This window comes from Pseudophryne corroboree, chromosome 3 (genome assembly GCF_028390025.1).
Source record: "Pseudophryne corroboree isolate aPseCor3 chromosome 3, aPseCor3.hap2, whole genome shotgun sequence".
Taxonomy (NCBI): Eukaryota; Metazoa; Chordata; class Amphibia; order Anura; family Myobatrachidae; genus Pseudophryne; species Pseudophryne corroboree.
The window spans coordinates 89,584,478-89,728,656 of record NC_086446.1 but is presented as its reverse complement, the minus strand read 5'-3'; the positions used below and the strand labels follow the sequence as shown (position 1 = coordinate 89,728,656).

General features: G+C 48.0%; 1 protein-coding gene across 5 annotated transcripts; it reads right to left on the bottom strand.

The window, feature by feature from the left end:
* Positions 1–67,093: 67,093 nt before the first annotated feature.
* LOC135057050 (zinc finger protein 883-like) lies at positions 67,094–141,589 on the bottom strand. 5 transcript variants are annotated; one of them, XM_063962926.1, is made up of 8 exons: positions 141,511–141,589; positions 141,157–141,227; positions 140,337–140,489; positions 88,639–88,830; positions 88,436–88,559; positions 88,236–88,333; positions 87,977–88,088; positions 67,094–68,917 (listed from the first exon to the last, which is right to left on the bottom strand). In XM_063962926.1, the coding sequence occupies exons 3-8, from the start codon at positions 140,439–140,441 to the stop codon at positions 67,515–67,517; spliced, it is 2,034 nt and encodes a 677-aa protein (XP_063818996.1). In that variant the 5' UTR covers positions 140,442–140,489; positions 141,157–141,227; positions 141,511–141,589; the 3' UTR covers positions 67,094–67,514. The 5 variants fall into 5 exon arrangements, with proteins under 5 accessions (XP_063818996.1, XP_063818995.1, XP_063818999.1 ...); XM_063962925.1 differs by lacking the exon at positions 141,511–141,589 and having other exon boundaries at positions 141,157–141,465; XM_063962929.1 differs by lacking the exon at positions 141,511–141,589 and having other exon boundaries at positions 67,094–68,914; positions 141,157–141,463.
* Positions 141,590–144,179: the final 2,590 nt, after the last annotated feature.

Below are 144,179 nucleotides of genomic sequence, written 5' to 3'. Positions count from 1 at the left end.
CGAGGCGCTTCAGTACAGAAGGTTTCATGTGAGGCCCTTCCAGCTGGATCTGTTGGACAAATGGTCCAGATCACATCTTAACATGCACCGTCTGTCACCAAAAGCCAGGATCTCCCTCCTGTGGTGGCTACAGACTTGAATTCTGATAACCACATACGCAAGCCTCAGAGGTTGGGGCGCAGTCACCTAAGGGGTGTAGTTTCATCAAAGATGGTCACTTCAGCAGGCCTCATCTCTTCTTCAGAATCAGGCTATTCAGGTCCAGTCGGACAATGTGACGGCAGTGACGTACATAAACTGTCAGGGCAGAATGAAAAGCAGAGCCGCAATGTCAGAGGTGTCAAGAATTCTCTGGGCGTATAAACACTCCGTGGCGTTGTCAGCGTTCTTCATTCTGGGAGTAGACAACTGGGAAGCAGACTTCCTCAGCAGACACGACCTGCACCCGGGGAAGTGGGGCCTCCACCCGGAGGTGTTCCGGTGGTTGACACATCTGTGGGGATTCCTGACAAGGTCATCCCGACTATGATCCAAGCCAGGAAGGGAGTAACGTCTAAACATTACCACCGTATTTGGAAGAAATATGTCTCTTGGTGTGAGAGCAGACAATATTCTGCTGTGGAATTTCATCTGGGACGTTTCCTGCTTTATCTGTAGTCGGGAGTGGATGTATGCTTATGTCTAGGCTCCATAAAAGTCCAGATTTCGGCCTTGTCTATTTTCTTTCAGAAACAATTGGCTTCTCTCCCTGAGGTCCAGACGTTCTTGAAAGGTGTTCTGCACATCCAACCTCCCTTTGTGCCTGCCACGGCACCTTGGGATCTTAATTTGGTGCTGCAGTTTCTCCAATTGGACTGGTTTGAACCGTTACAGGAGGTAGACGTAAAGTACCTTATATGGAAGACCGTCACACTGTTGGCCTCGGCTTGAGCAAGTGTGTTGGAGCTAGGGGCGTTGTCTCACAAGAGCCCCTACTTAATTTTCCATGGGGACAGAGCTGAACTCAGAACTCGTCAGCAATTTCTTCCTAAGTTGGTGTCTGCGTTTCACATCAACCAACCTATTGTGGTTCCGGTTGTAACGGACACCTCTGCTACTTCAAAGTCTTTGGATGTTGTGGGGGTTTTGAATATGTATGTAAAGAGAACAGCTCATCACAGGAAATCTGAATCGCTGTTCGTTCTTTATGATCCCAATAAATTGGGTGTCCTGCTTCAAAGCAGTCAATTCCACGCTAGATCAGGCTCACTATCCAGCATGCTTATTCCAGGCTTGCCAGTTCCAAAATCTGTACGGGCCAACTCTACTAGGACGGTGGGTTCTTCTTGGGCGGATGCCTGGGGTGTCTCGGCTTTACAGCTCTGCCGAGCAGCTACTTGGTCAGGTTCAAACACGTTTGCTAACTTTTACAAGTTCGATACTTTGACCAAACTGAAGGTCCTCAGAGGCCAATCAGTTGTGCAGGAAGCTCAGCACTCTCCCACCCGTTCTGGGAGCTATGGTACATCCCCATGGTACTAATATGGACCTCAGCATCCTCTAGGATGTAAGAGAAAATAGGATTTTAATTACCTACCGGTAAATCCTTTTCTCGTAGTCCTAGAGGATACTTGGCGCCCGCCCTGTGATTCGTTCTTCCTGCACTGTTACTTGGTTAAGTATGGTTATTTGGTTCAGCTGTTGCTGTTCCTGTTTTTAAGTTTGGTTCATACTTGCCTACTCTCCCGGAATGGCCGGGAGGCTCCCGAAAATCGGGTGAGCTCCCGGCCCCACGGAAGAGCAGACAAGTCTCACGGTTTTCAGTTCCCTCCTGCCCGGTCACACACTTTGAGAGTAAAGTGGGCGGTCCGGACAGTAGATGACGCGATTCTTGTTGAATCGCGTCATCATAGTCACACCCCGTGCTGTAAAATGCTGGTTATAGCGGCATTACAGAGCAGGGGGCGTGGTTTAAACAATGTAATGCTGTAACCCCGCCCTCGTTCTGCCTCTGCCCCTCCTACGCCATGCCCCATTCCGCCTCCTCCCCGCCCCCTCCTCTCGTCATTGCCCAGCCCAGCCCCTCCACTGAGCCGTCCTGGCAGCTCTCTCCCGGAGAGAGCTGCCAGAAAGTAGGTAAGTATGGTTTGGTGAGCACAGCTTTTTCTCTTGTTTTATATGTGCTGGTTCGGAATCTCACCACTGTCCTTCTTATATCCTTCTCTCAAAGTATGTCCGTTTCCTCGGGCACAGTTACCTGTCTGAAAATAACAAACAGAAAATAAATGCAGAAAGCTCTTCAGGAGCTCCCCTAAGCGTGACCGGCTCCTCCGGGCACATTTTCTAAACTGAGTCTGGTAGGAGGGGCATAGATGGAGGAGCCAGCGCACACTATCAAATTCTTAAAGTGCCCGAGGCTCCTAGTGGACCCGTCTATGCCCCATAGTACTAAATTGATTCCCAGTATCCTCTACGGACTACGAGAAAAGGATTTACCAGTAGGTAATTAAAATCCTATTTAATAGGTTTCTGTCCTTATGTTCTGAACACATTCTATAACCTGCCCAGAAGAGTCTCCGATACAAAGGAGGTGACCTCTGCACTAGTTGTTAGGACATCAGCATAAACCCTAAACAGATTATGACTTACTTTTGATAGGCTGAAGTGATCGCAAGCGCTGATTAGGTTCAGAGCTACTCTGAAACTGCATAAACTATTTTTGCAGAGCTCGGCTGCACATGCGTTCGTACTTCTGCTAAGCTAAAATACACTCCCCAGTGGGTGGCGGCATAGCGTTTGCGCGCCTGCTAAAACTAGCGAGCGATCAACTCGGAATGACCCACATAGTCCCCTACTTGGACGATCTCCTAATAAAGGCTGTGTCCAGGGAGAGTCTGATGGACAGCATGGATCTGACGACTCGACTACTGACGGATCATGGGTGGAGCCTAAATTTTCAGAAGTCTCACCTGGAACCGTGTTTCTCCCGAGGGACAAAGCCTTGACTATACAGGATATGGGGGGTCATTCCGAGTTGATCGTAGCTGTGCTAAATTTAGCACAGCTACGATCAGGCACTCAGACATGCGGGGGGACGCCCAGCACAGGGCTAGTCCGCCCCGCATGTCCGTGCCGGCCCCTCCCTGCAGAACTGCAAAAGCATCGCACAGCGGCGGTGCTTTTGAATCTCAGGAGTTACTCCCAGCCAGCGCAGCTCCTGCGGCTGACAGGGAGAACCTCTTCGCTGCTCCGGGTCGCAGCCGCTGCGTGTGACGTCATGCAGCCGCCACTGCCCGTCCCCCCAACGGTCCGGCCACGCCTGCGTTGGCCAGACCGCGCCCCCTAAACGTCGGCTTAACGCCGCCGTCCACCCCCCTCCCGCCCAGTGACCGCCTCTGCCTCAGAGGGGATCGCTAGGCAACTATGGCTGGCATGCGCTGGCGCACTGCGGTGCCACCACATGCGCAGTTGTGACCCGATCGCTGCACTGCGATAAACTGCAGCGAGCGATCGGATCGGAATGACCTTCAAGGTTCACTCAGTGCTTGCAAGGTATCTATACATCTTTGCATCCGATTACTGGGCAAGATGGTGTCTGCTTAGGATGCAATCCAATATGGCAGATTTCATGCTCGACCATTTCAGCTGGATCTGCTGGACAAATGGTCAGGGTATCACCTTCACATGCATCAGGAAGTGACGTTGTCCCCGCAACTCCGGATTTCTCTTAAGTCCTAGAGGATGCTGGGGTCCACATTAGTACCATGGGGTATAGACTGGTCCACCAGGAGCCATTGGCACTTTAAGAGTTTGAGAGTGTGGGTTGGTTCCTCCCTCTATGCCCCTCCTACCAAACTCAGTGTAGAAAATGTTCTCGGAGGAGCCGGTCACAGCTAGGGGAGCTCTACAGAGCTTCTTTAGTAAAGTATTTTTTTAGAGTTTATTATTTTACAGGGAGGCTGCTGGCAACAGCCTCCCTGCTTCGTGGGACTAAGGGGTGGAGTAGTGTCCGCCCTGCGGGGTCTGAGCCACTATCTCCGCTGACAGGACACTGAGCTCCTGAGGGGATAGATTGTTCCCTGCCACAGGGGATCGCTCACCCCAGCAGCATGCCGCCACCCCCTTATAGAGCTGAAGATCACTGGCGAGTGAGTCACCGATCACCCTAGCAAGCGGGGGGCCGGTGTGAAGATGGCGGCAACAGGGTAGGAGCGCAGTACTAACTGCGCTCCGGAGGCTCAGCGGTATTTAGTGCGGCTCTGTGAGGGACGCCCTGAGCCAGCGCCTGAACCCTACACTTGTCAGCAAGCCTGTCGGGGTCTGTGGATCTCAGCCAGCATTTCACCTCAGGCCAGTATAATCCTTGTGAAGAGCGGGAAGACAGCACCATTTTGGGGTAGAGCTTCTCCTCAGAGCGGACACAGCAGCATTTCAGTGCCATTTTCCTGCCTGCACAGCGCTGTACAGGAAGAGCAAGTCCTTCCACAACAACTCCAGCTATCTCTCACGGTACCAGGGAGTTGTAGAAAGGGGGGGAGGCTGCATTAAGACTCTGTAACCTATTAAGGTGCACAGCATACTTGTCCACTGTCCCGGAAAGGCCGGGAGGCTCCCGAAATTAGGGTGGCACTCCCGGCCCCCCGGGGAAGGGGGCAAGTCTTCCGCATCCCGCTTGCCCCCCTGCCGCACCACGCTCTCCTCCCGTTGCTCCCCACGCCCCCCACCACTTTTAGCCAGTTAAACAGAAAAAAGGGGCGGGGCGATGATGCAATTGCGCTAATTCGCGTCATCGTAGCCCCGCCCCCTGCCCTGCAATACCGATATTGTGGCCATTACAGAGCAGGGGCGTGGCTATGATGATGCAAACTCGTCACCACGCCCCCGTACCGCCTCCTCCACGCCCCCTCTTGTGTGAGCTGGCTGCTCCCTCCCGGATGGAGCAGCCACATAGTAGGTAAGTATGGTGCACAGTCATCACTAGTAGGGGTCTCCCTTTACATTAAAAGCATTGTGGGTGGGTTGGCTCCAATTTCTGTGTCTCTCTTGCCATTCTTGGGGGTTAAACTCTGTATGTCCTCCCCTGTGTGTGTGTGGAGTGTCTGTGGTGTCCATTAAGCAATGTCCAGGCACACTGTGTCATATGCTGCAGAGGATATGTCCTCTCAGGATGATCCCATTCCATGTAATCAGGATTGCACTGGTTTAGCACAGATACCAGCAAGGGAGCCTGAGTGGTTATCCTCTATCAGATCTATGATTGCTCAGATTTCAAACAGGGTTGCACAAAATTAATCTGCAACTCAGGCTTTACAGAGCTCTATGGCAGTCTGGCCCAGTTCTGGTACCTCAGTGCTCCCCGCTGTATGTTCTCTTGCGCAGATCATGCAGGATGATACGGATACTGATTCTGACACTGCAGTGGTGACGGGGATATGTTGCAGGGGGCAGCATCTCTTGCTAAAGGGGTGCAGTTGATGATAGAGGTTATTAGAGATGTGTTGAATATTGCTGATACAACACCTGAGCAGGTTGAGGAGGCTTACTTGAATGAAAATAAGAAAGCCTCGCTAACCTTCCCTGCGTCAAAGGAATTAAATGCTCTTTTTTTAAAAGGCTTGTGAAAACCCGGATAAAAAATTCCAGATACCTAAAAGGGTTCTGGTGGCACTTCCTTTCCCGGGAGAGGATAGGAAAATATAGGAAAACCCACCTATTGTTGACGCATCAGTATCCAGACTCTCATAAAAGGTGGTTTTACCTGTTCCAGGATCTACCGCCTTGAAAGAGCCGGCTGATCGTAAAATTGATAATTGCTCAAATCCATGTACACGGCTTCTGGGGCAATACTACGTCCCACTATTACCAGTGCTTGGATTGCCAAAGCTATAGTAAAGTGGTCAGGCACGTTACTTGAAGACTTGGATACTATGGAGAAATGTGATGTTGAATTGTTTTTACATAACATTCAGGACTCGGCAGGATTTCTGGTAGAATCCATGAAAGATCTGGGTTCCATGGCTGCGGGAATTTCTTCCATGTCTGTATCAGCTCGTCAAGGACTGTGGTTGTGCCAGTGGTCTGCCGACGTGGAATCCAGGGGAAGTGTGGAGACCCTACCCTACACAGATCAGGCTCTCTTTTGGGAAGCGTTAGATGCGTTGATCTCCACTGCTACGGCTGGTAAGTCACCCTTTCTTCCCTCAGCTACACCTGCTCCGAAGAAACCCTTTTCTTTAGCTACATCACAGCCCTTTTGGTCTACCAAGCCCAGAAAGGCCATGCCGTCCAACACCTTATTTCGGGAAGGTCAGCCCAAGTCCAAGAAACCTGCGGCTGTAGGTTCCCAGGAACAGAAACCTGCTTCAGGTAGACCAAAGTCCTCCACATGACGGTGGACTGCATGCCCACGGAGGTGGGGCTGGAGGGAGCGAGACTCAGGCATTTCAGTCACATCTGGGTGTCATACGGCCTGGACCCCTGGGTGCAAGATATTGTATCTTGGGTACAGGTTGGAATTTCAAAATCTCCCAACTCACCGATTTTTCAAATCAGGCTTGCCAGCTCTGCTGGCAGACAGGACTGTCCTGCAAGAAGCCATCCAGAAGTTGGTGGAGGCACAGGTCATTGTGCCTGTACCACCTCATATGCAAAACAAAGGTTACTATTTGAACCTTTTCGTGGTACCGAAACCGGATGGTTCGGTCAGGCCCATTCTGAACTTAAAATCACTAAACCCCATACTGAGGAAGTTCAAGTTCAAAATGGAGTCTCTAAGGGCAGTGATATCAGGTCTGGAGGGGGAATTCCTGGTATTCCTGGAAATCAAGGATGCATACCTCCAAATTTCGATTTGGCTGCCGCATCAAGCTTATCTTTGATTTGCACTGTTGGACTGTCATTTTCAGTTCCAGGCCCTGCCATTCGACCTCTCCACAGCACCGAGGGTATTCACCAAGGTGATGGCAGAAATGATGATTCTCCTCCGCAGACATGGTGAACATAATTCCATATCTGGACAATCTGCTGATAAAAGCATCGTCCAAAGAGAAGCTGTTGCGGTCCATAGCTCTCACGACCCAGCTTCTCAGGGAACATGGTTGGATCCTGAATCTTTCAAAATCCCATTTGGAACCAACCAGGAGGTTTTCCTTTCCAGGAATGATCCTCGACACGGAAGTGCAGAGGGTGTTTCTACCAGAGGAAAAATCGTTGGTGATACAAACAATGGTCCGGGATCCTGAAGCCAACCTGGGTGTCAGTTCATCAGTGCATTCACCTTCTGGGAAAGATGGTTGCCTCTTACGAGGCCCTGCAGTACCGGAGGTTTCACGTTCGGTCCTTCCAACTGGATCTCCTGGACAAGTGGTCGGGATCCCATCTACACATGCACCAGAGAATACGTCTGTCACCAAAGGCCAGGATTTCACTCCTCTGGTGGCTGCAAATGACTCACCTTCTGGGGGGCCACAGGTTCGAGATTCAGGACTGGATCCTTCTAACCACGGATGCAAGTCTCCAGGCCTAAGGCGCAGTCACTCAAGGGGAGACCTTCCAAGGAAGGTGGTCAAGTCTGGAAGCTGACCTGCCGATAAATATTCTAGAACTAAAAGTCATCAACGGTCTTCTTCAAGCGGGCCATCTTCTGAGAAATCGAGCCGTTCAGGTGCAGTCGAACAATGTGACAACAATGGCTTACATAAACCGACAGGGCGGAATGAAGAGCAGAGCTGTAATGTCAGAGGTGACAAGAATCATCCACTGGGAAGAAAAACACGCGTTGGTGCTGTCAGCAATCTTCATTCTGGGAGTAGACAACTGGGAAGCGGACTTCCTCAGCAGACACTATCTCCATCCAGGGGAGTGGGGTCTCCATCCGGAGGTGTTCAAGGAGGTAACAGATCTCTGGGGTGTACGCCAGATCGACATGATGGCCTCTCGTCTCAACAAGAAGCTTTGGTGGTATTGTTCCATGTAGAGGGACCCGTAAGCAGTGGGTGTTCCAGTTGGTGTACGTTTTTTCTCCACTTCCACTCATCCCCAGAGTTCTAAAGCTCATAAGGAGAACAAGGGTTCAAGCGATCCTCATTGCCCCAGACTGGCTGAGAAGGGCTTGGTACGCGGAGCTTCTGGATCTACTGCAAGGAAAGCCGAGGCCTCTTCCTCTTCGGGAGGACCTGCTGCAGCAGGTGCCTTTCGCCTATCAAGACTTACCGCGGCTACAGCATGGAGGTTGAGCGCCTGATACTAGCTCGAAATGGCATTCCGAACAAGGTTATTCCTACCCTGATACAGGCTAGGAAAGGAGTAATGTCTAAACATTATAATTGAATTTGGAAAAAATATGTATCTTGGTTTGAGTCCAAGAAATTTCCTGCGGTGGAGTTTCAACTGGGACGGTTTCTCCTCTTCCTACATGCCTGTGTGGATATTGGCCTGAGGTTGGCATCTGTGAAGGTCCAGATTTCGGCCATATCCATTTTCTTCCAGAAACAATTGTCTGCCCTCCCTGAAGTTCAGACCTTTTTGAAGGGAGTTCTGCACATCCAACCTTCCTTTGTGCTGCCTACGGTGCCTTGGGACCTTAGCATGGTGTTGCAGTTCCTCCAATTGGACTGGTTCGAGCCTCTATAGGAGGTTGATGTCAAATTTCTTACATGGAAGGCTGTCACGTTGTTGGCCTTAGCTTCTGCTAGACGTGTGTCGGAGGTGGGGGCTTTGTCCTGTAAAAGCCCATACTTGATTTTCCATGAAGATAGAGCTGAGCTCCGGACACGTCAGCAGTTTATTCCGAAGGTTGTGTCGGCATTTCATATTAACTAGCCTATTGTGGTGCCAGTGGCTACTGACTCCTCAATTTCATAAAAGTCCTTGGATGTTGTAAGGGCTCTAAAAATCTATGTGAAGAGGACTGCTCGTCACAGAAAATCAGACTTGCTGTTTGTCCTGTATGATCCCAAGAAAATTGGGTGTCCTGCTTCTAACCAGACGACCTCTCGCTGGATCAGGTTCACTATCCAGCATGCGTATTCTACGGCAGGATTGCTGTGTCCTATGTCTGTCAAGGCCCACTCTACTCGTTCGGTCGGTCTTCCTGGGCAGCTGCCCGGGGTGTCTCAGCTTTACAACTTTGCCGAGCTGCAACTTGGTCTGGGTCGAACATGTTTGCAAAGTTCTACAAGTTCGATACTTTGACCTCTGATGATCTGAAGTTCAGTCAATCAGTTCTGCAAGAGCCTCTGCGCTCTCCCTCCCATTCTGGGAGCTTTGGTACATCCCCATGGTACTAATGTGGACCCCAGCATCCTCTAGAACGTAAGAGAAAATAGGATTTTGGTTACCTACCGGTAAATCCTTTTCTCGTAGTCCGTAGAGGATGCTGGGCGCCCACCCAGCGCTTCGTTTTCCTGCAACCGTTATCTGGTTCAGTATAACTTTGTTTATGTACTGCATTGTTACTTGGTAAGTAATGTGTCAGCGGTAGCTGAGTTTTCAAGCTAAGTTAGCTTGATGTGCCTTGTTGTGCACATTGACGCACCTGATTTGAGGATCTTTATACTCACTAAACCTCCTCTTTCTTGTATGGAAGGGTGTGCATGTGTGTTCTTCTCGATTAGGGCTCTACATGATGCTCCTGCCTAAATGCTTTGGAATACAACTGATTTGCCTGAGCCAGTGGGCGAGGATATATGAACGGGCCCTTTGCATCCTGGGAGGACTGAAAAAGCTTGTGATCATTTGGTGCCAATCCGCTGTCGCTCCATCATATATCACAGTTTTCCTAGAGAACCTGTGGACTTAGGAGTAAGTTCTTACCATAACGTGTATGTTTGTGTGTGTGTGTGTATATATATATATATATATATTATTATTATTTTTACCATTCATCATTCTGATCCTGTGGAAATCCGTCAGCAACATGACACTTCAAGTTCTGTGTGTGGGTTGGCGGGCCGCGTACGGGAGGACAGGACAGCGCAGGACGGGCGGACGTGAGGGAGCTGACGTCATACCGCGGCCAGGAACACAGCACAGGGCGGCCAGGAGCATATCGCAGGGCGGGCAGGAGGGAACGCGATGTGATGTCAGCACATCACATCGCGAGCCGGCAGGTGCTGGATGGGGCTGTGTCTCGGCAGCGCGACCGTCCATTACCCCCAGGAATTTAATTTTTACCCCATTTGGGGTAAGTTACCCCTGTTCCTTGACTACTGCACTAGGACATAAGAGAAAATAGGAATTTAATACCTACCGGTAATTCCTTTTCTCCTAGTCCGTAGTGGTTAATGGGCGCCTGCCTCAGTGTTTCCTTCCTGCTTACCTGTGTAAGTTTTTGGTTGTGCTATCCTAGTTGGGTTGGTGTTGCTATCCTCTGTTCTGGTTAGCGCCCTCCTTTCGTTTATGGTTGTGTGTTGGCTTATTGCCTCACTGCTGTTGTTTTGTTCTTCTCTCAGATTATGTCCGTCTCCTCGGGCACAGTTTCCTTGACTGAGTCTGATAGGAGGGGCATAGAGGGGAGGAGCCAGCACACACTAAAAGTTTTTAAAAGTGCCAGGCTCCAGTGGACCCAATCTATACCCCATGGTACTAAAGTAAAGACCCCAGTATCCACTACGGACTAGGAGAAAAGGAATTACCGGTAGGTATTAAATTCCTATTATTATTATTATTATTATTATTATTATTATTATGCTTTCAGACTGCCACAATAGCAATGCTTTATTTTGCTCTAGAGTAGGTCACCTTTTTCTGCTTTAGTATAGGAATAAAGATTTCAGTCCTTTAAAAAAAAAAATAAGAATTTACTCACCGGTAATTCTATTTCTCGTAGTCCGTAGTCGATGCTGGGAACTCCGTAAGGACCATGGGGAATAGACGGGCTCCGCAGGAGACTGGGCACTCTAAAGAAAAGATTAGGTACTATCTGGTGTGCACTGGCTCCTCCCTCTATGCCCCTCCTCCAGACCTCAGTTAGGGAAACTGTGCCCGGAAGAGCTGACATTACAAGGAAAGGATTTTTGGAATCCAGGGTAAGACTCATACCAGCCACACCAATCACACCGTACAACTTGTGATAACCTTACCCAGTTAACAGTATGAACAACAACGGAGCCTCCCTCAACGGATAACTCATAACAATAACCCTTATTAAGCAATAACTTTATACACGTATTGCAGAAAGTCCGCACTTGGGACGGGCGCCCAGCATCCACTATGGACTACGAGAAATAGAATTACCGGTGAGTAAATTCTTATTTTCTCTGACGTCCTAGTGGATGCTGGGAACTCCGCAAGGACCATGGGGATTATACCAAAGCTCCCAACCGGGCGGGAGAGTGCGGATGACTCTGCAGCACCGAATGCGCAAACACAAGGTCCTCCTCAGCCAGGGTATCAAACTTGTAGAACTTTGCAAAATTGTTTGAACCCGACCAAGTAGCCGCTCGGCAAAGCTGTAAAGCCGAGACCCCTCGGGCAGCCGCCCAAGAAGAGCCCACTTTCCTTGTGGAATGGGCTTTTACTGATTTTGGATGCGGCAATCCAGCCGCAGAATGCGCAAGCTGAATTGTGCTACAAATCCAGCGAGCAATAGTCTGCTTAGAAGCAGGAGCACCCAGCTTGTTGGATGCATACAGGATAAACAGTGAGTCAGTTTTCCTGTCTCCAGCCGTCCTGGAAACATACATTTTCTTTTTTTTTAAACACATTTTATTAGAAGGATCACAAAATTGTTACATTAATAACAGAACATCCAAGCATACTAGGTATTCGAAGGACAAATGTAACTACAGTGCTTTGTAACATCAACTGAGTGGATCCCTTTTTTTTTTTTTTTTTTAGTGAAAGTTAAGGGAATTGAGGAGAGTAACTCTCAGCAACGGAGTGGCCATCCGTCAAAGAGAGCTAACGGAGGAAATGAGAGGAAATAAATACTCAGAGAGAGAGTAGAAGGAATCGGAGGGATAGAGGGGTTGGAACAAATCCAATCAAAGAGGAGAATAGGGGAGTAGAAAAGGGGGGGGGGGGGTGGCCTACAAAGATAAAAGATAGATAGAGCTGCGATGCATGGTGTCAAGTTACAAATGGGGAAGGGGCCTGTTGTAAGATTAGCCATGGGGACCAAATTTTATCAAATTGTTTTGAGGTGTTACGGATAACAGCTGTCATATATTCCATTTTGAGTACATACCAAATTCGGGAGATTATCACCGGTATTGGGGAGGGAGTCGGGCTCCTCCAATCCGTGGCTATTTGGCATGTCATTGCCGAAGCTACATGCCGAAATAGCTTGTTTTGTTGTCTGGTGGAGAGGGACATGGGGAGCAGAAAGTATTGGGGGTCGGGAGGAATGGGAGTGTCAAATAAGCGCGAGAGCAAGGTGATGAGCTCACCCCAAATCTTAAAAAATTTTGTGCAGGTCCACCATATGTGCAAGAACGAGCCAACGTCCGTGCAGCCTCTCCAGCATCTATCCAGAGTGTCGAGAAACATAGTGTGTAGACGGGAGGGGACATAATACCAGCGATAGAGTAATTTGTAGATGTTTTCTTTAATTTTTACACATATGGAACTGGAGGCTGCTTTATCCCAGATATCCACCCAATCTTCGTTGTCTATAGCGAGACCCAACTCCTTTTCCCATGCTAGCTCGTGGGGGCCCCGGGACGACGTGGGGTGGTCGCTAAATAAAACATAAATATCTGAGATGAGGCCTCTAGTATTAGTGCGTTTCCAGCTAATATATTCAAAGGGGGACAATTGTCTGTGTAGAAGGGTAGTGGTGATGGTGGAATGAAAATGTCTGATTTGCAGATAACGAAAAAAGTCTGAAGGGATTACTGATCCTTCTCAAATATCTGCAAATTGTGGGAAGGTAGCATTGGAGGTGATGTCATTAACATATAGCATACCGCTCGAGCGCCATGATGTATACGAGGCTCTACACGTACCCGGGGGGAAGGCTGGGTTGTGGAATTAACGGGGACGGGTACGGGGCCAAAGCGAACCGTCTGTTTGTCAGGTCCCATGTCGCTAATGAGCGACTTACCACTGGATGTGAGAGGACCGTACGGGAAAGCTGGTTCCGGCGGAGCCACAGTAGGTAGGATAGTGTAGCTAGACCCGTCTCCTCAGTCTCAATCCCCACCCAAACCTTCCGCTTCCCACCCTCGTTGCACCATTGTGCACATTGAGAGAGTTGCGCAGCGTAAAAGTATTTCCTAAAGTCCGGGATACCCAGCCCCCCACCTCTGGAGGGGCGCTGAAGCAATTTAAGTCTAACGCGGGGGCGCTTACGATTCCAGATATAAAAGGAGGATTGGCTCTGCAGGGTCTTGAAAACATAGGTAGGAACATAAATCGGGAGAGTCTGAAACAAATACAGAAGTCGGGGGAGCACACTCATCTTGACAGAATTTATTCTGCCTATCCATGAGATAAAGTAGCTGGACCATTCCAGCAAGTCATCTTTGACTTTCTGCAATAAGCGGGGGTAATTTGCTTGGAAAAGTTGGTGGTGATGATGGGTCAAGTACACACCGAGGTACTTGATTTTCTTTGTATACCAGTTGCAAGGAAGGATAGCTTGAAGTTCTTGTTTGAGAGCTGCCGGGATATGAACGTTAAGGACCTCTGTTTTGTTCACATTAATTTTATAACCGGAAAATTGTGAATATGAACGGATCTCAGTTAATAGAGAGGGGAGGGACTGGGCTGGATTTGTGAGGGAAATCAGGACATCATCGGCATATAACGCTATCTTGTGTTCGGATAGGCCTGTGGATACTCCATGGATAGTGGTGTTGTTACGAATCTTTGCTGCAAGGGGCTCCATGACTAGTGCGAAAATTAAAGGGGAGAGGGGGCATCCCTGCCTGGTGCCGTTGGCAATCCCAAAACTGGCGGATGAAACACCGTTTACCAAAACCTGAGCCGATAGGGAGCGATAGAGTGCTTTATTCCCCTCTAGAAATTTTCCAGAGAATCCCATTCTGCCAAGGACTGCGAAGGCAAAAGACCACGAAATGCGGTCAAAAGCCTTCTCAGCGTCAAGAGCCAAAACGAGGGCGGGGGATTTCCGTTTTTGAATAGAGTAAATTAAGTCTATAGCCCTTCTAGTGTTGTCGGACGCTTGGCGTCCCGGAATGAAGCCGACCTGGTCCGGATGGACCAGTTCGGGCATCAGAGGAGCCAGGCGTTTGCCCAATATTTTCGCATATATCTTCAGATCGACATTCAATAGTGAGATTGGTCTATAATTTGAGCAACTGGTCGGGTCTTTATCAGGTTTTGGGATTACCACTATGTCAGCCCGGGTCGTCTCTGGTAGAAAGGATGCCCCCTCGAGAATATCGTTGAATAAAGAGGATAGGTGCGGGACTAGCTCTTTCGCAAACATTTTATAATACTGGGCTGTGAAACCGTCCGGCCCTGGAGCGGCCGACGAACGCATGGAGCGTATAGCAGCTATTGTCTCCTCCTCCAAGATCCGACTATTAAGGGTGTCTAACTGAGTGTCAGATAGGGCTGGAAGGGGGGTGTCAGACAGGTAGGAGCGTACTCCTCCAGCCCCGTCAGGTGGCAGAGGGGGCGGGTCAGACAAGTTATAAAGGGAGCTATAAAACAGGCGGAAATCTTCGGTCATCACTTCAGGGTCATAAGTATAGGTTCCCCTCTGTGGCGAGTACAACTTATCGCTCCCAGCGCTTGTTTACGACGTAGTTTGTTGGCCAGTAGGGAGTCTATTTTATCCATTTTATCATAGAAACGTTGCTGCAGCTTCCGGAGAATTAGTGCTGCACGGTTAGAGAGAAGGGTATTAAGTTGTCCCCGGAGGGAGTCAATCTGAGAGAGGAGGGAAGCGTCGGGGGATGCTTTATGCCTAGTTAATAAGTTGGCTATTACAGATTCGAGTGAGGTGATCTCCTGCGTCGCTTTTTTCCTAATTGCTGACGATTTCGCCAGCAAAGCGCCGCGAATCGTGGCCTTGTGAGCTTCCCACAGGACACTAAGCGAAATATCAGGAGACATATTTTCGGTGAAGTAGTGTGTGATTGCTAGTCAAATTTCCTCCAGTGCAGAAGGGTGTTGCAAAAGCGAATCGTCTAGACGCCATTTATATTTCCTGCGAGGTGAACAGTATATATCTATGAGAAGGTAGACCCCAGCATGGTCCGACCAACTCAGTGGCGTGATACCCGCGTCAAAGATCAGTGGTACCAGGGCCAAGGAGATGTGGATCATATCGATCCTGGAATAGTGTTGGTGTGGGGCCGAGAAATGGGTAAAATCTTTGGTGTGGGGGTGTTGGGATCGCCAGGTGTCGCAGAGGCCGTGGTGTTTCATGGTGGCAGTGAGAGTGCAGGAGGCTCGAGGCAGGGACATCGTGGAAGCGTGAGGTGGAGGGCCGGATCTATCTAACAACGGGTCCATGATGGTATTAAAATCACCACCCATGATAATGCTTCCCTGTGCTTCTCGGGACAGGCGCTTAGAGAGAGAGTCAAAGAACAGGGATTGGTCTTGGTTGGGAGCGTAAGTGGAAACCAAAGTGAGAGCCACAGAACGGAGGGTACCCAGCACCATAAGAAACCGTCCGTCTGGGTCCATCACAGTCCTGGAGTGGATAAACGGAATATTACGGTGAATTAAAATGGCTACACCACGTTTTTTACAGTCTGCGGAGGCAAAGTATGACTGTGTGAACCATTTACCCTTAAGTTGAGTATGGGGACCTGTGAGATGTGTTTCCTGATGGAATGCTATGTCGACTTTCTCACGTCTGCAAGCACTGAGGAACACGGTTCGCTTCCTAGGGGAGTTCAGGCCATTTACATTGACCGAGAAGATTTTAAGAGGCATGGCACTTCACAGGAGTGGGTATGACATATCGCAGAACATGATCCAATAAAGGACTATTTGAGTCAGGGGGAGACCACCCCTCGGGGCAGGGAAAGAGAAGGAGCAGAAAGGTCAAACAGAAGCCACAAGAAAAAGGAGGAGAGGAAGAACGTAGAGAAGAGAAAACCCAAACGGGCAAAAATCCCTGAGGTCGTGGGTCCCATTCGGGGACCGCAGGCAAAGAAAACAGTATAAGTAGCAATGTATACATCAGGAAGGGATTGTAGGGGGGTAATTGAGGTACCATGTGAGAAAGGGTAAACTACCCGGGCCACAAGAGTTGAGAACGGTCGCGGCCACTCTACATTTATAAAAAACAGGATATAATATAGAACAAATAGGACTATGTCCAAGCAATAAAAACACAAGCAAAAAATCAAAAGGGGGGGGGGGGGGGGATACCACGGGGGTACAAATTAGTTTAACTTAACTATAACAGCACTAACAGACAATAGTTACAACATTGGGTTTTGGACGGAGGTCAAGTCCTCCGCAACCATTGCTCATCACGAGGCATAAAGATGCTGCTCCGACATTTAGCGGGCAAACCACTGCGGGAGGTCCCACCAGATCAAGGAGGATCTCCGTCCATAGTGCGCTGGCGGGTCACTCTTGTCCAGTCAGGAAGGGGAGGTTGAGTGTGTGGCGATTTAGACGGTGAGGTCGCCAGGTCGGCTGCAGATGATACTGGGAGAAGGTCCAACTTTGCCAGCAACTCCTGTCCTTGGGCCAAAGTCTTGATAGAGTGAACAGAGTTGTTGACTGAGACGTGAAGTTGAAAGGGGAATCCCCATCTGTATCTAATCTGGTGCTGTCGCAGGATTTGGGTGACCGATTGGAGGTCCCGTCGTTTTTGGATGGTGGAGGGAGCCAGATCCTGAAATATCTGTAACTGCATACCCTTAAACAGGATATCTGGGGAGTCCCGGACAGAAGACAGGATTTTCTCTTTTGAGCGGAAATAGTGGAAATGGACAATGACGTCCCTGGGTGGTTGTGTGGGGGACGGTTTTGCACAGAGTGCTCTATGAGCCCTATCACATAGACACTCTTCGTCTGTGAGATCTGGTACGAGGTGTATGAAGAATTCTCTCAGAAATGACGGCAGCGATGGGCCGAGGACCGATTCTGGAATATTGCGTATTCGTAAGTTATTTCTACGCGAGCGATTTTCCTGGTCCTCCTGTCGCTCTTTGAGGGACTCCATTTCCTCGTGCAACCTAATGAGTTCTCTGTCGAGGCGGTGTTGGCAGCTGCAGAGATCATCAGTCTTCGTTTGCAATGCATCTGTTTGGTTGCCGAGAGCTGTCAGGTCCGATTTAAATTCTGCGATAGCGTTAGAAAGTTCCTGTTTGAATGCGGACTGCACTCCCTCCAGTAGGCTCGACATTACCGCCTGTATCTGGGGATCAATACCTGCTTCTGAGGAACACGGAGAAGGAGGAGAGCCTGCGGTCATGTTGGGGTTCTGCTGGCCCTTAGATTTTGAGCCAAAAAAGTTAGACGGAGCTTGCGTTACTTTCTTGTTTTTGGACATAATGGAATGTATAAAAGAAGGGGATGGGAGTGGGGGAGAAAAAAGAACAAAAAAGGGAAGAAAAAATTATTGAAGAAGGGACACAGTCCGTATATTGTATAGTAGGTGAGCTGCGCAGGCAGGTCGAGCTGCTGACCTACAGCTCCACCCCGGGCTCCTATGGGTATGTTAAAGCAAGCGTTTCAGGCTTTAGTTAGGTCGAGGGGTAGAGGAGGGAGCCGCAGCAGGTTCGTAGAGACTAACCGTGGTCCAAATTGTAATTTATTTCAGGCTTCAGTTAGTGTAGAGCAGGTCGCCAGCAGCAGTGGCCGCCATAGGGGGACAAATATGTCAGCTTCAGGTACACCAACAGCGAAGTTGGAAGGAAGGTGCCAAGGAATATTACATATGAGGTCCAGCTACTTTATTGTGGCACGCGTAGTATTTTATTATAATGTATTAAATCATCTTGAGAGCCATAACTCTTTCAGGTGCTATCGCTGCAGCTGGGGTAAGTCGCAGCCCAATCTCTCATCCTGTGGCCCAGGTACACACGGTAAGTATTAAAGCATTTTTATGGCTATCTCAGCTACGGGCAGTAGTGCGGGCAGGTTTTGCAACCCTGCTGGGGCGAGGAAAGTGTGATGTAATGTAGCTTAGACTTTATTCCGGTCAGTTGCCAGGCTGCAAGATGGAGGCTTTAAATTCCTGTCACAGGCCTTTGTGGAGCAGGAGTGTGAATAGAGAGATCAAATGGCCGCTGTGGCAGCAACTGGTACTCACTGTATTCCAGGGAGGCTGAGTGCAGAAGGTTGTGCAGCCTTCATGTGTCTTGTCCAAGGGTAGGCACCCACAGGGTCCCCAGTGCGGCTGGAGTGCGGAGGGTCACTCAGCAGGGGAACAGTCCGGGAGCCGCGCCAATGCTTTGGCTGTTCCAGGTATGTGTGCGGCGGCGGTGTCAACAGGCGCCTTGTAGTAGTGATAGTGGGGGCCTTGGTGGTGTACAGCCCCTTCAGGGGTTATGACAGCAGCAGGGGCAGAATTTAGCAGGGGGGGGGGGTAAATTAATAATATCAGAAAGGGTCTCACCTCTCCACCAGACCCTAGCAGAGGGGATCGTATACTGGGCGTAGTTCCTCAGCATACAGCTCCGTGCAGAGCAGGCTGAGGTGCTCCCCGGCCTCCGGATCAGCGGGAGCCTCTGCTGGTCACCAGGGCAACAGATAGATTCAGCCGCAGGGAGAGGAGATGTGCCGCCCGCACAGCTCCGACGGGACCCGTCCTCAGCCGTAGCGGTGGCCTCTGAAGGTCGGGTCACGGGCAGCCGCAGCACAGAGCTTCACCCGCAGGCTCCGAGCGAGCGATCACAGCCGGCTGCGGGCAACTGCGGCAGCGTCCGCGCCTCGGATCCCGCCGCCCGACCACAGCAATCACGTCAGGTCCCGGCTCCCAGCGAGTGACTAGGCCGCAACTTGCAGGGACAGCTGTCCGTGTCCCCCGGCTCCGCGACACCAGGTCACCCGATGCAGGGGCAGACAGGCACACCACAGGAGATGTGCAGCGTCAGGGAGATGCCCAAAAGCGTAGGCTGGGTGCACAATTTAGGTGTTGAAGCGGGAGAGCACAGACACCGCACGTCCTCTTCACAGCTTGCCAGGCCACGCCCCGGCTACATAGATTTTCAAAGCCCGGACTACATCAAGTAACTTGGAGTCCTCCGAGTCCCGAGTAGCCGCAGGCACCACAATAGGTTGGTTCAAATGAAACGATGATACCACCTTTGGGAGAAATTGGGGACGAGTCCTCAATTCTGCCCTGTCCATATGGAAGATCAGATATGGGCTTTTACATGACAAAGCCGCCAATTCTGACATGCGCCTAGCTGATGCTAAGGCCAACAGCATGACCACCTTCCACGTGAGATACTTTAGCTCCACGGTCTTAAGTGGCTCAAACCAGTGGGATTTCAGGAAATTCAACACAACGTTAAGATCCCAAGGTGCCACTGGTGGCACAAAAGGGGGCTGAATATGCAGCACTCCCTTAACAAACGTCTGAACCTCAGGCAGTGAAGCCAGTTCTTTTTGAAAGAAAATGGATAGGGCGGAAATCTGAACCTTTATGGACCCCAATTTTAGGCCCATAGTCACCCCTGACTGTAGGAAGTGCAGAAATCGACCCAGCTGGAATTCCTTTGTAGGGGCCTTCCTGGCCTCACACCAAGCAACATATTTTCGCCATACACGGTGATAATGCTTTGCTGTCACATCCTTCCTAGCTCTTATCAGCGTAGGAATCACTTCATCAGGAATACCCTTTTCCGTTAGGATCCGGCGTTCACCTGCCATGCCGTCAAACGCAGCAGCGGTAAGTCTTGGAACAGACAGGGCCCCTGTTGCAACAGGTCCTGTCTGAGAGGCATAGGCCATGGGTCCTCTGTGATCATCTCTTGTAGTTCTGGGTACCAAGTCCTCTTGGCCCATCCGGAACGATGAGTATTGTTCTTACTCCTCTCTTTCTTACTATTCTCAGTACCTTGGATATGAGAGGAAGAGAAGGAAACACGTATACCGACTCATACACCCACGGTGTCACTAGGGCGTCCACAGCTATCGCCTGAGGGTCTCTTGACCTGGCGCAATATCTTTTTAGCTTTTTGTTGAGGCGGGACGCCATCATGTCCACCTGTGACCTTTCCCATCGCTTTGTAATCTGTGTGAAGACTTCTTGATGAAGTCCCCACTCCCCCGGTGGAGGTCGTGTCTGCTGAGGAAGTCTGCTTCCCAGTTGTCCACTCCCGGTTTGAACACTGCTGACAGTGCTTGCACGTGATTCTCTGCCCAACGAAGAATCTTTGTGGCTTCCGCCATTGCCATCCTGCTTCTTGTGCCACCCTGGCGGTTTACATGGGCGACCGCCGTGATGTTGTCTGACTGAATCAGCACTGGTTGGTTTTGAAGCAGGGGCTCTGCTTGACTCAGGGCGTTGTAAATGGCCCCCAGTTCCAGTATATTTATGTGTAGAGAAGACTCCTGACTTGACCACAGCCCTTGGAAGTTTCTTCCCTGAGTGACTGCCCCCCCATCCTCGGAGGCTTGCATCCGTGGTCACCAGAACCCAGTCCTGTATGCCGAACCTGCGGCCCTCAAGAAGGTGAGCACTCTGCAGCCACCACAGAAGAGACAGCCTGGCCCTTGGGGACAGGGTGATCAGCCGATGCATCTGAAGATGCGATCCGGACCACTTGTCCAACAGATCCCACTGAAAGATCCTCGCATGGAACCTGCCGAAGGGAATGGCTTCGTACGAAGCCACCATCTTTCCCAGGACTCTCGTGCAGTGATGCACCGATACCTGTTTTGGTTTCAGGAGGTCCCTGACCAGAGATGCCAATTCCTGGGCCTTCTCCACCGGGAGAAACACCTTCTTCTGTTCTGTGTCCAGAATCATGCCCAGGAAGAGCAGATGCATCGTAGGAATCAGCTGCGACTTTGGAACATTCAGAATCCAGCCGTGCTGTTGCACCACTTCCTGAGAGAGTGCTACGCTGATCAACAACTGCTCTCTGGAGCTCGCCTTTATGAGGAGATCGTCCAAGTACGGGATAACTATAACCCCCTTCTTTCCGAAGGAGTATCATAATTTCGGCCATTACCTTGGTAAAAATTCTCGGTGCCGTGGACAGGCCAAACGGCAACGTCTGGAATTGGTAATGACAGTCCTGTACCACAAACCTGAGGTACTCCTGGTGAGGTGGGTAAATAGGGACATGCAAGTAAGCATCCTTGATGTCCAGCGACACCATAAAATCCCCCTCTTCCAGGCTTGCAATAACCGCTCTGAGCGATTCCATTTTGAACTTGAATTTCTTTATATAAGTGTTCAAGGATTTTAAATTCAGAATGGGTCTCACCGAACCGTCCGGCTTCGGTACCACAAACATTGTGGAATAGTAACCCCTTCCCTATTGAAGGAGGGGGACCCTGATTATCACTTGCTGGAGGTACAGCTTGTGAATTGCCGCCAGTACTACTTCCCTTTCCATGGGGGAAGCTGGCAAGGCAGATTTGAGGTAACGGCTGGGGGGAGTCGCTTCGAATTCCAGCTTGTATCCCTGAGATACAATTTGTACAGCCCAGAGATCCACCTGTGAGCGAACCCACTGGTTGCTGAAGTTTCGGAGACGCGCCCCCACCGCACCCGGCTCCGCCTGTGGAGCCCCAACGTTATGCGGTGGTCTTAGTGGAAGCAGGGGAGGACTTTTGTTCCTGGGAACTGGCTGCGTGGTGCAGCTTCTTTCCGCTACCCCGGCCTCTGGCAAGAAAGGATCGGCCTCTGACCCTCTTGCCTTTTTGAGGACGAAAGGACTGCATTTGATAATACGGTGCTTTCTTAGATTGTGGGGAAACCTGAGGCAAGAAAATCAACTTTCCAGCTGTCGCTGTGAACACGAGGTCCTAGAGACCGTCCCCAAACAATTCCTCACCCTTATAAGGCAAAACCTCCATGTGTTTTTTAGAATCGGCATCTCCTGTCCATTGCCGAGTCCATAATACCCTCCTGGCAGATATGGACATTGCATTAATTCTAGAGCCCAGCAGGCAAATGTCCCTCTGGGCATCCCGCATATATAAGACGACGTCTTTTATATGGCCCAGGGTTAGCAAAACAGTATCCCTGTCGAGGGAATCTATGTCGTCTGACAGAGTATCTGTCCATGCTGCTGCAGCACTACACATCCAGGCTGAAGCAATAGCAGGTCTCAGTAGAGTACCAGAGTGAGTATACACAGACTTCAGGATAGCTTCCTGCTTTCTATCCGCAGGCTCCTTTAGGGCAGCCGTATCCTGAGACGGCGGGGCCACCTTTTTAGATAAGCGTGTCAGCGCCTTGTCGACCCTAGGGGATGTTTCCCCACGTAACCTGTCCGTTGGCGGGAAAGGGTACGCCATCAGTAACCTCTTAGAAATCACTACTTTCTTATCAGGGGAACTCCACGCTTCTTCACACAATTCATTTAATTCATCAGATGGGGGAAAAGTCACTGGCTGCTTTTTCTCCCCAAACATATAAACCCTCTTTGTAGTAACAGGGTTAACCTCAGAAACGTGTAATACATCTCTCATTGCAATAGTCATGTATCGGATGGCCTTGGTAATTTTAGACTGTAAATGTGCCTCATCATCGTCGACACTGGAGTCGGACTCCGTGTCGACATCTGTGTCAACCATCCGAGATAGAGGCTGTTTATGAGCCCCTGGCGGTTTCTGAGTCGCCTGGGCAGGCGCGAGGTGAGACTCCGGCTGTCCCAAGGCTGCAGCGTCATCGAACCTTTTATGTAAGGAGCTTACATTGTCGTTTAAGACCTTCCACATATCCATCCAATCAGATGTCGGCCCCGACGGGGGCGACACCACACTTATCTGCCCTTGCTCCGCCTCCACGTAACCCTCCTCATCAAACATGTCGACACAGCCGTACCGACACACCGCACACACACAGGGAATGCTCAGACTGAGGACAGGACCCCACAAAGTCCTTTGGGGAGACAGAGAGAGAGTATGCCAGCACACACCACAGCGCTATATAACACAGGGATTTTCACTTTTAATAAGTGATTACCCAATAGCTGCCTTATATGTCTTATTTGCACCTAAATTTATGTGCCCCCCCTCTCTGTTTTACCCTTCTTGTACCTGGATACTGCAGGGGAGAGCCTGGGGAGCTGCTTCCAGCGGAGCTGTGAAGAGAAAATGGCGCTGGTGTGCTGAGGAAGAAGGCCCCGCCCCCTCAGTGGCGGGCTTCTGTCCCGCTTTCTGTGTAAAAAAATGGCGTAGTTTTTTACATATATACAGTGCCAGACTGTATATATGTATTTTTATTGCCAAAAGGTACTTCAATTGCTGCCCAGGGCAATACCCCCCCACCCCCCCACCCCAGCGCCCTGCACCCTACAGTGACCGGAGTGTGTAAGTGTGCTGGGAGCAATGGCGCACAGCTGCGGTGCTGTGCGCTACCTTAAATGAAGACAGGAGTCTTCTGCCGCCAATTTAGTCGTCTTCAAGCTTCTGTTCTTCTGGCTCTGCGAGGGGGACGGCGGCGCGGCTCCGGGAACGGACGATCGAGGACAGGTGCCTGTGTTCGAACCCTCTGGAGCTAATGGTGTCCAGTAGCCTAAGAAGCACAAGCTAGCTGCAAGCAGGTAGGTTTGCTTCTCTCCCCTTAGTCCCACGTAGCAGTGAGTCTGTTGCCAGAAGAAGCTCACTGAAAATAAAAAACCTAATAAATACTTTCTTTACTAGTAAGCTCAGGAGAGCCCACTAGGAGCAACCAGCTCTGGCCGGGCACATATTCTAACTGAGGTCTGGAGGAGGGGCATAGAGGGAGGAGCCAGTGCACACCAGATAGTACCTAATATTTTCTTTAGAGTGCCCAGTCTCCTGCGGAGCCCGTCTATTCCCCATGGTCCTTACAGAGTTCCCAGCATCCACTAGGACATCAGTGAAAACAAGAATAGTTTCTGTGATCGGTGATGTAACATCTAGACTTGGCTTATATATAAATTTAATTGACGTGAACATTTTGTTGTTTGTTTTATTATTTATTTCTAAATGTTAATTGTATGATTAAACAGTTTATTTTCAAACAGATTTAATTTGTCTGAACAACCGTTTTGATCAGTTTTCCGGTGTTTGGGAAGAAATGGCTGATTTCCACATTTTCATTCCACCACCCAAGTAGTTGGACGATTGTCTTTAAGTGTATGTCCAGCTTTAGGTGATTGTATATGGAGGAAGATTTCTATTGCCCTATATTTAACATTCATGTACATCTAACGCAAGGGCAATCCAAAACATCACTGCATAAAAGCCATGTGCACATACTGTTGTAGAATAGAAAACTAAAGCGAATGTCTTGGGTCCTGGGCGCCATATAGCATAAGGGTGGCATACAGGCCATACTTGCCTACTTTTGAAAACTAGTTTCAGGGAGATTCCAGGTGGCAACAGAACGGCGCGCCATTGCAGGGGCGTGTCATGCTCAGCTCAAGGGGTGTGTCTAGCTCCACCTCTGGGCATGATTATTGCCACTCAGGGGTGTGTCCTGCTGTGGTAAGTGAAAGCTATAGTACTAAAAGCAGCAATAAAGAAAAAAAAGAATAATAATATAAGTGCACTAATTATATTATGGGCAACTTCACCAGTTCTAAAAAAAACTCCCACCTTAGCAAATTTACCCCAGTGTGTCTATTTGTGCCTCTAAGTGAGTTCAAGAGCTGACTCCACAGGCAGATTGAAACAATGATTATTAATTGTATCTAGTTAAGGATGCTGGTTACACTGTTTCCCACTTTGCTGAAAGAAGTGCAGTTTGAAAAGAGACCAAGAAAGGGCTTTTTCACACTAGCCGGTTTGTCCCGTCACTGCCCTTTCACACACAACGGCTTTGAGCCGTGTATAATGCTGCGCGCATACGCAGCGGCACAAAAAACCCGTTGTGTGTGAAAGAGCCCATTCACACACATACTGCACTGCCTTCAGGGACGGCACAGCCTGGCAGATGGACTTTTCAGTGGATAGTCCTAGCTGCAACGCGGTGGCCAAGCAAGAACCGTGCCATGTGAAAAAAACATACTGTTTGCAGTTCTGCATTATTAAATTCCAGCCACAGCAAAAAGCCGCCGGGCATTCTGTTGGCAGGGACAAACTGGCTAGTGTGAAATAGCCAAAGGGGCGAGTGAGTAGCTACATGTGTCATATGGGAATCAGTAGGAAATGCCGGCGCTTGGTATCCTGGCAGTCAGAAGACCGACGCTGGGATACTGAAGTTTGGAATACCAACAGGGGTAAGTTGGGGCTGTTCTCCCCTCTCCCCTACCCCTCACATGCCGCAGCCTAACCCTAACCTCCCCCAAATGGTGCCTAACTCTAACCTCCCCTCCCCAGCCTGGAGAGGACAGAGGAGGAAGGAGTGAAAGAAGCAGTGCACAGAAGGATCGGATAGGAGGCAGTGTGATGGAACAGGGGTGAAGTGTTTATGGTAAGAGCCAAGAGAAGACAGGAAGGTGCAGAGATTGGAGAAGGGGGAGGTAAAAGAAGAAGCTTTTAAAAAGAAATGGGAAACTTTTCCTATCTGTACCAGGGGGAGCCGTGGGGCCTACAGTGGGGCCTCGGCTACTAGAAAGCTGCTATAGCGGGGGGAAAAAAACCCTATCTACAGCAGCAGCAGCAGTGAGGGATCGGCACTAAAGCGCCTTGATGCTGCTGCCTGTCATATAGCTTGACAGGTATAGCAGCAGTGAATAGCAGCAAAGTGGGGGAGTGTGATACGCTTAGCTGGCAGTCTGGATGCCGGTGGTCAGAAGACCGACCGCAGCATCCTGATGGAGAGGATCCCAACAGGGGCTAGGTAAGTATACTTACTCTCACTCAATACCCCCCTAACCCTTCCTACCCCGCAGCCTAATACTAACCCTCCCCGGGGGTGCCTAAACCTAACCCCTCTCCCCTCCCATGTGTGCCTGCACACTTACATTCGTTTTGCTGGGTGTCAAGATTCTGGCATCTGATTTTGTCCAATATTGGAATTCCCGCGCTGGTCTTCTGCCTGCGTGTCAGGATTTCGGTGCCGGGATTCCGACTGCTGGCATCAAGAAGGCATCCTTAGTGGAGATAGTATCTCTCCAGCAAGGCGCCTTCCTGCATTGCTGCCCTTGCTGAGTGCATTGTGCTGGCCCTGCCTACAGGGTCTGTAAATGAATACTTTGTGCGGTGTGAAACATTTAATATCCTATGCAGGAAATTCAAATTCTGTACTCATTTTTTATGTGCTTTAAGTAAACTAGGAGAATCCCATTAAGTTTTTACTAAAATACTCTTCCTCTGCACCAATAACCTGTAATTCGCTGTAATGAACAGGATATCCTATCCTGTAAATCATATGTTGCAGTTTTAGGGTGAAAGTTTTCTTTGGCGCTGCACCCCCACTAAACCAAAATATTGACAGGGTGCACTAAAGGTGCGCTGCAAAAATATGGGATTGTGGTCACAGAATAGTTTCAATTCACATTATACCGCACAGCAGCATCTGTTACTCACATTACTCTCAGACAGTATGAGCTGAAATTCACATTACGCCACACAGTATGAGCCAAATTCCCATTACCCCAAACAGTATGCCCCCAGCAGTGCCAGATAGAAATTCCCCCAGAGGTGCCAGTCCCACGTAATACTCCCAGCAGTGTCAGATACAGATTATCCCCCATTAGTGCTCACCGCTGCCATTGGTGGTTTGCTGCTGCTTGTACTATATGAGCGGAGGAAAGCGCAATGCAGCACGCATCTCTACTAAATCCAGCTCACTAAAGCCCTCCTGCGGCGGCGAGTGTTTGAAACTTGGCGCCGGCCGCCAGCCTATAAAAGCTAGCGGCCTGGTCGCGATTCAAGTGCCGCTGTTGCCAGTCTGTGATCTCTGATTGGCTGGTGGCAGACACTAAATTTTGAAAGGCCGGGTGCAGAGGGGGAGAGAATCAATCGGCATGCGAGGTGGGGGCCTGACATTAGGGGGTGCCTGTGCACACTAGGAACCCCTGTGCTGCTGGATCCGTTCTCCTGCTGGATTTGCACCGTCTCTTCCTGACAGCAAGGTGGGATTGGGGCAAGGCCAGTTCTCCTGATAGCGGGTGGTGGCTGCTGCGTGCACTGCACTATACTGAGTCAGCCGGCGGGTGACGCGTGGGGAGCGGTGCCACCTATGACAGGTGGCCCCGCACACTAATAACCCCAGAATCTGCCAAACCTGTGTTTAATCCCTGTGCTCCTTGCATTTGCTGCTGATGGGCATCAATTTATCTACCTCAGCAATAACTCCCTAATTCAGATTTAATTTAAATATCCAGAGTGCATGGAGCCGGCCGGCTGCACATTGCTACACTTGCGCCCGCAGAGCTGCACAGGGAGTTTACAGGGGCTCCCCACTGCCTGATCGCCAAACACTCATACTAACTGAGATGGATCCACAGCAGCCGCACCATCTCTTCCGACGAGGTCCACGCCGATGACATCAGTGACGTTTGGCACGCAGACCTCCTGCTTCGGACTGCCAAGTGGGGTGGGGGTGGGCCTCTGCTCTCGATAGCGTCTGGTGGCCGTGGCGCAAAGGAGTGATGACATTGAGTTGGTGACGTGCTGGTGGGGGGGCATCATATAACAGGCGGCCCCGAAACCTAGGCCATCCAGCCCTGCCTAACAAATAATGTAACTTTAATGAAAAAATACATGACCCATACACTGGCAAGATGCTCTCTAAACTTATCATATTGGTGCCTGAGTTTGAAAATACTGAGTACAGTGCGCTCTTACCTGCAGGAGCTCTGTGCTGGATCCTCATAGCTGGCGGTGGAGGGAAGGAAATCGCGGGTAGAGATGGCTACTGACTCACTGTCTCAACACAGTGACTCGAATCATCAGGAAGTATGAATGATTCGAGGCACTCACTGTTTAATGAGTCGAGACAGCTGCAGCAGTAGCCTCTCTCAGAGGGAGGAAACTCAGTGTGTCCTTCAGTCAGTGTGTTCGGCTGTGTGTCTTTAGCTGTGATTGGCCAGAGACTATACCAGGTGACACCCAGTGGGAGGGGGGAGGGAGCAGTCACGACTCACCAGTCAGTGAGTTAGTCATGGGCAAAGTGATTCACTGAACTGAGTTGAGACACATGACTCAGTTCAGTGAAGTGTCTCGAGTCAGTGTCTCGGCACATGAGTCATGACTCATTTGTAGTTAATGTATTGCAGAGACTGCACATGAATCAGTGAGTTGCCAGTGCTGGACTCATGGAGGGAGTTATTCAGCTGCAGTGATTGTGCAGTGTATCTGGGGGAGGCAGCTGTTTATGCACTGATTATTAATAATATAATAACATAGATTCAGTGTTATGTTGATATATTATTAATAACCACTTATTGCACACTAGTTACAGAATATGCACATTACTTCTGGCTGAGGAGAGAAAGCTTAACAGCCATGAAACACATCATTCAGTCTGTAACTAAACCAAATAAAAACATTTTTTTTTTACTTTGCTAATTAGATAATTTTAGGTGGGCTTGGATTTATTATATTATCCACTATCTAGCCTCCAGGGAGTTTGCCACCCACAATCACATTGAGCAGGAACAGTGAGTTGAGAACACTGAGCTGAGAGCCCTGTACCACAGGGGCTCCACCTCCTGCAGGCTTATGCTGCATGAATCAGATCCATCCGCTGAGTCACTGAGTCTACACAGTGTACAACTGTCTCAACTCACTGGCAGACTCAGGATGAATCATGATTCATGACATGACTCAGGCACAGCACTCACTGACTGGTGAGTCGTGACTGCTCCCTCCCCCCTCCCACTGGGTGTCACCTGGTATAGCCTCTGGCCAATCACAGCTAAAGACACTCAGCAGAACACACTGACTGAAGGACACACTGAGTTTCCTCCCTCTGGCTGAGAGAGGCTGCTGCAGCTGTCTCGACTCATTAAACAGTGAGTGACTCGAATCATTCATACTTCCTGATGATTCGAGTCACTGTGTTGAGACAGTGAGTCAGTAGCCATCTCTACAGTGAGTGCTGTGCCTGAGTCATGTCATGAATCATGATTCATCCTGAGTCTGCTAGTGAGTTGAGACAGTTGTACACTGTGTAGACTCAGTGACTCAGTGAATGGATCTGATTCATGCAGTATAAGCCTGCAGGAGGTGGAGCCCCTGTGGTACAGTGTTCTCAACTCACTGTTCCTGCTCAATGTGATTGTGGGTGGCAAACTCCCTGGAGGCTAGATAGTGGATAATATAATAAATCCAAGCCCACCTAAAATCATCCAATTAGCAAAGTATGCAAAGTAAAAAAAAATGTTTTTATTTGGTTTAGTTACAGACTGAATGATGTGTTTCATGGCTGTTAAGCTTTCTCTCCTCAGCCAGAAGTAATGTGCATATTCTGTAACTAGTATGCAATAAGTGGGTATTAATATATCAACATAACACTGAATCTATATTAATATATTATTAACAATCAGTGCATAAGCAGCTGCATCCCCCAGATGCACTGCACAATCACTGCAGCTGAATAACTCCCTCCATGAGTCCAGCACTGATCTGCCAGCACTGGCAACTCACTGATTCATGTGCAGTCTCTGCAATACATTCCAATACAAATGAGTCATGACTCATGTGCCGAGACACTGACTGGAGACACTTCACTTCACTGAGTCATGTGTCTCAACTCAGTTCAGTGAATCACTTTGCCCATGACTAATCGCGGGCCGTGAAAGGGGCGGGGCCTGTACAAGGGGCGGGGCCTCGGCTGTAACCAGCTTCCCCCCCCCCCCCCCAAAAAAAAAAAATACAAAATAAATTTCCTGGGGGAAGGAGATCCGGCCAGGGAACTTGGCACTGAAGGACCTCCACACTGCTGTTCTGCAGCAACTGACAGTTTCGGAGCAGGGAGAACACTTCTGCAACATAGCGTCTCCCTGCATTGCTAACCCCGCCCCCCTACGGACCTCACACAGTGCACAACCCGATCAAGTCTCTACCTGAAGCTTGTCCACAGACCCACACTGATAAAGACTGAAGTGAAGAGCTTCTCACAGATAATAGCAGTGACGTCTCCCGTGCAGGACCTGTCCTCCAGCGTTTCTGGGCTTGCGCATGCGCAGTCCAGATTTTCACGGAGGGACCCATAAAAAACCGGGAGACATAGCGACGTTTGCGGGGCAGCGGGAGGCTCAAGTTAAAAACGGGAGCCTCCCGCTGAATGCGGGAGGGTAGGCAAGTCTGATACAGGCACATGAGATGGGCATCACCATTAAGGCTAGACTGGCAAGTAACAAGACGAGAGTTTGGAAGGCTAGATTGCAGTAATCAAGGTGGGAAATGATTAGGGCATGAATGAGTTTGTTTTGGTACCTTGAATAAAGATAGTACTGCAGACCAAAGGAGCTGATGACGTTCCCAAGTGAGGAGGTGTTGTCTGCAGGCAGAGGACATAGCCGCCAGGGCTCACTGTAGGAAGCAGGAAAGGGCGAGAGGTGGAGGTAGAGGCCGAGAAGGAATGGCAGGAGATAGAAAACCAAGGGGCACATTTCAGTAGCGGATCTTGCCACGGGCAAGCAGGACTTTTGCCCGGGGCGCCGCCTTCCGGAGGGCGCTGCACCATGGCAAGATCCGCCACTGCTGTGCCCTCCGCTGCCCGCTGTGTCCCCCGGCTCCTGCGGCTGTGGCCCGTGAAGGGAACTAGACGCGTAGCGTCTAGTTCCCCGTCGCGGAGAGGACCTTTGCTGAGCGGTGCGCGATGATGTCATCACGCGCCGCACAACAAAGGTCCTCTCCGTGAAGGGTACTAGACGCTACGCGTCTAGTTTCCCTTCGTGGAGAGGACCTTTTGCTGTGCGGTGCGCGATTACGTCATCGCGCACCGCTCAGCATTTAAGCGGCGCTTCTACTGTACAGGGGGGCGTAACTGACCACGCCCCCTGTATTAAGCCATGCCCCCATTCCCTTCCCGGGGTGCCGAGGGATCTCGAACCGGCCCTGGCACATTTACTAAAGTGCTGTTCTCTAGAAGTGGAGATGTTGCCCGTAGCAACCGATCAGATTTTCCTTATCATCTAGCACACGGATGGGGAACCTTCGGCCCTCCAGCTGTTGTTGAACTACGCATCCCAGCATGCCCTGCAACAGGTTTAGCATGGCCAAATAGCAAAACTGTAGCAAGGCATGCTGGTATGTGTAGTTCAACGACAGCTGGAGGGCCGGAGGTTCCGCATCCCTGATCTAGAACCTTCTAGAAGATATTTGCTAGAATCTGATAACTTTAGTAAATATACCCCCAAGAGGGAACTGTGTCACGAAGACCAACTTAAGGCTGCTGTGAAGTCATGAAAGATGACACCAGTGGGAATACTCTTGGATTCAGCAAGAAGCTTGTGAGCAACTTTGGTCAGCGTAGTTTCTGTGCAGTGACGGGGACAGAGGGCAAATTGTAGAGAGCCAAGGAAGGAGTCCTCAGAGAAGACGAGCCTCTCACGGGTTTTGTAGTCGAAGGGAAGGAGAGAGATTGGATGGTAGTTTGACAGAGAGGCAGGGTGAGGAAATGGGAGACACAAGGGAATGTTTAAAGGAGAAGAGGAAAATACCACTGGAGAGGGAGAGGTTGAAGAGGTGTGCATGTTGGGGCAGACACTAGGGGAAATAAAGAGGAGGAGGCAAGATGGAGTGATATCAATGGGGAGAAGAAGGGAGGTGGGTGTATATCTATATACGAAAGCAGATGTCAAGTCACTGGCAACCAGGGCATTAGTTGTGAAAGTTGGAATTAACTCCTGCAACAAATAGGGTCCTCCAAGTACAGCAAACAGTGAAAGAAACAGCCCCTGGTAGTGTCCCGTCCTCCTGCAATAAACTGAATTGCCAGATAGTTTGGTGCCTCTGGTGTATAATTGTGGCACTCCCTAAACAGCAGTATGACATGGTAGTGCCTTCCACAGCAGCTGACCTGTAACTGGCAGCATGGTGCAGAACAATCGCAATGGGCGGAATTCAGATAGAAAAAAGTTTAAAGAATAAAAACGTAATTCTCAAACCAATGTTTCAGTGTATTGGAACTCCGATCTTCAGGGTGGAGAAATAACATAGTAACATTGTATCTCAGGTTGAAAAATATAAGATTTTACTTACCAGTAAATCTATTTCTCGTAGTCCGTAGTGGATGCTGGGGACTCCGTAAGGACCATGGGGAATAGACGGGCTCCGCAGGAGACAGGGCACTTTAAGAAAGAATTAGGATACTGGTGTGCACTGGCTCCTCCCTCTATGTCCCTCCTCCAGACCTCAGTTAAGGAAACTGTGCCTGGAAGAGCTGACAGCACAAGGAAAGGATTTTGGAATCCAGGGTAAGACTCATACCAGCCACACCAATCACACCGTATAACTCGTGATAAACTTACCCAGTTAACAGCATGAACAACAACAGAGCATCAGATAACCCTGATGCAACCATAACATAACCCTTATTTAAGCAATAACTATATACAAGTATTGCAGAAGAAGTCCGCACTTGGGACGGGCGCCCAGCATCCACTACGGACTACGAGAAATATAAGTCAAATCTTATTTTCTCTAACATCCTAGTGGATGCTGGGGACTCCGTAAGGACCATGGGGATTATACCAAAGCTCCCAAGTGGGCGGGAGAGTGCGGATGACTCTGCAGCACAGAATGAGCAAACACAAGGTCCTCCTCAGCCACGGTATCAAACTTGTAGAACTTTGCAAAGGTGTTTGAACCCGACCAAGTAGCCGCTCGGCAAAGCTGTAATGCCGAGACCCCTCGGGCAGCTGCCCAAGAAGAGCCCACCTTCCTTGTGGAGTGGGCTTTTACTGATTTTGGAAGCGGCAATCCAGCCGCAGAATGAGCCTGCTGAATCGTGTTACAGATCCAGCGAGCAATAGTTTGCTTTGAAGCAGGAGCACCCAGCTTGTTGGATGCATACAGGATAAACAGCGACTCAGTTTCCCTGACTCTAGCCTTTCTGGCTACATAAACCTTCAAAGCCCTGACTACATCCAGTAACTCGGAATCCACCAAGTCACGAGTAGCCACAGGCAACACAATAGGTTGGTTCATATGAAAAGATGACACCACTTTTGTCAGAAATTGCGGACGAGTCCGCAATCCTGCCCTGTCCATATGGAAAACCAGATAGGGGCTTTTATGTGACAAAGCCGCCAATTCTGACACACGCCTAGCTGAAGCCAAGCTAATAGCATGACCACCTTCCACGTGAGATATTTTAACTCCACGGTTTTAAGTGGCTCAAACCAGTGTGATTTCAGGAAACTCAACACCACGTTAAGATCCCAAGGTGCCACTGGAGGCACAAACGGGGGCTGAATATGCAGCACTCCCTTTACAAACGTCTAAACTACAGGAAGAGAAGCCAGTTCTTTTTTAAAGTCTTGGAACAGACAGGGCCCCTGCTGCAACAGATCCTGCCTTAGAGGCAGAGGCCATGGGTCCTCTGTGAGCATTTCTTGCAGCTCTGGATACCAAGTCCTTCTTAGCCAATCCGGAACAATGAGTATTGTTCTCACTCCTCTTTTTCTTATGATTCTCAGCACCTTGGGTATGAGAGGAAGAGGAGGAAACACATAAACCGACTGGAACAGCCACGGTGTCACCAGTGCGTCTACAGCTATCGCCTGAGGGTCTCTTGACCTGGCGCAATACCTCTGTAGCTTTTTGTTGAGGCGGGATGCCATCATGTCCACCTGTGGCAGTTCCCACCGACCTGCAATCTGCGCAAAGACTTCTTGATGAAGTCCCCACTCTCCCGGGTGGAGGTCGTGCCTGCTGAGGAAGTCTGCTTCCCAGTTGTCCACTCCCGGATTGAACACTGCTGACAGTGCTCATACGTGATTCTCCGCCCATCAAAGAATTCTGGTGGCTTCCGCCATCGCCACCCTGCTCCTTGTGCCGCCTTGGCGGTTTACATGAGCCACTGCGGTAATGTTGTCTGATCGACTCAGCACCGATTGGTTGCGAAGCAGGGTCTCCGCTTGACTTAGGGCGTTGTATATGGCCCTTAGTTCCAGGATATTGATGTGAAGGCAAGTCTCCTGACTTGACCACAGCCCTTGGAAATGTCTTCCCTGAGTGACTGCCCCCCATCCTAGGAGGCTTGCATCCGTGGTCACCAGGACCCAGTCCTGTATGCTGAACCTGCGGCCCTCGAGAAGATGAGCACTCTGCAGCCACCACAGAAGAGACACCCTGGCCCTGGGGGATAGGGTGATCAGCCGATGCATCTGTAGATGCGATCCGGACCATTTGTCCAACAGATCCCATTGAAAGGTCCTCGCATGGAACCTGCCGAAGGGAATGGCCTCGTATGACGCCACCATCTTTCCCAGGACTCTCGTGCAGTGGTGCACCGACACCTGTTTTGGTTTTAAGAGGTCTCTGACCAGTGTCATGAGTTCCTGAGCCTTCTCCGTCGGGAGAAAAACCTTCTTCTGGTCTGTGTCCAGAATCATGCCCAGGAAAGGCAGACGCATCGTAGGAATCAGCTGCGACTTTGGAATATTCAGAATCCAGCCATGCTGTTGTAACACTTCCCGAGAGCGTGCTACACTGATCAGCAACTGCTCTCTGGACCTCGCCTTTATGAGGAGATCGTCCAAGTATGGGATAATTGTGACTCCTTGTTTTCGCAGGAGCACCATAATTTCTGCCATTACCTTGGTAAATATTCTCGGTGCCGTGGACAGACCAAACGGCAACGTCTGGAATTGGTAATGACAATCCTGTACCACAAATCTGAGGTACTCCTGATGAGGTGGATAAATGGGGAAGCATCCTTTATGTCCAGAGACACCATAAAATCCCCCTCCTCCAGACTTGCAATGACCGCTCTGAGCGATTCCATCTTGAACTTGAACCTTTTCAGGTATATGTTCAGGGATTTTAAATTCAATATGGGTCTGACCGAACCGTCCGGTTTTGGTACCACAAACATTGTCGAATAGTAACCCCTTTCCTGTTGAAGGAGGGGAACCTTTACCACCACCTGCTGGAGATACAATTTGTGAATTGCAGCTAACACTATTTCCCTCTCTATGGGGGAAGCTGGCAGGGCCGATTTGAGGTAACGGTGAGTGGGCATCTCTTCGAATTCCAGCTTGTATCCCTGAGACACAATCTCTATAGCCCAGGGATCCACCTGTGAGTGAACCCACTTGTGGCTGAAATTTCAGAGATGCGCCCCCCCACCGGGCCTGGCTCCACCTGTGGAGCCCCAGCGTCATGCGGTGGATTTAGTGGAAGCCGGGGAGGACTTCTGTTCCTGGGAACTAGCTGTATTGTGCAGCTTCTTTCCTCTGCCCCTGCCTCTGGCAAGAAAGGACGCACTTCGGACTTTCTTGCCTTTTTGTGATCGAAAGGGCTGCATTTGGTAATACAGTGCTTTCTTAGGTCGTGAGGGAACATATAGCAAAATATTTGACTTTCCAGCCGTAGCTGTGTAGACCAGGTCTGAGAGACCGTCCCCAAACAATTCCTCAACCTTATAAGGTAAAACCTCCATGTGCCTTTTCGAGTTGGCATCGCCTGTCCATTGCAGAGTCCACAGGACCCTTCTGGCAGAAATCGCCATAGCATTTATTCTAGAGCCCAGTAGGCTAATGTCTCTTTGGGCATCTCTCATATATAGGACAGCGTCTTTTATATGCCCCAGGGTCAGTATTATAGCATCCTTGTCCAAGGTATCAAGTTCCTCAGATAAGGTATCTGTCCATGCTGCTACAGCACTACACATCCAGGCCGACGCAATTGCCGGCCTTAGCAGGGTACCTGAATGTGTATAAATGGATTTCAGGATATCCTCCTGCTTTCTATCTGCAGCATCTTTTAGGGTGGCCGTATCCTGTGACGGCAGGGCTACCCTCTTGGATAAGCGTGTTAAAGCTTTGTCTACCCTAGGGGAGGATTCCCAGCGTAACCTGTCCGTTGGCGGGAAAGGATACGCCATAAGCATCCGTTTGGAAATCTGCAGTTTCCTATCTGGAGATTCCCAAGCCTTTTCACATAACTTATTTAACTCATGTGAAGGGGGAAAGGTCACCTCTTGCCTTTTTTCCCCATACATATAAACCCTCTTGTCATGGACTGGGGTTCCCCTGTGATGTGTAACACATCTTTCATTGCTATAATCATGTAGGCTTTAGCCATTTTAGTCTGCAACTTTGCATCATCGCCATCGACACTGGAGTCAGAATCCGTGTCGATATCTGTGTCATCAATTTGGGATAGTGGGCGCTTCTGAGACCCTGACGGCCTCTGCGCTCTAGGATCAGGCATGGGTTGAGACCCTGACTGTCCCAAGGCTTCAGCTTTATCCAACCTTTTATGCAAGGAATTAACATTATCATTTAAAACCTTCAACATATCCATCCAATCGAGTGTCGGCGCCGTCGGCGGCAACCCCACATTCATTTGTACCCGCTCTGTTTCCACATAGCCTTCCTCGTCAAACATGCCGACACAAGCGTACCGACACACCACACACACAGGGTATGCTCTATTTGAAGACAGTTCCCCCACAAGGCCTTTTGGAGAGACAGAGAGTGAGTATGCCAGCACACACCCCAGCGCTATATTTTAGTTGCCCCCCTGCTCTTTTCACCCTCTTTCTACCGTGATTCTGCAGAGGAGAGCCCGGGGAGCTTCCTCTCAGCGGAGCTGTGGAGAGAAAATGGCGCTGGTGAGTGCTGAGGAAGAAGCCCCGCCCCCTCAGCGGTGGGCTTCTGTCCCGCGTTTTGTGTGTAAAATAATGGCGGGGGCTCATGCATATATACAGTGCCCAACTGTATATATGCTGATTTTTGCCAAGAGGTTCCCAATTGCTGCCCAGGGCGCCCCCCCCCCCCCTCCTTGCGCCCTGCACGCTACAGTGACCGGAGTGTGTAGGTTTAGTGTGGGAGCAATGGCGCACAGCTGCAGTGCTGTGCGCTATCTCATATGAAGACTGGAGTCTTCTGCCGCCAATTTCGAAGTCTTCATGTTTCTCACGCTGGCTTCTGTCTTCAGGCTCTTCGAGGGGGACGGCGGCGCGGCTCCGGGATCAGACGACCAAGGGTGCGTTCCTGTGTACGATCCCTCTGGAGCTAATGGTGTCCAGTAGCCTAAGAAGCAGGACCTATCTTCTAGTGAGTAGGGCTGCTTCTCTGCCCTCAGTCCCACGTAGCAGAGAGTCTGTTGCCAGCAGATCTCTCTGAAAATAAAAAATCCTAACAAAATACTTTCTTTTTAGCAAGCTCAGGAGAGCTCACTAAGGTGCACTCAGCTCGTCCGGGCACAGATTCAAACTGAGGTCTGGAGGAGGGACATAGAGGGAGGAGCCAGTGCACACCAGTATCCTAATTCTTTCTTAAAGTGCCCTGTCTCCTGCGGAGCCTGTCTATTCCCCATGGTCCTTACGGAGTCCCCAGCATTCACTAGGACGTTAGAGAAATACAATTGTCAATCGAGTTCAACCTATTTGTGGTCTCCTATGCATGATGATTTGTCTAAGATTTTGACTGATGCTAATGTCTGCCGTTGCATTTTATACCTTTTTATAGTAACTATAGTGCGTGACTATGCACCATAACCCTCGATATCCTTATCCATTAGGAATTTATCTAACCCATTCTTAACGGTGCTGACAGAGTCCGCCATTACAACTCCCTTAGGCAGGGAATTTCAAACACATATTGTCCTTACCGTGAAAAAGCCTTTACGACGTATTGTGCGGAATCTCCTCTCCTCTAACCTGAGCGAGTGTCCACGAGTCCTCTGTGTTGATCTAACCAAAAACAGGTCCCGCGCAAGCTCTGTGTATTGTCCCTTTGTAGATGTTGATCATATCCCCTCTTAGTCTCCTCTTTCCAATGTAAACATGCCTAGTCTTTCAAGCCTTTCCTTGTATTACATCTCCATGCCCTTAATTAGTTTGGTCGCCCTCCTCTGAACCTTTTCTAGCTCCAGGATATCCTTTTTGTAGTACAGTGCCCAGAATTGTACACAGTATTCAAGGTGTGGCCTCACTAGTGATTTATATAACGGGAGTATAACACCCTCGTCCCTTGCATCAATTCCCCGTTTTATGCATGCTAATATCTTATTAGCCTTCTTTGCTGCAATCCTACTTTGGGTACTACTGCTTAGTTTGCTATCTATGATAAGACCTAAGTCTTTTTCCAGTACAGTATTCCCTCATTTTACCCCATTAAGTATGTAGGTGTTATTTTTATTGTTGCTACCACAGTGCATTACCTTACACTTGTCTGTGTTGAAGCGCATTCTCCATTTGGCTGTCCATGCTTCTAATTTAACTAAGTCGTTCTGAAGAGACTCAGCATCCTTCTCCGTATTTATAGCCTTACACAATTTGGTATCATCTGCAAAAATTTACACTATGCTCTCTAGACCTTCTGTTGGGTCATTAATGAAAATGTTGAACAATAGCGGTCCTAATACCGAGCCTTGTGGCACACCACTTAACAGTTGAGTCCAATTTGAAAGAGATTAATTGACCACACAGATATACAGTATCCCAATAAAATAAAATATACGTATGCAATTGTGTATAATGGACCCCATTCCGAGATGACAGCACAGCTAAGATCATTCACACTGACATGCGGTGGGACGTCCAGCACAGCGCTAGTCTACCCCGCATGTCAGTGCTGCCCCCCACCTTCCCCCGCAGAAGTGCAAAGGTATCGCAGAGCGGCGATGCCTTTGCGCTTCAAGAGTAGCTCCCGACCAGCGCAGCTTTAGCGTGCTGGCTGGGAGCTACTCGTCGCTCCCCGGCCCACAGCTGCTTCGTATGACGTCACGCAGCCGCACAGTCTGGCCACGCCTGCATTGGCCGGACCGCGCCCACGGAACGGGCCAAACGCCGCCGCTCCACCCCCTCCCGCCCAGCGACGCCTCTGCCTGTCAATCAGGCAGAGGCGATCGCAGCCCTCGGTCGCCCTTGCACAGTGGGGACCCGCTCGCTCGGCTGCGATAAAATGCAGATACTTGAGGCTTCTATCCTGCCAGGAATACGAATAAACAGCTTTCAATGCGGACAGAAGGGAGGTTGGACAGTTAATGGGGAGCGCTTCTGTTTTGGTATTATTAAATTTATAATAAGATACCGCAGAGTATTCATTCAAGAGTGTGTGTAAGGCCTGCAAGGAAATAGTGCGGTCAGTTAGTGTCAAAAGAACATTGTCCGCGAAGAGACGTATCTTATGTGATTGTCCCAAAAATTCCATGCCTTTAATTCGGGTTGTGGACCTGATTTTCTCAGCAAGAGGCTCTATCGCTAGAGTGAATACTAGCGAGGACAGGGGGCACCCTTGGCGAGTGCCATTCGTAATCCAAAAGGAAGGAGAGAGCATACCATTTACACACACTCTTGCTGTTGGATTATAGTATAAAGCTAGAATGGAGGCGAGTACTCTGCCATTAAGCCCAAACTTACGTAGTACCGCTTGAAGGTATACCCAATGCAGTCGATCGAACACCTTCTCCGCGTCTAACGAAAGCAACAAAAAAGGGTCATCTGAAGCGGAGAAGGCGTCCAGCACATTTTTTACCCATCTTGTATTATCAGGGTACAAATCCCACCTGGTCCCGATGGACAAGAGAGGGGAGAAGGGGATAAAGAGAGGGGAGAAGGGGATAAAGTCTGTTGGCCAATAATTTTGCATATATTTTTAAATCTGTATTCAGTAGTGCTATGGGGCGATAATTGGGCATCAAAGCGGGGTTCTTCCCCGGCTTTGGAAAAGCTACCACACGGGCATTTCAGCAGGAAAGCTCCCAACAGAAGTAGCATGGATATAGACCGATTCTAAAATAGGAGTTAGGGAGTCTTTGAAACTTTTATAAAATGTATTAATGAACCCATCAGGGCCTGGTGCTTTATCCAATGGGAGTGAATCAATCATTTGGGAAATTTCTTTGAGTCCAAGGTTGTTCTAGAGCCTGTAAAGTTTTAAAATCAATCGAGGGGATGTGTAAATCTTTTAAAAAGGCTGCAATAGCAGCTGGTGTGGGTTGTGGGATAGATAGGTCATCTTCCAAGTTATAGAAGGTGGAATAGTATTTAGCAAAAGCGTCAGCAATTGCAGATGGGTCTGTTACTTTAATGCCATTTAAATTGATAATAGATTTCACCCTCTTTTGCTGTCTTCCCTCTCAATTTACGGGCAAGCATTCTACCAGCTCTATCGCCCTGCATATAGAACCTTTGTTGTAACCTGAATAGATTTTTGTGGACTTCAGTTAAGGCCAATTTATTTATTTCATCCCTGGTACGCAGTAAGTCTCGATACATTTTCTTATTAGACGGGTTTTCTAAATCTGTAAGTTGGGCTTTGAGCTCTACCTGTTGTTCGCGGGAGGACCGATGGATATAAGAAGCTGCCTGAATTGCTGCACCCCTAACTACCGCTTTGAGAGCACGCCAGTGCGTAAATATGGATGTGTCAGCTGGGACATTAGTATCGATATATAGGGATAAGGCCTGCATTATGGATAATTTAGCTTCCGCATTCGTGAGAAGATAGTCTCCAAGATGCCACAAGGCAGGTGCAGTCCTAGTACATCGTAGGTCCCAACGGATAGAGAGGGCAGAATGGTCTGACCACGATACTGGCAGTATAGAAGCCTTCGACATCTGTTGAAGTGACCATTTATCTGATACGGCCAGATCGATTCTAGAGAAAGAACCGTGTACCGGGGAGTAAAACGTGTAGTCTCTACAAGTCGGGTTCTTAGCCATCCAGACGTCGTAGAGATCATACTCATGTAAAATATTCCTGAAGGAATGGGAATGGTCTTGAAGCGGGCCTGCACTGGAGACAGAACGAGTCGAAGATCGATCTACATTGGGGTCAGGGACCATGTTAAAATCCCCCAATAGTAACAATGCACCCGAGTGATGCATCTGCAGTCTTATAAAAATTCCTGAAAAAGGGAATTTGTTTGGTGTTGGTTGTATATGGTGTAGCCAAGGTGATAGGCTTGTCCTCTAGTTTACCAGTCAGGATGAGGTATCTGCCCTCCTGATCTGTGGTCTGATGTTCTAGAGAAAAATTGCAAGTACAGGTTGAGTATCCCATATCCAAATATTCCGAAATACGGACTTTTTTGAGTTTTTTGATGGCTCAATGTACACACACTTTGTTTAATACACAAAGTTATTAAAAATATTGTAGTATAAGACCTTCAGGCTGTGTGTATAAGGTGTATATGAAACATAAATGAATTGTGTGAATGTAGACACACTTTGTTTAATGCACAAAGTTATAAAACATATTGGCTAAAATGACCTTCAGGATGTGTGTATATGAAACATAAATGCATTCTATGCTTAGACTTGGGTCCCATCACTATGATATCTCATTATGGTATGCAATTATTCCAAACTACGGAAAAATCCCATATCCAAAATACTCAACTTGTATTAGAAAATAAAAAGGCTACTCCCGCTTTTTTCTTAGGACCATTGGACATATAGCAGGTGGGGAATTTGTTTTCCATAAGGGAAGGCGAAAATATAGACATAAAGTGAGTCTCCTGTAGAGCCACTGTGGGTGCCTTACAGTCAGGGCCGGTGCAAGGTTTTCTGGCACCCTAGGCAAAACTGAAACCTAACCCCCCCATATTTACATTACGTCACAGTAGTGCCTCTTATTGATGTTTCATCACACAGTAGTGTCCCATGTTCACGTTACACTACAGTAGAGCCCATTTACATTAAACCACACATTAGAGCACATCCATGTTATGCCACACAGTAGTACTCCCATGTGCTTTGATGGCTCCCAGGGTACACAGTATACATAACAATGAAACGAGATTATATATGTATTATATGTACATATATATATGAATCCAATCTTTTTATAATATATTCTTTTCATGAAACCCAGTGAGTGCCTATTATGTTTCCTTCTTTAATTATAGTTGCAAATGCTAGTCACTCCCCTTCGTGTATATATATTTATTGATTCTGTGCCCTATATCCCCTTTCCTGTTTATAAATAAATAAATGTATAGAAAAATACGGGAAGTCAAAAATTTAGGGGGTGGCTTCATGGGGAAGGGGTGTGGCCACAAAATAATACCAATTCATACTACGGTGCACAGTAGTCTCCATTATTCATACTACGGCGCACAGTAGTGCCACTACACCAGGAAGAGCCCCTTTTACACATTACAGACAGCATCCCCCTTTTTACACATTACGGCAGACAGCGTCCCCCTTTTTACATATTATGGCAGACAGCGTCCTCCTTTTTACACATTACGGCAGACAGCATCCCCCTTTTTAAACATTACAGCATACAGCATCCCCCTTTTTAAACATTACGGCATACAGCATCCCCCTTTTTAAATATTATGGCAGACAGCTTCCCCCTATTTACACATTACGGCAGACAGCGTCCCCCTTTTAGCACATTACGACAGATAGCGTCCCCCTTTTTACACATTACGCAGACAGCATCCCCCTTTTTACACATTATGGCAGACAGCGTCCCCCTTTTTACACATTACGGCAGACGGCGTCCCCCTTTTTACACATTACGGCAGACAGCGTCCCCCTTTTAGCACATTACGGCAGATAGCGTCCCCCTTTTTACACATTACGCAGACAGCATCCCCCTTTTTACACATTACGGCAGACGGCATCCCCTTTTTTACACATTACGGCAAACAGTGTCGATAGAGAGATAAGAGACACAGACAGACAGATACTTACCATCTCTCCCCGCTGGCTCAGGCAATCAGGCTCCTCGGTGCTGGCAGATCCTGGGCAGGGGAGGAGGAGGGAGGGGGACTGTAGCCAGAGGTGCGCAGTGTAATTGGCGCCGCTGTGAATGCTGGGATGAGGGAAGCGTATTCCAGCATTCACAGCAGCGCCGGCCAGCCAATGCGGAAGGAGAGGGACTGCTGCAGCGGCGCCGCTACCAATTACATAGCGCTGCTGCGGCTCCAGTCCCCCTCCCGCGGCTCCAGTCCCCCTCCCTCCTCCTCCGGGTCCTCCCCTGACGCTGCTCCTCTTCTCCTCCGGCGGCGCAAACAGCACAGGCGGCTTGTAATGAGTCAGTTTGACTCATTACAAGCTGCTGACATAGTTGCTGGCTGTGCGCACTCAGGGGTACACAGGTAGTTGCGGCTCTGGTTTGTACCACCTCCCCTATTCCTGTCAATTTCAGTTTCTTTCGCTATACTCTCCTCTCCAGCCTGCCTGGCACTGTTGGGCTGATGTAGATTGTTACTGGCTTGTGGGAGTCGGAAACTACTTGGTGGACACGCTGACACAAGACTGCTACTGCTAACAGTCGGTGGTGACATATGGAAGGGGGTAATCCAGGTGAAGTGCTGACAATGGGTCGCACTGTGTCACATCAACAAGAATTGTACCCTGTAATACAGGTCACTAAGGTGTGTGAGCTGTACCAGCAGTGTCCCTGCTTACTTGCGTTGAGCCTCCTCTGGAATGGACACCAGAATCCCATTAGGGCTCCCTCTGGATGCTGACTCTGCAGTGCTTTCTCCTCCAGGCTCTCCCCGTTTGCAGCTGCTTGCTCTTTCCCTTATATGGGCGGGCTGAGGTCACTGCAGAGCTTTCTCTCCCTCCCCTGCCAGGGATTCCCTCACTGAAGCTGCCCACACTCCTTATATGGGCAGGAGTGTCACAGGTCATCTCTGCTCCCATTGCTCTCTCTCTCGCCGCTGTCACTGCAGTGCCACTGATACACAGGCTGCCAGAGCACTCCGGGGCTGACACACAGGACTTCAGCCTCTGCTGTCTGCCTCAGATGAATGGAGCCGATCAGCACTCCTCACAGATCCTCCGGTCACAGCACGCCCCAGAGACTCCCCTTCCTCCAGGCACACTGCATTTTAACCCCTCACCTCAGGAGTCCCCGGATGTTTCCCATGCTGACTCTCCCCCCAGTGGCTGTACAACCAGGTAGGAAGGCTGGCCGTATTCCCCTTTTACACCCCCTGTTGTAGTCAGGAAGGAGGAGGGAGCTGCGGGCTACGATTCAGCAGGAGCATGCTGCCCACTAGTGGCTGCCGCCCATAGGCAGCTGCCTGAAGCTGCCTAATGGTAGCGCCGGCCCTGCTTACAGTTTGCAAAATGGTTCAGGGCCAGTCGTCGTTTGTTGGGTGAATTCAGACCTTTTACGTTAAGTGAGAGAACTTTAACCATTAGGTATCTCAGGTGACAATTCTAGAATCAATCTACATACATAAACCGTATTTTTATGAGACAAACGAGAATATAAGTGTACCAGAACTAGGAAAGATAGAAGGAAGGGGAGAAATAGTCAAGACAGAAAACATAGTAAACACCACACGGGTGCCAAACAAGGTTGCCTAAATAGGCAACACATGGGTACGATGCGGAAGGAGGCACCCTCCCTCACTCCCGTAACAGTCATAGTATAACATTAATATAAATATAACTTCCCGGAGAGTTTACCGAGCCACCATTGGGAGCGAGTTCCACACGTACGGTTCAAATTCCGAGACTGAACGTGAATAAGCATCTACGACATCTAACGGTGAAGATGGTATAAGAGACACAGTGAAAAGTATATGGTCTCGGCAATCAAGGGTGAGAGAGAGAAAAATTTGAATCGTGTTTAGTGGCACTCACACCGTCGGTCCGACTATCTAAAGAGGGAGACCGAAAACGCGAGTCACCCACTGGCAATATGGTACATCGTACATAAAAATTAAGAACAGGAGTAAAAAGTCAAAAGCAGTAAATAGGAAGTTGAAAGTAGAAACCAGAAAACAGACCAGGTAAGTCATGTAAAAACTATCACAGTTTGCATAGCAATAATGAACCATATATCTCATATACGTGCGTAAATGCTTTGCTCATTAGCAACCATATTAATCGGCCGAGAGAGCAGATTAATAAAACTTCAATAATGCAAAAACAAATAAGCGGATCAAGTCAGTCAGTGGCATATGACTTAGTTGGAACCGTAGCTCTTCAAGTTAAGCTGCCGGCAACTGACCATTCTTGAGCCAATTTAAGGGTCTTAGGAGCCTTCGCGGAAGTGTCCTCCAATTTCCAAGAGTCTAAAAGTCGCATACCGGCTTCCGGCAAAAGTGATCACATTGGTGACACCGTTCCATCTGATCAGGAGTTTGGTCGGAAATCCCCAGCGATAGGGGATATCAGCTTCCCGTAGTGCCGTGGTCACCGGGTAGAAAGAAAGTCGTATAGCCATAGTGGTAGCTGACAGATCCCCGTATACTTGTAAATCTCCCAATATTGAAGCCGACAAATCCGGTCTCATAGCTGCAGGAAGGATTTGTTCCTTGATGTGGAAGTAATTAATCCTCATCAAAGTGTCTCTCGAAGCGTCCTTCAGGGCATTCTTAGCCTTCGGGAGACGGTGGATGCGATCAATGAGGAACTCATCGATGGAGTTGGTGGGAAGAAGATTCATGAAGAGATCTGTTACAAACTGTTTAAGGTCTGAGTTGGAGACCGATTCTGGGATACCGCGGAGTTTTATATTGTTATGACGCAACCTATCCTCGAGGTCACGTCTTCCATCTTAGGTCCGCAACCTCAGACTGCAACTCCTCAAGTTGAGTGATCACTTCGTTGTGGAATTTCACCACCTCCTCACATTTATTCTCAAGGTGGTCTGTACATTGACCTATAGCATCGACTGTTTGTTGGCAGCACCGCAGTGCTGCTTTAAATTCCATTGTTATATCATCCTTGAAGGTAGCCAGAAGTTGCTGCATAGAGCCAAGTGTGAGGGGTGCATCGTCATCTAGCATTGAGAGCTTCGTCAGACCAATACGGGGTGTCGAAGACGGTTCATCATGCTCTGGGAAAAGCTTAGATCGGGAATCTGGCATACTGGGCCCTTTAGAGCTCTGTGTAGAGGGAGAATGTTTGAAGAAAGTCACTGGGCGAACAGGTGTCTGATCCTTCTGGCGTTTAGATGGCATAATTCCGGAAGGTAGATTTAACCGATGAAGGTTTAGGTGAGATAAATTGGCAAAAGGAGGATAAACCTGATACACCCGGCCTGCTATTTGTCAGGAACGATATCACAGCATTTAGGAGTGGGGGAGGGGTTTAGAACATAGCGATGACGGTCACATCATCCTGGTCCGTATGTTGGTGGGGCCATCTTCACCCCCGAAGGAGCGGGTATAAACTTAGAAGAATCAAATGCAGCTAGAGGTAGGTGGTCCCGGAGACGTTGATAACAGAAAATACGTCCGTATACAGGTGCAAAGGCTATCTGTCGGAGCAGAACTGTGGGATAGAGGGGTTTCAGATGCAATAACTTTAAAACCTCCAAGAGTGCGGAAACACTGCAATCGTAAGGTCAGGAGGGTTCTGAAGATGGATCGCGAAAGTGAGGTCGGGCAGAGTTGGGGGAGTAATGCTTTAATGTCCTCTATTACAATGCAGTAGGCACAGAGAGGTGGTACAGTAGGAGAGCTTCATTAACACATAGCCATACAGCAAGTAAAATGGCCTTGTATTATAGTGCTAAAGCCTGGAGGGCCGTCAGGGACCAGCCTCTGATCCAGCTCTCACAGGCTTGCAGCTTCCAGCAATTGTGGCGCAGTAGGGCGAGGGGAGTTAAGATGGCCGCTGCAGCTCCCGGCGGCAGGCTCCATAACTCACCCCTTCATCTGAGGCGCTGCAGGCCTTGCTGGCACGTCGGCAGCCACTTGCAGAGGATAGGTGCTGGAGACAGGCCGTGGGATCGAGCGGGTGAGACCCGCAGTCATTCCTCTTCGTCGCCCGGTCCACCACGCTTCGGAGCTTAGGTCCCGGAAGGTGAGCAAAATCGAGGCCCCGGCTTCTACAGTGCAGCAGGCCGCAACCCGCAGGGACAGGTAAATCAGTACCCCGGCTCTGCGGCGCTTTGGAAACAGGACGGGTGGGTCCCCGGGGATATGAGTGCCAGATGGGTGATGGTGAGGCAAAGCAGAGCCCGTAGCAGGGTTATAATAAAGGTGCAGTCAGAAAGTGTCCTTTTTAATGAGCCAATGAGGAAGAGTTTCTTCCGTCAGACTGGGTTGTATTGTATTAGGAGAAAGTGAATAATGCTAGAATGACACCTACAGGTGCTGTAGTGTGAGAGCCACCGCCAGCTGTGAGACAATTGTACAGTATTTTATTGTAGAAAGTTTTGTTACTGTAGTAATTGTGAATTGATTGTTGGGCAATCCTATAATTAACATTATACACCACCTTACTGATCAATGGCAATACGATATTTCTCTAGCATCCATATTGGGGGAATCTAGTACGATGGGGAATAGACGGGGTCCAAAGGAGCCAGTGCACTTTAAATTTCATCAACTGGGTGTGCTGGCTCCTCCCCTCTATGCCCCCGCCCACAGGCAGTTTAGAAAAAGGTGCCCTCAGTAGAGGATGCCCATCTCTGCAGCTCCAGGGAGTTTTCTTCAATTTCTTTTAAACTTTTATTATTTTTGGTATGCTGTTTGGGCAACAGCATACCTGCACCGTGGGAGTTAGGGAAGGGGGAGGGGGGGGGCGGTCACCAGCCTTATGAGGTGCAGAGCCGCTTCCCCACTGCAGGACCGCCGTCCTGAGGAGTTGTCGTTCAGCGGGGCACTGCGCCTTGGCTGTCACAGCCGCAGCATGCCACACACCCCTAACGCTGCCTGAAGGTGACATCGGTGGTGAGTACACACTGAGGGCCCCACTAGGGGTCCCCCGGACCAAGTGCGGCTGACCACGGTCGCAGCGTACGGGACCCTCCCGGGGGGTCCCACTAAGATCCCCCGTGTAGACTGACACAACACAGCTAGAACTGGTACTTGTTGTGATGTTTTTTTTAGCGGTAAGGAGACTTTGCCAGTATAATATATATCTGTAGCTATGGCGCCGTTGGAGGGGGCAGAGCTACATCAGAGCGGGACCTGAGGCGTTTTGGCGCCTTCCTCTGCTTACTGCATCCATTCTCAGCACACACAGCGCTTCCTGACTCCTCAGCCACGCTGGATATCTGGTACAGGGTGTAACAAAGGGGGAGAGCCGCTTGTGTACACTATCTGGATCCTTTTTAGGACAGGAATTGTTAGTTCTTATTCCCTGTGCAAATGCTACTTCCGTTTCCAAAGAATGCGTTGCCCAAAATCTGAATAAAAAATATTGATTTATTAAAAAGTCATTAAAACAGAAATGATCCTTTGCTCATGGACAAAACGGCTTTCAGCAGGTATGACAGTTCAGCATAACGTTTCAACAAATAGGGGTTATCTCACCGGACCTCCCGGACACCAAGGTTAAAACACGGCTTTCCCCCTGCTCCGAGAATATAGCTTTTTACTCAGAGCCGTGCACTCTGGGCTTTCCTGACGGTAGTCGTCCTCTGGCTTTCTGTATCGAGACCAATCCCCGTATGCCACTGATTCTCCTTGCCTTGACAAAGACCCGGATAGGGTAGAAACGCGTCGGCGGCAATAGGTGGTTTTGGTCACTTTGACGCCTAGAGCTTGTAATACGGACGAGACGCAGGGCAGGAGAATCAGCGGCATACGGGGATTGGTCTCGATACAGAAAGCCGGAGGACGACTAGCGGCAGGAAAGCACCCGAGTGAACGGCTCTGAGTAAAAAGCTATATTCTCGGAGCAGGGGGAAAGCCGTGTTTTAACCTTGGTGTCCGGGAGGTCCGGTGAGATAACCCCTATTTGTTGAAACGTTATGCTGAACTGTCATACCTGCTGAAAACCGTTTTGTCCATGAGTAAAGGATCATTTCTGTTTTAATGACTTTTTAATAAATGTATATTTTTTATTCATATTTTGGGCAACGCATTCTTTGGAAACGGAAGTAGCATTTGCACAGGGAATAAGAACTGCCTGTATATAAAATCATTCAAGAAACAGCGCTGTATGAATTCCCAAGATTTTTTTTTTTGTCTGCTATATTTGTGCGGATTAGCTGATCAGCATCCTTTGGGTAATAACAGCTGCAGTTGATTATAGAGTGCTCCAAAAGGATACCTGATGTTTGTGAATTTCAGGAATTGTTAGTGTTTACTGTAATATAGTGAGCTCACAGCCTCACTGGGGCTGTACAGCTCAGGGTGTGCTGGTGTCCTCTCTCTGTGTCTCCTCTCACATACAGTAGGGCAGGCTTGCAATATAACTGTCTGTGTATGTTAATTGTGCTTACTGTGAAACATGGGTAAACAGAAACTGTGCAGTGTATGTCACACCAGATTCTCTCCATTATCTAATGATTCTGTTTCCTGTGAACAATGCAGTCAATCTTCTCAAATCAGTTGAAGGGCCTGGGGGAGAGAGTCTAGAGCCCCACTGGTTAGGGTCTCTTAAAACTATGATGTCAGATATGTCATCCCAGCTCACTGCTAATGTGTAGAAAACTCAGCTACTCCAACAAGCTGTTGCAGATTTAGCTGCTAGGGCAGTTGCAGTACAGCCCCCCTCTCTCATGCAGGTCCACAGAAGCGTGGGTTACCTGCTCTACTCTCTGATACAAATGATGATATACAGGAGGATGGGGATGATTTGGATCCCGTTAGTGAGGATCCTGATTCTGCTCAGGTTATTGAACCCCTAATTCTGGCTATACCCGACATGTTAAAGCTCCCTCTAGAGAACACTGCGTCACAGCAGTCATTTTTCTTTATTCAAAACAAGCCTAATGTCACCTTCCCTGACTCTTCTGAGTCAGATAACCTATTCAAGCTGGACTGGAAAACTCAAAACAAAAAATTTGACAAAATTTTATTGCGCACTTTCCCATTTGCTCCTGAAGGTGGGAAATTGTGGGAGGAACCCCCTTGGGTGGATGTATCAGTCTCTCGCCTGTCCAAAAAGGTGGTGCTGTCTGGCCCGGGCTCCTTTACCATGAAGGATCCTTGGGATAGGAAAATAGAGACTACACTCAAATCTATTTACATGGCAGCAGGTGTATCACAAAGGCCGGTCATTGTGGGCTGCTGGATGACCCATGCCATTCATTCCTGGGCCACTCAAATTCAGGGGGGCCTCTCAGTGATATGCCCTTGGTCACTATGGTGACCCTCCTACAACACATTCAGGACACTACACGTGCTCTCTGTGATTCGCTCAAGGAGATGGGGAACATTAATGCTAGGACTCAACTTACAGAAGTCCCACCTGGAGCCAACTCAGGGGGATGTTGCTGGATACTGTGGCCCAGAAGGTGTTCCTACCAGAGGGTGCTCCTAGCAATCTGTACATAAGATTGTTAGGAAAGATGGAAGATTCTGTGCCAGAACATTTCAGTTGGAACTCCTGAGCAAGTGTCTCGGATCACATATACAGATGCACCGGATAATTCAGTTGTCACCTCAGGCCAGGATTTCCCTCCTGTGATGGCTGCAGTCCTCCAATTTACTGGAGGGCCAGAGTTTCAGAGTCCTCCTCATCACGGATGCAAGTCTAAGGGGATGGGGAGCTGTCACCCAAAGGGCGCAGTTCAAGGGTAGGTGGTCAGCCCACGAAAGCCTACTTCCGATCAACATTCTGGAAGTTCGGGCGATCTACAATGCTCTGCTTCAGGCCTCTCCTCTGCTCCGGAATCACGCGATCCAAGTACAATCAGACAATGCCACGGTTGTGGCATATATCAATCAACAAGGAGGTACAAAAAGCAGAGCCTGCATGTGAGAGGTGTCAAAGATACTCCTCTGGGTGGAAAGAAATGCAAAAGCTCCGTTGTCAATCTTCATTCCGGGTGTGGACAACTGGGAAGCGGACTTCCTGAGTCATCACAGAGTTCAGGCAATTCTGATTGGCCTCAGAGCGCGTGGTAAGCTAATTTTCTGGACATGTCTGTAGAAGACCCTTGGCCTTTACCACTAAGAAGCGATCTTCAATAAAGACCGTTCATCTACCGGGACTTACGGCGACTTCGTTTGACGGCATGGAGGTTGAGCGGAACATCTTAGCCCACAAGGGCCTTTCCAAAAAGGTTAAACTGGTGACATCAAAACACTATCATATTTGGAGGAGATATGTCTTTTTGTGAGGAACGCACGTATCCACCTGCTGAGTTTCACTTTCTTACATTTCCTGCAGGCTAGTGTGGATAAAGGCTTGCATTTGGTTTCCATTAATAACCTGATTTCAGCCCTCTCCATTTTCTACCAGGAGAAATTGGTAGTGTTGCCTGAAGTTCAGGCTTTCTTGCAAGGATTACTCCACATCCAACCTCCTTTTGTGCCACCTATGGCACCTTGGGATCGGAATGTAGTGTTGGATTTTCTACAGTCCTCCTGGTTTAAACCTCTGATGATGGTAGAAGACAAGTACCTCACGTGGAAGACAGTGATGTTACTGGCACTGGCTCAGAATTGGGGGCCTTGTTGTGTAAAAATCCATACTTGGTCTTTTACAAGGACAGAGCAGAGCTCCGGACTAGGCAGCAGTTCATGCCCACGATTGTCTCTGCTTATCACTTGACTCAGCCTATTGTGATTCCGTCCGGTTCTGGTACTTCTGCTTCTCCGGAGGCATTGGATGCTGTGCGAGCCTTGAAGATCTCTATGTCAAGAGAACGGCTCAGATCAGAAAGACTGATTCTTTGTCCGTGCTCTATTATGCGCAGAAAAAGCATTGTCCTGCTTCAAAGCAGTCCATTGCTCGTTGGGTTAGTCTTACTATTCAACAGGCCTATGTGTCGGCAGCCTTACCTGTTCCACAGTCTCTGAAGGCCCACTCTACAAGATCAGTGGGTTTTTCCTGGGCGGCTGCCCGTAGAATCTCGCTCTTACAACGTTGCTGAGCTGCTACCTGGTCAGGGAAGAATACTTTTGTGAAGTTCTACAAGTTTGATACCCTGGCCAAAGAGGATACTCAGTTTGGGCAGGCAGTGCTGCAGCAGTCTCCACACGTTCCCGCCCATTCTGGAAGCTTTGGGACGTCCCCATTGTACTAGATTCCCCCAATATCCCTTATGGATGCTAGAGAAAATAGGATTTTAATTACCTACTGGTAAATCCTTTTCTCATAGTCCCTAAGGCATATTGGGCGCCCGCCTCAGTGCATTAATTTTTCTGCATGACCCCCCTAGAGGGAGAATAAATAGCGTAGCGCGCCACCCTGCCCGCAAGGGGCTCATTTGCGCTCGCCACGCTGTCTGTATGCAGGCGGTCGGTCTCCCGGCGCCGGTATGCTGGTCACCGGGAGCCCGGCCGCCGGCATTCCATACTACACCCTACATCTTGTGCTGGGCTCAGTTATGCTGTGATCGGATATATGGGCTATGGATGTATTTCTTATGTATCCCCAGGTGACTGGGCAGTTTCCTTGTCTGCTACTCCCTGCATTTCCAGCACACACCGAGCACTAACCCGATGATGTATACGTGACATCACACCCTCATTATCATAGCCCCTCCCTCTTTAGTACCTCTCACCCAGCCCCCGCTTGCTGCAATACCCAGTATCAGGGAGACCTGCTAATGAGTATGGGCGCTGGAGAGGAACTGTGTTGTGTGAGGGATTAGAGGGGGGGAGGGTAAGAGAGAATACTGGGAGATAGGGAGACTCTGACAGAACACTGGGGTATGGGGCTCTCTCCTACCGGTCCCAATAACATGAGGAAGACCTAAACTAGGGCACCGGCGACTCTCTGGCACCTGTTATTATAATAACACAAAATACAATGTATTATATATTATAGTGTTGCTGACATTACTATAAATATACAGCTATATCCTCCCTGATGTCATATTGAACCATAAGAAGAGTCCAGGTTACCAGCAAGCTTAGGCCCCACACCCAGGTGTTTCTCAGGACATCAATTTCTTCTATTTTCCATATCTTACATTACATTGAGCCTGCAGCCAAGGGCTATGGGAGAGAGTTATTAAATCTTGGAAGGAGATAAAGTGGAAATGTTGCCCACAGCAACCAATTAGCTTCTGTTAATTTACAGGTTGAATAAAAAAAATAATAACCTGGTTGGATGGCAGCCTCTCAAATTTAGTCTGGGACATCATCAGTAGTGTTGAATCCTGGATCTAGTTTTGACCCAGAGACCAACAAGTCGGCCCAGTGGACCTAAGTTGGAGGTGTGCCACCACAGAAGTTCTCAAATGAGCGCAGCCAAGCACATGGTGGCTGTTTTTGTGGTCAAGACTGGTCATGTATCACTCATGCAGCAGCGCACCATCATTGGGGACTGGTATGCCAACCAATGCCTGCCGCAAGTGCTGAAAGCCATTTCTCGGCACCGTCCAAGAACTCACACTTGTGATGGAGAAGGGCACCACATCAATGTACCTGCCCACAAGTCCAGGAAAGTGGTGGATTTTCTGTCCCATGAACACATCCAGGAGCTTGGTCATACATCGTACAGTCCAGACCTGGCCCCCTGCGATTTGTTTGTGTTCCCACAAATCAAGCGCAAGATGCGTGGGATTCGTTTTGAGTCTTGTTCTGGCAGTGGAGACCATCATCCAGCATGCAGAAGACATACCTGCTTCGGACTGGTCCAGCTGCTTCACCAAGTGGTTTGAGTGCATGCAACTTTGCATAACCTCCTCTGGTGAAAAAGTTTAATGTTTATTTTGTATGTAAATATATTATTTGTGCATCCTAAAACTTATTGTACATTCCTATTTTATGTTATGTAAATTCTCTGCCTATGTTAAAATATCCATAATCATACACAAAAACATCTGTCTAGTGTATACACAGGTCAATACGCAGTTTCCTTTGTTCAGTGTTTCAAAGATGCACAGACGTAAAATAGGATTTTAAATTACCTACCGGCAAATCCTTTCCTCGTAGTCCATAGAGGATACTGGGAATCCATTTAGTACCATGGGGTATATACGGGTCCACTAGGAGCCATAGGCACTTTGAGAATTTGATAGTGTGCACTGGCTCCTCCCTCTATGCCCCTCCTACCAGACTCAGTCTAGGAAACTGTGCCCAAGGAGATGAACATACTTTGAGAGTAGGATAGATAAGGATAGTGGTGAGATTCCGAGCCAGCACACACAAATAAGAGGAAAGCCAAGCTAACCAAACTTGAAGCAGGAACAGCAACAGCTGAACCAAACAACAATACTTAAACAAGTAACAGTGCAGGAATAACGAAGCACTGGGTGGGCGCACAGTGGGGTAATTCTGAGTTGATCGCAGCAGGAACTTTGTTAGCAGTTGGGCAAAACCATGTACACTGCAGGGGAGGCAGATATAACATGTGCAGAGAGAGTTAAATTTGGGTGGGGTGTGTTCAATCTGCAATCTAAATTGCTGCTTAAAACTAAAGCAGCCATTATATACCCTGCACAGAAACAAAATAACCCACACAAATCTAACTCTCTCTGCACATGTTATATCAGCCCCCCCCCCCCCCCCCCTGCAGTGCACATGGTTTTGCCCAACTGCTAACAAAGTTCCTGCTGCAATCAACTCGGAATTACCCCCATTATCCTCTACGGACTACGAGAAAAGGATTTGCCGGTAGGTAATTAAAATCCTATTTTCTCTTACGTCCTAGAGGATACTGGGGTTCCATTTAGTACCATGGGGAAGTACCAAAGCTCCCAAACCGGGTGGGAGAGTGCCGAGATTCCTGCAGAACTGAATGGCCAAACTGAAATTCATCAGAGGCCAAAGTATCGAACTTGTAAAACTTAGCAAACGTGTTCGAACCTGACCAAGTAGCTGCTCGGCAGAGCTGTAAAGGCGAGACACCCCGGACAGCCACCCAAGAAAAACCCACCAACCTGGTCGAGTGGGCCTGAACAGATTTTGGAACCGGCAAGCTTGCCGTGAAATAAGCATGCTGGATAGTGAGCCTGATCCAGCGTGCAACGGCCTGCTTTGAAGCAGGACACCCAGTCTTATTGGGATCATAGAGAATGAACAGCAAGTCGGATTTTCTGTGAAGAGCTGTCCTCTTTACATACACCTTTAAAGCCCTCACAAAATCCAAAGACTTTGAAGTAGCAGAGGTGTCCGTAACAGCCAGAACCACAATAGGTTGGTTGATGTGAAACGCGGACACCACCTTAGGAAGGAATTGCTGATGAGTTCTGAGTTCAGCTCTGTCCTCATGGAAAATTAAGTCGGGGCTCTTGTGAGACAAAGTCCCTAGCTCCGACACACGTCTTGCTGAAGCCAAGGCCAACAGTGTTATTGTCTCCCATGTAAGATATTTAAAATCTACCTCCTGTAACGGTTCAAACCAGTCTGATTGAAGGAACTGCAGCACCAAACTGAGATCCCAAGGAGCCGGAGGAGGCACAAAGGGAGGTAGGATGTGCAGAACACCTTTCAAAAACGTCTGGACCTCAGGAATAGAAGCCAATTGTTTCTGAAAGAAAATTGACAATGCCGAAATATGGACTTTTATGGAGCCCAGACAAAGGCCCACATCCACACCAGACTGCAGAAAAAGCAGGAAACGTCCCAGATGAAATTACACCGCAGAATATTTTCTGCTCTCACACCAAGAGATGTATTTCATCCAAATACGGTGGTAATGTTTAGACGTTACCCCCTTCCTGGCTTGGATCATAGTCGGGATAACTTTGTCAGGGATGCCTCGCCTGGCAAGAATCAGCCATTCACTTTCCATGCTGTCAAACATAGCCATGGCAAGTCTTGATAGCCGAACGGGCCCTGTTGCAGAAGATTCTCGTGAAGAGGTAGAGGCCACGGATCTTCAAGAAGCATCTCCAGGAGGTCCGCGGACCAGGCCCTTCTTGGCCAGTCCGCAGCAATGAGAATTGCTTGAACCTTTTCCCTCTTTATTCTTTTCAGAATTCTTGGTGTACGTGTTTCCTCCACTTCCTCTGATCCCATCTTATAGACCCATGGAGTCGTCAGAGCATCTACTGCCACTGCCTGTGGGTCTCTTGAACTGGTACAATACCGCTTGAGCTTCTCGTTGAGACGAGAGGCCATCATATCGATATGTGGACATCCCCATTGACTTGTCAAGCCCCTGAACACCTCCAAGTGAAGGCCCCACTCACCCGGGTGCAGGTCGTGTCTGCTGAGGAAGTCTGCTTCCCAGTTGTCTACTCCCGGAATAAAGACCACCGACAATGCCACAGCATGTTTTTCTGCTCAGAGGAGAATTCTCGACACCTCTGACATTGCTGCTCTGCTTTTCGTTCTGCCCTGTCGGTTTATGTACGTCACTGCCGTCACACTGTCCGACTGGACCTGAATGGCCCGATCGTGAAGATAAGAGGACTGCAGAAGGGCATTGTATATAGCCCTGAGTTCCAGAATGTTGATTGGAAGGACGACTTCCCGACTTGACCATTTTCCTTGAAACTGCACTGCCTGGGTGACTGCTCCCCAACCTCTGAGGCTTGCATCCGTAGTTAGCAGAATCCAAATTTTGAATCCCGAACCGTCGGCCCTCGAGCAGGTGAGAAGTCTGTAGCCACCACAGAAGGGAGATCCTGGCCTTTGGCGACATACGGATCCTCTGATGCATGTGAAGATGTGACCCGGACCATTTGTCCAACAGATCGAGCTGGAAGGGTCGTGCATGAAACCTTCCGTACTGAAGAGTCTCGTAAGAGGCCACCATTTTTCCCAGAAGGCGAATGCATAGATGCACCGATATCTGGGTTGGCTTCAGGACATCCCGAACCATCGACTGAATTACCAATGCCTTTTCCAACGTAAGAAAAACTTTCTGCGACTTGCTGGAGCTCTGTTCCTGAGAGCCAGCAGTTGCTGGTTTGCGTGGTTTACCCCTAGCGCCTCTGTTGGCTGTAGAAGATCCTCTGGCTTTGCCCTTAAACATGGCAGTACGAAAGAAATGTAGATTAGGTCCTTAGTAGGTCTTCCTGGTTGGGGGAGCTGCAGAAGGAAGATATGTGGACTTACCGCAGTAGCTTTGGAGATCCATTTGTCTAGTTCGGCTCCAAACAAGGCCTCTCCTGTGAAGGGTAGGCCTTCCACTCCTTTCCTGGAGTCTGCGTCCGCTGGCGTAACCATAAGCCCCTGCGTGTTGACACTGCTATAGCCGTGGTGCGTGCATTAAGCAAACCCACTTCTTTTATGGCTTACCCCATAAAGTTCGCAAAGTCCTGTATATGTTCCAGGAGTAAAACAATCTTCCCCCTAGATAAGGAATCCAACCCCTCAATTAGGTTACCTGACCATCTAGCAATGGCTTTAGTAATCCACGCACAGGCTATAGTGGGTCTCTGGGCCACCCCAGCAGCTGTGTACAACAATTTGAGTGTAGTCTCAATTTTACGATCAGCCATGTCTTTCAGGGAGGCTGCACCGGGGACAGGTAATACAATTTTCCATGACAACCTGGACACTGATGCATCCACTATCGGTGGCTTTTCCCATTTTTTCCTATCCTCAGGAGGAAAAAGGAAAAGATGAGAGTAACCTTTTAGGAATTTGAAATTTCTTAACAGGATTAACCCATGTTTCTTCAAACAGGGTATTCAATTCCTTTGACACATGAAAAGTGACTGAGGACTTCTTTTTTACATTAAAATAAGATTACTCACACTCCTCTGCCACTTTATCAGAAATTTGTAGAACATCTGATAACTTCCATAAGAACCTCTATTCCCTGTGACAGAGCAGCGTTCCCCCGTTCTGAATCTACCTCCCCTTCCTCCATGTCTAACCCCTCAGCATCCGAGTCAGACTGCATGATATGGGCTAGAGTTCGTTTTTGTGGACAAATGGCAGGGGACTGAGATGCTTGGTTGGGGATTGAGGGGGTCATTCTGACCTGATCGCTCGCTGCATTTCTTTGCAGCGCAGCGATCAGGTCAGAACTGCGCATGCACCGGTGCCACAGTGCGCCGGCGCATGGCTGACAGCCGACGGCTGTCATTGCCTATCGATCACCTCTACCTGATTGACAGGCAGAGGCAGTTGCTGTGCAGGAGGGGGCAGCATGGCATCATTTGGCCACCGTTTTGTGGGCGTGGTCCGGCCAACGCAGGCGTGGGTGGACCGTGCGGGTGGTGGGCTGCAGCGGTTGCGTGACGTCACACAGCCATTGTGACCCGGGCAGCAACGAGTAGCTCCCTGCAAGCACGCAAAAACTGCGCTGGCCAGGAGCTACTCCTGAAGTGCAAAAGCATCGCCCTGTGCTGGGCGTCCCCCCGCATGTCTGTGTTCCTGATCGTAGCTGTGCTAAATTTAGCACAGCTACGATCAAATCGGAATCATCCCCTGAGTTTCTATACATAATCTCATCCACATACTGTCTTAAGTATTGCGTCTCTTTCTCATGGCGGGACAATTTATTAGATATATTGGAAATCATTCCTTTTATGGAATCCAGCCACGCTGGTTCAGCCCCGCTAGCCTGAGAAGATGCACTACACTGAGAAGAGGAACACTCCTGGAGAAGAGGAACACTCTGCAGTACATGAAACACACTCTTTGCCTGACATATTGTAAATATGACAGCACACACACACACACACACACACACAGTAAAGGTTAAAAGCACAATTAACCCACAAAAAAACCCTTCCAGGGAGACATAGAGTTTGAAGCCAGCACACAGCGCCCCTATTGCTAATGCCAAGCTTAGCCGGGTCGCAGACTAAGTACAGAGATTGGGGATTTAGTACACTAATAATCCCTCCCCCCTTTGCTATGACCTCCTGGTACCGCTGAGGTAATCTGGAGTCACACCGGAGAGGCTGAGTAAGTTCTGGGCTACTCAGAGACTGCACAAAATCTGTTTGTACGGCTCTGTTACACATGCATTCGCACACTTGCACAGCTAAAATACACTCCCCTGTGGGCAGCGACTATCTGATCACAGCAGTGCAAAAATCGCTTGCTAGCGATCAGGTCTGAATTACCCCCAGAGACCGCCTGCCATGCTCTTAGCCATAGAGCTCTCAGAGTAGCAAAAGACTTAGAACAGACCAGTTCTGCATCTATGGCTGCCTCCACAAGGTAAGTGGCGAACTCCTTAATATGTTCCAGCAGTGGGAGAAGGTCCGACCAAGGGGTATCAAAACTTAAGCCATCAAAGAGTAAATCCACTCACTTCTCAACTGCCTTGTTAACCCAGGCAGAAGTCAGGTTTGGTTGCAAGGATATCCCAGTGCCTACAAAAAAATATGTGAAGGTATTTTCCAGTTAATGATCCGAACCATCTCTAAGGGAAGTAGCTCTAGGAACCAGAATAGTCCTCGTTTTGGCAAGACAGGAAATGGAGGGATTCACCTATGGAGAAGATTCCCATTCAGCTCTGTCTGTTGCAGGAAGCAGATACAGAGATAGCATAAGCCTGGATATCTGAAATTTGTGGTCTGGATGCTGCCATGCCACAGACAGTAAGTGCTCTAACTGAGGGGAAGAGGCTGTTACCTCTTTCTCTTAAAAAGTGAGGATTCTGGAGACTGCTGGAACCCACATCTGAAATATGCAACACCTGGCGGGAAGCTGCAATTAAGGCCTCCACTCTTGGTATATTAGCCGAATCCTTCTACCTTAGAATCAACAAGCATATCCTGTTCCAAGTTCAAACTTTTACCGGAACGGAGCACCGCTGGGAGACTACGCTTCTTCTGACTACCCAGTAGGGGCCCCACTAAGTCTGAAAAATCCTCCCAAACCACTGGAGAAAAGCTGTAGAAGTCTCTCTAATGAGGAGAAAACTTGTAAGAGACCCTGCCAACACCGGAGTATGGGAGGGTGCCCCCTGTGAAGAGGAAAGTACTGAAGTAACTAAGGATCTCACCCCCAAGCTAAGGGGGCTGCCGTAGGAAGTAATAGTTCCCTGTGGCATCTGTCTAAAGGCCACTCACTAACTGGTAAGACAATTCAGATATGGCCCCAGCCAGCGTGGCCTCCCAAGCTGGTGTATTCACATGCGGGGTCAAACTGGAAGCCACTGAAATAACAGACAGCCAACTCATGGCCTAATTCAGCATAGATCGTTATTCTGAGAAATTGCAGTTGTCTGCGAGTAGGAAGACGCCGCCCTGACAGAAAGAAAAAATACCTCATGCAAATATGAGAATGCACTGCAGATTGCTATCCACTTGCAGATGCATATGCAAATCTCGGAACATCGAAGAGTCTTTGCCATCTGAGCAAATGTATGTCACACCGGGCTGATAATGAGGTTCCGCTGAATGAGTGTTCATTGAGGAAGTGGACGCCACAGCAGGGAAGAACTGAGGCGGCCAAATGTAATTCCTTGTCATACAACAAGGAACTCAAAGTCTAGAGAACTGGAAGACACTGGTGAATGAAGGCTTGTTGACTGAAGGAAGATTACTAGATTGTTATAGCTGAAGAAGACTGAAGAAAACTGCTAAAGAATGAATGCTGAATGTGACTGATGAGCACTGAAGTACACTGTTGATGAATGGATGCTGGATAGTCATGTCTGAGGAGCACTGCAGATGTCCATAAAGCCCCTCTACAGATACGGGGCGCCGGGGAATGACACCCGGTGCGAGGACAACTGCGGACCGTGGAACTCCGGTGGAGATGCAGCAGGACGACCAAAAGAGCAGAACAGGAGACCTTAGAAGCACAAGAATAACAGGGAATTCCTGCGGGAGCTCAGAGCTGCACTGGGCAGTAATATGAAGCACTGGCAGCATGCAAAAGTGGGCTGACCCCTTTTGTAAGAGGAAGTTGCCTCCCATTGGACTGAGCATACCACATAGCTCAGCAATTGGACACAGAGAACCTTGGTCTCCAACATGGCGGCTCCCAGTGCTGCAGACACACAGGAGCACGCCCCATTACCCAGCAGGTTCCCCATCTCCCATACTCTGGCAGCTGCACCGTCATTGCTGCCAGCCCCACCACAGCCACACAGCACTGTCAGTAGACGGATGGGCAGACCCGGTGGTAAGCTCCCGTCTCCTGACAGAGTAGGTCTAAGACTGCCACTAATCTGCGACTGATACGTGCTTGAAGTGGTCTGCACTGATGTCAGAGACCCTCCCCAAAAACGCCTGGTTTCCACCCAGAAACGCTGGCTTCATGTCAAACAGCGGCTACATTGCGTTTACAATCTGTATGCATTTTCTGTCGCTATTAACCCACGCATGTGCGCAATGCGAGCGCTACACATATGCAGTTGTTCGATAGTCGCTCCATTTGCACATTCTCTAAATAGCAATCCATGCTGAACTAGGTCCGCATTCAGTACTTTACAGATCATACATAATATAGTATCTAAAGGTTGAAAAAAGACAATTTGTCCATCAAGTTCAACCTATTTATGGTCTCCTATGCAGGATTAATTTTGTCTGATGCGGATGTCAGCCATTTTGTTTTATTCCTCTTTTCATAGTAACTATAGTCCGCCACTATAACTCCCTCAGGCAGGGAATTCCAAACACATATTGTCCTTACTGTGAAAAAAACCTTTTCGCAGCATTGTGGGGAATCTCCTCTACTCTAACCTAAGCGAGTGTCCACGTGTCCTCTGCTGATCTTACCGAAAACAGGTCCCGCGCAAGCTGTGTATTGTCCCCTTATATATTTGTAGATGTTGATCATGTCCCGTTAGTCTCCTCTTTTCTAGTGTAAACATGCCTAGCCGTGCAAGCCTTTCCTCGTATTCCAGCATCTCCATGCCCTTAATTAGTTTGGTCGCCCGCCTCTGAACCTTTTCTAGCTCCAGAATATCCTTTTTGTAGTATGGTGCCCAAAATTGCACACAGAATTCAAGATGTGGCCTCACTAAGGAGTTATATAATCGGAGTATAACACACTCGCCCCTTGCATCAATTCCCCATTTTATGCATGCTAATATCTTATTAGCCTTTTTTCCTGCAATCCTACTTTGGGTACTGCTGCTTAGTTTGCTATCTATGTGAACACCTAAGTACTTTTCCAGTACAGAATCCCGTTACCCCATTTAGTATGTCATTTTTGTTCTTGCTACCACAGTGCATTACCTTACACTTGTCTGTATTGAAGCGCATTCTCCATTTGGCTGCCCGTGCTTCTAATTTAACTAAGTCGTTTTGAAGAGACTCCGCATCCCCCTCCGTATTTATAACTTTACACAATTTGGCATCGTCTGCAAAAATTTACACCATATTCTCTAGACCTTCTATTAGGTCGTTAATGAAAATGTTGAACAATAGTGGTCCTAATACACACCCTTGTGGCATACCACTTAGCACTTCAGTCCAATTTGAAAAAGATCCATTAACCACAACGCGCTGTTTCCCATTTTCTAACCAATTTTTGACCCAAGTGCATATTGTGCTCCCTAGCCCAATTTCTTGTAGCTTATAGATAAGTCACATGTGTGGTACAGTGTCGAAAGCTTTGGCAAAGTCTAAAAAGATTGCATCCACCTCCTTACCCTGATCAAGGTTCGCACTTACTGTTTCATAAAAGCCAAGTAAGTTGGTTTGACATGATCGGTCCTTCACAAATCCATGTTGATTCCTTTTAATGACCTTATTGACTTCAAGGAACTTCTGAATACTATCCCTTAAAATACCTTCCAATACTTTCCTCACTATGGATGTAAGACTAACTGGTGTATAATTACCCGGTTCAGCTTTACTTCCCTTTTTGAATATTGGCACTACTTCCGCTATATGCCAGTCTTTGGGAACCATACCTGATATAACTGAATCTTTAAAGATCAAAAATAGTGGTCTTGCAAGTTCAGAGTGAAGCTCCACTAGAACCCTTGGGTGATTTCCATCGGGACCCGGTGACTTATTAATCTTTACATGTTTTAATCGGTCACAGACTACCTCCTCACTTAAATAAGCACTTATCAGTGGGACATTATCATTATTGAGATTGTGTGTTAGCCCTGAATTTGGTCCTCTCTGGTAATTACCGTTGAAAAAACTTATTTAGTTTGTCCGCTTTGTTATTATCATTTTTGAGTAAGACTCCCAACTTGTCTTTTAAAGGGCCTATACTCTCCTTCTTTAATCTCTTGCTGTTGATGTATTTAAATAATTTTTGAGGATTTGCTTTGCTTTCCTTTGCTACTAGTTTTTCAGTTTCTACTTTAACCGCTATTATTTCTTTTTAGCATATTTTGTTACAGTCCTTATAGTGCTGAAATGACTCCGCATTTCCGTCAGATTTGTATTTTTTGAATGCTCGCCTTTTCTTGCCCATAAGTTCCTTTATCTTTTTGTTAAGCCACATTGGTTTGGGATTTTTATTCCTTTTTTTGCTGCTCGTGGGAATAAATGTGTGAATATTTTAACTAGCAGTGATTTTAATACATCCCATTTCGCCGTTGTATTTTTTCCTTGAAACAAAATTTCCCATTCAATATCCCTTAAAGCTTCCCTCATCATGTCAAAGTTGGCTTTGCTAAAGTTTAAAGTTCTAGTTGAGCCAGTATAGGACTGCTTATGAAAACCGATATTAAATGTGACCATATTGTGGTCGCTGTTTCCTATGGGCTCCCCTACTATAATATTTGATACCAATTCCCTATTGTTTGTTAATACCAGGTCTAAGATTGCATTTTACCTAGTTGGTTCCTCGATTAGTTGAACTAAGTAGTTATCATTTAGTGTGTTTAAAAACATATTGCCCCTAGCAGTGTCACATGAATCGCTTATCCAATTTATTTCTGAGAAGTTAAAATCTCCCATCACTACTATGTCTCCTACTCCTGCTGCTCTTTCAATTTGCTTCAGTAACAATTCCTCATCAGACACATTTATACCAGGCGGCCTATAGCATAAACACAATACTAACTTTTTTATTCCTTTACCCTGGATGCAATTTCTACCCATAACGTCTCAACAGTGTCTACAGTCCCCTCCAGAATATCTTCCCATATATCAGGTTTTAAAAAGACATACCACTCCACCCCGTTTATTTAATCTGTCTCTCCTAAACAGCGTATAACCCTCTAGATTGACTGTCCAATCATGAGATTTATCCCACCAAGTTTCAGTAACGCCTATAATATGCTGCAAGTATTTCTAGTTCGCCCTTTTTACCTGTAAGGCTTCTAGCGTTTACATACATAAAATTAAGATAAGTATTTTTATCCTTGTGCTAGGGACATCATTCACTTTATGCAGCATCGATGACCCATAATCGTTATTAGTTAGTGTTTTGATTAAATCTTTTTTAGTACCCATGTTAATACCCTTACCGGCTGCTCTTTCCCTCCCCATTTCTTTTACTACGTCACCCCCTCTATCCTCACTGCATGACCCGTAGTTTCTCGCTAAGCCCTCCCCCCAGGCTCCTAGTTTAAAATCTCCAACCTTCTATTCATCCTCCCCCCCCAGCACCGCTGCACCCTCCTCATTCAGGTGCAATCCATTACGACACAAAAAAGATGGCGCCCGACTTAGAAGTCCGTCCAGTGTTCCAGGAACACAAACCCCTCTTTCCTGCACCAATCCCTAAACCACACATGTACCTCCCTAATCTCCCTCTGCCTCCCTGGACTAGCGCGTGGCACAGGTAATATTTCGGAGAATATTACCTTAGATGTCCTTGCCTTAAGTTTCTTGCATAATTCCCTATAGTCTTTCTTAAGGACATCCCACCTTCCACTAACTTTGTCATTGGTGCCAACATGCACTAAGACCGCCGGGTCCTTCCCAGCCCCTCCCAACAATCTATCGACCCAATCCGCGATGTGCCGCACCCGAGCGACAACAGACTGTACGGCGATCACGGTCCCGGTAGCAGATTGCCCTATATATCTTCCTGATAATGGAATCCCCTACCACCACTATATGACTTGGTACCTCACTATCGTTCATCCAGGCTGCGCCAGAGGGACCGCTCCTCTGGTTGCTAGAGGGAACAGTCTCCTCCGGCACCGTCATTTCCTCACTATCATCCACCGAATCCACATCCAATCGAGCAAATTTGTTGGGGTTTGATAGTTCAGAGATGTCGGACCTCTCCCTCTTTTTCTTCCTTCTAACTGTGACCCAACTAGCTGCCTGGTCCTCCTCATCTACCAGTGACCCCTCCCGCAACTCCTCCACCGTTCTATCTAAGCCTTGCTCGAGATTGTGAATCTCCCTCAGCCGCGTAACGGTTTGCTCTAGATCAGTTACCTGGGCTTCCAGGGCAACCGTTCGCACACACCTCGTGCAGATGTAATCACACTGGGACGGTTGCTCCAGGTGCACGTACATCTTGCACAACATGCACTGAGAGAAATCCCCAATCACAGCCCCACCCATCTCGTTTGTTAGGTCGGATTCCCTGTAACCTTCAGAAGAAAAAAAAAAAGAGCGAGAAAAACTGTCTATGTACTGCAATACAGTAGTATCATAGCCTAGCTGTGACGAGAAATAATATACAACAATAGGACAGTAATTGATAATACAAAATAAACAGGGACAAGGGGAGAAAAAGAAAGAGAGAGAACAGGAGAAAAAAAAAATCCCACTCACTTATACAGTACTGAAGTTGGGCTTATACTTATCTATCAATGTGCACCTCCTGGCCCTTCTCTTATACCCCTTTCACACCGCACAAATAACCTGGTATCGACCCGGCATATTGCCGGGTCGACACAGGTCGGTGCGGTGTGAAAGGGGCATTGCCGAAATCCCGGGTTGCCTGACCCGGCAATTCAACCCGGGAATAAAGCAGTGTTATACCAGAGTTGAGTACCGGGTCAGTGGATGCGTAAACGGGCTCTCGGGTCGATGCGACCTGGGACCCATTTACTAGATAGGGAGAGGCGGCGCGGAGATGATCTCATAAGTTCTTAAAGTTCCAGGCTCCATACACCACTCTATACCCCAGCGTATGCCAGTGTTCCCCATGGAAGTAGGCGAAATCAGTGTACAGTTAATACATATTACAGTACAAGGTCGGATAGTGTAATTAGGAAATATATAAGTTGCAGAGAGCTTGTTAAACAAAAAAGACACATTTACAGCACTTAGTTTTTTTTACTTACATATTAGTAAATACTCCAGTTGCTTTCCCATTTAAAAGTGAACTAGGAAACATGGGGGCAGATGTATGAAAGTGTACCCTAACGTTCCTTATGTGCACTTGGCACTTCACTGTATTTTCGCGGTGTTATGAACTTACTCTTCTCCCTAATGCACGAATGCTGCTCCCGCCCCTTTAAGGAATCTTTATGTGCAGTGGTGGCGATGCAGTCACACCCCTCTCTTCCCCATTCGTTGTGTCCCTGCACATGCGCATTGTATCTGTTGCCAGCGTCCCCCGCGCGACTGTATCTGCACATGCACGTTGGATGCAGACGGATGCCGGGTGCCCCAGGCAGCCGGGAAGCGGGTGATGCAGGGAACTGAGGTGGGCGCTTTATGCAAGCTGGCTCTAGTATCCTCAGCCAGCAGCCGCTCAATGCGCCTGGCAAATTGAGGGAGGCGGCGCGCCACATACAACAGAAGGGACTGAGAAATGGCAATTGAAAACTTTATTGACATGGACACTGTACAAAAAAAACCCAAAACAACAGAGCGATCCAACAGCAGAACGGCACTCCAGCCCCGATCTGCCGAAATGACAGAGGGAGCTTAACAAGCGGTGAGTCACTGCCCCAGCCTTAGTACATTGGGGAGCCCTTACCTTCAGATAGGAACAGCGTCGCAGTCGAAACCACTGCGTGCGCTACCTGCATTCCTTAAGAAGCCGCTGTGAGCTGCATCATACATTGCGGTGATGCGGTAACAGCAGCGGTTAGCATGCGCTATGTGCAAAAAGCACATAGCGCACGTTCTTACATCTGCCCCATGGACACTCCCTGAAAACGGTCAGTTGACGCCCACGAACGGTCTCTTCCTGTCGCAATCGCTTTCTTCATTAGATCCCTTGCTCCCTGGCATCGGCCGTCGCTAGGGAGCGACGCGCCTGCGCATTGCGACCCATGTGCAGGCGCTGTGAGAAAAGGCAGTGTGCCGTCAGGTCTGAATGACCACCACAGTCCATGTATGTCTGTGGATGGTAAAGGCTAGATTTATTAAGCAGTTACTTTTGTAAGCGGCTGATTCGCTGAAGTTTTCACACTGAAATTTCAAACTGCAATAAATAATCAAAACCGTGTGTTTTGCATTTAAGTAAATCTACCCTCTAGCTTTTAAGTACCCTCAATAACTCAGTTATGTCAATATACCTTGAAGTATATGTTTTAATGTATTCATGTCTGCTTTTATTATTTACATTAATAACATACACCACTTTCTCAATATTTACTATTGATGCTTATTTTACATATATCAGCTCATTGATGAAGTGTGAGCTTTCTGTTGTCTAAGAAACAATTTGTGTGCAAAACATTTCCCGCACTCAGTTCATGTAAATGGCTTCTCATTGGTGTGATGTCTCTCAAGATGGGATTTCTGTGTAAAACATTTCCACAACTAGAACATGAAAACCGTTTCTCACCTATGAATTCTAATATGTTTAACAAGACCTGATTTCTGTGTAAAACATTTCCACAACTAGAACATGAAAACCGTTTCTCACCTATGAATTCTAATATGTTTAACAAGACCTGATTTCTGTGTAAAACATTTCCACAACTAGAACATGAAAACCGTTTCTCACCTATGAATTCTAATATGTTTAACAAGACCTGATTTCTGTGTAAAACATTTCCCACACTCAGAGCATGTAAATGGTGTCTCACCTGTGTGATTTCTCCGATGTATAATAAGATATGATTTTTTTGCAAAACATTTCCCACACTCAGGACATGGAAACGGTTTATACCCAGTGTGTGACCTCTGATGTTCCACAAGACGTGAATTACTTGGAAAATTTTTCCCACACTCAGAACATAAAAAAGGTTTCTCACCCGTGTGACTTCTCTCATGTATAACAAGATAAGATTTATAAATAAAACATTTCCCACACTCTGAACATGGAAAAGGTTTCTCACCTGTGTGACTTCTTTCATGTGTAACAAGATGAGATTTTTGTGTAAAACACTTCCCACACTCAGGACATGTAAACGGATTCTCACCTGTGTGAAGTCTCTCATGTGTAACAAGATGTGATTTCTTTGCAAAACATTTCCCACACTCAGGACATGTAAATGGCTTCTCACCTGTGTGAAGTCTCTCATGTGTAACAAGATGTGATTTTTTTGCAAAACACTTCCCACACTCAGAACATGAAAATGCTTTCACATCTGTGTGAAGTCTCTCATGTGTAACAAGACTGGATTTATTTGCAAAACATTTCCCACACTCAGGACATGAAAATGGTTTCACATCTGTGTGAAGTGTCTCATGTGTTACAAGACTGGATTTCTTTGCAAAAGATTTCCCACACCTAGAGCATGTAAATGGCTTCTCACCTGTGTGAAGTCTCTCATGTGTAACAAGACTAGATTTAATTGCAAAACATTTTCCACACTCAGAGCATGTATACGGCTTCTCATCAGAGTGTGTCCTCTGATGTATGACTAGATAGGATTTATGTGTAAAACATTTCCTACACTCAGAGCATGTAAATGGCTTCTCACCTGTGTGAAGTATCTCATGTCTAACAAGACTGGATTTCTTTGTAAAACATTTTTTACACTCAGGGCACATAAATGGCTTCTCACCGGTATGTGTCCTCTGATGTAAAACAAAAGAGGATTTATGTGTAAAACATTTCCCACACTCAGAGCATGTAAACGGATTCTCACCTGTGTGAGATTTTTTATGCCTAACAAAAGCTGACTGATGTATAGAACTTATACCAGATTCATAACTAGATGATACTGTTTCACCTTTATGAGCTGTATTGTGTGTAGCAAGATCTGAATTATCAGGAGAATGTTCCTCATGATTAGAGGAACCACATGACATATCTGTACTGGGAAGTGCTGGATGTATATTTAGGATAATGGTGTTTTCTCCTGGAGAATCTTGTCTGATGTTCTTATCTTCTATTTTAATATCTGGAGACATGATGAGTCCTCCCTCCGAGATATTCCTGCTTGTGCGCCCATCTACTGGAAACAAATGTATGACAATAGACATAATTTTTTAAACTGAGGAGCAAATGTTTATGGATGTCTCAGCGCTTTCTGAACTTAACATGTCTAAGACTGAGCGGATCCTCTTCCCCACTATATGGAGTCGTGCCCCCCCTCCCCCATTTTACTATCCATCGACAACCTCACCATCTGTTTCACAAGTCTGCTGTCTTGGAATTATACATAACTCCATTGTCTCTAGACTGAACTACTGCAACCTCCTCCTGTGTGGCATCCCCAACAACCATCTCTCTCCACTTCAGTCAGTCCTCAATATGCTGCATGGGTCTCCCTACTACTACAGGCCCTACACTGGATCCCAACCCCCTCAGAAACCAATTGTAACTTCTCACACTCACCTATAAAAACCTCAACCAATCATCTTCCCCCTACATCTCCAACTGCATATCCCTCCACACTTAACTTTTCCAATGACTAACACCTCTCCTCCCAACTAATTACCTCCTCCCACTACTACCTCCAAGACTATGCCCAGGCTGCTCCCCACAACTGGAACTCTTACCTTCTCAGGCTCTTCCCCTCTCTCCAAAGCTTCATACAGGCTCTCAAACCCTTACTTCTTTACTAATGCTTTCCTGCCAAGGACGTAGCTACCATAGGTGCAGGCAGTGCAGCTGCTATGGGGCCCAGAACTGAAACGGGCCCAACTTCCCTGTCAAAGTTACAAGTGTTAAATACATTTTCCGCCATTGGGTGGTACGTAGGGGTCCTTTCAAACTTTTTCCTTGGGGCCTGCAATATATCTCGGTATGCCCCTGGACCTGCTCATTGTAGTGTGGTATAAAATTAACTGGAAGGCATTATAATGTTATATAATATGAACTGGGGCACTGTAATGAGTCACAATATGAATAGGGAGCACTACATATCATAATGTGAATTGGGGGTACTGTGTGGCATAATGTGTACTGGCAGCTCTGAAATGTGACATAGGGTGAACTTGAGCACTACTGAGATTCTTAAAAGAAACTAGGGCACTATTATGGGGCATAACATTAGATAAGGCTCTACGATGGCTCAGAAAATGAACTAGGGCACTATTATAGGGCATAAAATTAACTGCTGCAGAGAAGTGTCTCTCTAGAAGCATTGGGAAGGGGGAACTTCAAAATGTTGCTATGGGGCCCACAAAGTTCTGGCTACACCCGTTTCCTGCTCTCATCCTAAACCACCTCTCTATGGGCCTAATTCAGACCTGATCGCAAGCAAGCGATTTTTGCACTGCTGCGATCAAATACACTCCCCCTGTAGACGGTGACTAATTTAGCTGTGCAAGTGTGTGAACGCATGTGTAGCAGAGCTGTACAGATTTTGTGCAGTCTCTGCGCAGCCCAGGACTTACTCAGCCGTTGCAATCACTTCAGCCTGTCCGGGATCGGAATTCACGTCAGGAACCCTCCCTGCAAACGCATGGACACGTCTGTGTTTTTCCAGACACTCCCTGAAACGGTCAGTTGATACCCACAAGCGTCTTCTTCCTCTCAATCTCCTTGCGATCGCCTGTGCGAAAGGATCCGTCGCACAAACCCATCGCTGAGCGACGATCCGCTTTGTACACATGGGTCTGCGCATTGCCCGCAGCGATCAGGTCTGAATTACCCCCTATGCTCACTGTCTCTCCCATTTGTGTCACCGCCGCCTGTCAGCATCTTCCCCTATAGACTGTAAGTTATAATTATCAGGATCCTCTCCATTTTTTTAGATTTTGTTTCCCTGACGTATACTATAATTCTCTCCCCAATACCAACAGCGGCAACGAGACCTTGAGTTCAGTCAGCGCAGCTTTTGTTGGTATTCTGACTGCATATGCTGCAATGTTATTATAGCTTTTATCCCATGTTCTACAGTCTTTTGCACTACTGTCTTGTTATGTTTGCAATGTTTTCTGTTTCTATACCTTGTACGGCACAAGGACCCCATATACATTAAGAATAATAATAATAAGATTTTAAACCTACCGGTAAATCTTTTTCTCCTAGTCCGTAGAGGATGCTGGGGACTCTGTAAGGACCATGGGGTATAGACGGGCTCCGCAGGGGACATGGGCACTCTAAAGACTTTAGACTAGAATGGGTTTGCACTGGCTCCTCCTCTATGCCCCTCCTCCAGACCTCAGTTAGAGAAACTGTGCCCGGAGACGGACAGTACAAGGAAAGGATTTTTGTTAATCTAAGAGCAAGATTCATACCAGCCCACACCATCCACACCGTATAACCTGGAATATACGCAATCAGTTAACAGTATGAACAAAACAGTATCAGCCAACGACTGATCTTAACTGTAACATAACCCTTATGTAAGCAATAACTATATAAAAGTAAGGCAGACTTAAGTCCGCACTGGGACAGGCGCCCAGCATCCTCTACGGACTAGGAGAAAAAGATTTACCGGTAGGTTTAAAATCTTATTTTCGCTTACGTCCTAGAGGATTGCTGGGGACTCCGTAAGGACCATGGGGATTATACCAAAGCTCCAAACTGGGCGGGAGAGTGCGGATGACTCTGCAGCATCGTTTGAGCAACATGAGGTCCTCATCAGCCAGGGTATCAAACTTGTAGAATTTTGCAAAGGTGTTTGAACCCCGACCAAGTAGCTGCTCGGCAAAGGTGTAAAGCCGAGACGCCTCGGGCAGCCGCCCAAGAAGAGCCCACCTTCCTAGTGGAATGGACCTTTACCGCATTTGGTAACGGCAATCCAGCCGTAGAATGACCCTGTTGAATCGTGTTACAGATCCAGCGAGCAATAGTCTGCTTAGAAGCAGAAACGCCAACCTTGTTGGCTGCATACAGGACAACAGTGCCTCTATTTTCCTAATCCAAGCCGCCCTGGCTACGTAAATTTGTAAGGCCCTGACTACCTCCCGGAACTTGGAATCCTCCAAGTCTCCCGTAGCCACAGGCACCACTATAGGTTGGTTCATATGAAACGATGAAACCACCTTAGGCAAAAATTGAGGACGAGTCCTTAATTCTGCTCTATTCACATGGAAAATCAGATAGGGGCTTTTGTGAGACAAAGCCACCAATTCGGACATCCGCCTTGCAGATGCCACGACCAACAACATGACCACTTTCCAAGTGAGAGATTTTAATTCAACTGTTTGAAGAGGCCCAAACCAGTGAGATTTTAGGAACTGTAACACTATGTTAAAGGTCCCATGGTGCCACTGGGGGCACAAAAGGAGGCTGTATGTGTAGCACTCCCTTTACAAAAGTCTGGACTTCTGGTAGAGAAGCCAATTCCTTCTGAAAGAACATAGACAGGGCCGAAATCTGTACCTTAATGTAGCCTAACTTCAGGCCCATATCCACTCCTGTTAGTAGAAAATGGAGAAAACGGCCCAGATGGAAATCGTTCGTAGGAGCATTCTTGGCCTCACACCAAGATACATACTTTCTCCAGATACGGTGATAATGCTTCGCCGACACCTCCTTCCCTAGCCTTTATCAGAGTAGGGATGACTTCCTCCGGAATACCTTTCCCAGCTAGGATTCGGTGTTCAACCGCCATGATGTCAAACGTAACCACGGTAAGTCTTGGAACATGCAGGGCCCCTGCTGCAACAGGTCCTCCCTGAGAGGAAGAGGCCCTGGATCTTCCGTGAGCATCTCCTGAAGATCTGAATACCAGGCCCTTCGAGGCCAATCTGGAAACAATGAGTATTGTCTGCACTATTTTTTTGTCTTATGATTCTCAATCTTTTTTAGATGAAAAGAAGAGGAGGGAACGCATAGACCGACTGAAACACTCATGGTGTCCCCAGGGCGTCTACCGATACTGCCTGAGGGTCCGTTGACCTGGCCCAATACCTACGAAGCTTCTTGTTGAGGCGTGACGCCATCATGTCTATTTGAGGAAGTCCCCAAAGACTCGTTATCTCTGCCAAAACGTCTTGATGAAGTCTCCACTCTCCTGGATGGAGAACGTGTCTGCTGAGGAAGTCTGCTTCCCAGTTGTCCACTTCAGGAATGAAGACTGCTGACAAAGCGCTTACATGATTTTCCGCCCAGCGAAGAATCCTGGTGGCTTCCGCCCTTGCCACTCTGCTCATTATCCCGCCTTGGCGGTTTACATGAGCCACGGCTGTAATGTTGTCTGATTGAATCAGAACCGGTAGGTCGCGAAGAAGATTCGCCGCTTGTCGTAGGCCGTTGTATATGGCCCTTCATTTCAGTATGTTGATGTGTAAACAAGACTCCTGGCTTGACCATAGTCCCTGAAATTTTCCTCCTTGTGTGACTGCTCCCCATCCTCGGAGGCTTGCGACCGTGGTCACCAGAACTCAGTCTTGAATGCCGAACCTGCAACCCTCTGGAAGGTGAGCAGTCTGCAGCCACCACAGGAGACACACCCTGGCCCTGGGGGACAGGCTTATTTTCTGATGTATTTGTAAACGGGACCCCGACCACTTGTCCAGAAGGTCCCACTTAAATTCTCTGACCATGTTCTGGAGTTCCTGGGCTTTTTCCATCGGGAGATAAACCCTCTTTTGTTCTGTCCCCAGACTCATTCCTAAGAAAAATAGCCGAGTCGTTGGAAACAACTGTGACTTTGGTAGACTTAGAATCCGCCATGCTGCTGCAGCACTCTCAGGGAGAGCGACACACTTTTCTGCAATTGATCTCCCGATCTTGCTTTTGTCAGGAGATTGTCTAAGTACGGGATAATTGTGACTCCCTGCCTGCGCAGGAGTACCATCATTTCGGCCATTACCTTGGTGAAAATCCTCGGTGCCGTGGAAAGCCCAAACGGCAACGTCTGAAACTGGCAATGATAGTCCTGTACAGCGAATCTCAGGTACGCCTGATGAGGAGGATATATGGGGACATGAAGGTATGCTCCTTTATGTTTAGTGACACCATAAAATCCTCCCCTTCCAGGCTGGAAATAACAGCTCTGAGTGATTCCATCTTGAATTTGAACCTTTTCAAGTACAGGTTTAGGGATTTTAAATTTAGCATGGGTCTGACTGAGCCATCCGGTTTCGGGACCACAAACCGGGTTGAATAGTACCCCTTCCCCTGTTGAACTAGGGGAGCCTTGACAATCACTTGTTGTTGACACAGTTTTTGAATCGCAGTTAAAACTATCTCCCTTTCTGGGGAAGAAGCTGGTAAAGCCGATTTGAAAAATCGGCAAGGAGGCACGTCTTCGAACTCCAGCTTGTAGCCTAGGGATACCATCTCCATCGCCCAAGGATCCACGTCCGACGGAACCCAGACGTGGCTGAAGACTCGAAGGCGTGACCCCATCGGCGTGGACTCCCTCAGTGGAGCCCCAGCATCATACGGTGGATTTAGTAGAAGCCGGGGAGGACTTCTGCTCCTGGGAACTAGCCGTAACAGGCATTCTGTTCCCTCTACCCTTACCTCTGGCGAGGAAGGAAGAGCCCCGCCCTCTTCTGGACTTATGCGACCGAAAGGACTGCCTCTGATATTGTGGAGTTTTCTTTTGCTGTGGGGGAACATAAGGCAAAAAAATAGATTTACCAGCGGTAGCTGTGGAAATCTATCTTCCGGCTCTGTGAGGAGGACGGCGGCGCAGCTCTGGGATGAACGGCGACGGTGAGACCTGCGTTCCGACCCTCTGGAGCTAATGGTGTCCAGTAGCCTAAGAAGCAGGGCCTATCATTTAAGTAGGTCTGCTTCTCTCCCCTCAGTCCCACGATGCAGGGAGCCTGTTGCCAGCAGTGCTCCCTGAAAATAAAAAACCTAACAAAAAGTATTTTACAGAGAAACTCAGGAGAGCTCCCCTGCAATGCACCCAGTCTCCTCTGGGCACAGGATCTAACTGAGGTCTGGAGGAGGGGCATAGAGGGAGGAGCCAGTGCACACCCATTCTAGTCTAAAGTCTTTAAAGTGCCCATGTCTTCTGCGGAGCCCGTCTATACCCCATGGTCCTTACGGAGTCCCCAGCATCCTCTAGGACGTAAGAGAAAATAATAATAATAATAATACTATTAGGGAGTCTGTCATGATTGGACGCCACTCTGGCGTCAGAATGTGCATAACTGCAAATAATATTGTATTGATCAATGTCTGCAAATGCCCTGTGTGTGGTTATGTATAAACCCTGTGTGAAAAGGTCATAGGAGACTTCGGCGTGACGTGCCACTGCTCCCATGCTGATCTTAGAGGGGGAGGTGTCATGATCCAGGCTATTTCAAGTAGGAATAATTAAGAATTTACTCACCGGTAATTCTATTTCTCGTAGTCCGTAGTGGATGCTGGGTACTCCGTAAGGACCATGGGGAATAGCGGGCTCCGCAGGAGACTGGGCACTCTTAAAAGAAAGATTAGGTACTATGGCGGTCATTCCGAGTTGTTCGCTCGGTAAATTTCATCGCATCGCAGCGATTTTCCGCTTAGTGCGCATGCGCAATGTCCGCACTGCGACTGCGCCAAGTAAATTTGCTAAGAAGTTAGGATTTTTACTCACGGCTTTTTCTTCGCTCAGGCGATCGGAGTGTGATTGACAGGAAGTGGGTGTTTCTGGGCGGAAACAGGCCGTTTTATGGGCGTGTGGGAAAAAACGCTACCGTTTCTGTGAAAAACGCGGGAGTGGCTGGAGAAACGGAGGAGTGTCTTGGCGAACGCTGGGTGTGTTTGTGACGTCAAACCTGGAACGACAAGCACTGAACTGATCGCAGATGCCGAGTAAGTGTCGAGCTACTCAGAAACTGCACAGAGATGTCTTATCGCAATATTGCGAATCTTTCGTTCGCAATTTCACTATGCTAAGATTCACTCCCATTAGGCGGCGGCTTAGAGTGCGCAATGCTGCTAAAAGCAGCTTGCGAGCAAACAACTCTGAATGACCACCCATATCTGGTGTGCACTGGCTCCTCCCTCTATGCCCCTCCTCCAGACCTCAGTTAGGGAAACTGTGCCCAAGAGATGACATTACAAGGAAAGGATTTGGAATCCAGGGTAAGACTCATGCCAGCCACACCAATCACACCGTACAACTTGTGATAACTATACCCAGTTAACAGTATGAACAACAAATGAGCCTCATTAACAGATGGCTCATAACAATAACCCTTTAGTTAAGCAATAACACGTATTGCAGAGAGTCCGCACTTGCCCAGCATCCACTACGGACTACGAGAAATAGAATTACCGGTGAGTAAATTCTTATTTTCTCTGACGTCCTAGTGGATGCTGGGTACACCGTAAGGACCATGGGGATTATACATCAAAGCTCCCAAACGGGCGGGAGAGTGCGGATGACTCTGCAGCACCGTATGAGCAAACTCAAGGTCCTCCTCAGCCAGGGTATCAAACTTATAGAATTTTGCAAATGTGTTTGAACCCGACCAAGTAGCAGCTCGGCAAAGTTGTAAAGCCGAGACCCCTCGGGCAGCCGCCCAAGATGAGCCCACTTTCCTTGTGGAATGGGCTTTTACTGATTTAGGATGCGGCAGTCCAGCCGCAGAATGTGCAAGTTGAATCGTGCTACAGATCCAGCGAGCAATAGTCTGCTATGAAGCAGGAGCACCCATCTTGTTGGGTGCATGCAGGATAAATAGCGAGTCAGTTTTTCTGACTCCAGCTGTCCTGGAAACATAGATTTTTAGGGCCCGGACTACGTCCAGCAACTTGGAATCCTCCAAGTCCTGAGTAGCCGCAGGCACCACAATAGGTTAGTTCAAATGAAAAGCTGATACCACCTTTGGGAGAAACTGGGGACGAGTCCTCAATTCTGCCCTGTCCATATGTAAAATCAGATATGGGCTTTTGCACGACAAAGCTGCCAATTCTGACACACACCTGGCCGAAGCCAAGGCCAAGGCCAATATAGCATGACCACTTTCCACGTGAGATATTTTAGCTCCCCGGTTTTAAGTGGCTCAAACCAATGTGATTTTAGGAAATCCAACACAATGTTGAGATCCCAAGGTGCCACTGGAGGCACAAAAGGGGGCTGAATATGGAGCACTCCCTTAACAAACGTTTGAACTTCAGGCAGTGAAGCCAGTTCTTTTTGAAAGAAAATAGACAGGGCCGAAATCTGGACTTTTATGGAACCCAATTTAAGGCCCATAGTCACTCCTCACTGTAGGAAGTGCAGAAATCGACCCAGCTGAAATTCTTCCGTTGGGGCCTTCTTGGCCTCACACCAAGCAACATATTTTCGCCATATGCGGTGATAATGTTTTGCTGTCACATCCTTCCTAGCTTTTATCAGCGTAGGAATGACTTCATCCGGAATGCCCTTTTCCTTTAGGATCCGGCGTTAAACCGCCATGCCGTCAAACGCAGCCGCGGTAAGTCTTGGAACAGACAGGGCCCCTGCTGCAACAGGTCCTGTCTGAGAGGCAGAGGCCATGGGTCCTCTGTGAGCATCTCTTTAAGTTCTGGGTACCAAGTCCTTCTTGGCCAATCCGGAACAATGAGTATAGTTCTTACTCCCCTTTTTCTTATTATCCTCAGTACCTTGGGTATGAGAGGAAGAGGAGGGAACACATACACCGACTGGTACACCCACGGTGTCACTAGAGCGTCCACAGCTATCGCCTGAGGGTCCCTTGACCTGGCGCAATATATTTTTAGCTTTTTGTTGAGGCGGGACGCCATCATGTCCACCTGTGGCCTTTCCCAGCGATTTACAATCAGCTTGAAGACTTCTGGATGAAGTCCCCACTCTCCCGGGTGGAGGTCGTGTCTGCTGAGGAAGTCTGCTTCCCAGTTGTCCACTCCCGGAATGAACACTGCTGACAGTGCTAGCACGTGATTCTCCGCCCATCGAAGAATCCTTGTGGCTTCTGCCATTGCCATCCTGCTTCTTGTGCCGCCCTGTCGATTTACATGGGCGACTGCCGTGATGTTGTCTGACTGAATCAGAACTGGTTGGTTTTGAAGCAGGGGTTCTGCTTGACTCAGGGCGTTGTAAATGGCCCTTAGTTCCAGAATATTTATGTGTAGGAAAGTTTCCTGACTCGACCATTGTCCTTGGAAGTTTCTTCCCTGGGTGACTGCCCCCCAACCTCGGAGGCTTGCATCTGTGGTCACCAGGACCCAATCCTGTATGCCGAATCTGCGGCCTTCGAGCAGATGAGCACTCTGCAGCCACCACAGCAGAAACACCCTGGCCCTCGGGGACAGGGTGATCAACCGATTCATCTGGAGATGCGATCCGGACCACCTGTCTAACAGATCCCACTGAAAAATCCTTGCATGGAATCTGCCGAAGGGAATTGCTTCATAAGAAGCTACCATCTTTCCCAGGACTCGCGTGCAGTGATGCACCGACACCTGCTTTGGTTTCAGGAGGTCCCTGACCAGAGATGATAATTCCTGGGCCTTCTCCTCCGGGAGAAACACCTTCTGTTCTGTGTCCAGAATCATGCCCAAGAACAGCAGACGCTTCGCAGGAATCAGCTGTGACTTTGGGATATTCAGAATCCAGCCGTGCTGTTGCAACACTTCCTGAGAGAGTGCTACGCTGACCAACAACTGCTCTCTGGACCTCGTCTTTATAAGGAGATCGTCCAAGTACGGGATAATTATAACTCCCTTCTTCCGAAGGAGTATCATCATTTCAGCCATTACCTTGGTAAATATTCTCGGTGCCGTGGGGAGACCAAACGGCAACGTCTGGAATTGGTAATGACAGTCCTGTACCACAAACCTGAGGTACTCCTGGTGAGGTGGGTAAATGGGGACATGCAAGTAAGCATCCTTGATGTCCAGCGACACCATAAAATCCCCCTCTTCCAGGCTTGCAATAACCGCCCTGAGCGATTCCATCTTGAACTTGAACTTTTTTATATAAATGTTCAAGGATTTCAAATTTAGAATGGGTCTCACCGAACCGTCTGGTTTCGATACCACAAACATTGTGGAATAGTAACCCTGTCCCTGTTGAAAGAGGGGTACCTTGATTATCACCTGCTGAAGATACAGCTTGTGAATCGCCGCCAGTACTACCTCCCTTTCTCTGAGAGCAGCAGGCAAGGCTGATTTGAGGTAACGGCGAGGGGGAGTCGCCTCGAACTCCAGCTTGTATCCCTGTGATACTACTTGCAGAACCCAGGGATCCACCTGTGAGCGAACCCACTTGTCGCTGAAGTTCCGGAGACGCGCCCCCACCGCACCTGGCTCCGCCTGTGGAGCCCAAGCGTCATGCGGTGGACTTAGAGGAAGCGGGGGAAGATTTTTGATCCTGGGAACTGGCGCCTCTGACCCGCTTGCCTTTCTGGGGCCGAAAGGACTGTACCTGATAATACGGTGCTTTCTTAGGCTGTGAGGGAACCTGAGGTAAAAATGTCGACTTCCCAGCTGTTGCTGTGGAAACGAGGTCCGAGAGACCATCCCCAAATAATTCCTCACCCTTGTAAGGCAAAACCTCCATGTGCCTTTTAGAATCCGCATCACCTGTCCACTGCCGAGTCCATAATACTCTCCTGGCAGAAATGGACATTGCATTAATTCTAGATGCCAGCCGGCAAATATCCCTCTGTGCATCTCTCATATATAAGACTACGTCTTTAATATGCTCTATGGTTAGCAAAATCGTATCCCTGTCGAGGGTATCAATATTATCTGACAGGGTATCGGACCAAGCTGCTGCAGCACTAAACATCCAAGCTGAAGCAATTGGAGGTCTCAGTATAGTACCTGAGTGTGTATATACAGACTTCCGGATAGCCTCCTGCTTTCTATCCGCAGGCTCCTTTAAGGCGGCCGTATCCTGAGATGGCAGTGCCACCTTTTTTGACAAGCGTGTGAGCGCTTTATCCACCCTAGGGGATGTCTCCCAATGTAACCTGTCCTCTGGCGGGAAAGGGTACGCCATCAGTAACTTTTTAGAAATCACTAGTTTCTTATCGGGGGAACCCACGCTTCTTCACACACTTCATTCAACTCATCTGATGGGGGAAAAACCACTGGTTGCTTTTTCTCCCCAAACATAATACCCTTTTTAGTGGTACCTGGGTTAATATCAGAAATGTGCAACACATTTTTCATTGCCGTAATCATGCAACGGGTGGCCCTAGTGGAATGTACATTAGTCTCGTCCTCGTCGACACTGGAGTCAGACTCTGTGTCGACATCTGTGTCTGCCATCTGAGGTAGCGGGCGTTTTTGAGCCCCTGATGGTCTTTGAGACGCCTGGGCAGGCACTGGCTGAGAAGCCGGCTGTCCCACAGCTGTTATGTCATCGAACCTTTTATGCAAGGAGTTGACACTGTCGTGTAATACCTTCCACATATTCACCCACTCTGGTGTCTGCCCCGCAGGGGGTGACATCACACTTATCGGCACCTGCTCCGCCTCCACATAAGCTTCCTCATCAAATATGTCGACACAGCCGTACCGACACACCGCACACACACAGGGAATGCTCTGACTGAGGACAGGACCCCACTAAGTCCTTAGGGGAGACAGAGAGAGAGTATGCCAGCACACACCACAGCGCTATATATCACAGTATACTGAGTGATTTTTCCGAAAAGCTGCTATTATACACAATTTGCGCCTAAATTTATGTGCCCCCCCCTCTCTTTTTTACCCTAGAAGTTTGGAATTGCAGGGGAGAGCCTGGGGAGCGTTCTTCCAGCGGAGCTGTGAAGAGAAAATGGCGCTGGTGTGCTGAGGAAGATAGCCCCGCACCTTTATCGGCGGACTTCTTCCGCTTTTTTATATGTTTTATGGCGGGGGATTATGCACATATACAGTTTAATAACTGTATTATGTGCTATTTAGCCATGTAAGGTACTCTAATTGCTGCCCAGGGCGCCCCCCCCCAGCGCCCTGCACCCATCAGTGACCGGAGTGTGTGGTGTGCAGAGGGAGCAATGGCGCACAGCTGCAGTGCTGTGCTCTACCTTAATGAAGACCGGAGTCTTCAGCCGCCGCTTTTCCACTTCTCTTCGTTCTTCTGGCTCTGCGAGGGGGACGGCGGCGCGGCTCCAGGACCAGACGACCGAGGCTGGGCCTGTGTTCGATCCCTCTGGAGCTAATGGTGTCCAGTAGCCTTAGAAGCCCAAGCTAGCTGCAAGCAGGTAGGTTCGCTTCTCTCCCCTCAGTCCCACGAAGCAGTGAGTCTGTTGCCAGCAGATCTCACTGAAAATAAAAAACCTAACAAATAGTTTCTTTTCTAGGAAGCTCAGGAGAGCCCCTAGGGTGCATCCAGTTCTGGCCGGGCACAAATACTAACTGAGGTCTGGAGGAGGGGCATGGAGGGAGGAGCCAGTGCACACCAGATATAGTACCTAATCTTTCTTTTAAGAGTGCCCAGTCTCCTGCGGAGCCCGTCTATACCCCATGGTCCTTACGGAGTACCCAGCATCCACTAGGACGTTAGAGAAAGCCTGTTAATAAGTAGTATGATATCAATATAGATGATACCAGGATATCCGAGTGATGTATCAATGGATGTGATGCCAACGCATCTGGGTTATATCGAAATGGGCATGATTGAAATTTGTATTATTCCAATTGATGTATCAATGTACCAGTATGTGATAACTGTCTTTGCATGTTAAATGGTTGAAGCTTGATTGATCAGCTGGCATTTCATTGTAACCACAGAACTCAGAGGCACACTGACTGTTTAGGTGTGAAATTTAGTTTAGTTTAATTACCCCAGAACCATAGCTAGGGCCAGAGAGGTGTTAAGCCCTTCCTGCTCTGTGTCATTTGTTTACACAAGAACCATGGCCAGTGCTTCAAAGGAGAAGAAGATAAGGCCATTCGCCCTTGAGAGAGTAACCGGGAAGCCCAGTATGAGATGACACTCAATACCTTCTCTGGCTTCTGGAACAGTAACACTCCAGAGGGAGGGGGGTTGACGGGGCAGCATGTTTTTTTTAAATAGGAGACCCTCAGAGTGTAAGTTGTCCATTATCAAAGAAGTGGGTCAGGAGAACATTCTGGCTCTGTAATGTTCCGATATATCCGAAGCGGCTTCACTTTACCTCATCGTTCTACTGTGCATGCGTGCTAGGATCGGTGGGTTTATCTTCCTATTTTTATTTTCTTGAAGTTGTCTTTCTGCTGTGACTTTGACTTTTTATCATTATATTCTTGTTACTATCTTTTTTTTGTAACATAAGCTTTGAAGTGTTTTACTTGAATTAAATAATCTAATTTTAGATCTGGTTTCTGTTGTGTATCCAACCCAACTCTCTGAAAGAGGCGTTACCAAAATATTAATAATTCTAGGTGCAGGCAAAAGCCATAAGTTTGTCTTGGGTCATACCCTAAATATTTGTACTTTGGCTGGTGGCAGTGATTTTGTGTGAAATTGACGCACGCGTACAGGTATCCAGTAAAGGTGTCACGTGGCCAACAACGTTTTAAATCGCGACTTGGATAGGTTGTCCGGGGCGTCCTCCAACCCACGGCCCAAGCATTCCCCATTTGCAGACACTGTGTCGGAGTTGGGTCTGATTGACCCCTGGAGATTGAGGAATCCTGATTTGAGGCAATACTCATGTTTTTCACGCTCTCACTCTTCTTTCTCTAGGATAGATTTGGCTCTTCTGTCCCGGGAGCTTTTGCCCAAAGTTCAAAATGTTAAATATGAGACATGGGGTATCTCGGATCACTCCCCAATATCGTTACATATTGACTTAAACTGCCAGCGAGGCCAGGCAGTGTGGAAATTTAATCCCTTCTGGCTGACGCATATGGGCGAGGGATCTGATTTGGAGGCTAGCTGGTTAGAATTCTTCGTTATGCATGATGACACCATGGATGTGTCTCTGTTATGGGACACTTTCAAGGCTTTCTTGAGAGGAACATTGATTAAGCGGGTGGGGAGTCTTAAATCCTCCTTTAAGAAACATGAGTCTGAATTGGAGGCCCGGGTGGTTGCTTCAGAGTTGACGTATGTGCGGAATGGCTTGGATGCCTCTAAGTTGATGTGGCTTCATGCGCAGGGTGAATGGAATGATTACCTGTGGGAGAAAACCCAGCACAGACTTCTCTTCTCCTCGCATGTCCAGTATGCTACTGGGGATAGACCAGGTTCTTATTTGGCCAATCTTGCAAGGGGTGATCGTCCTCTCATACTGTAGTGGAGATTTTAGATTCAGCTGGGTCTATGCTGGACCGCACCCCCCAGATCGTGGCGGAATTTGTCTCATACTATCAGGCACTATATAGTTCTGGGTTGACCTGTTCCCCGCTGGAGCTATGTGACTACTTGGATGGAGTCCACTTGCCCCGTATCTCCAGTGAGGCCAGGGCCCTTCTAGACGCTCCTTTGTCGATGGAGGAGATTGAGACTGTGATCTCTGCCTCCCCCAATGGTAAGGCCCCTGGCCTTGATGGCATCCCGTCAGAACTGTATAAGAAATATACAAAATTCTTTGCCCCTCAGTTGCTTGAGTTGTTCAATGCAATTTTTGCCCAAAATGTGCTTCCCCCGTCTATGGCGGAGGCTTTGATTATAGTAATTTCCAAGCCAGATAAGGACCCCAGGAAGGTTGAATCCTACCGTCCTATTTCCCTGTTGCCCACGGATATTAAAATCCTGGCCAAGGTTTTAGCTTCCAGACTCGGCCAGGTTATCTCCCAAATTATTCACCCTGACCAAACGGGCTTCATGCCTGGCAAGTCCACTGCTGTGAATTTGAGGCGCCTGCTCATTTTCAGGTTTCTCAGGAGGAGGACTGTTCTGCCGTTATAGCCTCCTTAGATGCCGCAAAGGCCTTTGATTCAGTGGAGTGGGCCTTCCTCTGGGAGGCTATGAGTAGGTTTGGTGTGGGCCCCAACTTTATCAATTACCGTATATACTCGAGTATAAGTCGACCCGAATATAAGCCGAGGCACCTAATTTTACCACAAAAACATGGGAAAACTCATTGACTCGAGTATAAGCCTAGGGGGGGAAATGCAGCTGTAGCCGTACACAGCCCTCAGTGCCAGATATGCCCTCATACTGCCAGATATGCCCCCACAGTGCCAGATATGCCCTGATGCTGCCAGATATGCCCTCATGCTGCCAGATATGCCCCACAGTGACAGATATGCCCTCATGCTGCCAGATATGCCCCACAGTGCCAGATATGCCCTCATGGTGCCAGATATGCCCCACAGTGCCAGATATGCCCTCATGCTGCCAGATATGCCCTCATGCTGCCAGATATGCCCTCATGCTGCCAGATATGCCATCATGCTGCCAGATATGCCATCATGCTGCCAGATATGCCCCACAGTGCCAGATGTACCCCAATGCTGCCAGATATGCCCCCATGCTGCCAGATATGCCCCACTGTGCCAGATGTGCCCCCATGCTGCCAGATATGCCCCACAGTGCCAGATGTACCCCTATGCTGCCAGATATGCCCCACTGTGCCAGATGTGCCCCCATGCTGCCAGATATGCCCCACAGTGTCAGGAAGGTTACTTACCCTCCATCGCTCCCGCGTTGTCTTCTGAAGGAGGGACACGGAGGGCACAGCGCGCGGCTCTCCTGTGTCCCTCCTGCGTCTCCGGCGGCGTGTATGTGTTAAATGAAGTGCCGGTTCGTGAGCCAATCAGCGCTCACGAGCGGGCAGTTCATTTAACACACACACACGCTGCCGGAGACGGAGACGCAGGAGGGACACAGGAGAGCCGCGCGCTGTGCCCTCCGTGTCCCTCCTTCCACTGACTCGGGTATAAGCCGAGGGGACTTTTTCAGCACAAAAAAACGTGCTGAAAAAGTCGGCTTATACTCGAGTATATACGGTATGTTAAATTGTTATACTTTCAGCCCATGGCCAGAGTCTCGGTGAACGGGTTTGTTTCGGACTCCTTCCCCCTAACCAGGGGAACGAGGCAGGGCTGCCCTTTGTCTCCAACTCTGTTTGCCATTGCTATTGAGCCACTGGCATGTTTGATTAGGGCTTCTCAGGATTTTGTGGGTATTAGGGTCGGCGCAAAAGAAGACAGGATAGCGTTATACGCTGATGACCTGTTGCTCTTTGTGGACGATTCAGTTTCCTCCTTACCTAAACTCCTTGACTTAATAACTGACTATGGACGTTTCTCCGGGCTCAAAATTAACTGGGACAAATCCACCATTACTCCGCTTTGCGGCCCAGTCTCGGAAGCCCCCGTGATTCAAACCCCCCTTAAATGGGTAGATTCTTTCAAATACCTGGGTATATGGGTATCGAATGACCCTTGTACCTATGTTTCCCTTAATATCATGCCGCTGATGGGTTATCTACGCTCGAGGGTCAGGGTTTGGGGGTCTCTGCTCCTGACTGTTACCGGCAGGGTCAACTTGGTAAAAATGGTATACTTGCCTAAACTCCTTTATGTCCTTCAGCAGTCCCCTATATATATTAACTTGAAGCTATTTCGACAGATTGACAGTTTGCTCTCTTCTTTGATATGGGCCAGCAGGAGAGCGCGGTTGAGACTTGACGTTCTGTCCAGGCCGAAGGTGCTGGGAGGCTTAGCTCTCCCTATCTTTCGATTTTACTATTATGCCGCGCAGTTGGCACATATAAGGGAGTGGGTGAATGCCCCGGATGCTCTCACTATACACTCCCAAATGCTTTTCCGGGTCTACCCTGACGGCTCTCCATTACAGATGCTTTTGTGTGGGAACCCTAACTTGTCCAAGATCCCTATAATTAGACAGGCCGTCCTCATATGGAAACAAGTACATGTTATCCTATTGGGCCAGGGTATTGACCCGGATACTCCTCTGGACAATGCCCTCGGCTTCCCAGAACTGGCTTCGCTGCGGACTGGGACGGTGTGGGGGAGGTGGGGAGTGACGTCCCTGGGACACTTATATAGCGATGGTATACTGAGGTCCTTCCTGCAGCTTCAGCGGGATTACAGTATACCCTCTTCACATTTCTACCGATACCTGCAGTTGAGACATGCACTTAACGCACAATTTCCCTAAGCTCCTCCGACGATTGCCGACTCCCCGGCCAAGTCTCTCCTGCAGTCCCTGGGAAGTGGACATCTGGTGTCCAACATTTATGCAAGTATGCTTCGATATCACTATTCTGACCCGTTGTCCCTTCTCAGGAACAGGTGGGAATCTCACTTGGGCGCCATCTCTGATGAGATATGGGAGGGTGCTTTATGCTCTCCACGATTATCCACTACCACCACTAGATATCAACAAATTCAACTGTTTATAATACACAGAGTATATATGACACCAGTGCGGTTGCGACATATAGGGGGTACCCACTCCTCCAGTGTGATACTCTGGATGCGGACTTTTGGCACATTATTTGGCTGTGTCCTAAGGTAGTCGTATTCTGGTCGGGTGTTACTGACGCCCTGGTGTCAACAGGTATTCCCTCGTCTATATGCTCCCCGATGACATGTGTGCTATCTGCTGTGGAGGAGGATGCCCTGGACCCCCCTGCCAGACGTTATGTAATTAATCTGTGTGGTCTGGCCAAGGTGTGCATCGCTAGGCTTTGGCTAGCCAGGGATGCGCCCACATTACGGTCCTGGGTCTCACTTGTAAATGATACAGTCTCTCATGAGAAATATGTATACTTAGCTAGAAAAGCGGAGAATAAATATCAGGACCTGTGGGGTCGCTGGCTTGAGTCCCCGCTCTCTAGGACCCGGAACATCTAGACATACAACGGGGGTTAGAGTGGGTGGGTACCTTAGTTCTATATCGGGTGAACTGCCTCTTGTTGTTTGCGTTGTCCCCTGGCGCCCGCGGTCAGCCAATCCTGTTCCCGTGTCAGCGCTGTAGCTCTGCGTTTAGCTCAATATTTAAGAAGTGTGGCCGTAGAGGATTATGCACGGCACATTGTTATACAAGTTATATGCTACCATGTGATATTGATTCTAACTTATAATTTACGATTCGGAGGTTAGGCCTGCACCGGTTTACTATGATAAGTGTGATAATTGGTCCCTACTGGACATGGGAATCTGCGTATTTCCTGGGTGGGGTTCTGATGTGAGTTGCGCTGTTTTTTCTTTGTGTTTTTGTTTAAGTAAAAACTGAAAATCAATAAAAAAAGAATTGAATTTAAAAAAAAGGTGTCACGTGGCAGGGATTCGCAGATTGGCGTATCTGGGGAATCGCCGTGCCTAGGATCGTGACAGTGTCTATGATGTTTAATTATACTGTGCTAATACTTTATTACAATTCCTTCAAACCACACATTCAGTAACACTCACAAACCTGTCATTTCCAACTCAAAGACATCTCCAGGAAGAGACCCTTTCTCACCCAGGATGCTACTAAAACCCTCATCCACTCACTGGTCATCTCCAGATTAGACTATTGCAGTCTCCTCCTATCTGGCCTCCCTCAAAAATGCCTCTCTCCACTCCACTCTATCCTCAATGCTGCGGCCCGTCTCATCTTCCTCATTAAACGTACTACATCCACATCCCCTCTCTTGCAGGACCTTCACTGGCTAACATTCCCATTCAGAATCCAATTCAAGCTTCTCACACTCACCTACAAAGCCCTCACCGACTCTTCTCCCTCTTACATCTCTGACCTTATCTCCCTTTACATTCCCACCCGTCCTCTTTGCTCTGCTAATGCACGCCGTCTCTCCTGCCAACGGATTACCTTCTCCCACTCCTACCTACAAGATTTTGCACGTGCTGCTCCCTATCTCTGGAATGTTCTACCTCTCCCCATCCGACTCTCCACCTCTCTACAAAACTTCAAACGGGCTCTCAAGACCCACTTCTTCACCAAAGCTAGCCAACTCTCCTCCTAACTCTCTTGTCTATGCTCACTGTCTACCCCTTCTGTGTCACCCCAGTCTGTTAGCCCCTCACCTTTTAGACTGTAAGCTCACAAAAGCAGGGACTTCTTTCCTCATGTGCCATTCCTTTTCTTACTTACACTATCTTATACTCCATACTCCCTTTGATGGCACCTAACCCCGGGTTTTCTTTACCTGTCCTATATTGTCTTGAACTGTAAGTGCTGTTTTCTTGTTTGCTCATTTGATTATGTGCTGTGTAATGGGTGCTGCGGATCCCTTGTGGCGCCATATAAATAAAGGATAATAATAATGTGACTATGTTCTGTAATAAAGTGATTATTACTCACCTGAGCTGATATCTGTAGGGATTTCCTCCTCCTTACACTGCTGATCACCCCTCACATACATCTCTTCTTCTCCCTCCATATCTTCTACCTTAATATCAGTCAGACCGTCACCCTAAATAACCCACAAAGCAAAATCTAACAGTTACATTTCTCAGATTGAATTAATTTACATTAAGTAGAAAATACACACACACAGCTTCTCTATAGATAATATAGTGATAGTCACTTAGGTATTTTGGGAAACCATAAATTCATCTACCTGATCCTCCTGTGGGGTCCTGTGATTCTCCTCTGTACAGTCCTGTGAATGAAGAGGACAAGGACATCTCTCTGGGGTATCTCTGTTACTGGACCCATCTGTAGGAGACACACAGTGCTTTAGGTATGATTATCAAAAGATGCGTATGTGTAGGCCTTCAAATGTCTTGTCATTTACAATAAATCAAAGTCTCCTCTTACCCAGTGGTATGAGGGTCTGGCAATTCTCCACCAACACATCCTCATACAGACCCTTGTGTCTCTCTACATACTCCCACTCCTCCATGGAGAGATAGACAGTGACATCCTGACACCTTATAGGAACCTGACACACACAATGACACAGTCATCACCCAGACACCTCCCCTGGTGTTACTGTATAATGTCCCATTCCCAGCAGTCACCTCTCCAGTCAGCAGCTGAATGATCTTGTTTGTGAGTTCCAGGATCTTCTGCTCATTGTCTCTCTCATGTATCAGTGAGTGAAGTGGGGATACTGTGATGGGGCTCTGGGTCCTGCTCCGTCTTCCTGACACACAGGAATGGCTACTGGGTGTAACACACTCACCAGATGTCTTCTTCACAACTGTGTAATCCTGTGTAATGAGAGACATCAATAAACTAACCTAAATTAAACTATAGCTATATGGAAATGTTTTTTAATAATTATTTATGCATTATATACAAGATGAGTTTATGTTACAAATGTGTGTTACTGTTTCCAACATATACATTGGGAAGTATATAGCACATCTTCTACAGCTCTTGCCATAAAATAAGATTTTACTCACCGGTAAATCTATTTCTCATAGTCCGTAGTGGATGCTGGGACTCCGTAAGGACCATGGGGAATAGCGGCTCCGCAGGAGACTGGGCACAACTAAAGAAAGCTTTAGGACTACCTGGTGTGCACTGGCTCCTCCCACTATGACCCTCCTCCAGACCTCAGTTAGGATACTGTGCCCGGAAGAGCTGACACAATAAGGAAGGATTTTGAATCCCGGGTAAGACTCATACCAGCCACACCAATCACACCGTATAACTCGTGATACTATACCCAGTTAACAGTATGAAATATAACTGAGCCTCTCAACAGATGGCTCAACAATAACCCTTTAGTTTAACAATAACTATATACAGGTATTGCAGACAGTCCGCACTTGGGATGGGCGCCCAGCATCCACAACGGACTACGAGAAATAGATTTACCGGTGAGTAAAATCTTATTATCTCTGACGTCCTAAGTGGATGCTGGGACTCCGTAAGGACCATGGGGATTATACCAAAGCTCCAAAACGGGCGGGAGAGTGCGGATGACTCTGCAGCACCGAATGAGAGAACTCAAGGTCCTCCTCAGCCAGGGTATCAAATTTGTAGAATTTAGCAAACGTGTTTGCCCCTGACCAAGTAGCAGCTCGGCAAAGTTGTAAAGCCGAGACCCCTCGGGCAGCTGCCCAAGAAGAGCACACCTTCCTTGTGGAATGGGCTTTTACAGATTTAGGATGTGGCAGGCCAGCCGCAGAATGCGCCAGCTGAATTGTGCTACAAATCCAGCGAGCAATAGTCTGCTTCAAAGCAGGACCACCCAGCTTGTTGGGTGCATACAGGATAAATAGCGAGTCAGTCTTCCTGACTCCAGCCGTCCTGGAAACATAAATTTTCAAGGCCCTGACTACGTCCAGTAACTTGGAGTCCTCCAAGTCCCTAGTAGCCGCAGGCACCACGATAGGCTGATTCAAGTGAAAGGCTGATACCACCTTAGGCAGAAACTGGGGACGAGTCCTCAATTCTGCCCTATCCATATGGAAAATCAGATAGGGGCTTTTACATGACAAAGCTGCCAATTCTGACACACGCCTGGCCGAAGCCAAGGCCAAAAGCATGACCACTTTCCACGTGAGATATTTTAAATCCACGGTTTTAAGTGGCTCAAACCAATGTGACTTTAGGAAACCCAACACCACGTTGAGGTCCCAAGGTACCACTGGAGGCACAAAAGGAGGCTGAATATGCAGCACTCCCTTAACAAATGTCTGAACTTCAGGCAGTGAAGCCAGTTCTTTTTGGAATAAAATCGACAGAGCCGAAATCTGGACCTTAATGGAACCCAATTTTAGGCCCATAGTCACCCCTGACTGTAAGAAGTGCAGAAATCGACCCAGCTGAAATTCTTCCGTTGAGGCCTTCCTGGCCTCACACCACGCCACATATTTTCTCCATATGCGGTGATAATGTTTTGCGGTTACATCTTTCCTGGCTTTAATGAGCGTAGGAATGACTTCCTCCGGAATGCCCTTTTCTTTTAGGATCCGGTGTTCAACCACCATGCCGTCAAACGCAGCCGCGGTAAGTCTTGGAACAGACAGGGTCCCTGCTGCAGCAGGTCCTGTCTGAGCGGCAGAGGCCATGGGTCCTCTGAGATCATTTCTTGAAGTTCTGGGTACCAAGCTCTTCTTGGCCAATCCGGAACCACGAGTATCGTTCTTACTCCTCTCCTTCTTATTATTCTCAGTACCTACCTTTGGTATGAGAGGTAGAGGAGGGAGCACCTAAACCGACTGGTACACCCATGGTGTCACTAGAGCATCCACAGCTATCGCCTGGGGGTCTCTTGACCTAGCGCAATATCTTTTTAGCTTTTTGTTGAGGCGGGACGCCATCATGTCCACTTGTGGCCTTTCCCAACGGTTTACCAGCATTTGGAAGACTTCTGGATGAAGTCCCCACTCTCCCGGGTGGAGGTCGTGCCTGCTGAGGAAGTCTGCTTCCCAGTTGTCCACACCCGGAATGAACACTGCTGACAGTGCTAACACGTGATTTTCCGCCCATCGGAGAATCTTTGTGGCTTCTATCATCGCCATCCTGCTTCTTGTGCCGCCCTGTCGGTTTACATGGGCGACTGCCGTGATGTTGTCTGACTGAATCAGTACCGGCTGGTTTGGTCACTAGGACCCAGTCCTGTATTCCGAATCTGCAGTCCTCTTGAAGATGAGCACTCTGCAGCCACCACAACAGAGACACCCTGGTCCTTGGAGACAGGGTTATCAACCGATGCATCTGAAGATGCGATCCGGACCACTTGTCCAACAGGTCCCACTGAAAAGTTCTTGCATGGAACTTGCCGAATGGAATTGCTTCGTAAGAAGCTGCCATCTTTCCCAGGACTCGCGTGCAGTGATGCACCGAGACCTGTTTTGGTTTCAGGAGGCCTCTGACTAGAGATGACAGCTCCTTGGCTTTCACCTCCGGGAGAAACACTTTTTTCTGGTCTGTGTCCAGAACCATCCCCAGGAACAGTAGACGCGTCGTAGGGACCAGCTGTGACTTTGGAATATTTAGAATCCAACCGTGCTGACGTAACACTTCCTGAGATAGTGCTACCCCCACCAACAACTGCTCCTTGGATCTCGCCTTTATTAGGAGATCGTCCAAGTATGGGATAATTAAAACTCCCTTTTTTCGAAGGAGTATCATCATTTCGGCCATTACCTTGGTAAATACCCTCGGTGCCGTGGACAGACCGAACGGCAACGTCTGAAATTGGTAATGACAATCCTGTACCACAAATCTGAGGTACTCCTGGTGAGGATGGTAAATGGGGACATGTAGGTAAGCATCCTTGATGTCCAGGGATACCATGTAATCCCCCTCTTCCAGGCTTGCAATAACCGCCCTGAGCGATTCCATCTTGAACTTGAATTTTTTTATATATGTGTTCAAGGATTTCAAATTTAAAATGGGTCTCACCGAACAGTCCGGTTTCGGTACCACAAACATTGTGGAATAGTAACCCCGTCCTTGTTGAAGTAGGGGCACCTTGACTATCACCTGCTGGGAATACAGCTTGTGAATTGCCTCTAGCACAGCCTCCCTGCCTGAGAGAGTTGTCGGCAAGGCAGATTTGAGGAAACGGCGGGGGGGGGGGGGGGGGAAGACGACTCGAATTCCAGCTTGTACCCCTGAGATACAACTTGAAGGATCCAGGGATCCACCCGTGAGCGAGCCCACTGATTGCTGAAATTTTTGAGCCGGCCCCCCACCGTACCTGGCTCCGCTTGTGGAGCCCCACCGTCATGCGGCGGACTTGGGAGGAAGCGGGGAGGGCTTTTGCTCCTGGGAACCGGCTGTCTGTTGCAGCTTTTTTCCCCTACCTCTGCCTCTGGGGTAGGGGAAAAAATGACGCGCCTTTTCCCCGCCTGCTTTTCTGGGGCCGAAAGGACTGTACCTGATAATACGGTGCTTTCTTAGGCTGTGAGGGAACATAGGGCAAAAATGCTGACTTCCCAGCTGTTGCTGTGGAAACTAGGTCTGAGAGACCATCCCCGAATAACTCCTCACCCTTATAAGGCAAAACTTCCATGTGCCTTTTAGAATCTGCATCCCCTGTCCACTGCCGAGTCCATAACCCTCTCCTGGCAGAAATGGACATTGCACTTATTTTAGATGCCAGCCGGCAAATATCCCTCTGTGCATCTCTCATGTATAAGACTGCGTCTTTTATATGCTCTATGGTTAGCAATATAGTGTCCCTGTCTAGGGTGTCAATATGTTCCGATAGGGAATCTGACCACGCAGCTGCAGCACTGCACATCCATGCTGAAGCAATAGCTGGTCTCAGTATAATAACTGACTGTGTATACACAGACTTCAGGATCGCCTCCTGCTTTCTATCAGCAGGCTCCTTTAGGGCGGCCGTATACGGAGACGGTAGTGCCACCTTCTTTGACAAGCGCGTGAGCGCTTTATCCACCCTAGGGGGTGTCTCCCAACGTCACCTATCCTCTGGCGGGAAAGGGTACGCCATTAGTAACTTTTTAGAAATTACCAATTTTTTTTCGGGGGAAGCCCACGCTACTTCACACACTTCATTTAATTCTTCAGAAGGGGGAAAAACCACTGGTAGTTTTTTCTCCCCAAACATAATACCCTTTTTTGTGGTACCTGGGGTAATATCAGAAATGTGTAACACATTTTTCATTGCCTCAATCATGTAACGAGTGGCCCTATTGGACATTACATTAGTCTCTTCGTCGTCGACACTGGTATCAGTATCCGTGTCGACATCTGTGTCTGCCATCTGAGGTAGCGGGCGCTTTAGAGCCCCTGATGGCCTTTGAGACGCTTGGGCAGGCACGAGCTGAGAAGCCGGCTGTCCCGCATTTGGCATGTCGTCACATTTTCTATGTAAGGAGTCAACACTTTCACGTAATTCCTTCCACAAATCCATCCACTCAGGTGTCTGCCCCGCAGGGGGTGACATCACATTTATAGGCATCTGCTCCGCCTCCACATAAGTCTCCTCATCAAACATGTCGACACAGCCGTACCGACACACCGCACACACACAGGGAATGCTCTGACAGAGGACAGGACCCCACAAAGCCCTTTGGGGAGACAGAGAGAGAGTATGCCAGCACACACCAGAGCGCTATATAATACAGGGACTAACTGAATTATATCCCCTTATAGCTGCTATATAATATATATTGCGCCTAAATTTAGTGCCCCCCCTCTCTTTTTTTACCCTTCTGTAGCTTGTAGACTGCAGGGGAGAGCCAGGGAGCTTCCTTCCAGCGGAGCTGTGAGGGAGAAATGGCGCCAGTGTGCTGAGAGAGATAGCCCCGCCCCTTTTTCGGTGGACTTCTCCCGCGTTTTTGAAACTCTGGCAGGGGTATTTTTTTACACCTATATAGCCTCTGGGACTATATATGGTGTATATTTGCCAGCCAAGGTGTGTAATATTGCCCTCAGGTATTTATCAAACCTTTAAAGAGGTCAAGTGGAAATCCCAGCATTTCCTGTCAAGCTCTCTGGCAATGCATGGTGGTTTGTAGATCTACAATGGCTGGAGAGTCACAGGTTGTCCAGGTCTAGTCTACCTCATGCTCATTTACTGCTGCACAGTATGAAGACTGGGCTAGATATATGAAGCTTCTTAGTGGTTAGGACCTGGATTTTTAAAGCTGCAATAATATTCACTGCAAAACACCATGTGATTTACATGTAATATTAGTGCTGCTTTAGATTCAGATGAGGCACAAAGAGAGAACGGCTGCATCCTGTGAGCCAGAGAGGATCATGGGAAAGAAACATTCTATGGTCACTACACTGTGTGTAGCTGGGACACAGAGCTGAGCAGGATATCGATGTAACATGTGTCAAAGTCAAATTGCATATTTCAATATTTAGAATACGCTATGGCATTTATTAATGGATGCATCAACGATGCATACGTCAATACGGTAGAAGATGCATTTGTTAATAAAGGTCATACTGTGACAAAAAAATAGCAAATAATTCTTACACTCAACTGTATTACAGCCAGAAATACAAATTCCTATAGTGTCCTAAAACATACAGTATCAGATTGCTCTGTCCATACAGCCATTGTTTCCATGGAAGATAGACCTTGGACTGAGGGAATAATAAGATTTTAAACCTACCGGTAAATATTTTTCTTCTAGTCCGTAGAGAATGCTGGGGACTCCGTAAGGACCATGGGATATAGACGGGCTCCGCAGGAGACATGGACACTTTAAGACCTTTAATGGGCGTGGACTAGCTCCTTGGATACTAACAGTGTGTTAAAGACAAGGCGCTTGTAACAATGTATAATTTTGTTTTGCAACAACTGAATGTTGCAATACTGTAGTGCAATACCTGTAAAAAAATAAAAGGGGATTAGTAAATGTTTACAGCCCCTTTTGTGTTTATTTTTCGGTCCTGCGGGATTTCTGTGCTGCCAGCTCCTTGTCCCGCTAATGTCTCTGTACGGCAGTGTTTTTTTAACCACTGTGCCGTGGCACACTAGTGTGCCCTGAGCAGTCTCTAGGTGTGCCGCCATAGAAGCAGAGCCAGTCCCGTCAGTGTTTTGATGCTACTGACGCCATGGAACAATCAATACTGATGGGGTTAGTGGTTGCAGCGACAGTTCTAATTTTGGGCCCAGGCAGTGTTGGGCTCTACAGGCTTTCTCAGATGTGGCTCAGTTGTTATCTATGGAGAAGCTGCGACATGACATCCTAGGACACGCAAGTGCATCATGCATCACCATTATATTTGAGTGTGCCTTGGCAATATTTAATTCATGTTCAGTGTGCCGCGAGTTGTAAAAGGTTGAAAATCTCTGCTGTACGGGATAGTAGAAACCCTATCTTTCCCTATACTACCCACCTTGTGGTGGGACGGGATCTTGACTCCAGGCGGTTAAGTGTTTCTTCTCCGCAACCGCTGCTTGTTTTAGCCCCGTCTCCTTTGTGCCGTGCTGTGCTGCTGCGGCCGCTCGGGATCCCGGCTTGTAAGGCGGACGGGAGGATGTTTTTTCTTCTGTGTGCTCTGTATAGCTGAGAGTGCACGGACCGTAGATTGCTCCCAACGCGTTTCGGGCTGCACGCCCTTTATCGAGGATATCACTGGTTTAGCCTATCTTATTTATATAAATATAGCTCCTCCCAGACGAGACGAAACATCGAACGGAAAAAGATACCTTTATGAGCTTCTATTACCCTGAATCCACGTGAGTACGGTGTGTACCCAGAAAAAAATCCTTCACTTCTGCTCCTTAGGATATCCCTTCCTTTGAATTTTTCACTAAAGATATCTTTATATGAGGATTTATGCACGTACCAACGTAAGTTCGGTACGCCAAATTTCTCCTCACTGTTCAGAATAAATTCAGTTTCCTCTATCATTTACCTCCTCATATTTGTTGAGGATTACTACACCATCAGTTTCCCTATCATTTGTATTTCCGAGGAAATTATACACCAGGTTCTGAGGAACCCCTTCTCCATGGATATCCATTTAATGAATTTCTGATGGGAAAAGAAACCTTTATGAACATTGACCATCCTTCGTCAACGTGAGTACGGTGTGTACCCCGTGAAACTCCTCTCTGCTTTCAGGAACTTTCTTGCTTGAATACCTCTTTCCAAGATCAAAGACCCCTCCATTATTTGGGACATTTATTTTTATTTACCTACTGTTGGGACATTGTTATCACACTTGTATGCTTTTTTGTTATATTGTGTTGTACAGCGCGTTAAGGTAGTAGTACTTCTTTCTGTCCATTTGCCCCCTTGGAGATTGTGTGACATCTCCTTCTACATATCTTTCGCAACAGTTAAGAGGGCGCGGCAGGTTTTTTCCCAATTTTGAATTCATAAGATCCCAGAGCAGCTGTCCATGAATCTAAAAGGGGTCCCTCTTGTCATTGAAAGGGCCCACAGGCTGGGACCGGAGCGGAAAAGCCCATTGGGCCGCCCACGCCCGGTTAGGAGTCCTAAACTATGCGGACAAAACAAGACTTTTAGACCATTACCGCAAGTCTGCTAGTTTGTCGATCAATGGAGAGCGCCTTCTCACCTTTCAGGACTTCTCAGCTCTAGTGGCAGCGAAACGCAAGGACTTTGCCCCCATCTGCAAGCATCTCTTTGACAAAAAGGTTAAATTCTCTCTGCTATATCCAGCTCGTCTTAGAGTCTTTGAGGATGGTCGGCCGAGATTCTTTGAAGATCCAGACGAGGCCAGGCAATATTTCGTCCTTCCTACTAGTTGATCTCTATTTGGGTCTCGCATGCAGGCTACACGAAGCGTGACTACTCCACACTCATGCCTGCCTCCAGTTGTTTTGGTTTTTATTGTTTGAAATGATCTTTGTTGTTGTTTTTCTGTTTTGTTAACTGTGTCTGCCTAGGCCGGGTTCCCTTCCCCCCACTGGAGAACACCTCCCCCCGCTCGCTGGGACCCTACTTTACCTTTCACGTTTCTTTTATGATATTTTTCCCAATGGGAGTTGGATAGTATGACCTCTAACTCCCACACAAAACCCCCTGTAGATGATGATCCAGCTGCTACATTGCTCCGCTTTGTATCCTGGAATGTAGAGGGCCTCAATCACCCGATCAAAAGAAAAAAGGTGCTGTCTCACCTAAAACGCATGTCTCCTCAGATTACATTCTTGCAAGAGACGCACTGGTTGGATGATCCTAGACACACCCTGCATGCCCTGTGGATAGGGAATTGTATATCGTCACCTTACCATTCTAAATCTAGAGGGGTGGCAATTTTGCTTCACGCCAACTTACAACATTTAGTTCTTAGAAAACAGCATGACCCAGAGGGTAGATTTTTGCTAGTAGATGTATGTATCCAAAATACTGTTTACACCCTCCTCAACCTCTATGCGCCCAATACCTGACCGGATTCCTTTTTTGCAGATATTCTCTCGACCCTTATCTCCTGGGGAGGTCAGAATTTGATAGTTGGTGGGGACTTCAACTTGGTCATCGACCCATCCATGGACAAATCCAGGGTAAGTGTAGCTACTTCTACACCTCTCACTCACCTGCTCTCCTCCTTCTGTACCCAAATCAATCTCCTAGACCCCTGGCGAATACTCCATCCCACCCAAAAAGACTATTCCTTTTACTCCCATCCCCACTCTTCTCACTCTAGGATTGACTACATTTTTACTAGTGCCAACCTCCTCCCCAAAGTTACTTACACATCCATTGACAACATCATTATCTCTGACCACGCCCCTATATCTCTTCATATCCAATCGAGCTTATCTCCTCGCACTGCCCCGAGTTGGCGGTTCCCAGCCTAACTATGCCATTCCACTGACTTTTTGCTCCATCTCAAACAATCTTGGCTCAATTATACTCTGGATAAAGAAGACCAACATTCAGACTCGCTAATCTTTTGGGGGGCAGCTAAAGCTGTCCTTAGAGGACACATCATGTCTTATACTTATGCCAAACGGAAAAATGTTTTCCTCCCAACTACAAATTTTAAGCTCCACCCTCACTTCTGCGTATCGTAGCTACACCCACCATGACACCCCTGCTCACAGAGAAGCTTATCTCTCGGCCAAGCTCATTTATGACACGTTCCTTACGGAACGGGCCCAACTCCCTTACGATTACCAGGGGAATAGACTCCACAGGTGGGGCAACAAGTCAGGTAAACTGCTGGCGAATCTAATTAAAGGCCCCAAATCTCGTACTTGGGTTAATACGATCACTAGCTCCGGCACATTGAGTACCAACCCTGACCTTATCTGCACTGAATTCAGGAACTTTTACCAGTCCCTGTATGCCAGGGGCCCCGATGATCCCGATGCTAACCCCTCTTTCCTGGAGAAGGCGGCCCTCCCTATTTTAACTTAAGAGGAGAGGGACTCCCTAGACAATCCGGTCATGGTTGAGGTTGTCGAAGTTATCAAAGCCCGATGTAGAGTTTTACAAGATGATGCGGGATGAGATAGCCCCCACCCTCACATCTCTCTATAATCACATTCTCACCTCTAAACAAACCCCCATCAGATTCAATGAGGCCACAATAATTGTTATACCAAAACCAGGTAAAGATCCATCTCTGCCTGGATCTTACAGGCCGATCAATCAGGACTTTAAAATTCTCAGGAAACTGATGGCCAATAGACTTCAGCTATGTCTCTCCCGTATTATATCACCTGCGCAGATGGGCTTCCTTAAACATAGACAATCAGTACAAGGCAACAGGACCGCACTGGCGCCCATTACCTACTCCCGTACTAATAATATTACGGTTAACATTTTAATTAACCTTGACGTGGAAAAGGCCTTTGATAAGATTGCCTGGCCTTACCTTGCTAGAGTTCTACTCTACCAACAATTTGGTGAGACTTTCAGGGGCCTGGTTGATTCCCTCTACAAACCCATCTGCGCAGGTGATGGTTAATAATATTCCCTCCCCTCCTTTTCTCCTTGAAAGAGAAACTAGACAGGGATGCCCCCTTTCTCCCCTTCTTTTTAATATTGCTCTAGAACCTCATGGCAGACTCTACCTCTTAATTTATTAGGACGTTGCAACCTAGTAAAGATGGCTAGTTTCCCCAAACTGCTCTACGTGCTGCGGATGATACCGATCATGCTTTCAAAGTCTGATGTCTCTCTCCTCAACTCCTCGATCTCTAAATTTCTCTGGGCTAACAAACGACCCAGGATAAGTTTTTTTAAACTTTCCCAAACAGTACAGAACGGGGGAGTGAATCTACCGGAAGTGGGGCAGTATAACCGAGCCTGCCTTCTTCATTTCGCTATGGACTGGCTTCATGGTACGTCTATCTTCACTGACTCATTGATTGACTCCCAACTTTGTGCCCCCCTATCTCTTAGTTACATTCTCCATGCAAATAAATCTGATATGTCCACACTCCACCTAGACAACATTCTCCTGACCTCTACCATTGCGGCGTGGAGGCTATCCCGCAAATCTCTCAAGCTACAACATACCCACTCACTGTTTCTCCCTCTAGTTGGTAACCTACAGTTTCAAAGAGGGCAGGCCCTCTTCCCCTTTACTACTTGGCATGCCTTGGGCATTACATGTATTGGGGATCTCCATGACTCTAACAAAAACATACTTACTTTCACAGAGGTGTCAGCAAAACATGAGGTTAACCCCTGTCATGATTTTAAATTTTTTCAGGCTTCGCACTATATACAACTAATCCTTTCACACCTCACTGCCTCAGACTTTATTAACTTTCTGGATACACTTTTACGCTCAGGAACTTGTTCCATCTTGACTATATATGCCCGCATACGCACGGAACACATACCCACCACAGATCTAGCTCAAGTGCAAACATGGTCCTCCCAAATTCCCTCAATGTCCCCTGAGGCCGTGATGGATAGCTTCACGGCTTCCCTCAAACTTATCCCAGCTAGCTTGTACCAGGAAATGTCCTATAAGATATTACACAGAGCCTATATATCACCAAAGAGGAGTTATTTGATGGGCCTGTCCGACTCGGCAAAGTGTATAAAATGCTCTTCACCAGTAGCCGATCTTATGCACTGCTTCTGGCACTGCAATGGGCTGAGCTACACGCCTACGGAACCTCCGAGTTGGGCTTGCACTTCCAATTCAACGCCTCTTGGGCTCTTTTTGGTTATGTTCGGGATCAACATGACCTCCCCTCCCAGGATGCGAAGCTAGTTGTAATCCTTTCAGCAGTAGGCAGGAAAGCCATTCTTCAACAATGGATATCTGATACACCCCCCCCCCCCCAGTACCTTTAGCTACTTCCAGACTGTTATTTCTATTTACGATGGACTGGCTAGAGACTTCCCTTAATAAGGAAATATCAACCCCCACTTTGTTTCATTGTTGGAGACGGTTCATCAATACATTACCCACTTCGACAAAAACGGCCATTAAACAAAGCTTTCACTGCACCACCTGGTACGGATACCAAATTCTAGCAGTCAACCCCCCCTACTCCCAATTTCTATCACATAACTGCCTCCCTCTCCTTCCTCTTTGTTCTCATTCTCTCTCCTTTCTCTCCTCTCGACCACTCGATGACTCTACAGCAACGATTGAGTAAACATGAGGTCCTCATCAGCCAGGGTATCAAACTTGTAGAACTTTGCAAAAGTGTTTGACCCCGACCAAGTAGCTGCTCGGCAAAGCTGTAATGCCGAGACGCCTCGGGCAGCCGCCCAAGATGAGCCCACCGTCCTAGTGGAATGGGCCTTTACCGATTTTAGTAATGGCAAGCCAGCCGTAGAATGAGCCTGCGTGCAATAGTCTGCTTGGAAGAAGGCGCGCCAATCTTGTTGGCTGCATACAGGACAAACAGTGTCTCTGTTTTCCTAATACGAGCCGTTCTGGCTACATAGATTTTTAAAGCCCTGACCACATCAAGGGACTTGGAATCCTCCAAGACATCCGTAGCCACCGGACCACAATAGGTTGGTTCATGTGAAACGACAAAACCACCGTGGGTAGAAATTGAGGACAAGTTCTCAATTCCGCTCTATCTACATGGAAAATCAGATAGGGGCTCTTGCGAGATAAGACCGCCAATTCTGATACCCGCCTTGCCGAAGCCAAGGCCAATAACATGACCACTTTCCAAGTGAGAAATTTCAAGTCAACAGTTTGAAGAGGTTCAAACCAATGTGATTTAAGGAACTGTAACTGTAACGTTAAGGTCCCACGGTGCCACTGGAGGCACAAAAGGAGGTTGGATGTGCAGTACTCCCTTCACAAAAGTCTGCACTTCTGGAAGAGAAGCCAATTCCTTCTGAAAGAATATTGATAATGCCGAAATCTGCACCTTAATGGAGCCTAACTTCAGGCCCATATCCACTCCTGTCTGTAGAAAATGGAGAAAACAACCCAGCTGGAAATCCTCCGTAGGAGCATTCTTGGATTCACACCAAGACACATACTTCCTCCAGATACGGTGATAGTGCTTCGCCGTTACCTCCTTCCTAGCTTTAAGTAGAGTAGGGATGACTTTCCCTGGAATACCTTTCCTAGCTAGGATCTGGCATTCAAACGTAATCGCGGTAAGTCCTGGAACACACACGGCCCCTGTTGTAACAGGTCCTCTCTGAGAGGAAGAGGCCAAGGATCTTCCGTGAGCATTTCCTGAAGATCTGGATACCAGGCCCTTCGAGGCCAATCTGGAACAATGAGTATCGTCTGAACCTTTGTTCTTCTTCTTCTTCTCCTCAATATTTTCGAGATGAGCGGAAGTGGAGGGAACACATAGACCGCCTGATACACCCATGGTGTTACCAGCACGTCCACCGCTATCGCCTGAGGGTCCCTTGACCTTGAACAATACGTCCGAAGCTTCTTGTTGAGGCGTGACGCCATCATATCTATTTGAGGGAGTCCCCAGCAACTTTTCACTTCTGCAAAGACCTCTTGATGAAGTCCCCACTCTCCTGGATGGAGATTGTGTCTGCCGAGGAAGTCTGCTTCCCAGTTGTCCACTCCTGGAATTAATACTGCTGACAGAGTGCTCACGTGATTTTCCGCCGAGCAAAGAATCCTGGTGGTCTCTGCCATTGCTGCTCTGCTCCTTGTTCCGCCTTGTCGGTTTACATGCGCCACGGCTGTGACGTTGTCTGACTGGATCAGAACCGGTAGGTTGCGAAGAAGGTGCCCCGCCTGTCTCAGGCCATTGTCTTCCAGGACATTTATGTGCAGACAAGCCTCCTGGCTTGACCATATTCCCTGAAAGTTTATTCCCTGTGTGACCGCTCCCCATCCTCGGAGGCCCGGGTCCATGGTCACGAGAACCCAATCCTGAATTCCGAACCTGCAACCCTCTAGAAGGTGAGCCCCCTGGAGCCACCACAGGAGAGAGATCCTGGCCCTGGGCGACAGGCATATCAACCGATGCATTTGAAGATGGGACCCGACCACTTGTTCAGTAGGTCCCACTGAAAAGCTCTTGCATGAAACCTGCCAAACGGAATGGCCTCGTAGGCCGCCACCATCTTTCCCAACACTTGAGTGCATTGATGAATCGATACTCTTTTTGGTTTTAGCAGATCCTTGACCATAGTCTGGATTTGCTGAGCTTTTTCCACTGGAAGAAAAACCCTCTGTCTTTCTGTATCTAGAATCATGCCTAAGAATGACAGCCGGAACCAACTGCGACTTCTGCAAATTTAGAAGCCAGTCGTGTTGTTGTAGCACCCTCAGAGAGCGCTCCACATTTTTCAGTAATTGTTCTCTTGATCTTGCTTTTATCAGGAGATCGTCCAAGTACGGAATAATTGTGATCCCCTGCTTGCGCAGTAGCACCTGCCATTACTTTGGGCTTTCCACGGCCCCGAGGATTTTCACCAAACGGCAACGTCTGAAATTGGTAATGACAATCCTGTACAGAGAATCTCAGGAACGCCTGATGTGGAGGGTAAATGAGGACATGAAGGTATGCATCCTATATGTCCAGTGAGACCATAAACTCCCCCCCGTCCAGACTGGAGATCACCGCTCGGAGAGATTCCATCTTGAATTTGAATCTTCTCAAATACAGGTTTAGGGGTTTTAGGTATAGAATCGGTCTAACCGAGCCGTCCAGCTTCGGGACCACGAAAAGAGTTGAATAAAACCGCTTCCCCTGTTGTAACTGGGGAACCATGATAATCACTTCCTGTTGACACAGCTTTTGTATTGCCGCTGAAACTCTTGTTCTCTCTGGGAGAGAAGCTGGTAAGGCCGATTTGAAAAATCGGTATGGAGGCACGTCTTTCGAACTCCAGTTTGTACCCTTGGGTCACAATTCCTAGCACCCAAGGATCCAGGGCCGACTGAACCCAGACCTGGCTGAAGAGCCCCCACCGGTGCAGACTCCCGCAGGGGAGCCCCAGCGTCATGCGGTGGATTTGGCAGATTTGGCAGAAGCCGTAGAGGACTTTTGCTCCTGGGAACTATCCGTAGCTGGTGTTCTTTTCCCTTTTCCTCTACCTCTGGCGAGGAAAGACGATCCACGCCCCTTTCTGAATTTATGAGACCGAAAGGACTGCATCTGGTACTGAGGCGTTTTCTTTTGCTGTGGGGGAACAAAAGGCAAAAAAGGAGACTTACCCGCGGTAGCTGTGGAAACCAGGTCCGCTAGGCCATCCCCAAACAAAACTTCACCCTTGTAAGGCAGAGCCTCCATAAGTCTCTTGGAGTCAGCATCACCAGTCCATTGATGGGTCCACAGCGACCTCCTAGCTGAAATTGCCATGACATTGGCCCTTGATCCCAAGAGGCCAATATCCCTCGCAGCCTCCCTTAGGTATAACACTGCGTCTTTGATGTGACCCAAAGTTAACAGAACAGTATCCCTGTCGAGGGTGTCCATGTCAGATGACAAGTTATCTGCCCAAGCTGCAATCACGCTACTCACCCATGCCGACGCAACTGCCGGTCTGAGGAGGGCTCCCGTAGTCACATAAATTGATTTTAAAGTGGTTTCCTGCTTGCGGTCCGCAGGATCCTTTAGTGTCGCCGTGTCCGGGGACGGTAGGGCCACTTTTTTGGATAACCGCGTCAAGGCTTTATCCACCGAGGGAAAGGGATCCCCACCGTAACCTATCCTGTGAGGGGAAAGGATACGCCATAATAATCATCTTGGGAACCTGCAGCCTCTTGTCTGGAGTTTCCCAAGATTTTTCAAATAGCGCGTTCAGTTCATGAGATGGGGGAAACGATATCTCACGTTTCTTCTCTTTAAACATCCAGACCCTTGTGTCCGGGACAGAAGGGTCCTCTGTGATATGTAATACATCCCTTATTGCTACAATCATGTACTGAATACTCTTGGCCACCCGTGGGTGTAACCTCGCCTCATCATAGTCGACACTGGAGTCGGAATCCGTGTCGGTATCAGTGTCTGCTATCTGGGTAAAGGGACGTTTCTGGGACCCTGACGGGTTCTGAGACACAACAATATCCATGTATTCACTCCATGCTTGTTTCTGAGACTCGGCTTTGTCCAATCTTTTATGCAATAAAGCCACACTTGCATTCAAAACATTCCACATGTCTACCCAATCAGCAGTCGGCGGTGCCGACGCAGTCACAATCACATTTTACTCCTCTTCCTCCCTCGAATAGCCTTCCGCCTCAGAATTGTCTAAACACACGTACTGACACCCCCAACACACACTTAATTATAGGGGACAGACCCACAAGGAGGTCCTTTGGAGAGACAGAGAGGAAGTTTGCCAGCTCACATCCAACGCCGCCACAGTCTGAAATATAACAATACCCCAGACTTGTATAGCGCGTTTTATATATATATAATATATATATCAAATCAGCACCAAACATTGTGCCCCCCCCCCCTCGTTTTGTACCCCGTTACGTGCAGATATCAGGGCAGGGTCCGGGAGCAGCGTCTCTGCAGCCAAGCTGTGGAGAAAATGGCACTGGTTAGAGCTGAGGGACGAAGCCCCGCCCCCTTTGACGGCGGGCTTCGGACCCGCTAATATTTATACTGGCGGGGGTTTCAAATACCCTGTAATGCAGTGTAAATAGCTTGCCAGTCGTTTTTATGAGGTACTCCTTGCTGCCCAGAGCGCCCCCCCTGCGCCTTGCACCCTTGCAGTGCCTAGTATGTGCGCAAAAGCAAAGGTGCACAGCGCGACCACTGCGTGGTACCTTCCGAAGCTCTGATGTTTTCTGCCACCTGTGAAGTCTTCTTTCTTCCTATACTCACCCGGCTTCAATCTTCCGGCTCTGTGAGGAGGACGGCGGCGCGGCTCCGGGAACGAACAGCTAGACGACACCAGTGTTCAGACCCTCTGGAGCTAATGGTGTCCAGTAGCCTAAGAAGCAGAGCCCATCAGTCCAGGAAAGTGGGTCTGCTTCTCTCTCCTCAGTCCCACGAAGCAGGGAGTCTGTCTCCCTGAACATAAAAAACCTAACAAAGTCTATTTTCTAGAGAAACTCGGTAGCGCTCCCCTAGTGTGTGACCAGTCTCCTCTGGGCGTAGGATCTAACTGGAGTCTGGAGGAGGAGCATAGAGGGAGGAGCCAGTTCACGCCCATTAAAGGACTTAAAGTGCTCATGTCTCCTGCGGAGCCCGTCTATACACCATGGTCCTTACGGAGTCCCCAGCATCCTCTAGGACGTAAGAGAAATGTAAATACCGTTGTTTGCCCCAATTGTTTGAGAGTTGTATATTGAGTCAATAGATACTGGACTGTCATTGTTACACTAGAGGTCAGAACAAACAAGAACACAATATAACACACAAAACCCAAACAAGCCAGACCCTTGTTTGCTTGATACCTTTCAAGACCACTAAAAAGGTGACATTCAATATCGTACAGACCAGACACTGATGTATGATATGTCAAATGGATAACATTTATATTCTCCTACACAAAGTTTTAAACGCATTTAACTCACGGTTTATATATATTTCACAACGTAATGTATTGAGTCAATAGATACTGGACTGTCATTGTTACACTAGAGGTCAGAACAAACAAGAACACAATATAACACACAAAACCCAAACAAGCCAGACCCTTGTTTTCTTGATACCTTTCAAGACCACTAAAAAGGTGACATTCAATATCGTACAGACCAGACACTGATGTATGATATGTCAAATGGATAACATTTATATTCTCCTACACAAAGTTTTAAACGCATTTAACTCACGGTTTATATATATTTCACAACGTAATGTAATAGCAGGAAACTATATATATATATATATATATATATATATATATATATATATATATATACATATACATATATATACACACACACACACAGAAAGTTCAGCACTCACCATAGCAAGCTCACTTATCCTCACAACATCAATAAGTCAGGTGACCAGTGTACCTTTAAACTACAAGTCTCAGTAGGTAGCACCTCACATTACTGGCAGCTATAGGTGTGCAGTCTAAGGCCCCTCCCTAGCAAACTAAAAGTGTTTTGTATAGACACACCTGAAGGAGCGAGACACCTTCATTCTTAGACTTGCACCCACCCGCACCTGACCCTCATTTATTTTAACTAGGGTACCTAGCATGACTGCACTTGTGAATATGGCACAATTCTAGGCAAGTCCAATTATTCTGAACAATAGGTCAGCAATGGGGTGGCTCCTAGGGTGCGGGGCCTCCTGGACTGCCGTGGCTGGGCGACAACAGGGCATCGCAGCATTACATTTAATTTGGCACTTTCACTGTTTGTTTATTATACATGTTCCACACTTTTTTCACTTATATTAATTCACCCCATAACACCCCTTTTTTTTTCTCACCTATCCCTTAATCCTTCTCACTACACATAATTTCCTGCGATGCCCTGGGGTTGCTTGGCTGTGGTTTTTTGGGGGGTCCCGTGCCCTAGGTTTGAACCCCTATAGTGTTAGGTACTGCAGCAGAGTGGAGTCCCTTGCAGCGGGGCTGCAGCTTAATGCATTGATCAATTCATAACTAAACTCCACTATTTATTGTATGCTAAGCTGTATGATATCAGTAATGCTAGAGACAGTGCACCTACAACACCCCCTTTTTTTCTGTAGAACTACAAGTCTCAGTAGGTAGCACCTCACATTACTGGCAGCTATAGGTGTGCAGTCTAAGGCCCCTCCCTACCTTTAAAAGCCATAAGATGTTTGACAGATGCACGTTAAACCTAGTGGGCATGTGTGCAGTTATATTATGTGTGAAACAGTTGCCGGGTTTTAATTTTTGAGACTTTGTGATAGTGTAGGACCTGCATGAAGGTGGGGTACCTTGGCGAGCGGTATGCAGGCTTCCGTGCATTGGCCAATTCACTAACTAAACCCCCATCATTTACTTATTGATGTTGTGAGGATAAGTGAGCTTGCTATGGTGAGTGCTGAACTTTCTGTCTGTATGTATTTGGGTTGGTGGCCATGGGCTGCATGCACCCCACCTTGTGAGTGGTGAGTGCAGACACTGCACCCCGCTTCTGGGGTGGTGAGTGCTGTGGTTTTCTAGATTTGTTTGTATATATATATATATATATATATCGCTATTGTTCCATTAAATATCAAGGTCACTGCATAAGGATATCGTGTGTGAGATCAAATTGTTCAAGGTCACATAAGCAGTAATCCGGTGGTTGCGAAGATACTGTCACATATTTCGGCAACAAGTTATTAGCAATACTGGATTCATTTATATTACTGTAAGATAATGTGGTGTGTTTGACTGGTCTTGGGGTGGGAACTCAGATGTAAAACCACAGTAATCACATCTCAGGACTTAGTCATCGCCCACCGTTTGAGCCGACCAATGATCCCCAGTGTACTGATATGTCCCACCCCTGGACCAATAGCAGAAGACTCAGCCCCAGACATGTACCTTCCCCAAGACACAGTATATAAGTATTTCCCCTCATCCAGGAAGCTCAGTTGGTTGCTGATTCTACAATGGAGATGACTGTCCACTGAGCAAAGGCTGAGGTATGCTGGCTGTAATTGTTTCCCATGTAACTGTAACCCTATCTTATATTTATATATGTTATACTTAATGACATACTGTACGTATGTTATTTTGTATGCATACCATTTAATATCAAATACATATATATCTCTGAGCATTGGACCTCAGTATACCATGTGTGTGACTATTTGCTTTCTCTTAAGGGACAGAGTGCTGCGACGTTCAGCGCACTATTATCATATATGGTAATAAGACGCAATTTGCGTCCGCAGTATATAATATAATAATACTGGTATTCAAAATAATGGAAATTCACACATTATAGGTGCCTCCATGTAAATGTAACTGCTCTGTGTAACACACTTACAAGGTGATATCACTGTACATTTCATAAAGTCAAATAATATAAACTTATTTCTATACAGGATCTCTCAAATTGCTGAAAATAGTATTGTAGGCTACATCCAAATGTACAGTGGCTAGTAAAAGTATTCAACCCCATAAACAGTCAACACATTTGTCTTTATTGCAAACGGCATACAGATTGTTCCAGGCAGTATTTATTACACAGAAACACAAAACTAAGAACCACTTGTCCATCTAGTCTGCCCCTTTGTAACCATATTGTTAAGTCAAACCCTATTTAATCCTTATTTCTTTTTAAGGATATCCTTGTCTATCCCATGCACGTTTAAATTGCTCTACTGTATTATTCTCTACCACCTCTCCTAGGAGGCTAATCCACTTGTCCACTACCCTTTCTGTGATGTAATTTTTCCTCAAATTTCCCCCGAACCCCCCCTCCAGTCTCAGTGCATGTCCTCGTATCCTGTTGCTTCTCTTCATTTGGAGAATGTGTCCCTCCTGGACTTTGTTAAAACTCTTGATACGTTTGAAAGTTTCTATCATGCCCCCCCAGTCCTTTCTCTGAACTACACGATAAGACCTTTTAGTGTGTCCAGGTAAATTTTGTGATGTAGGCCATGCGCCATTGTAGTTGCCCTTCTTTGTACAGTCTCTAATAGTCTAATGTAGTAATATCCTTCTGGAGATTTGTCCTCCAGAACTGAACTCAGTATTGTAGATGAGGCCGTACCAATGACCTATACAGGGGCATTATTACGTCTTTCTTTTTGCTGCGGATTCCTCTCCCAATGCAGCCAAGCACCTGATTAGCCTTCCTCATTGCTTTGTTACATTGCTTACCTGCTTTTAAGTCACCTGAAATAGTGACTCCTAGGATTTCTTTCCTCCTCAGTAGTTTCCAGTATAGTGCCGTTGGTACTATATTTAGCCTTTGGGTTTTTGAGGGCCAAGTGCATGATTTTGCATTTTTTGGCCTTAAACTGTAGTTGCCACACTCCTGACCTTTCCTCTAGTCTACCTAGATCCTCAATCATTTGTTTTACCCCTCCTGGTGTGTCTACCCTGTTGCATACCTTTGTGTCATCTGCAAAAAGGCATACTTTCCCTTTAATACCATTTGCAATGTCACCAATAAAGATATTAAAAATCACTGGTCCAAGTACAGATCCCTGGGGTACTCACTGGTAACCTTTCCCTCCTGTGAATGCACTCCATTTACTACAACTGTCTGTTTTCTATTCTGCAACCAAGATCTTATCCATTCTACCATCTTAGAATCTAATACCAAACTTTCAAGTTTATTTAACGGTCTGCGATGTGGGACAGTATCAAAAGTCAGACGAAGTCTAGATAAGCTATATCCACGGCTCCACCTTTATCTAGTACTTTTGTCATCTAGTTATTAATACTTGTTTAGGGGCGAGATAACATGTATACATAAGAGGCACCCGTATTAACTGTGGAGAGATTTTATTACATGAACATTGGAACTTTTCATGGCAACAATCTAAAGGGTCCTACAGACTGAGCGACCCGCCGCCGACCTGCCCAACTACCAATACGGCAGACGGGCGACCCAGCGGCGGGGTAGAGGTGACAGGGGGAGTGAAGTTTCTTTACTCCCCCACCGTCACCTGACTCCATAGCGATGCATGCTAATATGGACAATCTCGTCCATATTGGCCTGCATGCATAAGCGACGGGGCACCAACATTAACGAGCGCAGGGCCGTGCATCGTTAATCCTTGGTGCCTACACACTGCACGATATGAACGAGAAAGTTCATATCGTGCAGTGAGATCTGCCAGTGTGTATGACCCGTAACAGACGCCAATAGCTGCTAATTAGCTGCTGAGTGTAGACCTGTATACTAACAAAGTTGCATCTACTGACTCTGAAGCCAGTTATACAGGACTACTATGGGCTAAATGTTTGCAATATTAGCACAAGCTTATGAACACACTGCAGTAACAAGACAGCTGCTCCTTCCAGATTGGACAAGTTGGTTTTATCTCATGTTTAGATTCCACAGTAGATATATTTATATTATGTATTTTTATAAATGTTGATTACATTTTCCATGTATGTGGACAGCGCTCCCTATGTGTTTTCTATTGGGAGAAAGTCCACCGCTCAGCAGAACCATAATCCCCAGCACAGGGAGAAACCAGCACTGCCTGCACAACACAAAGGTGACTGATCTAGAACGGCCAAGTCACTGTCCAGATCACAGTCCTACTGAGAATCTGTGGCACTATGTGATAACTGCAGCCCACAGGCGTCATCCAACCAACCTCGGCAACCTGGGGCAACTCTGCCAGGAAGACTGGGCGTCACTCCCAAACTGCACACCTGGTAGAGACGTACCCAACAGACCTACAGCTGCTACTGCAGCAACGGGTGGTTCTACCATGTACTGGGCTGCAGTAGATGAATACTTATGCTAACATAATTTCAGTATTTTTTTTAAAACGGCAAACAATGAATCAGGAGTAAAGTGTCGCTTGTAACAAACAGATCTGATGATTATATAGGAGGATGACTACTTTTGCAAGCCACTGTACATTCCTAATAAGAGGATATTGGTACTTACCGATAAATCCATTTCTCTGAATCCACTCAGGGACACTGGAACACTTCAGACAGCTGCAGGGGGGAGGGGGTGCAGTATGCAGACCGAAGGTGGCACAATCTAAATAAAAAATGTATGCACAACTGGCTCCTCCCCCTTCATGCCCCCCAATCCCTCAGTTTGAAAAATTTGACGGAGAGAAGAGGGAACATGAAAACTAAGGCCCTATGGCGAGGAACCAACCGTAGCTACAAGTCAAACAGCAACCAAGAACCATAAACATAATAATGAAAACCGTTTGAACTAAATTTAACAAAAACACGCAGGCTGACAGCACCAAGGCGGGTGTCCATGTCCAATGTCCCTGGATTCAGAGAAATGGATTGATCGGTAAGTACCAAAATCCTTTTTTCTCTATCATCCACTAGGGGACACTGGAACTCTTTGGACAGCTGGGGACGTCCCAAAGATACTCCCATGGACGGGAGTGCTGTCCGAAGCCTGTACAATCAAAAGTCCAAACCTGGTACTCCTAGATGCAAACGTATCAAACTTGTAGAACCGAGTAAACGTGTGTGCTGATGACCACTTTGCAGCTCTGCAAAGCTGGGCAGTAGAGACTCCTCTAGCCGCAGCCCATGAAGCCCCCACTGATCTGGTGGTATGAGCACCTACTCTAAATGGGACCCGCTTACCACTAGAGATATAAGCCTGTTTGATGGTAAATCGTATCTATCTAGCTAGAGTCTGCTTTGAAGCCGGTCAACCCATCTTCTGCCCATCATAAAGAACAAACAAAGTGTCAGACTTTCTAATAGAAGCCGTAGCCTGTACATAAATCCTTAAGGCTCTGACCACATACAAAGACAAGTCCCCCTCCGTAAATCCCTGGAAGGAGGGGACCACAATGGGCTGGTTAATGTGGAAACCCGAAGCCACATTAGAGAGAAACTCCGCCTTTGTACAGAGCTCCGCTCTGTCCTCATGAAAAACGAGGAAAGGATTTTTACATGACAGAGCTCCCAACTCGGAGACCCTTCTTGCTGATGTCAAAGCAAGGAGCAGGGTAACTTTCCAGGATATGTATTTAAGATCTGCCTTCTCCAAAGGCTCGAAAACTGTCGATTTCAAAAATTTGAGCACTAAAATAAGAACTTACTCACCGGTAATTCTATTTCTCGTAGTCCGTAGTGGATGCTGGAGACTCCGTAAGGACCATGGGGAATAGCGGCTCCGCAGGAGACTGGGCACATCTAAAGAAAGATTTAGGACTATCTGGTGTGCACTGGCTCCTCCCCCTATGACCCTCCTCCAGACCTCAGTTAGGATACTGTGCCCGGAAGAGCTGACACAATAAGGAAAGATTTTGAATCCCGGGTAAGACTCATACCAGCCACACCAATCACAACTCGTGATAATAACCCAGTTAACAGTATGATAACAATGGAGCCTCTGAACAGATGGCTCCCAACAATAACCCGATTAGTCAACAATAACTAACTATTTACAAGTATTGCAGACAATCCGCACTTGGGATGGGCGCCCAGCATCCACTACGGACTACAAGAAATAGAATTACCGATGAGTAAATTCTTATTTTCTCTGACGTCCTAGTGGATGCTGGGGACTCCGTAAGGACCATGGGGATTATACCAAAGCTCCCGAACGGGCGGGAGAGTGCGGATGACTCTGCAGCACCGAATGAGCAAACTCAAGGTCCTCCTCAGCCAGGGTATCAAATTTGTAAAACGTAGCAAAAGTGTTAGACCCTGACCAAGTAGCCGCTCGGCAAAGTTGCAGTGCCGAGACCCCTCGGGCAGCCGCCCAAGATGAGCCCACCTTCCTTGTGGAATGGGCTTTAACAGATTTAGGTTGCGGTAGACCTACCGCAGAATGCGCAAGCTGAATAGTGCTACAAATCCAGCGCGCAATAGTCTGCTTAGAAACAGGAGCACCCAGCTTGTTGGGTGCATACAGGATAAACAGCGAGTCAGTTTTCCTGACACTAGCCGTACTGGAAACATAAATTTTCAGGGCCCTGACTACGTCCAGTAACTTGGAATCCTCCAAGTCCCTTGTAGCCGCAGGCACCACAATAGGTTGGTTCAAGTGAAAAGCTGATACCACCTTCGGGAGAAACTGAGGACGAGTCCTCAACTCTGCCCTATCCATATCAGATAAGGGCTTTTACAAGACAAAGCCGCCAATTCTGATACACGCCTGGCCGAAGCCTGGGCCAACAGCATGATCACTTTCCACATGAGATATTTCAAATCCACGGTTTTAAGTGGCTCAAACCAATGTGATTTCAGGAACTCCAAAACCACATTGAGATCCCAAGGTGCCACTGGGGGCACAAAATATGTAGAGCTCCTTTGACAAATGTCTGAACTACAGGCAGTGAAGCCAGTTCTTTCTGGAAGAAAATCGACAGAGCCAAAATCTGGACCTTAATGGACCCCAATTTGAGGCCCAACGTCACCCCTGCTTGCAGGAAATGCAGGAATCGACCCAGTTGAAATTCCTCCGTTGGGGCCTTCCTGGCCTCACACCAAGCAACATATTTCCGCCAAATGCGGTGATAATGTTTTGCAGTGACATCCTTCCTGGCTTTGATCAGGGTAAAGATGACTTCCTCCGGAATGCCTTTTTCCTTCAGGATCCGGTGTTCAACCGCCATGCCGTCAAACGCAGCCGCGGTAAGTCTTGGAACAGGCAGGGCCCCTGCTGCAGCAGGTCTCGCCTTAGCGGTAGAGGCCATGGGTCCTCTGAAAGCATCTCTTGAAGTTCCGGGTACCAAGCCCTTCTTGGCCAATCCGGAACCACGAGAATAGTTCTCACTCCTCCCCTTCGTATTATTCTCAGTACCTTGGGAATGAGAGGCAGAGGAGGAAACACATAAACCGACTGGTACACCCACGGTGTTACTAGAGCGTCCACAGCGATCGCCTGAGGGTCCCTTGACCTGGCGCAATATCTTTTTAGCTTTTTGTTGAGGCGGGACGCCATCATGTCCACCTGTGGTCTTTCCCAACGGTTTACCAGCATTTGGAAGACTTCTGGATGAAGTCCCCATTCTCCCGGGTGGAGGTCGTGCCTGCTGAGAAAGTCTGCTTCCCAGTTGTCCACTCCCGGAATGAACACTGCTGCCAGTGCTAACACGTGATTTTCCGCCCATCGGAGAATCCTTGTGGCTTCTGCCATTGCCCTCCTGCTTCTTGTGCCGCCCTGCCTGTTTACATGGGCGACCGCCGTGATGTTGTCTGATTGGATCAGTACCGGCTGGTTTTGAAGCAGGGGTCTTGCTTGGCTTAGGGCATTGTAAATGGCTCTTAGCTCCAGAATATTTATGTGAAGTGAAATCTCCTGATTTGACCACAGTTCCTGGAAATTTCTTCCTCGTGTGACCGCTCCCCAGCCGCGAAGGCTGGCATCCGTGGTCAACAGGACCCAGTCCTGTATTCCGAATCTGCGGCCCTCTAGGAGATGAGTCCTCTGCAGCCACCACAGTAGTGACACCCTGGTCCTTGCCGACAGGGTTATCCGCTGCTGCATCTGGAGATGCGACCCGGACCATTTGTCCAACAGGTCCCACTGGAAAATTCTTGCATGGAACCTTCCGAATGGAATTGCTTCGTACGAAGCAACCATTTTTCCCAGGACTCGCGTGCATTGATGTACCGACACCTGTCCAGGTTTTAGGAGGTTTCTGACTATAGATGACAACTCCTCGGCTTTTTCCACTGGAAGAAACACTTTTTTCTGGTCTGTGTCCAGAATCATTCCCAGGAACAGAAGACGTGTCGTCGGGACCAACTGTGACTTTGGGATATTGAGAATCCAGCTGTGCTGCTGCAGCACTTCCCGAGAAAGTGCTACCCCCACTAACAACTGTTCCTTGGACCTCGCCTTTATCAGGAGGTCGTCCAAGTACGGGATAATTAAAACCCCATTCTTCCGAAGGAGTATTATCATTTCAGCCATTACCTTGGTAAAAACCCTCGGTGCCGTGGATAACCCAAACGGCAGCGTCTGGAACTGATAGCGACAGTCCTGTACCACAAACCTGAGGTACTCCTGGTGAGGAGGGTAAATGGGGACATGCAGGTAGGCATCCTTGATGTCCAGGGAGACCATGTAATCCCCCTCGTCCAGGCTCGCAATAACCGCCCTGAGCGATTCCATCTTGAACTTGAATCTTTTGATATAAGTGTTCAAGGACTTTAAATTTAAGATGGGTCTCACCGAACCGTCCGGTTTCGGTACCACAAACATTGTGGAATAGTAACCCTTTCCTTGTTGAAGGAGGGGTACCTTGACAATCACTTGCTGTGAATATAGTTTTTGGATAGCCACCAACACTGCCTCCCTGGCAGAGGGAGTTGCTGGTAAGGCAGATTTTAGGAAACAGCGGTGGGGAGACTTCTCGAATTCCAGCCTGTACCCCTGAGATACTACTTGAAGGATCCAGGGATCCACCTGTGAGAGATCCCACTGTGCGCTGAAATTTCTGAGACGGGCCCCTACCGTCCCCGGGTCCGCCTGTGGAGCCCCAGCGTCATGCTGTGGACTGACCGGACGCGGGGGAGGACTTCTGCTCTTGGGAACTGGCTGTATGCTGCAGTTTTTTCCCTCTACCTTTGCCTCTCGGCAGAAAGGACTGTACTTGATAATACGGTGCTTTCTTTTGCTGTGGGGTAGCCTGTGGCAAAAATGTCGATTTCCCAGCCGTAGCTGTGGAAACGAGGTCTGAAAGACCATCCCCAAACAGTTTCACCCCTCTATAAGGCAACACTTCCATGTGCCTTTTTGAATCGGCATCACCTGACCACTGCCGAGTCCATAACCCCCTTCTGGCGGCGATGGACATTGCGCTTATTTTTGATGCCAGCCGGCAAATATCCCTCTGTGCATCACGCATGTATAAGACAGCGTCAGCAAAATATTGTCCCTATCCATAGTATCAATATTATCCGGCAGGGAATCTGACCACGCAGCAGCAGCACTGCACATCCATGCCGATGCAATCGCTGGTCGCAATATAATGCCCGTGTGTGTATATATAGCTTTTAGGGTAGCCTCCTGCTTTCTATCAGCAGGTTCCTTCAGAGCGGCCGTATCCGGAGACGGCAGTGCCACCTTTTTTGATAAACGTGTAAGCGCTTTATCTACCCTAGGGGGTATTTCCCAACGTGACCTATCCTCTGGCGGGAAAGGGTACGCTGCCAATAACCGTTTAGAAATTATCAATTTGTTATCGGGGGAAGTCCACGCTTCCTCACACACCTCATTTAATTCCTCAGATGCAGGAAAAACTACTGGTAGTTTTTTCTCACCAAACATAATACCCTTTTTTGTGGTACCTGGGGTACTATCAGAAATGTGTAATACATTTTTCATTGCCTCAATCATGTAACGGGTGGTCCTATTGGAAGGTACACTAGTCTCATCGTCGTCGACACTGGAGTCGGTATCCGTGTCAACATCTGTGTCTGCCATCTGAGGTAGCAGGCGTTTTAGAGCCCCTGATGACATTTGAGATGCTTGGACAGGCACAAACTGAGTAGCCGGCTGTCCTATGTCGTCAAACCTTTTATGTAAGGAGCTGACACTGTCACGTAATTCATTCAATAAGTCCATCCACACAGGTGTCGACCCCGCAGGGGGTGACATCACATTCACAGGCATTTGCTCTGCCTCCACATCATTATCCTCATCATACATGTCGACACAGCAGTACCGACACACAGCACACACACAGGGAATGCTCTGACAGAGGACAGGACCCCACAAAGCCCTTTGGGGAGACAGAGGGAGAGTATGCCAGCACACACCAGAGCGCTATATAACAGAGGGATATCACTATACAGAGTGTTTTCCCTTATAGCTGCTTGTATTATCTATACTGCGCCTAAATTTATTGCCACCCCTCTCTTTTTTACCCTTTCTGTAGTGCAGGACTGCAGCGGAGAGCCAGGGAGCGATCCTTACAGCGGAGCTGTTTGTGTAACTCTGACAGGGGTAATTTACACCTATATATCCTCTGGGGCTATATATGGTGTCAGTTTTGCCAGCCTAGGTGTTAATATTGCTGCTCAGGGCGCCCCCCCAAGCGCCCTGCACCCATCAGCGACCGGAGTGTGTGGTGTGCATGAGGAGCAATGGCGCACAGCTGCAGTGCTGTGCGCTACCTTGGAGAAGACAGAAGTCTTCAGCCGCCGATTTTCCGTACACTTCTTGCTTCTGGCTCTGTAAGGGGGACGGCGGCGCGGCTCCGGGACCGGACGACGAGGTCGGGTCCTGTGTGCGATCCCTCTGGAGCTAATGGTGTCCAGTAGCCTAAGAAGCCCAAGCTACCACCAGTTAGGTAGGTTCGCTTCTTCTCCCCTTAGTCCCTCGTTGCAGTGAGCCTGTTGCCAGCAGGTCTCACTGTAAAATAAAAAACCTAAACTATACTTTCTTTCTAGGAGCTCAGGAGAGCCCCTAGTGTGCATCCAGCTCGGCCGGGCACAGAAATCTAACTGAGGTCTGGAGGAGGGTCATAGGGGGAGGAGCCAGTGCACACCAGATAGTCCTAAATCTTTCTTTAGATGTGCCCAGTCTCCTGCGGAGCCGCTATTCCCCATGGTCCTTACGGAGTCCCAAGCATCCACTAGGACGTCAGAGAAATTTAGATCCCACGGAGCCGTGGGAGGACGAAAAGGTGGTTGTATCCTCAGCACGCCTTGTAAAAATGTCTGAACCTCCTGTAAGGACACCAAACATTGTTGGAAAAGAATATAGAGGGCCGAGACTTGTACCTTCAAAGCTCCCATCCTCAAACCTCCATCTAAACCATTTTGGAGAAACCGCAAAAGTCTATTGAGGCGCAACTCGCTGGAATTCCAACCCTTAGACTGACACCAGTCTATGTACTTCTTCCATATTCTATAGTAATGTGCCGCAGTGACTGGCTTCCTTGCCGTCAACATGGTGGGGATAGCAGATTTCGGAATACCCCTGTCTCTTAGAATCCTGATCTCAAGAACCACGCTGTCAAACGTAGATAGTTCAGGTCTGGGTGAAGGAATTGGCCTTGAGACAAGAGGTCCTCCCTCTGCGGCAGCCTCCGAGGATCCTCCGCTAGGAGTCCCCTCAGGTACAAGTACCAACTTCTGCAAGGCCAGTCTGGTGCTATTAAGATCACCCACGCTCTTTCCCTTTTCACCTTCTTTAACACTCTTGGTAAAAGGGGAAACGGCGGAAAGATGTACACCAAATCGTATGTCCACTGCCTCTGCTGCTGGACCCCGCATCCTGGCCACATACCTTGGTAACGGATGGTTGTTTTGATAGGCCATTAGGTTTACTTGCGGTAGGCCCCACTGTCGTACTATTGCCTCGAAAACCTGTGGGTGTAGAGACCACTCCCCTGGATGCATGTCTTGGCAACTGAGATAGTCTGCTTCCCAATTTTACACTCCTGGGATGAAGACTGCCGACAGCATTTTGTTGCGCTTTTCTGCCCAAGACTGGATCTTTGTGGCCTCCTTTAAAGCCATGCAGCTTTTTGTTCCTCCCTGACAGTTTATGTAGGTCGTTGCCGTCACATTGTCCGCCTGTACTCTCACGTGTTGAGCCCTCACTAGGTCTTCCGCCAGAAGAAGAGCATTGTAAATAGCTCTTAGTTCCAGAATATTTATTGGAAGACTGCTCACCTGCGGTGACCATCTTCCCTGAAACTGGTGGTCTTCCAGTACGGCTCCCCATCCTCTTAGACTGGCATCTGTTGTCAGAATCTTCCAATCCCATATTCCAAACCTCTTTCCCGCCGCTAGATTCCTGTGGACCGACCACCAAATTAATGAGGTCCTGGCCTGGGGCGACAAGCGAATCCTTCGGTGGAGAAGCCAATGCCCGCCCCCTGAGCAATCAGATTCAGCTGAAAAGGTCTGGAATGTATCCTGCCGTACTGGATCGCTTCGAAGGATGCTACTATCTTTCCAAGAAGCTTTACACAAAGATGTAGAGAGACCGTCTGGTTCCACAGAACCTGATGAACCATTTCCTTGATGTCTCGAATCTTGTCTTCCGGGAGAAACACCTTCAGATGTATCGTATCTAAAATGAGGCTCAGGAATTAAATCCTCTGCACTAGTTGTAGGTTGGATTTTTTTAAATTCACGATCCAGCCGTGTCGGATCAGAAATTGATGGGTGATCTGAGCATCCCGGATCAACTGGTTCTGGGAGGGAGCCTTGATTAGAAGGTCGTCCATATATGGGATTGTCTTTACACCTAACAATCTCAATTTCGCGACCATGACTGCCATTATCTTTGTGAAGATTCTCGGGGCCGATGATAGACCGAATGGTAGGGCTCTGAACTGGTTGTGATTCTTGCCCACCGCAAACCATAAATAGGCTTGGTGTGGGGTCCAAATCGGGACATAAAAGGTATGCTTCCTTTATGTCCATGGATATCATGAACTCTTCTTGTTCCAGTCCTGCAATAACTGACTGTATTGACTCCATCTTAAAACTGTACTCTTTCAGGAATTGATTAAAAACTTTTAAATTGAGAATTGGCCTGACGGACCCATCCGGTTTTGGGACGACAAAAAGATTTGAATAAAATCCCATTCCTCTTTGAGAAGTTGGGACAGGCATAATAATTACTTCGGTCTGACGTAACTTTTAAATCACAGTATCTAATACCCTCGCCTTCTGAGGATACAGAGGAAGGCCTGTTGTAAAGAATTGACTGTATGGGCGGTTTAGAAAATCTATCTGGTATGCCTGGCAGATAATATTGTTGATCCAGACTTCTGGCGAGGTTTCATCCCAGGTGTCCCGAAATCTTTCCAACTGTGCGCCCAACATGGGAGACCCAAGGTGAGCTGGCAGACTGTCATGCCACGGTCTTGTCAGAAGGTTTAGGGTCCTGCTTTCTGGCTGTGGTCTGGGAACGGCCTCTACCTCTGCTTCCACAAGGCTGACCTCCAAAACCCCTTCCTCTAGATTGAAAGGATTGAGATCTAAAGGAATTGAACACCGGACCAGAATAATTTCTTCTGACCAGTGGCGTGGTTCTAGGATAAGTAGTAGGCAGAAAAGTAGATTTCCCTGCTGTTGCCTGTGAAATCCACTTGTCTAACTCCGGACCGAATAAAGTGTTCCCTACAAAGGGGATCGCCTCCACTGCCTTCTTGGAATCAGAATCCACTTGCCATTCTCTGAGCCACAAAATCCTTCTGGCCGATATAGCTGAAGCCGAGATGCGTGATGCAATTCTGCTAGCATCATTTGTGGCTTGGCAAATGTATCTAGCTGACTCCTGGATATGCTCTGCTAATCAAACTATTTTCTCTTTGCCATTATCCTCCTCTACGACCTGAACAATATTACCTGCCCATGCTACAATAGCCTTGGTCACCCAAGCACTAATAATGGTATGTCTACGTGATGCACCAGCAGCCACAAAAATGGATTTCAGTGCTGTGTCTAACTTACGGTCTAACGATGCGTAGTCACGTTTGGTATCGGCAAGATTGTCTTTTTTGACAGTCTAGTCAAGGAGGTGTCCACAATCAGCGGAACCTCCCACTTGGACGTGACACCCTTGGACAGTGGGTAATTAGTCGTGAATTTTCTTGGAATTTGGAAGCGTTTAGTAGGCTGCTTTCATGCCTCACTCATTTGATCCTGGAGAGTCTGAGGAATTAGAAAAACCGCTGTTTGCGGTTTCTGAGACTCAAATAAATCAAACACCTCAGGTTCCTTAACTTCTTCTTCCTTGTTCCCACCTGTTTTACCTCCTCAATAAGGGAAACTAATCCCTTGATCTCAACGTCCTCCTCCTGAGGGCTGACATTCAAGATTTGCTCTGACTCTCCCTCCTCCTCATCCTCTATAAGACCTTCCACCTCCTCTGACTCTTCCCGCAGGAGAGGGCGTGGTCTCTTTACCACTTTACGCACAATCTTTTCTGCATGTGCAGGCGGTGTAATTCTAATCAGAAATTACTGCATCATTTTGGAAAACCCTGCTGCCCATTCTAAATGGTGCTTGCGGTATTCCGCCATTTCCTTAGAAATATCAGCCAGGGCACTTTCCCATGACCCAGACGGACCACTGCTCCCAGGCTGAGCGTCCATTCCCAAACATGTGTCGCACACCCCAGAGCTGCCAACATTAGTGCTCTTCTTACCACATTTTAAGCATACATAACAGGTCTTTGAGGTGACATGTTAAAACACACACACAGACACCACTCAGCAGTGCTTCCACCCTATTCTAAGAGGAAGAGAAAGACTATAGGGATACAGAGAGCAAAGGTAACTTGGGGCCACACAGCTGGAATTAGTATATATATATATATATATATATATATATATATATATATAAATAATAAACCAGCCGGTTGTTTGCAACCCTCACACCATCAACTGGTAATACAGCTTGAGTTGACTATGTTGGTAAATATGTTGCTCCGCTCTTTCTCCGCAGGACCTTTTAGTAGTGTCCCTTGGAATATAAAAAAAACAAGGAGATTTATGGTAGACTTACCATAGTTAAATCTCTTTCTGCAAGGTACACTGGTATCCACAGGGAATAACATCGGGGTGTAGAGTTGGATTTTGATCCGAGGCACCAACAGGTTAAGCTTTGAATGTTCCCAGGATGTATTGCACCGCCTCCTCTATAACCCCACCTCCAGGCACTGGAGCTCAGTTTTGTTAACCAGTCCAATGCAGTAGCAAGTAAAAGAGACGGTAGATGTTAGTCACATAGAATCACATTCTCACGACAGGAGAAGGGACTTGCGGCTAATGCCATACAAACCCAAAGAAGCTAAGTGCGTCAGGGTGGGCGCCCTGTGGAATCCAGTGTACCTTGCAGAATGAGATTTAACTATGGCAAGTCTACCATAAACCTACTTTTCTGCAGCGGGGTACACTGGTATTCCACAGGGAACAACATCGGGGATGTCCTAAAGCAGTTCCTCATGGGAGGGGATGCACTGTAGCGGGCACAAGAACCTGGCGTCCAAAGGAAGCATCCTGGGAGGTGGAAGTATCAAAGGCATATAACCCGATGAATGTGTTGACAGAGGACCACGTAGCCGCCTTGAACAATTATTCAGCGGACGCACCCTGGTGGGCCACCCAAGAAGGTCCAACAGACCGAGAAGAATGGGCTTTGCTAGCAGCAGTAGCATAAGCTTGTGCAACCACCACTCTAATTCAACTGGACAAGGTTTGCTTATACGCAGGCCAGCCACGAATGTGAAAACCAAAAAGTACAAAAAGGGTATCTGACCTTCTGAGGGAGGCAGTCCTCTCTACATAAATACGGAAAGCCTGTACCACATCTAAAGACCGCTCTTTGGAGAACAAACCAGAAGAGAAAAAGGCCGGAACCACAATCTCGTCGTTAAGATGAAAAGATGATGCCACCTTAGGTAGATAACCAGGGTGAGTACGAATAACTGCCCAGTCATGGTGAAAAATCAGTAAGGGTGGATGACAGGACAAGGCGCCTAAGTCCGACACTCTCTTAGCAGAGGCAATAGCAATATCCACAGACTGAAGAGGTTCAAATGGAGACTTTTTTAGGGCATTTAAGACAACAGACAGATTCCATGGAGCCACAGGAGGGACATAGGGAGGCTGAATCCGTAAAACGCCCTGAGTGAACGTATGAATAGACGTAATTTTCCTCTGAAACCACACGGACAAGGCAGATATATGAACCTTGAGGGAGGCCAGAAAAAGGCCTAAATCTAGGCCCTGTTGCAGAAAAGCAAAAGCCTAGAAGTACTGAATGAATAGGCATCATAATTCTTAGCAGCACACCATGTGAAGTAAGAGTTCCAGACCCTGCAATAAATCCGTGAAGAAGCCGGCTTGCGGGCTTTCAACATAGTTTGAATAACTGCCTCTGAGAATACCTCGGCCCTCAGGAGTGAAGCTTCAAAAGCCACGCCGTCAAAGCCAGTCTGGCCAGGTCCAGGGCCCTGAATGAGGAGGTCTGGGCGTTGAGGAAGTAGAAGAGGATGCTCTATCGAGCAAGCCTGCAGGTCTGAGAACCAATGCCATCTGGGCCACGCTGGAGTGACTAGAAGTAGTATTCCTCTTTCTTGCTTGAACTTCCGTAGAACCCTGGGCAGGAGTGACACTGGAGGGGACACGTATGGCAGCCGAAAGTTCCATGGAATTGCCAGTGCGTCTATGAACACTGTTTGGGGATCCCTTGTCCTTTATCCGAAGACAGGAACCTTGTGTTTGTGTCGAGACGCCATCAGGTCTACATCTGGTAGGTCCCACTTGTCCACTAGGAGTTGAAAGACTCCACTCTCCGGTGTGAACGTCCTGACAACTGAGGAAAGCCGCTTCCCAGTTGAGGACTCCGGGGATGAACACTGCCGATATTGCTGGCAGATGGCGTTCCGCCTAACGGAAGATTTTTGATACTTTCAGTATTGCCATGCGAGTGCCGCCTTGATGATTTATGTACACCACCATAGTGGCGTTGTCGGATTGTACCTGAACAGGCCTGTTCCGTACTAGAGGCAGGGCCAGTGTCCACGCATTGAACACTGCTCGCAATTCCAGAATGTTTATCAGGAGGAGAGATTCCTCCCTGGTCCACTGACCCTGGAGAGAGTGTTGCTCCAACACCGCATCCCAACCCCGCAGGACTGGCATCGGTTGTCAGGAGGAGATCCAGGACGGATGGCCCCTGCTCAACTGTTGGTCCTGGAGCCACCAGCTTAGTGACAGACGAACCTCCGGAGTCAATGAGATCATTTGAGACCTGATCCGATGAGGCAGTCCGTCATACATACATACATACATACATACATACATACATATATATATATATTTTATATAGATATATATATATAGATATATATAGATATATACACACACACGGTACCCTGACGCACCTAGCCCCTCAGGGTACAGAATATAGTGATAGCAATATGTGATACAGGAGAATGGAATCCCACACAACAGCTACAGGCACACTCAGACATATGTACAATGCAGAAGTTATTACATATAAACAATAAAACTACACTGGACTAGTAAAACAACATATAAATATGTATGAGTATAGCTATAACAATGCACAGTAGATACTGGATGTATATCACAGGATACTTGTACTAAATATTCAGCTAGCAGTACACTTGTTCTTAACTAATACTATCTAAAATGACATGTAGAATACTTAAGTGCCTGCAAAAGTACAGCGCTGATGAGGCAGACGGCTTTACAGAGGAGACATTGCCCTGCAGTCCCGGAGATCAGCCCAGCTTGTAATGAAGATGGCGCCAAAATCTCTGTCAGGGAGTGAGGGAGAGTGAACTGCAGCTCCACGGCGGGAACACTAACAGTAGATGGCGCCCGGAGTTGGGGGGAGGGGCTACAGGTCAGCGCCTTATCCCCTATGCTGGTCCTCACCACCGGGTACTGTGGAGCCTATACCAAACGAATTTTAGTAAATCCGACCTGTGCTCCATTGCCCTGGTGGATATAGTAGGGTCCCTGTGCAGTACAGTGTCCACGCCAGCGGCGCGGTCCGTGTCCTGGGACCGCGATTTACCGGCGGGTCCCATCTGGAGGACCCCCTTACCTCCTCCCTGAAGTACCTGGGAACCCGGCCGCGGGAGTATACAGCGCTGCTGGGGGAGGTGATGGAGCCACAGCACAGAATGTCAGAAGGACAAACAGTGCTGTGGCCCTTGAAGTCTTCTTAAAAAGCTCTTTTCAGGGCTGCCTAGCAAAGCCCCACCTGTTAGTTGCCTGCTCTGCAGGCACCAACTTACAAACTGAGCTCCAGTGCCTGGAGACAAGGTTATAGAGGAGGCGGGGCAATGCATCCTGGGAACAGTCAAAGCTTTAGCCTGTTGGTGCCTCGGATCCAGATCCAACTGTACACCCCAATGTTATTCCCTGTGGAATACCAGTGTATCCCACAGCAGAAATATAGGTTTACCATTATATTAAATGAGATCTTAGCAGCAAAGCTTTCTAACAGCGCCATTAATACCAATAGAGAATCTCTGCCTCATCTACCCGAGACCCTCCTTCTACAGTGAACCCTTTTGACTGGACTCTGCTACTATCCTCCCCTCAGATAGAAAAACTCGCTCAAGCCGCGTGCCTAGGACTGAAAAGATGGCCGCCAATAAAATTTTATGTGCACATTATCATCTGCCTGCAGCAACTTTTCCAGCACGGATACTTTTACAGACTGCCTCCCACACCCGGAATAGAGGAACGAGAGCCGGTGGGGTGAGGAGGCAGGAGCAGGCAACTGAGGACCACCTGATAAGCGGCGCAACCAGAACTTCTTGTGATATAGCCACCACTCTGTAGTTTGATGTCCCACTGCAACCGGCATCCGACGGTCCTTACTGCATTCTGCGCCGCCCAAGCCGTGTGGTGTCCGCTCTCCCAGCGGCTCTCAGCTACTCAGCGGCTACATCTATAGCGCGGTCTACACTCAATCCAGGGATAAGCCTAACTACAGAGAGGGACGATCGCTCTGCTGCCCGCTGCCTAACCGCTACTCCCCCTCAGTGAAAGTACTTACTGCGCTCCTTGCTGCTTGGATCTCCTGAGATGCAGATCCCTTCAAACGGGATCTTTGTCTCTCCTATACCTTAGAGCATAGGTCTGAAAACTCGGTCCTCATTACCGCACACAGTGCATGTTTTGCAGGTAACCCAGCAGGTGCACAGGTGTATTAATTACTCACAGACACATTTTAAAAGGTCCACAGGTGGAGCTAATTATTTCACTTGTGATTCTGTGAGGAGAGCTGCAAAATATGCACTATGTGATGTAATGAGGACCGAGTTTGAGAACCACTCTTTTAGATGTAAATTAATTATTTAGAGGAGCAGGAGCTAGTTTTCTGTGATGCAACTCCAGCACAATTTTTCAAACTGAGGGATTGGGGAGCGTGAAGGGGGAGGAGCCAGCTGTGCATACATTTTTTATTTAGATAGTGCCACCTCCGGTCTGCATACTTCACACCCCAGCTGTCTGAAGAGTACTAGTGTCCCCTAGTGGATGAAAGAGAATATAGGATTTTGGTACTTACCAGGTAAATCCTTTTCTTTGAATCCATAGGGGGCACTGGAGTACTCTTGGGATATGGACGGTGTTAGCAAGGACTGGGCACTGAATATTCAAATTTCAGTAACTCTCCTCCCCTCCATACTCCCCGAATACCTCAGTGTTTTTTCCTGAGGCGAACAGGATAGAGAGGATGAACAATGGAGAATTACCTATAACATTATAACATAATGGACAACAATAAAGTTGACACATAACGTAACTGACAACTAACCAGTTGACACCATAACCGATAAATCGGTGAGAATGTGTTACCATAAGGTCCACTGAACTTACCACAACCAGGTAAAACTGCTCTGGGTGGGCGTCCAGTGCCCCCTATGGATTCAAAGAAAAGGATTTACCTGGTAAGTACCAAAATCCTATTTTCTTTTTCATCCACTAGGGGTCACTGGAGTACTCTTGGGACGTACCAAAGCTTCCCCTGTGGGCGGGAGAGCTATTTGGCACCTGTAACACTAAGCGGCCAAAGCTATATGCTGATGCCGCAAACGTATCAAACTTGTAAAAGCGCACAAACGTGTGCACTGATAAGCATGTAGCCGCACGGCACAGCTGCGTCGTAGAAGCTCCCCGACCAGCTGGCCATGAAGTTCCCACAGAACCTGTGGGATGAGCTATTACTGATGTAGGCGACTGTAACCTAGCCTTAAGGTAAGCCTGACGTATGGTCAGTTTTATCCATCTGGATAAGGTCTGCTGATAAGCTGGCCAACCCCACTTGGCAGCATCATAGAGAACAAACAACGTATTACGAACTGTAGACGTTCGGGACACATAAACGTGTAATGCGCGTACCACATCCAGAGTTCCAGAATGTGCTGTCAACACAGGAACTGCTATTATTGATTGATGTGAAAAAAATTACACTACCTTTGGTAAGAAAGCGGGATTCGTCCGAAGTTCCGCTCTGTCATCAGGAAACACCAAATACGGTGGCTTGCATGACAAGGCACCCAAATCAGAAACACGCCTTGCCGAAACTAAGGCTAGAAGAAAATGTGTTTTCCAAGTGAGAAACTTTATATCCACTTGCTGTAAGGGTTCAAAATATGAAGACTGTAATAAATGTAAAACCAAATTCAAGTCCCATAGCGCTGTAGGTGGAATGACTGGAGGCTGTACTCTGAGGACACCTTGTAGAAAAGCGTGTACCGACGGCAATAGAGCCAGTCGTCTTTGAAAATAAATTGACAACGCAGATACTTGCACCTTTAGTGTAGATAAACGCAGTCCTCCATCTAACCCAGTCTGCAAAAATAACAGAAGACGGGATAACTTGAAAGATGATGTTGGAAACTTCCGAGCTTCACATCAACATATATAGGCACGCCAAATTCTGTAATAATGAGCTGCCGTAACCGGCTTCCTAGTTCGTAACATGGTTGGTATAACCGATACTGTAATGCCCTCTCTTCTTAAGAGGGTGGTCTCAACAACCACCCCGTCAAACGCAGCCGCGCTAAATAGGGGTAAAAGAACAGACCCTGTTGTACCAGGTCTGGACGTAGTAGGAGCGGCCAAGGATTGTCTGCGAGTAGTCCGCGGATATCCGAGAACCAAGCTCTCCGAGACTAATGAGGCATGACTAGTATGGACTGTGACAGACTCTCTTTTGATCCGTTTTAGCAACTGAGAGAGAAGCGGAAAACGGTGGAAACAGATACACGAGGCTGTACGGCCACGCGATTGTGAGAGCATCCACCGCCACTGCCTTTGGATCTCTCGTTCTGGACACATACTGGGGTCTTTGGGGATTGTGGCGAGATGCCATCAGGTCCACTTGAGGGTAACCCCCATTTTGGACCAACATGTGAAACACTTCTGGATTTAATGCCCATTTTCCTGGATGAAAAACCCGACGGCTGAGATAATCCGCCTCCCAGTTGTCCACTCCCGGAATGAACACAGCCGACAATATCACTTGGTAAGGCTTGGGCCAAATGAGGATTCGAGCTACTTCCCGCATTGCCATGTGGCTTCTCGTTCCTCTTTGTTAATGTACGCGACCGCCGTCACTTTGTCTGACTGCACCTGGACAGTCTGAGACCGAAGCATGTGCACTACATGTCGTAGACCATTGTAAAGTACCTGGAGTTCCGGGGCGTGGCTTGGATCGGTATGGAGTAGCTGCGTGCAGCCTTAGCTCTCCACAAAAAATCCTGCAAACTCATCCGTTTCCCCCAACCCGTGGATCCTGCTCCCTACCAGCTGGCCCCTGAGTGTGTGCTGCCTTGACTGCTACCCCTGCTGACCCGTTGCGCGGCACGGTTGAGCTGTGGTGGACCTTCCAGTGCGGTCCCCGGCTCCCTGCCTCCCCGCCGGCCGCCGCTGGAGCTCCGGGAGCGGCGCGTGTCCGCGCGCCCGGCGGTGCCTGTGAGCTGGTCCTACGGCTGAGAGCTGCAGAGGAGGGGACCCAACTATCTGCTGCTCGGCGGGGGTACATGCCTGAGACCCCGCTGCAGAGATGCTGGAGACCGAGCCTGGGCGAAAAAAGCCAGCGAAAAGCCGCCATTTTTAGCCCTGCAGCTCCTTCTCCCCTAGCTGTGCGGAGCGATGACTGAGGTTGCCATCCTGTCTCCCTCCTGGGCTTAATACTTCCACGAGGCCTTGCAAAGCCAGTGTCCTTTATATTTTCTCTTGGATAGACTGTATATACTTCACTGAAACCGGCTGCCCTACATTAACTGCCTGTTCTACTGTGGTGACGGCCTGGGTGACCCTGACTCAGCTTTTACTCAGCTGCAATTTATACCACGTACACATGCTTCCTGACTATCTGCAGTGATCCCACATACTTGCTCTGTTTATTTGGGGTGCTATATCTGCCCGGCCCGGGCAGCCCTAACCCGTGTGATGAATCTGCTGTAATACTTCTGTGGAACTGTATTCCCGTCCAGGGGCACCATGGTGAAGGGAGGACAGAGTGCGGCTAACGCTGCTTCGAAACTGGAGAGATATGCCAGACCACAGCAGGCATCTACGTCGGCAAAGCGGGGTGAAGCCGGCCCGCCCTCGCCTGAGGCCGAGGTGGACACCTCCGACCAAGATGAGCAGGTACAATCTACCCAGCAAATATTGCAAGCTATCTCTGCATCCGAACAGAGGGTTACGGACCGGATTGGGCAAGTACAAATGGATGAATATATGTCCCCCCGCCATATAATAATGAGGTCCTCCGTCACGCTGCCCGTTTCCTGGCCCGGTCCCCTGCTACCCCTGTGATATGCCTAGGAGATTTTAACAATGTCATGGATAGTGGCATGGACAGGTGGAGGGAGTCTGTTGCGTCTTCCCCTCCCCTGGCGTCCCCTACCTCGTTCGCGAGACTGGTGGGGGAGCTGAGGCTGGAGGATGTATGGAGATGTCGTAATCCCGCGGCCACTCAATTCTCCTGTCAGTCCGCTACCCATCATGCTTTTTCTCGTATTGATTTGGAGTTGGTTTCTACTGATTTGTCCCCGGACGTGCTGGCGGTGGACTATCTCCCTAGGGGCATATCGGATCATTCTCCTGTTTTAGTCACAGTTAATATTGGTTGGGAGCGGGGAGCAAAAATGTGGAAGCTTAACCCGTTTTGGTTGACTCTGCTGGGGGAGGGTGCGGATCTGATAGCCGCCTGGGAAGGGTTCCAGGAAGATAATTCACAATACAGTGTTCCGACGTTGAAGCATGATGCCTTTAAGGCGTTTTTGCGGGGCTCCTTTATAAAGCGGATCTCTGAAGTTAAAGCGTTCAGTAAGAGGGAGGAGATGCGGTTGGAATCTCAATATCTTGTTACCCATTTGCGGTCTGATGAGTTGTTGTGGAAGAAGAGTGAGTGGTCGGATTGTTTATTTGAGAAATCCAGGCGTAGACTCCTTTTTGCGGGACATGAGCAGTATTTTCGGGCGGAGATGAATGGCAGCTATTTGGCCTTTTTGGCCCGGTCTGATTCCCCTAGAACAGTGATTCAGTGTGTGAAGAACTCTGCTGGCCAAATGTGTTATTCTGGATCAAGGGTGGCGGAGACTTTCCGTAGTTATTATTCCTCGCTTTATGCCTCCCGAGCCGGTTACTCTGATGATCAGCTGGGGGAGTTTTTGGCTCAGTTGACCTTGCCATGTTTGTCCCGGGAAGACTCCAGGGCTCTGGATGCTCCTATCACGTTGGAGGAGGTGGAGGCCGCGATCCTGTCTCTCCCGGCGTCTAAGGCACCCGGATGCGATGGACTTCCGGGTGAGGTCTATAAAAAATACATTACTTTTTTTGCCCCCTATCTCTTACAACTGTTTGAACTACTCTTAGAGGGTGGGGCTCTCCCGAGCTCTATGGCCGAGGCCAATATAATTGTCCTGCTGAAACCAGGGAAAGACCCCCTGCTCCCCGAGTCTTATCGACCCATTTCCCTCCTCAATACTGATGTAAAAATACTGGCAAAAATCTTGGCATCTCGATTGAATTTGGTAATTACAACAATTATTCATCCAGACCAGACTGGCTTTATGCCGGGTAAGTCCAAGGCCCAAAATTTGCGTAGATTGTTCTGTCATCTCCAGAGAAGTGATATGGGGGGGTTCGGACGCGGTGGTGGTGTCCCTTGATGCGGCCAAAGCGTTCGACTCCGTAGAATGGAGGTACCTGTGGGGGGTGCTGGAGAAATTTGCTTTTGGCCCTCGATTTATTGGCTTTATCCAATTGTTGTATTCCTTGCCTGTGGCTCGTGTGACGGCCAATGATTTCACGTCTGAGCTTTTTGCGCTAGAGAGGGGCACTCGACAGGGTTGCCCCCTATCTCCTGCACTGTTTGCGATCGCCGTGGAGCCGTTGGCCGCCCTGCTGCGCAGTGATGGTGGGGTCAGGGGAGTTGAGATTGGGGGTCATGTGGATGTGGTGGCGCTATACGCGGATGACATGCTACTTTTCCTGCAGGACTCTGATGACTCCCTACAAACAGCATTACAGGTAGTGGAGAATTTTGGTATATTTTCCGGTCTGCTAATTAACTGGGACAAATCCCACATTTTTCCTATTTCTGGCCTTCTCCCTGAAAACACACGGGGGGCGTATCCTTTGCAATGGACACTGCGGTTCAAATATCTAGGCATCTGGATTACTCCTATGGCACGTAGCTATATGGCCCAAAATATTGACCCCATATTAGCGACATTTAAAGAGAAGGCACATAGCTGGAAAAAACTACAGCTGTCTGTCCTGGGTAGGGTTAATTTATTTAAAATGGTGATGCAGCCAAAGTTCCTCTATGCTCTACAGAATTCCCCGGTCTACCTTCCCAAGTAGATCTTTACTGTTATTGAGGGAGTTTTATCCTCATTTATATGGAGTGGCAGGCCGGCGCGGGTCTCTATCAGAACGTTATGCAGATCTCAGATGTCCGGCGGAGCAAGTCTCCCGGATCTCAGACTATACTATGTGGCGGCTCAGCTGGCCCATCTGAGTGAATGGACTGGGGACTCTCTGGGGGATACGATGAGGGGGTTTCTGCTTTCTCTCTCTCTCCTCTTCAGTTTCTCCTTTCTGGTCTCTCAACGTCTGGCTTGCCTCCCCTGTTGCGTCAAGCCTTGCTTATCTGGCGCTATGCGCACACTCTATATGACTGGGAGGGACATGATACCTGTACCCCACTGTGGTTCAATAGTGCATACCCTCAGCTATATGGGATGTCGCTAGATAACATATGGATTGCTAGGGGAGTCATGGCACTGGGTCAGCTATACCCCGATGGAGTGCTGAAGTCATTTCAGCAACTGAAGATCGAATTTGATGTACCTAACACAGTTATGTTCCGATATTTTCGGCTTAGACATGCTGTACAGACCCAATTCCCTCGCGGCCCACCATCGATTGCTGACTCACCTGTTAAGATGCTGCTCGCTTCTATGAGCCAGAGGGGGAAGGTGTCTATCATATATGCTGCTTTAAATAATAATAGCTATCCCGATCTATTAAATAATCTCCGTATTAAATGGGAGAATGATTTGGGGCAATTGTCCCAAGAGCAGTGGCTCCAGATTATGAGTTCCCTTAAATACACTACGCCATGTATAAGGTATAAGCAGGTTTTTTTCTACATTCTACACAGGGCCTATCGCACTCCGGTTACTATGCAGAGGGCTGGTCTTAGGGAAGATTCTAACTGCCCCAGGTGTCAGGCAGCCGATGCCGGATTTTGGCACTTATTGTGGGACTGCCCTGAGATTTCCCTTTTCTGGCATAAAGTGTGGTGTGATGTGACCATGACAGCACCATCCCTCCCTACATTAGATCCTGGCATATGTTTATTTGGGCTAGATTTGGAGGAAACACACTCTGTTTTACTGTACAAATATGTCCTGTGTCTCACAACGCTAGCTAAGGTGGTTATTGCTAGGGTCTGGTTCTCTGCTGGTGTACCTAGGGTGGAGCACTGGAGGGCGTTGGTGAACGAGGTAATTCGTCATGAGAGACATATGTATAAAATACGGGGTTCCACCTCTCGATTTACGGAGATGTGGGGCCGCTGGGCGAGCAAGTATTAAGCACATGAGCGACATTTGTAAAACTATGGATACTCCTTGTCGTGGATATATGTATGTACATATATATGATAAGAAATAACACGCACACCAAATTGTGATTTGAAAAAATCTGTTTATTGATGGCAATTGTTAATGTCATAGTTAAATTTCAATGTTGATGCTTTGTTTTGTTTTTTGTGACACAAAACTTAATAAAAAATCACTTGATTTAAAAAAAAAAGTACCTGGAGTTCCAGGACATTTAGAGACAGCAATCTTTCGTGCTGTGCCCAGAGACCCTGGAGCTGACAATTTTGAACTACAGCTCCCCAACCTCTGAGACTCGCGTCCGTCGTTAGAATTATCCAATTCCAGGCGCCAAACCGTTTTCCTGCGGATAGATTGTGTACTTTGAGCCACCAGAGTAGAGACACTCTGGTCCGCGGCGACAACCTCACCCTGTGGTGAATCTGCAGATGCGAGCCCGACCACTGTGCGCGCACATCCAGTTGAAAAGGACGCGAGTGGAATCTTCCGACCTGAAACGCTTCCAAAGCCATCATTGTACTGAAAAAAATATATGATGTGTGTATTCTGGCGCAAAAAGTGTCAGCCCAATTTCACTCCTCTTGTGGTCTACCCAATCTTAGACTACATACAATAATGGAAAATATAAATGGTTTGAGGGGAAATCTAAGGCGATACAAATTAATCAGAACAAGATAGAGAAAATATACATCACATGAGATCTCGACGAGCTGATGATAATTTGAATTTCTCTGGTATCCGATATAGGCAATAGTTCTTTTTCAATTCAAATCAATCTCCAACATGAAATTCATAGGAAACAAGAAATAAAAAGAGGCATACAATGTGTAGTATTGTTTGTCATCAGACAATATAAGTAAGTCCTGTGACTTCTCCAAAGGGAAAAGAGCCCTATATGGTGAAATTCTTGATAGTTGAGAAAGGGAAAGTTCCTCACCACCTTTTCATTCAGAGATGAACGTACCAAAACTCACTTGAAATAGTGTAGACTCATGCATATCAAGGTATCTTTAAAAGTAGAGAACAATAATGTAAAATTTGTTCAATTAGAACGTACCACACTCACTTTCTTGGAGTGTGGGTATCCTCACATAACGGTTTCTTTATAATGGATGTGAATGCAGCCGTTTATTTCCAAAAAGAAATTAGTTTATTGTCGCACAGTTAATAAAAAATTAATTAAAAATATTTCTCCTTATATATTGCCATCACAGGGTATGTACAAACAAGGTGGGTCAGATGAAATGAGACTGACTTAGGTGAATTCCGGACTAACACCTAGGTAACACCCGTGTACTATACCTTAACAATATAGATGGTAACAGGAGGATGCTGTAAAAACACGTATAAATCACTGTCTGGGAGCACCGCACCAACGCCGTTTCGACCCAATGGTCTTTTTCAAGGTATGTGCCCAGACAGTGATAGACAGGATATTTATACCATAAAACAGGAAGCAGTAAAGGAACATGGGTAATGGCTTCTATTACCATAATAAACTTACATTAACATCAGTGGTTCTTATCTTTAAACCAGATTCATATAGTCCAAATCTTCTATATATATATTTCCAGTTAGAATAGCCAGTTTAATAAACGTACACTAGCTTATATGTCAGACGAGATCGCGGATTATCCACTTCCGCGTTCCAACATGCGTTCCACGGGAACCGGAAGAAGGCTGTGATCGAGTTTAATTAGGAATCAACCATTGTGTGCTAGAACTGATCTATAAGTACATGCATTCCCTCTATATATTAAGAGGACATCATGTTCCCAAAAGGGATAAGAGAGCCGTGCTGCTCGGAAAAAGACGATCGCGGGACCTTCTATTTCCGCGTCCCGGCATGCGTTCCACGGGACCGGAAGTGACCCGCGATCAAGTCTACTGTAAGTGGAAAATATATGCAGTGTCTAAATGCGTTCCACCAGAATGGAGATAATCCTGTCTATCACTGTCTGGGCACATACCTTGAAAAAGACCATTGGGTCGAAACGGCGTTGGTGCGGTGCTCCCAGACAGTGATTTATACGTGTTTTTACAGCATCCTCCTGTTACCATCTATATTGTTAAGGTATAGTACACGGGTGTTACCTAGGTGTTAGTCCGGAATTCACCTAAGTCAGTCTCATTTCATCTGACCCACCTTGTTTGTACATACCCTGTGATGGCAATATATAAGGAGAAATATTTTTAATTAATTTTTTATTAACTGTGCGACAATAAACTAATTTCTTTTTGGAAATAAACGGCTGCATTCACATCCATTATAAAGAAACCGTTATGTGAGGATACCCACACTCCAAGAAAGTGAGTGTGGTACGTTCTAATTGAACAAATTTTACATTATTGTTCTCTACTTTTAAAGATACCTTGATATGCATGAGTCTACACTATTTCAAGTGAGTTTTGGTACGTTCATCTCTGAATGAAAAGGTGGTGAGGAACTTTCCCTTTCTCAACTATCAAGAATTTCACCATATAGGGCTCTTTTCCCTTTGGAGAAGTCACAGGACTTACTTATATTGTCTGATGACAAACAATACTACACATTGTATGCCTCTTTTTATTTCTTGTTTCCTATGAATTTCATGTTGGAGATTGATTTGAATTGAAAAAGAACTATTGCCTATATCGGATACCAGAGAAATTCAAATTATCATCAGCTCGTCGAGATCTCATGTGATGTATATTTTCTCTATCTTGTTCTGATTAATTTGTATCGCCTTAGATTTCCCCTCAAAGCCATCATTGTGCCTAAGAGGGGACTGCACAAATGTACAGAGACTGTGCGTGGCTTGAGCACTAATTGTACCAGATGACGAATAATCTGTACTTTCTGATCTGGTAGGTAAATTCTTGGATTTACCGTATCGAGAATCATACCTAGGAATTGAAGTCGTTGAGACGGAATTAGATGTGATTTCTTGAAGTTGACAATCCAACCGTGCTGAACTAGTACATTGTACGTTAGCAACGCATGTTGGAGGAGCATCTGTTGAGACGGAGCTTTAATGAGCAGATCGTCCAAGTACGGAACTATTACAACTCCTAAGGATCTGAGATGAGCTATCATCAGAGACATTACCTTGGTGAATACCCGAGGCACTGACGAGAGGCCAAACGGTAAAACGTGAAACGGATACGGGTTCTGCCGTATCGCAAACCGCAAGAACCTCTGATGAGGTGGCCAAATCGGAATGTGTAAGTACGCATCCTTGAGATCCAGCGCAATCATGAATTCTTGTGGCTCTAAACCTGCAATTACTGACCGCAGAGATTCCATCTTGAATCTGTAGTAAATGACGAACTGATTGAGGCCCTGTAATTTCAATATTGACGAGCCATCCGGCTTTGGTACCATAAACAGACTGGAATAAGAACCCTGACTGTCAAAGTCAGAAAAATATCACTCCACACGTTGCCATATTTGCACCTCATACGTGTCCGCGCTGCGCATGCGTGCGCTCTCCCGTGCGTACGCATACCCGCTGTTACGTGCACCCGCAGGCGCACGGTATGCGCATTTACGGTAGAGTTTATGTGCGCCTAGCGTGCGACTCGATCGTTACATAATTTTACCATATAATGTATTTTGTAGATTATGGTCCCTTTGATAGAATCTGAAAGTTTAGTTAATGTAGCATGTTCATAGACAGAGATCCCTCTTTGTTTGATACGAAGGGTCAGACAGGGGTTACACAGTGTTGTTTAGTATCCATCGGAAGAGTATTTAATTAGCAATATTCCGGTGTTGGTTTGAAGCGGATTAATCGCTCGTGCGAATAGTTATGGACATAAGAAGTTTATGGACTTTTACTATTATTTGCACTTTATTATCCATGCGGCGGGAAACCTAGTTTCCCACCCACCTGAGCAGTTGGAAATAGTCACAGCCCACCTGTATGAACCAACCTATGACCTTTTGTTATAATGCGAAGACGAATTCCTGTGTCCAATGAACAATGAGATTGTAGGGACCATTGTACTGTATTGTGTGTGGTGTATATATAGACAAGCCGATCTGATCCAGCTCCATTCTACTCTTCTCTTCAACGGTTCTCACCACTGATAATCGGGAGCTGGATATCCAGAGGCGCATGCGATTGTTTCTTTTGTGCGTAAGTTTCTCCGCAACTATATTATTGTCTTTATTGATATTGTGAGCCATATCTCTCTCTCTCCTCTCCCCTTTCTCTCTCTTTTCTCTTGAGTGTTATTGTACTGTTATTGTATTTTAAGTGTAGTTATTCGGTTAGGTGATCCATGTTATATTGGTAGTGTATGACTTGTATTGTATTATTCTTTTGCAAATAGAACGTTCATATAAGGTGTTAGAACCTAAGACCGGTATCTGTGTATTCATTATATTTCTAAGTATTCTCAGAGCGTCGGAGACGCTCGTACAGCTTTCAAGTTAATAAGGTTACACTGTGTTACATTTACACCCTATCACTGCACCAAGGTTTACTGCATAAATACATTGTGTTTGGTATAGTTATAAAGGTTTAACACTGTGAGCGTCGGCGCCGCTTGTGATCTCCTCGTGGTCCCGAGCGTCCGCTACGCTAATAGCGTATCATTACGTTAGTCGGCAGCCTATAGCGTGCCTGCCTGTGATCTCTTGGCCGTGAGCAAACGTGACGCTCGAGCGTCTCGACTACGGCTAAGCGATTGTTACGCAACGTGCGTACCCTTACGGTATACCATACGCCAATAGCGTACTGTGTTCTTTGACCTTTTAGAGGGTTTTAAGTAAGATAAAGAACTATTACAACTCCTAAGGATCTGAGATGAGCTATCATCAGAGACATTACCTTGGTGAATACCCGAGGCTCTGACGAGAGGCCAAACGGTAAAACGTGAAACGGATACGGGTTCTGCCGTATCGCAAACCGGAAGAACCTCTGATGAGGTGGCCAAATCGGAATGTGTAAGTACGCATCCTTGAGATCCAGCGCAATCATGAATTCCTGTGGCTCTAAACCTGCAATTACTGACCGCAGAGATTCCATCTTGAATCTGTAGTAAATGACGAACTGATTGAGGCCCTGTAATTTCAATATTGGCCTGACGAGCCATCCGGCTTTGGTACCATAAACAGACTGGAATAAGAACCCTGACAATGTCGTGTACAGGGACCTGAATCAAAACAGCTGAATCCAGCAGAGACTGAATGGCAATTTGCCAAACCGCCCTCTTGTCGTCCGACACAGGCAGTCTTGTCTTGCGCAGAGGCGGTAGACAGTCAAACTCTATATTGTAACCTTTTAACACGAAATTGCGTATCCACCCATCTGTGGAAATCTGGAACCACGCCAAATGGAATATTTTAAGGCGTGCTCCCACAACTGGTGATCCGAGAAGGGCTAGGAGTCCGTCATGCCACCGGCTTGTGGGTGACCTTAGCTTCCTGATTACAGGTGTTGGTTTGTTGAAAACCACGTCCTCGACCTCATCTACAAGTCGTGGCTGTTCTTCTACCTCGGCCTCGAAAGGGCCGAGGTCTAAAGGATTTGAAGGCCGGGCCAGAGTAGTTTATTAACCTCTGCCTCCGTTTGCCAAGACCGCAGTCAGAGTGCTTGTCGTAACTAGCGACGAAGAAATGCAAGAAGTGAGCTGACGGACGTCAGTAGAAGCTGTACCTAGATACTCAGCATCTTCACAGATGTGATCTGTGAGAAGTATAAGGTGATCGTCATGTAGACCAGACTTGTGTTTCGGTATCCATACCCTTAGCGCCTTAGTTACCCAAACGGCAATCAAACCAGGTCTAAGCAACACCCCTGCTGCTGTATACATGGACTCTAGCATAGCTTCTAGTTTACGCTCTGACGGGTCTTGAAGCGTAGTAGCAGTTGTTACTGGTATGTTAATTTTACAAACTGCGGAATTGGGCAACTAGACTTAAATCTGCGAGGTATAGAAACACGGTTATCTGGTTTCTTCCGTGTTTCTACTAACATCTTATTAAGAGATTCCGAAACCGGAAAACACACTGGAGCTCTGTTTCGTCTAGTAAATACTACCCCATCAGGCATTAGAGTTTTTTCAGACTCGTAAACTTCAGAAACTGACGCACTGCCCTGGTGAAATTAACACTGACCGACTGTTAATATTCCCACTATCTTGCGCAGTGAGGTTTTGCTGGCGCCTTACCTATTATGTACCCAGACAAGTTCCTCGACTCAGTAAAATTCTGTATATGGCTGAAGAACAGTGTACAAATAAAAATTCCTACTAACAACCCTGCGCCATCTGGTGGAGAGTGTTGTAGGACAGGAAAGTTCTGGAAAAGAAACAGGAAGCATTGTTAAAAAATGGCCTCCAGCCATGTGCGTATAGTCTGTTACACAGAGCATACTACATATTGCATGTGAATGTTATAAAACGTGCCCTTATGCATATATAACACAATACAGCCTTCTTTAGCAAAAGCAGTCTATTGCTGCTGCTGAGGGCACACACTCCCCCCCCCCTCCCCCCCCCCTGCAGTTGCGGTGCATGAAATAGGGGCAGTGAAACTCCTGTCTGTCCTGCATGAGCCCAGTAACTACGAGGCCTGTTTTTAGGGACAGACCGCGGCAGCACTGAGCGCTGTCCGCGGTCTGAGTGAGCAGAGCCGCCGGCAACTTCCCCCCAGCGTGCCCTTCTGAGTGACTGAGCTGGCGTCGTGACAGGGACAGACCCCGGCAGCAGTGAACGCTGTCCGCGGTCTGTGCAGAGCATCAGGGAGCGCTGACAACGGCGCTTGGAGCGGCCCTGCAGCGCATCCCTCTGAGCGGCAGCCGGCCGCGCGACCTCCCTCACAGACGGCCCGCGGCACAAGCACTGACTGCAGTCAGTCTCCTCTCTCTCCTCCCCCGGCAGACAGAGCTGCGCCAGCCGGCGTTCGCGGTCTGGAGCTCTGAAGCGGGAGGGAGGGGAAGAGCAGCGGCGCAGGGCGCCGGACTGTTGTACAGGGACCTCTAAGCGGCGAGCGGTAGTTTCGGGGGAGGGGGGGGGGCCGGGTAGCAACGTGTCTAATAGTCCCCCACACGGCGGGGCGGCAGCCTGACTGACCGACCCGTTCAGAAATACCTTTTTGTCGGCTTCTCCTCTACAGGACTGCTGAAGTCATGTGCTCATGGGCTCTGACAGGGCTTCTTGATCAAGTGCCGTCCAGTCCCTTCTGCAGCCTCAGCTGAAAGTAGCTGAGCTGCTTGTGGCTGTGAGGGGGCTCCTTTGTGAGGCCCGACACGCCAAGAGCTGCACGCAGCAGCTTCTGTAATCCTGGACCCAGAGCTTTTGTGTAAGCTGAGAAAGGATTGTAATAGAAAAAAAGTATAAAAAATAAAAATACTCTAAAAGTAGAATATGTGGAGGAGCTCCACGCTTTGTGCTCCTATCCATGTGAGCACCGAAAAAACACTGGAGGTATTCGGGGAGTATGGAGGGGAGGAGAGTTACTGAAATTTGAATATTCAGTGCCCAGTCCTTGCTAACACCGTCCATATCCCAAGAGTACTCCAGTGACCCCTAGTGGATGAAAAAGAAATTCAAATATGTCCTAATACTTCAACAAAACTGGGGCCTTGTGGTCGTGGCATCTCTGCAACCAGGGTCACGGGGGCCAGAGTCTGAAAACACAGAGGTCTTCTAGGACTAGAGTCACAGGTGGTGTCACAGAGACCAGGATCCCTCACCTCTCCTGTCAGTTTCCTTTTTAATAAATATAGGTAAGAGTGATGCCACTGTGAGGTTCCCAGGATCCCCTCACCTCTCCAGTCAGCAGGTAGATGATCTCCAGGGAGAGATTTACTATCCTTTCAGTCATGGGACTCCTGTCCTTCTCCATCCTCAGCGAATCAATGACGCATCTCATTCTCACGTGACCTCCAATAAAGACTTGCGTTCCTCACAGCTCAAGTGTCTAGCAATACATATATTAAAATAAATATCACGGAGTACATGTAATATATGCAAATATGTAACATAATTTTCGAGTTCATGGGACCCCTTGGGTTAGCACATACTTGCCTACTTGACCCTCTCCATGAGGGAGAAAATGCTCTGTTCCTGGACTTTCCTGGTAATGTATGATTGCCATCACCTGTGGTGAGCTAGTTAATTGATAAGAAAGGTGTGTCACCACAGGTGATGGCAATCATACATTACCAGGAAAGTCCAGCAACAGAGCATTTTCTCCCTCATGGAGAGGGTCAGGTAGGCAAGTATGGGTTAGCATAACTAAACTGCTACAGAACATCATTAAACTTGATCAGAACATTAAAATGTGCATGCTCACCACAGGTTACTATTCCCAAAAGATGTGCACGTGGATAGTACTATTAAGTAACCCAGGGGTCCCACGTTCTGAATTTGAGTCATTACGTCCTCCACTTTTCCCTGAGCCATACAGTCCTGGTCTGTGTTTCTACCAGCAGTACACCCTCATACATACACAGTCACCCAGGCACACATTTTACATCCTCATGGTCAGCACATATACCCCCATACCCACAGTCACTGCTCAGCATTACACTCTCATACATAATAATAACAACAACAACAGCAATGATAAAGAACAGGGCTCGTACCGTTAACATAGGTCCTCCAAATCTGCCCCAGAAAGGAAATACACACTTGGTACAGTGGGCTGCGGGAGAACCTGACAGTGATGTCAGGTGGATAGAGTTAAAACCACAGGAAAATGGCCGCCGACATTCCATGTTTGGAAAATATAGTTAAACAGTTCACTAGATGCTACAACACTCTTGTTTTCTGATCCCTAGTGTAGAAAGAAACCTGATTCTAAGAAGAAGCGTTTGCCACTTTCTTGTCTACCAGTGCAGCAACATTTTGTCATTGATCTTGTGCACGCTGACAAAGCTGCAGCCATTTTCTTGTAGTCCTATGTTACATTCATTCTGATAGCCATCCTCTTGGAATACCTGACAGCGGAAGAGAGGAGGATGTTACTGGAAAGAGAGGCTGTATTGGTGCTGTACAGTCATTGTTAGTGTGAGTGATACTCTGAGTATGGTATCTGCTGTTGGCTGTTATTCCTATTTCACCAGGTACATGTCCTCCCCCGGTCACTGGCAGTGGTATCTCCCCACTGGAGTTAGCGCACCGGCGTGCGGGGGAATGTACCACTTGCACACTGCAGAGTAGGGGAGTGTGAGGAGGAGAATCGGTGCAGCAGCCGATGCCTGCACTTGTGCTGTGGGCCCAGGGACAGGCGCAGCTCCCGGCTGCCCACCATCCTTGTACACGGAGATCATCATTACATAATGTACCTTGTATGCCAGTGTTCCTGTTTTATATGTGCAATAGGTACAGTATAGTGACAGTCAGCTGCAGCTGTCTATCCTCCATGTCACAGATTATCCCTGAGGGCCAGTAACCTCTGTGCCCACCCTGCTGTAATATAAGTTATAATTATCCAGCTTATTACTCGTGTGGCTGCATTACTCTCCCCTGCGCCACCGCGCTTACCTGTGCCACTGCCTTCTGTGTCTGCTATAATGTCGCCGCCAGCTCTGCTGTTACTCATAGAGATTATGGGGGTCATTCTGACCCGTTCGCTCCCTGCGTTTTAACGCAGCTGAGCGACCGGGTTCCTCCTGCGCATGCCGGCCGAAGTCCGTAGCAGGGATACAATCACCTCTGCCTGATTGACAAGCAGAGGCGATCGCTGGGCGGGAGGGGGCGGAACGGCGGCGTTTGGCCTCTTTCGTGGGTTTGGTCCGGCCAACGCAGGCGTGGCCGTACCAAACGGGAGGGGGGGGGGAGCGATGAGTAGCTCCCGGCCAGCACGCTAAAGCTACGCCGGCCGGGAGCTACTCTTGAGGTGCAAAGGCATCGCCGCTGTGCGATGCCTTTGCACTTCTGGGGGAGGGGGGGCGGCACTGACATGCGGGACGGGCTAGCCCTGTGCTGAGCGTCCCCCCGCATGTCAGGGAAGAAGATCGTAGCTGTGCTAAATTTAGCACAGCTACAATCAACTCGGAATGACCCCCTATGTTACTAGTAGTTATATCGCACAGCCTTATACTGTACATAAACCTTACCAGTACCCTGGGATAGATTGAGCCCATGCTACCACCAGGAAGAGTCCCGGTAGGCCGACATGTCTGCGAGGTCTGTTTTGTGTGTTGTCATGTTGCCTCTCTCCCACGTGACAGGCAGCCTACAGCACTCATTACCAGGGCCGTCTTAACAGCAGTGTTGGCCCCTGGGCAAAGCAATGCACTGGGGCCCCTACCCATCCTTCAGCGGTAGGAGTGGGGGTTGCTATCAGCAGCAGCTTTGATGCCCCACCGGTCGTAGGGGGTGTTCTATCTTTCGTTCATCATGTAGGATCTGGAGCAGTCATTTCTACTAATTACTCCTTTATTGCACAGATGGTGGGAGAAGGGGCAAGAGGGAGAATACTAAACTGTAGAAGATGGGGACATTGGGGTGAATGAGGGGGCCCCGATACATGGCTTACAGGGTGGTAGGGGGTGTTTAATATGCAGGGGAGGGGTGTGTAGTGAAGTGGGCTTAATATTAATCTTTTACGATGGCAGGGCAGCTTGCTTGACTCAAGAGCTCTCCAGTTGCTGGAAATAGATTTCTTGGCCTTCAATGTGATAAAAAACTACAGAGACCCACCTTTCAGGAGATACTGGGGACTTGGGGATCAGAGTTCAGGAGCCAGAGCAATTCACCGATGAAAATATAACACTTATGCTAAGTGTGTGGAGCTGGAGCAGGGACCGGCTGCTGAAAGGCTGATATCTCTGGTTCTGGGAATAGTAGAAACAAGCTGCCAGTGTCCACCGAAAGGGGAGAGTCCCAGCTTTTGAAGTATACCCTCTAAGCATACTTGCCTACTCTCCCGGAATAGCCGTGAGGCTCCCGAAAATCGTGTGACCCTCCCGGCCCCACGGAAGAGCAGACAAGTCTCACGGTTTTTCAGTTTCCCCCTGCCTGGTCGCCCACTTTGAGAGTAAAGTGGGCGGTCCAGACAGTAGATGACGCGATTCTTGTTGAATCGCGTCATCATAGTCACGCCACCTGCTGTAAAATGCTGGTTATAGCGGCATTACAGAGCGGGGGGGGGGCATGATTTAGACGTTGTGACGCTGTAACCCCACCCTCGTTCTGCCTTTGCCCCTCCTCCACCACGCCCCATTCCGCCTACTCCACGGGTCATTGTCCAGCCCAGCCCCTCCACTAAGCCATCCTGGCAGCTCTCTCCCAGAGAGAGCTGCCAGAAAGTAGGCAAGTATGCCTCTAAGTCAGACAGAACCCAAGGCTGGGAAGAGCAATTAACAGGCTTGGATGGGGACCAATGCTTTGCAGTCATATATCTCCGGTTCCCCAGGGCTGATTTTCAAAAATATGGTACCCCTGGAAAAAGGGGACCCTCACCCATAGGGCTCTTCTACTCCTGGGGCCCAAGGGCAACTGCCCACTGAGCCCATATGAAAAGATGGCTCTGCTCATTACACTGCATTTTCCCCATTCATTGTTATTCCATCTCTGCAGTAATACTGCCATGACTACATGGTATGTTATACCTCTTGTGCTGCCCATGTCGGGTCACTTCTACAAAATTTTACAGGTCCAC

Excerpts from the sequence above, each read along its gene's own strand:
- LOC135057050 (XM_063962926.1), bottom strand. The coding sequence starts at position 140,441 with ATGAGATGCGTCATTGATTCGCTGAGGATGGAGAAGGACAGGAGTCCC. Across the intron at positions 88,560-88,638 it reads TTCAGCTGCTGACTGGAGAG|GTTCCTATAAGGTGTCAGGA; the intron begins GTGACTGCTGGG and ends TGTGTGTGTCAG. Across the intron at positions 88,334-88,435 it reads CCAGACCCTCATACCACTGG|ATGGGTCCAGTAACAGAGAT; the intron begins GTAAGAGGAGAC and ends TGTCTCCTACAG.